The sequence below is a fragment of the Penicillium arizonense genome (assembly GCF_001773325.1).
Source record: "Penicillium arizonense strain CBS 141311 chromosome Unknown PENARI_contig042, whole genome shotgun sequence".
In the NCBI taxonomy this organism is placed as follows: Eukaryota; Fungi; Ascomycota; class Eurotiomycetes; order Eurotiales; family Aspergillaceae; genus Penicillium; species Penicillium arizonense.
In genome coordinates this window covers 1,267-116,578 of record NW_019173319.1, presented here as the reverse complement: position 1 = coordinate 116,578, position 115,312 = coordinate 1,267, and the positions used below count along the sequence as shown (strand labels likewise).

Here is a 115,312-nt window from a genome sequence, read left to right as displayed (position 1 = left end):
CCCCCTCCCCCCTTTAGCATCCTCATACACAGGCGTATTTGTTTGCAGAATCGGTTTTCTCTCCAGTTATGTTAATGTCCCCCAACCCCCTGGTGTTCCCTGGCGGGGTTTTGGTCTCCTGCGCGGGAGCTTCCCCTCGCTCGATGACAACAGGGGCATGTATTGTGGACGATAGCCCTAGTGTGTCGTCGACAGCCTGGCCAAGACATGCCCCTGAAAATGTTTGTCGATTGTGCTTTTCTCATGGTCACCTTGAAGTTTTCCAGGAAAAATGCCAATTTTTTGATCAATCTATTCAATCTATTTCGTAGTCATCGTAGGAGCTGTTATTCTAAGGGGCATCTTAAGCTTTTCCCGGGAAAGATTGTAACATACTGCTCGGCTTTCAATGTTGCAATGATACATGTCAGCCGTATAACTTAATGCACGTAGTCCAAGTTCAATGACCCAAACATGTCTTGATATATTGCAAGTATCATCAAAATTCAAAAAATATACCGCGAAAACAGAGGGGAATAGATTCAACTCATACCAAACCAAAGCAAATAAAAGCAAAAGAAGAATATAACATACAGAATGAAAAGGTCGATGTCCACGCAAACAAGAACAGAAGCAAAGAAAAAGAAAAAGAGAGAGAGATACAATCGAGTCAAATCACCTCAAGCCACAACATATGACATGAAGAGAAGATCTGAAAAAGAAAAAAAAAAAGGAGATTATTTTTCAGAACACACGTTAACCCATCAATTGAGACAAGAATAAAATCCCATCAAATTTAATCACCCATCACCTCATCCTCATCCTCAGGTGCAGAATTTAATCCCTCGTCCTCATCTCCATCCCCACCCTCTCGATCAATATCTTCTTCAACAAGACCACGGGCCCGCAAATCCTCATCCTCATCTTCCTCCACAGTCTCAGGATGTTCCTCTTCCTCATCATTAACATGTTCCGCAGACTTACTCTCCTTAGCAGGAGTAGGAGGTGCAGCAGAAGCAGACTTAGCAGCAGATTTAGCAGCCTGCTTACCCTTACTCCTAGACGCCGCAGCTCTAGGCTTCCTCTCTTCAAGATAAGACAAGACCTCACGATAATTCTGACCAAGAACGGTCTTGTTCCGAAGTAGACGTTTCTTCAACGCGCCACGCTTCGCGCCAGATGCATCGATGACACGGGCGATGATGGCCAAGACGAGTTTCCCTGTTATCTCGCAGAGACGCTGTTCAGCGAAGATGCTAGAGCGAAGCCGTTCGTTGAGAACGGCTTCGTCTTCTTCATCGCTGGCTTCGTCTTCGTCTTCGGGTTCATCTTCTGAGGCTGGTTCATCGTCGTCTGCGGGTTCGTGGTCTAGACCTGATTTCTTGGCCCAGGTTCTTTCGGCGCTGTTGTGTATTTTGGAGAGGAGGGCTTGGGTTTCTGGGCCGATTTCGTGAATTAGGCTTTGGGTTTGGAAGAGGGTGTCTTCGTCGTTTGTGCTGCCTGTGCCTAGGTTGCGGAGAGTGCTGAAGAGGGTTTGGAGGTCGAGGTAGGTTGTTGTTGCTATTACGCGGAGGTTGTCGAGGCCTGCGCGGGAGTTCATGATGTTGACTAGGGTGTCGGCGAAGGTTTCGCGGCTTTTTGTAAGGGCTTCGAAGTAGGCAGTGGTGAAGGCTGCTTTTCCTTCATTTAGGGCTGTGGACAGTGCCTGCACCTTCCACATGAAATAGAATAGCAGTGTGCGGATACTGCTTGTCACTAGCTCTGTCTCTGTTATGGCGGTGTCTTCGTCGTCATCTTCCATGCGGAGGCCGCGCTCGGCGAGGCGGATGAGGGTGTTAAAGGGGGCTTCCGGGTGGTCCTTTTTGGATTTTGAGCGGGAGTTTGGCACGGTTTCCAGGATTGCGGTGCAGTCTGTGATACCGGCCAGGTGGGAGATGCGTGTAACGGTGTTGGTCAGGTCGGTGAGAGTAGGATCAGATATCGAGCCACCTTCTTGAACGTCCTTCTTCCGCGATAGAGCGCCTAGTGCCTCGACCATGTCATCCCACAACTCCTGGACCTTGCTCTCCAGCACCTCCTTCATCTCATCGGAGCTCTTTGCATGCAAGAAGGCAACACTAGCCTCAGCCAGAACGTCTTGGTCCGAATGGGTCAAGAATTGTTTGTTGATATCATTGAGCAGGGAGGAATAGGCGGTAGCATCCTTCTGGAGATCCTGGATTGTATCCAGGTCCACAAGGTGCTCCAGGCGCAGGACAGCAGAAGCTGATTCCGGCGCGGACCCAAACTTGTTCAGAAGACGTGGGATGATTTGTGCGAGATTGTGGGAGATCTCTTCTTGAAGCTCGGGGATCTTGGATGTCAGAGCCTTGACCTTGCGGCCACGCTTGTCGATGTCAGATTTGGCAACATCCAGAACCTTCAGCTTGACTGCAGCACAGAGAACCTCCAGAAGGATGGCTTCCTGTCCCTCTTCCAGTTTGTATAGGTTCTTCACAACGCCTGCGGTATCATCCTCAGACGGTTCGTCTGTGATCTGGGAGTGATCATAGAGCAGATACCCAGCCAGCGAGGGCCATTGACCAAGCTCTTCCATATGAGCGTAGACAGCTTCGGTAGCCAGAGCAAAGCGCGACTCCAAGGGCACTCCCAACAGTCTGTCACGAGGGGATGGGTCTGGTTGCTGTTCAGTTTGTTGCGCATCGTAAGACTGGAACAGGTCGGTAAGGCATTTGAACTTGATCCATGAACGCTTAGGCGACTCGTAGTCATCCTCATCGTCATCGGCTAGCAGTTCATTGAGCTCCTCTCCAACCTCCTCAGTAATCGATTCGAATGCATCCTCGACATTAGAAACAAAGAAGCGGCCTGCTGTTTTCCGGATACGGGGTTCCAGGTCGAACACCAGTCGGCCGATGGCATCAATGTCATCCGGTTCAAGGAGACCTCCTTCACGCAGGTGGATGAGCAGCTCAACGGCAGCGACACGCACAGAAACATCAGCATCTTGGACGGCAATCTCCACAATGCGTTGACGGAAGCGCTCAGTGAATGAGTGCAAACCAGCAATGTTGTCTCGGTTCTCATATAGAGAAATCAGCTCAGAGAGAACAACAAGTCTGGTCTGAGGTACAATGTCGGCAAGCGTCCATCCCAGGTATCGTAGATACTGGCCTTCGAAGAAAACCTCCCGGTATGCGCGAATCCATCCGCCTAGGGCTGTCAGACATTCGGCTCGGATCTGACCATCAATGTCTCGGTAGCGGTGTACAAAGATAGTATCAAACCAATCCTGCAGGAATTCGTCTAGTCGCTCGACCTTCTGTTCGCCCTCTGTGACAGCTGTTTGGATCGCCTCCACGCGGCCCTTGTTGACGTTCTTCTTCTTCTTTTCACTCTCAAGTTGTTTGCGAGAGGTTGTCACGCTGGTTGTGACCTCGCGGGCAATATCACACAAGGCGTTCATGATTCCGAGGGAGATCATAGTAGCTGTGTGTCTGAAAGGTCTGCATTCTGAGGTCGACATGGTAGAGACCCAGATTTGGATGTTTTCGAGCACAGCATCGTCGGTGTACAAGACTGTAGAGGCGTGGAAGGTTTTGATCAATGCAACAACGAAATCCTCGAGGAGGGGCTGGAAAGCACGGAACTTTTTTGACTTGGAGATGAGAGGATATTCGGTGATACCCTCTGCTTGGTAAAGGGCCTGGAGATCTGTAATTCGATCGGGGGCATTATCGACATCAGCCACTTCATCATTGTCCACCTCGAGGTCAGTTCCGGCGCATCGGAGGATGAAGTTGACCAGGTCTCGCATAGCCAGGCCATTATTACGTTGGTATTGTGACAGCCACTGAGCGGCGACTGTGTCAGGGTTGTTGCTCTTTCCAAAAACCTCCGCTAGTATAGTGTTAGCCGTGCGTCGATTGTGCTTGCAGGGTCCACTTACCAAACAGTCCACGTTCGCCGGCCGCAAGACTAGGTCGAACCTTGGGTTTCCGACGACGTGCAGTCGGAAGTCGGCCATTGGCAGCAGGACGAAAAGCGAGTCTACCTAATCCATTACCGGCGACCTTTGGCTTCTTCGATGCATGCGACTTCGACTTCGATTTTGATGACTTTTTAGCGCCCGTACGACGTCCGGCACGTCGCTTCTCTCTCAACTCCTCCTCGTCCGCTTCATCGTCACCGGTATCGCTCTCAGACTCAGACGCGTCTTCTTCGTCGTCATCTTCGTCGCCGCGTGCCTCACCTCGCTTGCGTTTCCCCCCAGCTATTTCTTCAGAGTGTTGGCTTTGCGAAAACACCTCCGGTCGTCGCGTCATCCGACCAGATTTGCGTCGGTCTTCGGCGGGGGTGGACTGGCCGGGGCTTGATAGAGGTGGGTTGTCGATATCCATGGTGATGGATTAATGTGAGATATAAATGTGCAGTACTGAAGAAAGGCGCGTTGGTCAATTGCCTCGAATGGAGGCGGTGGATCTGGTAGTGAGTGTAATGGGACGCGCTCCGTGCAACGCGCGGTGGTACCGAGCAACCGAAACAGGCGGGCGTAATAAGTTCAAATTGACAGTGTGGTGTAACTGCGACAGGCGCACCGCTGGCCAAAGTTGAACGGAGCTCAATCAAAGCACTCGGAAATGTCCAGTGACAGAGTGGGGGAAGATTGAAAGGAGACGCGACTCGTGCCTTGACGCCTGATTGACAGCCTGATTTATGGGGCCGAAATTGGTGCCTTATTGTTGGTGCCTTGTATATTAGGTGTCCGTTGAGACCTCGCCTGATGCTATTTCCGTGAGAGCAAGACTAACTTACGTGCTTCATGCATACATGTAGCAGCAGCCTTGGAAGCCTTGTTGTGACTATCATTACCAAGCACATCTTCTTTACCGCGCTACTTTGGTCGTTAAATAATTGAGGACTGTGTTTCCTTGAGCCCAGAACTATCTATCTTCCCAATGAATAGACACCTTGATACTGTAGATGTGTAATATCTTTGTCGAATTTAGCATCTAGGAGCCTCAGGGTCTTGAATCAGATAGAACCTCTAGCACAGTAAGAGCTCTCTATATGCACAGGACAACTCATAGTCCAGCGGGGGATACTCCGCCTATACCGGAAAAGAGAAGTCCCATCGCACATGCATGAACATTACGTATCTTGCGGCTGCATAGACCTGCGTCACCGTACATCTCAGGTTACTAACTTATACGTTGTGACCTTGACCCTTTAGATGTTAATGGCGTGCTGAGTCCAGAGTCATGTGGTCAGTCTATTCTGACTTTATAGTCTCTGGTCCCGTGGCTTGACTTTTGGCCCTTCCCCCCTGTCCTCTGTATCCCTGTATCCCCTGGAGCCTAGACTATTATTACCTACAAATGCAGATCAAATGACATACAAAGCTGCGCCAAGAAGTAACCCGCCGGACCGAGTGGAAATGCGGGGATACTCTTTGTCATAGAAATATCTACAGCCTCTCATTCTGGCTTGTGTCTATGCGAGTACCAATGATCCTCGATTATCCACCGTCTAATTCTTCAGTATTGGGCCCAAGAAAGATGCAGTTGGTCACAGGCCCCCCGCTTGAAGCGGTGACTAAGATGTCACCATCACTGCCGCTAAGTACCCGTGCAGATTCCGGGGTAAATCTGTTTTCACAACAACCATCGGCACTGCCACTCATAACATTCCTCTTGATTCCTCTTTAATACCGTGTCCCCTTTTATACCAATTCTACAGAGTACAAAATCCCTCATGCCTGGCCGTCTAGCTCAACCAACCACCATGCGACAACCAGCAGCTCCCATTCCCTCGCCCTTCCAATCCTCCATTGCGAAACCAGGCCAAGGGAAAGTCGTCCTCTCCCTCCTCCCACCAGCAAACCCGACCCTCACGACCCTCACATACAAATACCCATTGAAGCTCGTCCCCCGAACTGGCGGCTTCGTCCCAAGCCCCGAATCCTCCGCCCTCTCCGACTCATGTCCCTCACACCCAGTACATCTCTACCTCCTCACCTACGGCGGCGGCCTGCTGCCGGGTGACCACATCGAAGTCTCCATCACCCTAGAAGCCAAGACCCGCATGGTAGTCACAACCCCGCAGGGCAGCACGAAGATCTTCAAAACAGACCCAAACAACAGCGCAAATAGCCCCAATGTCATCAAGGGCCACCGCAAGCAAATGCCCGCAAACCCCAGTATCTCCGACATGAGCCAGCAAACCCTCGACGTGCACATCGGCCGCCAAGCCGCCCTCTGCTACCTCCCCGACCCCTCAGTCCCCTTCCAAAACAGCCGCTACGCCCAAATCCAAACCTTCACCGTCGACGCCACGGCAAAAGGCGACCAGCGGAGTAGTCTGTGTGTCCTAGACTGGGTAACGCAAGGCCGGACATCCCGCGGCGAAAACTGGAACTTCCGCTTCTGGCGCGGCCGCAATGAAGTCTGGGCTGCAGATGAGAAAACGGGCAAGAGCAGGCTCTTACTCCGTGACTCGGTTATTCTCGACGATGAATCCGAGGACACCAGCGACGAGGAGGACGAGTATTCGGAAGATGAAGTCGAGCGTACGGATGTCAATATCCATAACGGACTTGATAATCATTCGAACTCCAACTCCAATTCCAATTCTAACTCCATCACCTCCAGTCGTCCTCGGCCGCCACAGAATGGCTTAACGCCCATGAACATCATCCAAGAACGGACTCGGCCTCATGGCGTCGTGGGCACGTTAATCCTCTCCGGTCCTGTCTTTGAAGCGTTGGGCTCGTATCTCATGCACGAATTCCAGACGCAACCGCGCATTGGTAGTCGCAATTGGTCTGATCATGGATCAGCTGCTGTACCTGAACCGTCCGTTAGTCATCATGGTGATGTGACGTGGACGGCGGCGCGGGTGCGGGCTGGGTTTGTGCTTGTTAAGTTTGGAGCTAAGGACTTTGAGACAGCTAAGCATTGGCTTGGGGGGTTGATTCGGGAGGAGGGAAGTGTGACTCGAGAATTTGGTGAGGAGGCGCTGTTTTGTCTGTGATTGTCCCTTGTTGGTTGATCTCTCTTGATGGTGTCTTGGATTCTCTCCGCTGGTCGAGGGAATCAACCATTCATCCACGCACGCAAACGATCTGTCTTACGGCCTTGGTTATTGCTTTTTCCTCCTGTTTTCATTCTGAGATCGTCCGAGTCGATTCTCATTCTGTTACATGCTTGTGATTTGATCTCATTTACTGGAAGCATTTTGGCGTCGTTGCCTGCTTGTCGGCTATCAGGGCGTTGGGGCTTTCACCTCAACCTGAGTTAAGGATTTGATTTGCATTATTGTCTGCAGAGCATTTGGTGCCGCAGAAACCAAAAATAAGATTGCAGCGATATATCACTTTCAGTTGATCTTCATTTTGATCTTCATTTTGATCTTCATTTTGATATCATTTCTTCGGCTATCAAGGCAATAGCCGTTAGTGTCAGTATCCTGATCTCCCATGATAATAGAATAGAATAAAATGCCAGATATATAGCAAAGAAAGGAATATCTATCAAATAGCACAACATAACAGTATCAAGGTATCAGGTATCATAAATCAGCAAAAGTCAACGCCCCCGATCCATAACATAAAAAATCATAACCATAGTAGTTTGATCTATAATCAAAGATCAAGGCCACCAATCAAAAATTCTCGTATTCCACTCCCCCTTAGTAGCCCCAACAAGATCATCAACGTTAAGAACATCAACACCCTCCAACGCCAAAACCCTCCAAATATGATTCCTCAAACTCCGCGGCCAACTCGGCAACGCCCAATACCGAACCTTCAACCCATGCGCATGCGCAATCCGCACCTGGCGGCGGATTAGCTCCATTTGCTTCTGTGTGAAGTGGAACGGCCAAGGAAAGCCGATTGCGGCGCGGAAGGAGATGGAGGCGTAGAAGCTATTCGTGGCGTTGAAGGTGGTTGCTGTTATTTTGTAGGGCATGCCGCTTTGGCCTTGGCCTAGGTCGTTCGTGTGTTTGTTGAGGGGGTTTGATTCTGGTTCTGGTTCTGAATCTGAATCTTCGGGGAAGTCTACAAGTTTGTTGAGCGGCGCGTCGAAGAATATATCCCTGTAAGAGGAGTCTGCATCGATAAGGTTGAATGGTGCATTCCCCGTTCCGACAACGGTAATAGGTCCAGATACGATCTCCTCGCCATTGAAATGAGTAAGATAACCACGCTCACGCAGTGGAGCAAGCTGCTCCACGACAGCGTGATACGTCGCCGCACCGGCAGTTTTGAAATCAATCAAGAAAATAAGCGATTGATCCGGGTCCGTGTCGAAGACGCCGTGGGCCGGGGTATCGAGTGACGGTTGAAACTCCGTGATAGGGTTCTGGCGCTCGAGAATTGAAATGAGTGGGTTGACGTACATTGACTGCAGGGTGCGTTCGCGCGTCAGGCTTGAAGTCGTATGTCCGACGTAGAGCTCGTCATCGAAGAGCCAGACGTCGGCCTCGACGCCGATACAGCCCGCTTGTAGGGCGGAGTATAGTGGGACGCGGCGCCAGTAGTCGTTATGGGAATGGCAGGCTACTGGGATGATATCACGGGAGACATCGGTTGGCCAGTGGGTTGTGTCTTGGATGCTGGTGTCATTGGTGCTTGAGAGCCAGTTTTTGGCTGCGCGGTCGTATTCATCTGGGAAGAATGAGAGGACGATGCCGCAGGCTATCGAGACGAATTGAATTATGCCTCTGTGGTTCAGTTATAGTTAGTGAGTTGTTCTATCTGGGCTTGTAGATTGACAGCTTCGAAGCGGTCAGGATTAGGTTGACTCACAGCATGACGAGGATCCCGACTATGGTGCGCAGTAGACCGCGCAGGAATCTTGAGCGACCAGATCGCTTCTTGTGGGTTGGCTCTTCGGAGAGGGCGTCTTCGTTCGGAGATGAAGTCCAAGCTGAGTCTGTCGATACTCGACGCCATGGAGGGGCTGGGCGCCCCACATCGTCGCGAACAGGCTGGACGTGCACATTGACTTTGTTTGTATCTTCTGGCTCTGGGTTGATTGAGTCTGTGTAGGGTTCAAAGCGAGCGTCCAGAGAGGCGGAGCTATTCTGCGGGGAAGGCCGGAAGCTCATAGTGAGTCTTGTAGAGAGAAAAGACTATAGAGAGAGAGAGAGAGAAACGACAGACAAAGCATCGAGACTAAAACCCTCACATATAACTTACTATCAAAAAAGTCCCACTCAAAAAGGTGAAAAAAGAGAAATCAGCCAAGATCTCGCAGGGCTGAGAACATGTTGCGGAGGCGCCGGAAGTGATTGGCCACCACTGCCGACCAGGAAGACCAGGAACACTTGGATGTCTACTCTGTACGTATACACATGCTATGATGCTGGGCTGGGATAGGATAAAGAAAAAGCATATTTCCTGGTGATATCTATATACAAGTACACAATGCAATGCTCCGAAACACCCACGAGGTACACTTTTAGGGAAAGATCTACTCCTGCAACGACTTCACGTAAGTCACAGCACGAGCCTTGACCTCCTCAACCATCTTCTCATCACCATTATCAGCAGCCAACTTCTCCTCAAAGGCAAGCCACTTCTTAAAGAGGAAGCGGGCCTGCTTAGGCTTGAGCTTCTTGCTAGCGTCAATGCTAACACCCTTCTTACCGCTCTGCAAGCCAAGAACCCGCTCGAACAGACGGCGCACCTGCTCCGCATCGCCGACCTTGATTTCAAGGTCCAGCAGCACGTTCCACAGGTCAATGCGCTTGGGGAACGAGGACAGCAGGCCTTCGAAGACGGTTCGGCCGCGCTCCACGTCGCCGTTCTCCGAGCGGAACTCGAGCTGGCCGAACTTGGATGTTGTCTCGATGTGCGTGTGGGCCGGGAGGGACTGCAGGGCACGCGGGAGGAGAGCTCGGGCGCGGTCGGGGGAGTTCATCGTGTCGAAGAGGAAGCTGGCGTAGTTGTAGAAGAACTTGGGGGATTGGGAGGAGATCTTCTTCTTGAGAGCCTCGTAGAAAAGGTCACTTGCTTTCTGTAAGGTAGTTAGTATATCAGTTGATGTTGATGAGGGGTGAACACATACCTGGTTCTTGCCGGATTGAATGTAGATACTGATCATGCGCTCGTAAATCTCCTGGGGCTCGTTGTACTGGCAAGCACGCTTGAACACCTCTTCGAGACTGTCGTCATCACCGTAGGTGTTCTCCATGTTCAGGAGCGCAACCCAGATATTGAGCTTCTCGGCATCCTGGCCCATGGTGATGGTGCGCAGGGCACGCTCGGCAACGGAGCGGGCCTTCTCGACCTCGCCCAACTCCAGCTGGAAGGCCATGTACTGCAGCCACAGCAGGGAGGAGTCCGGCTCACCCAGGAGAAGACGCTCGAAGTCAGCGACTGACTGCGGGCCGTTGGCGTCTAGGTCGCCGGTGCGGTCGACCTGGATCTCGGCCTTGCGGTTCTTCTTCTTCTTCTTTTTGGAGTCCTCGTCATCGCTGTCTGAGGGAGCGGCAGCATCGTCCTTCTGGACATTGCCGCTCCAGTCGAAGCCGCCCGCGCCGAGGCCGCCAGTCTTGGAGGGCTTGGCGTCTTGCATCGGCACATCCTCGTCGGATTCTTCTTCCTCTGCCTCACTGTCGTCTTCAACATCGACGCCTCCCATGGACTCGTCGTCATCGTCCTCGTCTTCGCTGTCATCCTCGCCCAGCTCGACACCACCAAGACCATCAACGCTCATTTCGTCCTCATCGTCGCTCTCCTCCTCCTCTTCATCTTGGAAGTGGGAAGCCTTCAGCGAGAAGGAGATCTTCTTGGCGGCGTGGTCAATCTTGATGATCTTGGCCTTGACAACATCGCCCTCATCGTACAGGGTGCGGGCATCCTCGACACGCTTGTCAGCCATCTCACTGCGGTGGCAGAGACCGCTAATGTTGGCAGAGCCGTCAACGACGATGAAAGCACCGAACTCCTCAACCTTGCGGACCTTGCCGGTAACAATCTGGCCAGTCTTGAGGTCCTTGAGGGTGATGGGAGCCTTGAAGTTGGGGTCTAGAACAGACTCCTTCAAACTCATCTGCAACTTGCCTTGATCGGCATCAACGAAGGTGACTTTACCCTTGACCAGCTGGTCGGGTTGGAAGGAGTCCTTCCATTCCTTCAGGTAGGAGTCGGAAAGATCGGACACGCGCACGTAAGCGGTGACGTCGTGGCTAAGAGCGACAAACAAACCGGAGTCAGTGACACGTTTGACGAAGCCCCGGATGACATCGTTGGGCTTGACATCCTTGAGAGAAGAGATCTCGCGGTCCTGGACGGGCAGCGAGGAGCTGAGAACCTTGGAAGGACGCAGCGACAGAGAAATTTTCTTGGCAGACTTGTCAACGGCTATGACACAGGCACGCAGAACCTCGTTCTTATTGTGCACGGTAGGGTTGGCCTTGGAATAGTCATCAGCGAGATCAACCAAGTTGACCGCGCCGACGAGGGCCTCGCCGAGCTGCATGATTACCTGGCTCTCGGTGACCTTGGTAACACGCCCGGGAAGGATCATGCCAACAGAGATATCACCAAAGGCGAGCTTGTCGTAGCCCTGCTTGGCAGTGAGGTTGAGGTGACCCTTCTCGGCATCGACAGCAGTGACCTGTACCTTGAGAGCAGAGCCAATGGGGAAGTTCTTCTCAACATCGGTCAATAGAGACAGGTCATCAGAGGCATCCATGAAGCGCAGGCGACCGCGGACGTTGGGGGACAGGTTGACCCAGAGACAGTCATCGGCAACGTTGTTGACAAAGCCCATCCAGGACGATCCTACCTGAACCTGCTCCATGTTCAGAGGGGCAGGGTTGGAAGCTTTCAAGTAGCTAGGCTTGAGAGAGAGCTCGAACACAGGGTACTTGCCGGAGCGGTGGCTGATGGGAAGGAACTTGTGGTTGCGAGCATCGTGAACACCAAGGATCCGGGCGGAAAGGGTCTGCTTGGCCTTGAAGAATCGCAAGGGCTGCTTGCGGTCCTTGATGTCTTTCCAGTCGTCGAAGATCTCGGAGACATCGATACGACCCTGGAGGTTATCCGCCAGCTGGACGTTGATCTGAGTGGCCTTGATGGAGACAACCTTACAATCGACGATTCTGCCGAAAGTGAAGTCGGACATGGTCTTAATGCTGCTGTCGATGGGGTTGGCAACGGTGTCGTCGGTCTGCTGCTTAGGTGCCTTCTTGGAGGCGACAGGCGCAGCATCCACGGGCTTCATGCTCAAAATGAAGCGCTTAAAGTCCATATCCACAGATTGAACATTGAGGGTAAGAGTCTGCGCCTTCGACAGGCCGTAACGAGGCTGCTCGAGGTTGGCGTCGTCGATAAGACGTCTGGGGAGCAAGCCGGTAAGACCACCAAGGAACTCTACAAAGACACCATCGGGAGTGATGTTGCGGACGAAACCGGTGACGGTGGAACCCTCTTGCACCTGCTCAAAGCTGCTGGGCATAGACTTGGACTTGGCGGCCTTCTTCATGCTGCCTCTGCTAGAAACCTTGATGAGACGGTGGGCGCGCTGGATATCGAGAACCAAGAGATCGTTCAGCTTCTGGCCGACACGGAGTTTGGACATCATCGAGCTTTGCTTGGAGGGGGGTCCGTCAATGATGTGCTGGGAGTCGATACGAGCAATGAGACCAGACTCGTCGAGCTTGAGGAGAACATCCTCGTTGGACTTCTCGAAGACGGTTCCGCTAACAAGATGACCGGGGTGAAGAGTCTCAAAGGCCTTGCGGTACTGCTCAGTGAATGTAGAAGGATCCTTGCAAGAAACGGTGAGTCTGCCGAGGGCGGCGTCCACACTCAAAGCGTGGACATTGAGGACCTGTCCCTGTCTAAAGTGCTGGGCAGGGTCCTTGATGTAGGCCTCACTCATCTCGGAAACCGGAAGGAAAGCACGGACGTCACCGTAGAATTGGACAACAGCGCCGTGGGTCTGCAGGCTGACAATGGTACCAGGGGACTGAGACCCAGGAGTGATGTCCTTATAGTCCTTCCAGATGGCAGACTCGCTGTTGAGCAAACTCTTCTTCAGGGTCAAGCGGATCTGGCGCTTTTCGACATTGACGGAGAGAATCCTCAGCGAAAGCTTCTGGCCCTCACGGAACTTCTTCTCAGGGAACTGAAGCTGGGTGTCGGCGAAGTGCATGGATGGAACAAGACCAGTGATTCCATCGGCCAGGTTAATGATTAATCCGTCCATGCCATTGGCACCGATCAAGAGCTTCTCGACCTTTCCTTTGACGATGGCACCAACGGTGACATCCTCAACGCGGAGGAAAGGCTGCTCAAGAACAGACTTCTCGAATGAGAGCAGGTAGAGGTTATCGACGGCGTTGTAACCGACAACTCTGGCCTCGTGGACAGCGTCGAGCTTGAAAGCACCAGATGTTTCCTCAATGATCTCGACCTTGCCGTCGGAGAGCCTTGACATGTGGACGAAACCAATGTGCTTCGTCTCTCCAATCTGAGCATACACACCCATACCGGGGTCAACCCTCACGATCTTCGCTTCGGGAATGATGGCGGAGATAGCAGGGGCCTCATCGGAGGAACGGGGACCACGGGGATCAGAAGAAAGCTTGAGGACGTGGTCGAGCATCGAGAAGCCAACCTTGAAGGGCTCGGCAGACGGGAAAGTAGAAACAATGCGACCCTTGATCTTGGCACCCATCTTGAACTTGTTCTCCAGGTCAATCTTGCCGTTGTTGGCACCAGACTGAACCAGATCGACGGTTGCGTCGAGCATTCCCATGATCTTTCCGATCATGCCGCTTGATGTGACTTCGGTAAGGAGGATTTCTGCGGCGGCACCGGGGAGGAAGGTGTTGATTGTGGGAGCGGAGCTGAGGTAGTTCGATTTCTTGATCGAGGCGGACGTTTGGAAGTTGGTGGACAGCTTGATAACATTGCCGCTGGGGTTCTGACCAGTGATCATACAGAGGAAAACAGATCCTTCCTTGAGATTCGAGTAGTCCACATGAGGATCAATCTCCTTGGACGACATGAATCCCTTCACGTCTGAGCCCTCAATACCAAGGTCCATAACCACACCGTGATCCTCCACGCTAACAACGGATGCCTGAACAGCCGAGTTCACGACGAGATCGGATTTTGTGAGGCCGGTGTTGGTCTGTCTAGGATCGATTGACAGCTCAATGTGCTTCTTGCTCCGGGCCTTGGGATCAGCGGGGTTGCCACCGGTGGAGACAACGAATGTTCGCAGATATTGACCCAGATAGAAGTGCTCCTTCAAATCGAAAGACTCGTCATCCGAGCTGTCCTCGTCGTCATCCTCTCCTTCATCATTCAACATCTTCTCAATCTTATCCTCGAGTCCCTTAGACACGGCTGTCAGAGGGACGTATCCGGTAAGGTTATTGGGCAGCGAAAGGCCGATGTCGTGGGCGTTGATGCTTGAAACTTGACCGAGAATCATGGTTCCAGGAACAAGGCGCTGCAACTGTTAGATTCAATGCGACGTAAAAGATTTTCCAGCACGTACCTTGAAGCTGAGACCCTCAATGCGAACTTCTTGCTTTTCAGTCGAATCCTTGTCTGTAGGCTTCTTGCCCTTTGTCTTCTTCTTCCGTGACTTCTTAGAGGTTGTGGTTGTCTCCTCATCCTCCATTTCAACGTCATTGTCGCTCTCATCTTCGAAGGTGGTGGAGGGCTTCTTCGAAGGCTTCTGGGATCCTTTCTGCTCGAACAGAACATCCTTGTTGGCCTGTATCTGGATTTGCTTGCGCTCCAATGGGGTCAGGACGCTTGCACCACCACGAGGGAACGAAGGCTCGTCGTCGCGCAACACGGAAAGCTCTGAAGCTTTCGCGGCGGTGGAGGCGGCATCGTTTTCCTTCTTATGCTCTTTTTTGTTCTCCTCCGCTCCAACCTTAGCACGTTTTTGGGGCTGGCGAGCAGCTGTTTCCTCAGGGGCATTCCCCTTGCGCTTAATTGGCGCCATAATTGAACAGGCAAAACCGAATCGTGCTCTGTTGCAGATTGCGGTTTGATCCTCAAGAAAAAGATAAAAAAATTCCGAGTCGCGGCAGAACCTTTTGGGCGGTGTAGGTTGGGAGAGCGATCGTGAGTCAGCAATTTGATGCCTGAATATTATGGCGAACATTAACGTGCCGGAGCGTGCCCTAACCTGAAATAAGTTAACCTCTTGACTCCAAACTTTGGGAGAGGCGTCACTATCCCAACCTATATTGCTCTTTGTGCTCTGGTCCACTATTAGTTTCCATTACAGCCACTGTTTAGCTAGCAGAGACTTTTAAGCAATTGTCTCTTTATCATATCGAGCAAAAAGCCAAGTGGTCCCCACCTTAGGCCGTACGGGAAGCAACTAGGTCTACATGCCTTCAGGACCAGAGAGCAGTTCTTGTTCAGCAAAATAATGTAGATTTTTTACTTATGATAGATACCTGTTTTATGTACGTAACGCTTCCTGACGAGCAAAAAGTGATCAACGGTGCCTATCCCTTGCCAAAATTGTTTATAATGCGGCGGGTCCACCATGCCATTGTCCCTCAAATATGCTGCACAAATATACAAACTTTGAATGAGATGGAGACAACGGCGTAAAATTGTCGTTTTCGTATCTGAAGCCGATTCGTAATAATCAAGAGCTCAGATTACATTACATTTATTCTTTTCTCATAAAGGTCCCCGTAAAGCGTAAAAATGTTGTACCGGGCCTCCGAGTAGACCATCCGTTCCATTTGATCGGTAAATTTCAATAGCTCCTGACCTGGGAAGATATTGCTGACATTTACGGGTTATTCGGGAGCACGGCAAGGTGTCCATGACTGAACATCCCGTTTTCCAGGCAAAGACAGACGAAGCCAGGGAACTGGAAGATGCCACGGCACATGTTCCTTGCTTTTTCGATGAGGGTAAGCATCTCACCCCAGGCCGTATAGCGCGTGGATGCGAGTACAATTCCCTGCATTTCCCAAGTGTAGGCGAAGATAGTTCCCAGAAAGAGCCCGGGAATGAGAGGGTGCATGAGCAGGATAATCATCTCTTCTTCGGCAGTGAGTTGAGCTTCTTGCGGGGCGGTATGAGCGGGAAAAGCCTCGCCACAGAAGTCAGACTCGACTTGTGTGGGCTCGGTGGGTTCATGACTAGGATCGTTATCTGCATGGTAGAAGTGGTTAATAACACACAGGAGTTCTGCGTCATAGAATACAGACTGCTTGCCCGGTCGGGCGCGTGAGAGGACATGGTGAGTGAAGATGGTAAGTTGAAGATAAAGCGAAATCCCGTTACAACGATTATTTATATTGAGAAACCTTGGGATTTACGGGTACTGCACGCAGAACGTTCCTCGCAATTTGCTTAGACCTCTCTCAACCTCTGATATATAGATTAGTGTGGTCATAGCCTGTCGACGTAGGCTGGGAGAGAGAAGGAAAAGGATGCTGAATTCTTTATGGAAGGGAAAGAGACTAAATAGCCTCAGAAACCAAGGCAAGCAATGTAGTGTGGCGCTCATGGCAAACATGTCCTGACATGCGGTGACCCCATTGGAGACTCAAGTTGGGGAAGCTCTCAGGATTCTATATGCTCACGGAGCCGAGCATTAGGACCAGAATCTGGCCTTTTCCTTTCGTGGCAATGGAGAAATGCTGATTATTGATCTCAAGGAAGTTGAGTACCTTGATGAGCCTCAAGCTTGGGAACACAGTGTCGACTTGGGTAACGTGGGTCATCTAACGAGCTGTGGGAGAGACGTCAGAGACCCAAGTCTTCCTCCGTCACCTGTTGCATCCTGGGCGACTCAGTCTGGTAATAATTACGACAAAGAGCACAGTGGAAAGGGCCAGACCAAGGATCTCATACACGTAGATCTGAAACAGCCGACTTCTATCACGGTGGCTTTCAAGAAACTAAGACTGGCAAGAGAAATGGTCCAGGAGAGAGTGCTGATCAGTTAAAATTGAAGTCCAGTCTTGCTATTTGAGCGATGGTCTCTTTAATAAAGATATTGCATCAAGAAAATGTTCGATTCATTGCGTTGATAGGGCCCTAAGAGTCCATCGAACCGATAACATTTGACTAAACACACGGAAAATGCTCCTGGTATTATTATTATCTTCAGGTGTTACTATTACATATCAAGCCGCAAGAAATTTCAATTCATTAAGAATGTTCGATTGGTGAATGTATGTTTCTTGACTGAATGTTATAGCAATGATCTGTTCCATAAGCCCTATACTTCCAATATAAATAGTGGTATAGAAATTCGCTGAAGCTTGCAAACCACATTTTTGCCAAAGCTACATTAATAAATAACGGGCTTAAAACATCTTGAAAGCACCCTTCATCGTACTTCCTGATAAATTATGTAAATATCAGCCAGCATAGTTGATTGAGTGTGTGGAATTCCGATTGTTGACAACAAAAACGGGCTATAAACCGCCCCCACTCCGCTATGGTAATTTTTGAAGACAGAGAAAATTGGAATAGAGGATAAAGATAACTAATATAGAATCAATACAAAATAAAATAAATAGGAAATACCAATCTGACGTGGGATAAATTGTGAAGAGTTCTGGATTGGAGGGGTGAAATGTCTTGACACGATCGCGTCACGTCGCGACACGAAAAGATCTAATCTTCCCCGATTCATCCCCTTAGCCGGCCCATGCACTCGTAGTTTTTCGTCTTTCTTTGCTCTCTTTCCTTTCGTCACACAATGGGCCTCTTCGATCTTCCGGAGGTGCCCCATTCAGAACCTGTCCGGCCTCCCCAAGAGCCGCCTTCATCCCCTCCGTCCATTTCCTCCGATACTGGTGGCCGCCGCAGAGCCAGAAAGCCACCGACGGTCACACCTCGATCATTCCGACGATTCTTTACCCCACGCTCCCTCCTGCCTACCGCAGATAATTCGACCAACCCATCTACCAGTCGCCAGGCCTTACGGGCTCTTACTTCGCCGGCTGTCAACCGCCTGGGTCCAGCATTCTCGAGAACCTCCAAGGCTGGCAGCACTAGAAGTCCCCACGATGGCTTACCCGAAGACTTCATTCGCACTCCAAGCAGGAAGCGCAAGAACTCGTTCTCTTCTGCCATCTCTCCACTACAATCCTCGCCGCTGAAGAGGGTTCGTGTCCGGTCTCCGACGGGCGAAGTGGAACATGATATGACAATTCGAGATATCGACCTCCGCCATAGAGAAGCGACCCCGCCGAGTCCACCAAAACAATCCAAACCGGTGGCACCTGTGCGTCGTTCCAAGGCATTGCAAACCTCTGGCGCATTGTTCATGCGAACCGCGATGGGTTCTAGAGCAAACAGGACGACCCTGCGATCCAACTCTGGCGCTGGTTGGTATTCACCACATAGCTTATCTGCTCGTTTCTAATCCATTTATTTAGGATGGCAAGATCTTACTTCCAACTTCTATTCTCAAAGCCAGGACCGTCACACATGTGCTAGCTATGCATCAGAAGGCTCACCGGCCTTGCCGTTCTGCAATGCTTCATGTAACAGTAAGTCATGCAGGTCCTGACTGTTGCAAACAAAATCTAACCCACAGGAAGCAAATTCGCTGGTTGCGGTTGGCGACGAAGAGGGTGGTATTCGACTACTAGACTCCTCAATCGACGAAGTCGCTGGCTTCACTGATGCGTACCTCGGGTTCCGTCCGCACATGAACTCGATCATGGATCTTGAATTCTCATCTGATGACATGCTACTGGCCACAGCATCTGGTGACCAAACATCTCTTATTATCGATATGACAACACAACGACCCATTCATTGCCTATCGAATCACTCCTCCTCCGTCAAGCGCATCCAATTCCAACCGGCTTCCAATAACAAGGTTCTTGCTACATGCAGTCGAGATGGAAATGTCAACATCTGGGATCTTCGTTGCAAAGGGTTTGAACGGCCTGCATTGCAAGTCCAATGCTCTCTGTCCGAAGCCGAGAATCCCTCGACTGCTGCGCCCCCGAAGATGCTATACCCGCACGTTCTCAACACCATTGGAGGGGCTCATGCCTACACGACTTCCCAGAAACCGGCAATGGACAAGAATGAAGTACCGCCCTTTGGCCGGACCGACATCACCGTGACCTCGCTCGCTTTCCTGTCTCCTGGACGTGAAAATCTCTTTGTCACGGCTTCTGAAGCCAGTGCAAGTGTGAGATTATGGGACTTGCGAACCGCACATAACAACCGCCGCGGTCGACCCGTGATTCCGCTATCTACAACACAGGAGCCGGAAAGCCACGTGAAGTATCGACGCTTCGGTCTTACTTGCATGGCGTTTGGAGGAGATGGTGCACGGCTGTATACTCTTTGCCGAGACAACACGGTATACACATATTCAACCTCGCATTTGATCCTCGGAAACGCGCCTGAACTTTCGGTCAATAACAACCGTCCACGTCGGACTGGAGGCTCTGACAAGGATGGCCTCGGACCTCTCTACGGGTTCCGTCACCCTCGTCTCCAGGTCTCTACCTTCTACGTAAAGCTGGCTGTCCGCAAAGCGAATGGCGATCACCCAGAGATGCTAGCTACTGGAAGCAGTGACTTCTGTCCTATTCTATTCCCTACCGATGAAAGATATTTCAACCCCCTTGTACAAACACCCCCTGAAAGTCCGCCCACTCGGACGTCCCTCTTCACCACCCGCTCTGGCCTGCGTCGCACGAACTCCGGAATTGGCTTGTCTGGACGTCTTGAAGACACAATTCCGATCCACCAATCCGGTACCCCTCTTGTTGAAGGCCACCAGAAAGAAGTCACTGGTATGTCATGGACCCAAGCCGGTGAGCTTATCACTGTGAGTGACGATTACACCGCTCGCTGCTGGCGTGAAGGACCTGAGGCTCGTGACCTTCGAAACGGTGGTGAATCGGAGGGCAAGCGCTGGCAGTGCGGCTGGGCTGATATGAAAGACTCTTACGACGACGAAGACGAATGATTCATCCCGCTTCTTTTGTGATTTTTACTCTCAGCATTCTTCATGGCGTTTGGATGTTTTTTCCTTCACTGTTGGGCATTTCCGTGGCGCTTGGGAGGGCATTCTTTTTCTAGCGCAGCATACCCGTTATTATTCTGGCCTGCACCCTCTCGGAACTTTAATTCTGCTCTTATTTGACTACTGAATCGAACGGTTTCCTACTTTATCAAGAAAATTGACTACTTAAATATATTTTCATAGTAGAAAATTGCCCGGCACATGCTTCTTGGGCAGGACGAGCCTGTGAAAATCCCCGAATCATCCCCCCCGGAAAAAGCCCCGGCAAATCATTAGCATAGTCAGAATTGCAATTATTCCATTGAGTCTAAAGATATAAATTTCAGGCAAAGTGCCCAAGTAGAAGTCAAGTGGGCGATAAGAGATAAGGGCGGTCAACCTCGAAAAAAAGTTGCCGCTGAACTCCAACCCAGACTTACACCACAAGAACACCCACAATGCCTCACAAACACAAGAGACGCGGAGAGGCTGACAAGTCGTGAGTACAAAGAATAGATAACTCCAGGTTCCAAGTCTAACGAGTCCTCACATCAGTCTCTTCAACCTGCCACCCTCGGAGATCGCCAAATCACTCCCAGTCCGTGACGCAAACAAGCCAAAGATAGGCAAAAACGGCAAGCCAATCAAGCAAGGCAACAAACAAGGCGACAAGAAGAACCAAGGCCAAGATCAAAACTCAAGCGCGAATAAAGCACCCAGCAGCCGCCGCAAGACCGTCTCCGAAGATGATACCCCGGCAGCGTTCCGCCGCATAATGCAATTCCAGCAAACAGGCCGGCGAGCCCCCTCCGGACTGGAAACCGGCGAGAACAAGAAGCGCAAGCGCACCGGCGCAGAGGCTACAACCGAGTCAAAGAAAAAGCCCGCACGAGGCACAAAGGCCGAAGAATCCAAACCGGCCGCCGGGAAGACCGCAATGCCCAAGATCCTTCCAGGCGAACGGTTAGCCGAGTTTTCGGCCCGCGTTGACCGCGAGATGCCCTTATCGCAAATGACCAAGACAACTAAGTCCGGCGAGGCCAAGACCAACGAGCAGCACAAGCTGACGAAGCACGAGAAGCATCTGCTCCGACTGCAGTCCGGGTGGCGTGAGGAGGATAAGAAGATCCGCGAGAAAGAGCAGGCGGAGCGAGAAGAGCGCGAGGCCGAGATGGAGGATGAATTGCAGCAGTGGAAGGAGTGGGAGATTGAGGCTGGAGGCAAGGCTGCTAAGAAGCGAGCGGCTGCTGCTGCGGCACGGAAGAGTAAGAAGAAGGGGAAGAATGTTGATGGGGAGGAGGGTGCTCCTGATAGTGGTGATGATGACCCTGATCCCTGGGCGAAGCTGAAGAAGCGTGATCAGGAGCGGAAGAGGAATCCGTTTGATGTTGCGCCTGCGCCACCGTCGTTGATTAAACCTCGGGAGATCTTTAAGGTGCGTGGTGGGGCTAAGGTTGATGTTGCCAATGTGCCTACTGCTGTTGGTAGTTTGAGACGGCGAGAGGAGTTGGCTGGTGAGCGGAGGAATATTGTTGAGGAGTATCGTCGGCTGATGGCCGAGAAACGGCAGTGATATATACGAACGAGGACGGAGTTATAGGGCTATAGTTTCATGTATCTACTTTTGAGAGATCTGTTCATATGCAGTAGCAGTGGAAAGTGAGATTTCTACTGCTGATCGTCTATTTCACATCATATTACTGCCTTTTTTTTGATAATTGGAGTAGTCAACACACGATCGGCTTTAGTGACCGTGACCGTCGTCCGCCTTTTGCTCAGGATCCAGCTTGATGATAGTGTCAATGCGCATGATGGCTATGCAAGCCTCGACGGCACTCTTGAGCTGCTTGACCTTGCTCATGCTGGGCTCCAAAACACCCGCCTTAAGGGTGTCGTGAACCCGACCCTTGGACAGATCCAGACCGTAGTTGCGGTAAGTCTTCTTCTTGGCGATGGCCTTCTCCTCCTCGTTGGCATCGCCGTCCTGCACACGCTGTGACAGGGCGTGGCGAACGCGGAGCTGGGCGACGAGCTCGGATGAATCCTTGGCTGCGTTGACTGCCAGAGTCTTAGGGATGACGAGAAGAGACTGTGCGAACTCGCCGATGGCCAGTTGCTCACGAGAGCCCTGTAGAAGAGCATTAGAAATCATATACAATAATTGAAGTCGCGACCAATAAAACTTACCACTGTCACTGCGAATTCTTCAAGGTAGATGTGAAGTGCTGTTTCCACGGCTCCACCGCCAGGAACGATGCTTCCGCTCTCCAGAGTCCGCTTAATAGCGCAGAGAGAGTCATGCACAGAGCGCTCCATCTCGTCCAAACTGTATTCGTTGGCACCACGGAGAATAATGGAAGCGGAGTTGTGGACCTTGGTGCCCCTGACGAGGATGCACTCATCGTCCGAAATCCGTTCTTGCGCAACCTCCTCGGCATGTCCAAGGTTTGATGCGTCGAACTTCTCATCTCCGTTGAGGTCAGACAAGGTGCTGACCAGGGTGGCACCGGTGGCCTTGGCGATACGGCGCAAGTCCTCCTTCTTGCAACGGCGAACTGCCATGGCTCCACGCTCGACAAAGAGCTTGAGAACCATATCATCAATACCCTTTGTCGTAAGGACGACATTGGCACCGGACTTCAGGATCATCTCAACACGCTCGAGAACAATGCCCGACTCCCGCTCACGGATCTTCTCCAATTGATCGGGGTCCTCCACTGTAATCTGAACACCAAGCTTCATACGCTCCTTCTGCAGGTTCATATCCAGACAAGCGATCTTGGCGTCGGTAACATGGGTCGTCATAGCCTGAGAAGCAACGGTGCAGTTCAAAGCATAGCCGTCCACGAGAACGGATTCAAGGCCACTCTTTCCGTGGGCCTTGAGCAGGTTCACAGCCTTGACGGGGTATTTAACCTCGCCTCTCTGGTTGACGGACTTCACCTGGAGCATTGCATCCACACACATGTTCGCAAAGAAGTCAGAGTCGGAACCGAGAATCTTGCTGGACATGGAAGTCTTCGCAATGTTGACCAAGCTATCCCTTCCAATATTATCCACCTTTGTCGTAACATTCTCGTTCATATACTTGACGGCTTCGCGCAGGGCAAGACGATATCCTGTGATGATGGTCGTGGGGTGGATTTTGTTCTTAATTAGCTCGTTTCCTCTCCGCAACAGCTCTGCGGCGATAAGAACGACAGAGGTTGTGCCATCTCCGACCTATTGAGATTTATAATCAGCAGGTGCCTGAAGGGTTGATGCAGAGACCCATACCTCCTTATCCTGTTGCTGGGCCAGATCAACGAGGATCTTGCCCGCAGGGTGCTCAATATCCAGCAAAGACAGAATGGTAGCGCCATCGTTCGTCACAGTAACATCCTGCCAAATGTTAGAAGCTGTAATAAAGCTCTGCGGGGTTGATCTGTTTCCATACCCCTATGTCGTCCACCATCATCTTGTCCAAACCGGAGGGACCGAAAGAGCTCTTGATGACATTTGCGATGGCCTGAGTCGCCAGAACTTCAAAAAGTTAGCTACTGTTCCCGAGGAAAGCGTATTCATTTAAGAACTCGACATACCAGTCTGCTCACGGACATCAGCACCGGTGATTTTCTGCCCACCCAGGACTGTGTGCGAGGTTTGTCAGTTCATTGAAAATAACAACAGTCAATCGGATAAATCTCACAGAGTGTGTCCGCATTCCGCGGTGCTTCAAAGATGCCTGCCATGATAACAGACGAAATAAAGTGAGCTATTCGAGTGCGATGGCAGAGCTGTCTGGCTTCGGGGGGGTGCTGTGGGCACTAAAAGTTCTGCCAGGGCGGTGAGCCATTTTTCGATATCGCATCCCACTTTGAGAGGAGTCACACCCGACTTCGCTTCCCCCGCAACTTACTCCTGGTTAAGGCCTTGCTCTCTTTGTCTAGTCAGACAGTCGTTTCCTCTCTTTTACCATGGCTAGCCAGAATCCCACCGACGGCCCCGCCGCTGAGGGTGCTGCTGCCCCTCAAGCCCTGCCTGACCGCACCGCGAACCCCGCTGATAACCAGACGGGTGAGTCGAAGAATGCCGCTAAGAAGGCCGCGAAGGCTGCCAAGCTCAAGGCCGAGAAGGCTGAAAAGAAGGCCGGTGCCAACAAGGGAGAAAAGGCACCTAAGCCCGAGGCCAAGAAGGCTCCCAAGAAGAAGGCCGAGGGTCCCCCTCTGATCGGAATTGATGCGAAGAAGGACACCGAGTTCCCCGAGTGGTACCAGCAGACGGTAGTGAAGAGTCAGATGCTGGACTTCTACGATGTCTCTGGATGCTATATTCTCAAGGTAAGCTGTGAAATTGATCAAGATAGAGAGACAATGGCGCTAATCTATATACACTGTATAGCCCACTTCGTACTTCATCTGGGAGGAGATCCAGGACTGGTTCAACAAGAAGATCAAGAGCATTGGTGTCAAGAACTGCTCATTCCCTCTGTTCGTATCGGAGGATGTCCTGCAACGTGAAAAGGACCACATTGAGGGATTCGCCGCTGAAGTCGCCTGGGTCACGCACGCGTAAGATATCACTTGAGCCACGGTTGTTGTATACACTAACATACCATATCAGTGGCTCCACCCCTCTCGAGAAGAAGATCGCCATCCGCCCTACTTCAGAGACCGTTATGTACCCATACTACGCAAAGTGGATTCGCAGCCACCGTGATCTTCCCCTGCGTCTCAACCAGTGGAACTCAGTCGTCCGCTGGGAATTCAAGAACCCCCAGCCTTTCCTCCGTACGAGAGAGTTCTTGTGGCAAGAAGGGTACTGCTCTTGTACTTTCCCCCTTACTGTAGAAAACATGCTAATTCTGATTCCACTAGTCACACCGCACACCTTACAGAAGCTGCTGCCCGCGAAGAAGTTCTCATAATTCTCGAATGGTACGCCAAGATTTATGAGGAGCTCCTCGCTGTTCCCGTTATTAAGGGCCAGAAGACCGAGAAGGAAAAGTTCGCCGGTGGTCTCTACACTACCACCGTCGAAGGTTACATCCCTGCCACTGGACGTGGTATCCAGGGTGGCACATCCCATGGTTTGGGCCAGAACTTCAGTAAGATGTTCGGTATCACCGTTGAGGATCCCTCTGCAAAGGAAGGTGAGAAGAAGGATCCTCTCCTCGTCTGGCAAAACTCCTGGGGTCTGTCGACCCGTACACTTGGTGTCATGGTTATGGTCCACGGTGACGACAAGGGTCTGGTTCTCCCTCCTCGTGTGGCCGAGACCCAGGTTATCATTGTCCCCGTCGGCATCACAGCCAAGCACTCCGAAGAGGAGCGCGAGAAGCTGATGGCCGAGGTCAATGGCCTCGTCACTGTCCTCGTTGCCGCCGGTGTTCGGGCTGAGAGCGACCTGCGCAGCTACTCCCCCGGCTGGAAGTTCAACCAGTGGGAGATGCGCGGAGTGCCCCTGCGCCTTGAGTTTGGCCCCGGCGAGTCCGCTGGTCACTTCGTCACCGCTGCCCGCCGTGACATGGGCAAGGATGGCAAGACCACCATCCCTATTCCCGAGCTGTCCACCGCTGTTCCCGAGCTGCTGGAGACCATCCAGAAGGATCTTTACACCCGGGCCGACAACGAGTACAAGGCCCACCGCAAGCAGATCACCAACTGGGACGATTTCACCCCCGCTCTCAACGACAAGAACATCTGCGTTATTCCCTTCTGTTTGGTTGAGGAGTGCGAGGACCAGATCAAGGACATGTCTGCCCGTAAGGCCGAGGAAGACTCTGGCGTGGCCGAGGATGCCAAGGCCCCCAGCATGGGCGCTAAGTCGCTGTGCATTCCTTTCGAGCAGCCTGAGGGTATCGAGGCCGGTGTTACTCGCTGCCTGAACCCCCACTGCAGCCGCTTTGCCGAGAAGTGGTGCATGTTCGGTCGTTCCTACTAAGCTGGCTGATCTATCATCTTGCCATCGTCTGCATTTACCTGTCTCTAAATGATGTCGAGTTTTTTTGTGCAATTGGGGAGTCAACGAAAAGACAAGCTGGTTGCATAAGGCTGTGGTGGTGTGGAATATCCGAATGATACCTTTCCCCTTTGTGTTATACAGTTATGGGGACTTATGGAGGCGTTGCGCCATGTAGTTGAAATGAGAATATGAGAAGAAACGATCCTTTTTTTAACTAAGCTGCAAGTTCATTCAATCTCAGGATAGTAATAGCTTCAGTAGATCAGTAAAGCAGGACTTATTCTTGTCTCTCTGCCGTCAAAAGCACCTGTTATGTTCGTCAGGGTGTACTAGAACATTTAGCCCAAATGAGGTTTAGAATCGGTGAGTAGCCCTCCGGCCGTAAATTCGGGGATTGAGTAAGCCGTCATCCTTAAGTTTCGAGGACCAAAGGAAAACACTTATGTTTCCGGGTCGGCTATGGCGAGGAAGTGTACCCTCATCAGTTCAATCGACCTCTAGTGGCTTATAGTCGTTTCATAAACCACATATACCGCAACAGTCTTGAGGACTGCATGATGCTTGAGATCTTTGATGTATGACCCACGCTCACAATCAATGATGATTCATTTGCCACTTTTATAGCGTTAGATACCCGCAGGGTCACCGATGCTTGAGATGTGTGTCGTTTCCCCGAATATACCATGCCCATATCCTAGACATCTGGCGCGCTCATGAAATATATGCTTTAGCTTGTCGACACTGTAACCATAAAGAACTTGTTTCCTGGAATTGGCTATAGTAAGGGTGAACGAGAATAGATTTGAAGGTTCCAGAAAGCCCACAACCCCAAGGGGAAAGCTCCTTCTGGAAGTGAGCAGTCAACGTCTGGGATAAATATGATAATGAAGAATAGAGCATCTATTTATGCGAAAGAGGCAAACCAGTAGCATAAACAGCGGTACAGTTTTAGGTGGTGAGGGATTAGACCAAGGAGGATCTGTAGCAGCTAGAGGTCTTCTTAGGGGTTGGGATATCACGTGATAGCAATACAGCATGCAGAATAACAAAGGATTGAAAGTTAAGTTAGCTGATAGGAAGTTTTTATAGATATCTTCCAATCGAGTAATATACATAGAGAAAAGTTGAATAAAAACAAACGCTTTGTTGGCTATAATACAGATTTGTAATAAGAAGGAACGGTATGATAAAACTCCGGCCAGACTATGCAATCAGTATTGAGATAAAAAAAAAAGAAAGAGTTTTCCCATGGAGGAGGACGGGCAAGGTCCATAGTAGAGCAAAAGAAAGGTACAGGGATGGGAGAGACCGACTTGGGTGAATGTAGAGATAGGGTATTGTAGACAGGAAATATAAGACCAAAAATGGAATGTAAGAGAAGGAATGATGAGTACGAATATGAGAATAGCGGCTTGGTATCCCAGTGTCGGGGAAGACTCAAAAAGACTGAAAGGCTTTTGTATAGAGAGATAGAGAAAAAGCGCAAGTCATGAAAGCATCATTATCATGTGGAGAAAAGCAAATATTTCCCGTACATTAGAAAAGCGCCAGAGGAGACCAACTTTAGCATAGCTAGTAAGTCTCAACAGAGCGAGAGCTGCGAAGCTGCAACCGTGCAGGAGACAGCGGCGAGAGACTGTTCTCATAGGCATTGGAGTTAACACCCCGCCCAGTACGCTGCGGCCAGTGCATGAGCTTCAGGGCCTCATCAGAGGAGGCAGCGTCGATCACATATCGAACATTGTTTTCGTCCACGCCTTCGACCTGCACGCGAGGAGGGGGCATGTTCACACTAGGGAGGTGGATGATATCGTCATCATCACTGTCTTCCTGCGAGTCACTGGCTGACGGAGTCGAGTGTGCTTGCATACAGTAAATTGTGCCCGGGGTGGAGGGCATATCTGGGGCAGCATGAACCATCGTAGCGAGAGTGCCAGCGGATTCTGAGCGGCCGCGCTTGCGAGAGGCAGCAGGAATCTTGGTGTTGGGGGCTGACGTGGGGAGTTCGTTGCTTGCACGCAGGACATCCAGGTAGGTGATTGGTTCGCCGGCAATGAGTCGTGGGGCGATTTGTTCTTGGGGCTGGATATCATCCAGGAAGCCCGGGCTTGGGGGAGGGGCGTCGGTGTGACGACGGCGGCCTGGGGAGCCGACGACCTTTCGTCGGATTCTGTCGTAGCCGACGCTGGATGAGATGCTGCGGCGGGACTCGGAGTTGCGTTTGTGTTTCCTGAATGAGCCCTTCTTTGCTAGCCGCCCCTTTGCTGAGGCATTCCGACTGAGGAGGCCTGGCTCGGGATTGGAGCCGGCGAACCTGTCATTGTCTGGCGTGGGTGTGAATGGGGGTCCTGGGGCTGGCACGGGGACACGCCGGAATGCCTCGTGGGAGTTGATCTCGCGGACGATGGCATCTTGCAGAGTCTCGTATGTCGGGTGGGTGCCTGGGATAGATGTGAAGGATTTGCTGAACAAGTCCATCAATTCCGAGGCTTTGAAGCGCGGTGACTGTTTAGGGGGACTGGCTGGACTTGGAACGGGCAAAGGGCTGTTCATGACTTCCGCGATGCTGGGAGCCCGCTTCATACTGCCGGTTGATGGGGTTGGCGGCTGAATGGCACGGTGTGTGATCTTTGGTCGTCCGTTAGAAGCCAATTTAGTGTTGATTGAGAGATCGCGAACGTTCCTTTTGGAGCCTGGCGCTGGTGGTGGTGCCGGAGAATGTGATCTTGATGTCGAAGATGAGCTGCGACTAATTGTAGCAGGTGATCGCGGCACCGAGGGAGCCTCGGCGGCGCCTTCACTATCGCCCATAGGAATGGGAATTGTTGGGCTGTCCGGGAGAGGTGTATTACTCCATCTCTTGCCCAGCTTATAGGCAGGGGGAACACCCAAGCGCTGAACTGGGCTCGGTGGTGCTTCCTCTTGCGGCACAAATCCTTCGTCCGCTGACAGACTAGGTGCCGATATTTGGTGTCGAAGGAGTTGGTTGGATGATCGTTGGGACGAAGTGCCAGAGCCATCATCCTGAGAGGGCTTTTCCGTCCGTAGGTTCTCTGCTGATGCCCATGTGGGCTTGCCAGGGTCACGCTTCCTGGCTTTGCGCCGTACGCTTTCTGGGATACGGACTCTTCCAGGGGCGGCTGGAGATGACCGAGAGCTCAGGTTTGACGAGGTGCGAGAATCTTTACTATATTTCGCAATGTTCCGGTCTGCTACATCCTCTTGGTACAGTGCAGCAAGAATCCGCGAGCTTGCAAGTCCATTTCTGTATTGGATCCGGAGGAACCTAGTCATATTCCGTTCCGCGACATCTTCATTGTATGGGCTGGCAGGTTGAGAGACAGGCTCTGATTTGATCGTCTGAGGGCGTTCCGAGGAAAATATAGCATCCATCAAATCGATATGCCGGCCATTCTGAGGTTTGGAGGCTGTGAAATCAGTGGTACCCGAAGGCGGCATTTCCGATTGAGAAGATGTGGGCCGCTGGAAGGAATCATGCAGATCTTCGAATTGTTTCTCAATCTGATCGAAATGATGAGCCACATCTAGTGACTGCGAAGCGCTTGACGGGAAATCCCCAAAATGACTTCGCGCCGGCGAGTCAACCGTCATATGAAAGTAGGGGTCCCCCACCCGACAGCCTTCGAATCCAAGACTAGTCACCGGTCGAGACGGGTTCTTTTCCGCCTGGAAAAGTCTCTTCAAGGCACCCATCTTGAAGCTTCGAATGTGCTCAAGCACAAAACCTGCGCGAAATTGGAGAACGGCACGCGGCAGTGCTCAGTATAGAGGGGTCACCGCAGTGAGGTTGGGAGAAAAAAGAAGGAAATATGTCAAGCTGACAATCAGTGGAGTAACGAGACCCGGTCGTCATAAAGAATGGAATGATTTGATATCATGGCATCACTTAAAGAATGGAAGACCGTCACACGGCTCAAGTATACATTTCATAGTGGAAAGGAGTTGGGGAAAGAAGAATAGAAAAGTCAACAAGAGCCAAGGAAGTCACTTCCTGGTCCAGTAGATGGCGTGCAGATCCAACACCTTTCTGTGCCTGGATCAGGGGAAAGTGACCCGGTCTCCATGATCATGGCGGAGCCTGTGGCCGATGAGGCGGACGGTTCGCACGCTAAAAGTTTAAGAATACCCCATCGCGTCTCTCCCTTTGTTCACATCACTTGCCCTGGGGATCACAGCTCGAGGCCCGAGTACATGTACTCCCCCGAGTCTTCACGACTACGATTAACGGTCTCGTGCACGCAGGCCCCATTCGAATGGGGTCAAGCATGCAGCTAGCAGATATTTTGCCTATGGAACAGCGCATTCAGGCTGCATAATAGGCTGGAAGCTTAACAAAGTCGGGCCCCATCCGAGATAGGGGTCCACATAGGAGTTTTGTTGACAGGCGAAAACGCCAACATCGCCAAATTCATTTCATTGGAGGCAGCAGTTGTAAATTTCCTGGCAGCAGCCCAATCAACGGGCCAGTGATGAATTTCAAATGCCGAGGAGCACAACAAAAGTGGGTTGGGGTTTGGATTGTGGCATGCGATGGAGCCTCCAATTTCCGCACGAGTCTTCATTGGTGTGACGAGGTGATCGACACAAAATCGAGCCGTCTGGTGCCAGGAGGAACTGCGAACCAAGTGCCAATTTTGGAACGTCGGATGCCCGGAGTTCACAAATAGCAATATACCTAGTAGCCCTGACTAGAACATGCAAGCGTGACAGGGGTCAGCGAGAGACAAAGAAAAGCAGAAAAGCAGAAAAGCAGGAACGCAGAAAGCGAAAAAAGTAAATTTTAGGGTTCCCAAGTTCAACTCCGCAAAATGGCAAACTCGCCAACTCTCAACTCTTCAGGGGGATTTTGAAACACTAGTAAGTTGATGCAAATGATCCGCTCGGAACCTTGTTGGTTGTTACTTGGTTGTGCTGAGGTGCGATGCGGGTACATGTATGTGGATTCACGTTAGTTACATATATAGAGTTCTTTAATCTCACAATGAAGATGCAACAATGTGTTCTTTACACGAACTCTTGCCCTTGGCTTCTTTAGATCGATCGATTCCGATTCCGATAAATGGGTCCGATCGTCATCACATTTTGTCACCGCCGATAGCTGGCATTTAACCGCCCGGGAATGTCAACTTTAACCAACCCCTTTTTTGTTCGGCATGCACTTGCTTGGTGTCTTTTTCTCAATGAGGATTCTGATGGAAGTTTGAACTGACTAATACGCAACTATTCTTTCCTTTCTATAAGTTAATGTCAGTACAAAATGTTGTACTGCATGTACTAAAATAGTACAGGGGGAAATGAAGAGAAACAAAAATAGGATCTAGACTAACGGCTAAGAAAACTTAGGTACTTATCAATTGTCAAGTTGACCCGAGACATATTCTACCACTTCAAAGCATAAATTCACTATTAGAGAATACGAAATCTTTATTTACATGTATGTGCACTTTATCATCTCTTTTTGTCATTTTTAGGTTCTACCCACTGACACGCCGGACGCTTTGTTTTGATCAGTCTACATTTAATGAACAAAGTCGTTTGTTGTTTATACCTGTGAATGATTTTCTTGTATAACAGCCTTCTAGCTTGATGACACGTGATATTCTTGATATGACTGCAGTTACCTATACGACAACTTGATAGCAGTAGTGTGTGCGATTGCGTCCTGAAATGCTAGAAATATGCTTGAATTGTCCTCTGATATATAGGAACTAGAACTCTTTGACGCAAATTTTGTCGGATATCACGAACAACTTCTTTATCGTTCAATCTTTTAATGTAATCTATGGAACTAAAAGTGCGATTCGACAAGGATGGTTCCGTTTTAGTTGCTGGAGGTAAATTTAGATTATAGTGACTTGGGGAATCCATTTCTATGTGACAAACTATTTACGATGCCATGTCTTCTGTCCCTGAACATTCGGGGATTCTGCCTTTATGTCGGCATGATAGATACCCGGGTTGATGTAGGAAGTGATGGCGAGCGATCCGTCACGTTGAAAAGCAAACGCCAAATACGTGTAGCCTATGTCCATTCCCCTCTGTGTGCCTTTCCCCTATATTCTCCAGTGCACGTACGAAGCCATCATGGTACTGGTCTCGCTGCTTGAGACGTAGGTACTGGCCCAAGCCCGAAGCCATAGCCCCGTCCGTCTTTGCATAACGAATGCCAGGGATGTACAGTTTCACATCAGGCAGGGTTGAGTTGGGCGCGATGCCAAAGTAGTGTGTCATTCTGCCGTATAGGTCAAAGGGATGTGCGAGAATCTCATCAAAGGGGTCCTGAACGATGAGGTCGTCTGGTTATTGAGAACAAACTAACAAAGCCCTGGGCATATGAAGGTGCTTACTGGCTTTGCCGTGGATTTCGTTACGGTACAAATCCGCCACTTCTGCAGCGGATGTCTGCCTATTGGGCACTTGGTGAGCTATGGATAATTACTGTAGACATATAAAAAAAGTCTACCTGAATGGAATCGCAGGTTCTGACATATATTGCATCAACAAAACCCCGGTCTTGGCAAACACCTGTCTTTGCCTGATTCTTCTCTCAAACATAAAGTCCAACCACTTTTCACTTTTTCACACTGAAAGCTAGATGTTTCAGGAATGTCGCCAATAGTTCACTGTGTGCGCCACGCGCAAGGTGTCCACAATCTCAGCCATGCAAACCACCATTTGCCCGACCCCGAACTGACGCCCCTGGGAGAAGAGCAAGCCGGCGCCTTGGGTGCCAGGTTCCCTGCATTGGAAAATATCCAACTGATTCTCTCATCGCCATTGCGACGCGCGATTCAGACCGCGCTGTTGGCGTTCCCCTCAAAGGTGGGGGACGGCGGCCTGCAGGTTATCGCCTGGCCAGAGGTGCAGGAAGCAAGTGATCTCATCTGTGACACTGGCAGGGACCTGCTTGAGATCAAAGCCGAGTTCGAGAAACTGCCGGTAGATTTTACAGTGGTAGAGCCTGGCTGGCACATCAAGGTACGCGTTCAGGGTCTAATCTGTTTAGTTTTGGGTAAGACTAAGCGGACTACATATATAGGAAGGCAAATGGGCTCCAGTCGCGGGCAGACTTTTAGAGAGAGCTCAACTGGCACGGCAGTGGCTGAGCCAGCGGCCTGAAAAGGAGATCGTGGTGGTTTCCCATGGCTGTTTTCTGCATTCTCTTACAAATGACTGGGTGAATGCCGTTAATTCACATGGTGGGTTGTTGCCTTCTCACTTCCCTCCGTCTCATGCTAATCCATACTGTAAAGCAACGGACTGGGCTAATGCTGAGGTTCGCTCCTTTGCTTTTGCACATGATGAGGACGAAAGGCCGGCTTTACGGGAGACATTAGAATCCAGGAAAAACAGAGGATTGGGACCAGTTGCCCTGACCAAAGAACAACAGCTAGAGCTGCAGCAGGCGACACTGAAAATGTGGATCGAATGGGGTGTCATATTGGCGTGATCTATTTCACCAGTGTAGATGCTGGACCATGAAGTATCCTTGTCAATAAGCCTAGTTCTATAAAGGCATGCCGTCTGTTTAGCCTGCGGGGTCTATGTACAGGATAATCATTCAAATTACCAATCACAAAGTACACATTCTCTTGTTGAAGCTTGTTCAGAGGGCCGAACAGTTCTGGTGGTTTCGTTGTTGCAGCTGTAGGTCTCGAATCTAACCTGCAGAGTTGGGAACAATGAGCTTCAACAAACATGAATCTCGATCACCAGATATGATGGTAACTGAGAGACACTGGCGAAGGCACTGTAGGGCGCTGGTTGACCCGACGCTCTGTGGAGATACGATGGTGCCATCCAGAAAGACATCTTCATCCGCAAGTTCTTCGAGTAGATGGTTCTCATTCTTATGCGTATGGCGGACAAACATAACATCAACTGAAGTCCAGAATGATCCGCAAAACTTTCTTTCAATACTGGCAGACCAGACAAGGTCATCTACCGCAATCAGTTAGCTTGTGTAGAATTGATGAAACGTCTAAAGAGCTTTTACCAGGATCACGATGGGGCTATATGAGGATATGATTTGATGCAATGGTGGTCTATCACGTCTGCCACCTGTACATGAGAGATCTGGGTGGTACAAAAATGCACGGAGATGGCTTCTAGGTGTTTTATATTACGCGTTCTCTATTTAGATAGACAATCCATCTCGACTGTCCATACTCCATGATCTTTCTTAAACCAACATACCTATGATCCCTCACCAAACATGCTAGTAGGGGAAATATGGATATCCAGGCTCCGTGAATGGTGTCAGGTTGGTGTATATCCAAACGCCAATGTATTATAATCTCAGGGACCTGCTTGGGGCCTGATACTACTTCCTAAGTCATGATCTTAGCAGGGACACTAGGACAATCATAGTGATGTCCGATTTAACTTTCAGTTAATGTAAAGACTTATGACCCCCTGTTGTACAAGATGCATATAGAATAACGTTAAATTATTAGATATAACCTAAAATCCGTGGTCCCATTTCATATCTATAGCCAAAAGGAAACAAACATTGATCACGGAGAAAAGGGTAAGCAAAAAGAAAAGACAAGAAGCGAAAAAGGAGCCAGCCTTTGCCCTGCAAGCGAAATGATACTTATACTTAATGTGCATTGAAACAGGGATACCTGCTTAACAGCCCCGGATTCTAGGTCCGTGTCTACTGTCTACTGACGTGAACACAAACATAAAAGTAAGAAGCTAAACGGGCAAGGCAGTATTAACCAATAAGGTGAAAAGGGGGAACAACGACAAGAAAGTAAGTGACACGTGGACGAGATTAATTGGATGGATGCAAGAAAGGGGAAAGAAGCAAGATCGGGCCCAGCAAAGCTTGAGCGATATATTACCTCCCTCTCAAAACGGTGGAATGATCACATTTCAGGGTTTGAGCTTGGATGAGTACAGGTGTATCATGCGAGCTTTCTTAAACAACGTCCTCGCCATTTATAAATATCATGGCGTCTTCCATTGTTGAATATCTTTATTGTACTGGATACCTGTAGACTTCATTCATTCGTTATGTGATGTATCTATCCTAGACTTGAGCAATAGACCTCTCAATAGATTCCCTCACAGCCTCAGCTAGAACAGTATTGGCTCCACGAGCCGCATCAACAGCACCATCCACCAAAGCTTCATGGCCCGTCCGCTCATCATCCTTCTCGAGAGCAGCTCTTGAACTATCTCCCTTGAGCCAGAGCTCTGTGATTTCATCACGCGCAGGCATATATGCCACCACACAAGCAGACACAATCGAACGATGCTCCGCTGGATCCATGTCAAGCATGAGCCGTGGAGCTCCCGTTGAAGATGGGCTCGAGTCGTCCGCCACCAAAGCAGCCACACCGCCTGAAACAAGGTCAAGGCAGTCAATGTGAGCATCCGCAATAGCAGCAGAAGCAGCTGTGATACACCCAGCGAGAACATTCATCATTCCCCACGAGGCGTCGTGCGAATTGGGAGCATCGCCCCACCAGCGGTCATCTTCTGCCTCGATGACAGTGATAGTGATATCCAGCCCACTCTTGGGCCAGCGCTCAGCAATGATTGCGCCGCGAATGGCAGTCTCTAGATGTACGCCTAGATCACGCTCGCTGGCATCGCGAATATGCCCTTTCCTTTTGCGGGCGGCGAAAGGCGCGTACTTTACGTGTGTTGTGAGAACGAGGTTGGGCGAGAATGCAGCAGATCGAGGGAGTGGCTTTGGTCCATGGACCGTGCAGGCCAGCTTGAGTGCTGAGGAAGGTGGGATCAGAGATTTGGGATTGGAGCGGGCGGCGGCGAGGGAGGCGGATGGTTCAAATTCAAGGTACGAAGATCCCGAGGCGGTTGGGATCAGTCCCGTTTTCAAGACTGCGTTCGAGGTTAGCTGCGATCAAGCGGAAGCTTCTCAAGGTGCTCATACAGATTTTCCGTAGTTCGGCGGGCTGGCGCTGGCGCCGGGCACGGTCTGCGGCACCGGTTGAGGATTGCTGAACAGAGGCAAAGACCGGAGGTCTTGTGCCCCCAGGTGGGCCGTTGATACGTCGTCTGTCAGCCATTTTACGTGAATTGGCGCAATGCTAAAGCTGTCGAGTGTCGCGATGGTTGAAGTCCCAGAAATGGAAATCTTGGGGTTTGCATGGTTTGTCGGCCCCACCGCCTAGCGTCTATGGTTTTTCTTGACTTTTCTGCTCTTCTCTCTTCTCTTCCTTTCACACTCCTCTGTTTACCAGAACCCTTCAAATGTCGAAGGCATTGAGCAGCATCTTCACTGGTGCTTGGATCTTCATGCTTCACTAACACTAAACGTGAGTACCATTGTAACCCCCACCTGCGCTGTCTATATGACGAGAGAGATCCAACCTCCTGTTCGGCGACGAAAAATGGGCCAAGAACAACATGCACTACCATCTGACTAAAGACAACAACCTTCTATTGTTATCATTATTTACTTTGTTTCTGCATCAGGGACTGACAATAGCTTCAGGCAGATTCAGAATCCTCAGTGGTCGCTGTCAAGTGTCCAGGGAAGCTCCGCGAAAATTTTCACTAACAAGGTAAGAACTTTTTTTTTTCCTTTTTTCAACTCCCTCAAGTGATGAAAAACCATTTTCAGTTCTGCTTCTGCAAAATTTTTGAAGATAACAAGATTCTTACCAAAAACTCCTGACACTTCTTGAGCCTTCCTCATTGTTGCCTTTCAGCCTTCCTGTCTTGACAAGAGTACTGACAAGTCAAAAGTCTAGTCACGTAGCTTGCATTGTGCATCACCTACCTTCTCATGAAGTCAAAGGTACGGTATCATCGCTCTTCCACTGCACACTACCCCCACCTTTTATGATGACACCTAGTCAATCCATTCAATGATCTCCTTGTGAGAGCCGCCTCTTGGATTGCACCCAAGCCGTACAGCAGTGTGATCAATACAGTCGTCGATCTATTGTCTTCCAACTCCCTAATACTGGACCTCTTATGTCTTCGGATGTGAAAGGGAGGAAGGTTGTGGACACTTGGAGAACTTTGGGTTAAGTCGTTGACTGAGTACATTCTTCACTCTGTTGTCTTGCCAGCGGCATGGTACTGCAAGCCGACTTGTGTTGGTTCCCTCGTGTTGGGCAGCTTGTCCGTCTTGGGCGACTGTTTGGTGCGAGGGGCCAACAGGGGATGGGATGAGTTAACCGGCTGGCTGATTAAGCTACATGCTCCTTGCTTCTGCTATCACTGCTCTTGGTGAATTACGCTGACAGCTTTCAAGATTTAGGTCTGCCCGTACTTCTATATATCCAACGTAGCTTGAAAAATGAATATCCATGATTTGAATTTGTCAATCATTCTCCACTCGTACATCGTTACCGTAGTAAGCGAGCTCAAGCAAAGTAATACATTAACCCTAAAGCAATGTACATAGGAGTAAAACCGGCCAAATGGCTCGCAGTCGTACCTAACCTCCGGGGGCCTTCAATAGCGAGGCCATTAAAATCACCACCGCCGCCTACCTCCTTAATTCTAAACACAAAACACCGTGGGAATCATGAATATGAACCTTCGCATATCAAGCGAATCAAGCGAACAAGCAAAACAACTCCTTTTCTTCATGACACCATTTCTAATTCGCGCCCTTCTCTTTCACGTAAAGCAAAATGCCTTTCAAGAAACGAAACGAGCCCACCCACCTCACATGGTCGGCACTTCACAGACAGCTGTGGTCACACACATACCCGACTCAAACAGAACACGGCTTCTCGGACAAGCAATCTCTCTCTCTTTAAGTACCCGTACTCATCTATTCTTTGTTCTCCTCGATTGGTGTCGTCGTGCCATTGGATCTGGACATGCTGTAAGGAGCCTGCATGATTTCGCAATTAGTTTCGGGGTTTTGGTTCAAGGAAATATTGCTATCCAGCGAGCTATTTGATACGTACCAGTACTTTCTTGGCGTTGCATATTCTCCAGGCGAGGTTACGGACATTGCCATCAGATTTGACAACCTCGGGTGCTAATTCGATACCAAACCTGGATGGAGGGTTAGCAAAGATACATCAGTGAGTAGGAGAATGCAAATCCAAATTTTGTAGGGATGAGGGACTCACATCTGATGAATAGCAAACACAACACGCTTCGCAAACTTGCCATCCCGTTCTACAAGACCGCCGAACTGCTCATCCACGGTCTCCGGAGCGATTTCAGGATCCCGGTCGAAGCAGTTTCGAACAACAGGTAACAAAGCATTCTCAACGGCAGACTCCGAGATGGATTCTGCATCCACGACGGTGTCATCTTCGTTTGAGCGACGGATACGGATCTCGAAGGGTCGCGAGATGGCCATGACATTGTGCATGCCATTGTGGTGGTAGCGGAGCTCGAAGACGCCTTGCGTCCAGAAGAGCTTGTCGCCGGAAAGAACAATCTCGCCAGAGGCGAACTCACGGGCGTCCTTGTCGTTGCTCTGAGAGGATTGGATGACAACATCGCTTGTCAGAATGCCCTTCTCGCAGGTCAGGTTGTCGTATGAACCCTCGTTAGTTGCGACCCAGCGGCCTTGCGATGATACACGGGTCACCTCGCGAGAGGTGTTGTCTGTGACGCGGTAGATACCGATCCAGTCCTTCTTGCTGTGGTTGAGAGGAGCAGTCCATTTGACCTTGATTGGGGAACCGTATTCGAAGGTCAGGTCCTTGAGGTCACCACGGCGGTCCAGGGGCATGCGAGCATTGGCACCCTCACGGCCCTTATTCTTCTGGCTTTCCTCAAAAGACAAGGCATTGGTTCCTTCCACAGACAGGGAATAGTCGCGGGTATCGAATCCAGCCAGGTCCGCATCGATGCGGGAGATGGTGACACGAGCGGGATACTTCTGGAAGAGGGCTGTGGTATCTTTGACGAAGGTGTTCACTCCCGCAGCAAGCTTTGGCCGGGCGTTGTCGAGGAGCTCTTCGATGAAGTCGAAGGAGTCATCAAACATCTTGTCAACACTTCCGTGGAGCTGCTGGAGAGAGGGAGGCAGGGACCGCTTGAGGCTCTTGACGAGACCGGCATCCTGACGAAGACTACGGCCGTATAGCTTCTGCATGTGCGGGCGTTCCACGAACTGGATGAAAGCCATGCTCAAAATGTGGCTCAACAGAGCGAGGAAGGTGACAGCTCCGCTGCTGGTGATGAGGACGGCGCCCCATACACCTGCCAGACCGAGGACGCGCTCGGGATTGTTGAGGAAGCGGTAGATACCGTTGTAGGTAAGCTTAGGGGACTCATCGAAGAAGAAGTCACCGAAGAACCAGCCGAATTCACCGAGGGACTCGTAGATGCTGACCGAAGTCCAGATTTGCAGACTAATCAGACCTGCTCCGAGAATGTGTCGGAACAAAACGAGACCGTAGCCCCAGTCAGACGGGAAAGTGTACATCTTCCACACGGCAGCAATGAAGGTGGAGTAGCACAGAACCATGCTGAGATGATACGTGCCCTTCCATTGGTTCCACGCTTCTTGTGGTGTGTCGCCATACTTGACAAAGTGTCTGGTCCAAGATTTGGTGTTGGATTGGTTCCGCAGAAGGTATCCAATGCCTAATGAGTACCAAATCCTGGAAGCAGTCGCAAGGGCCACAAACAGGTATTGATACTTCGGAGTGGATGGCGTCAAAGCCGTGATTGAAAATACAAGAATCTGGACGAGTAAGATCGAAGAATCCGTGGTTCTATACAGGTCCAGGTTGCGCAGCCCCAAGAGGTTGTGGACTGACTGGGGTGGCTTGGCCGAGTACGAGGAGGTCGCATTGGGAAGTTGATCTTCAGACGGGGTTGTCGCGTTTGGAGTGTCTAAATCAATCGGAAGCCTGGAGCCGGAGTCCACACAGGTAGAGCGCTTTCGGGGAGGTGGTGGATTATAGGTCTTTTCGATGTGTGGGTTCTCCACGAGGACCAGGAAGGCGAATTGTGCTGCATGGGCAATGATAGAGATGAACAGCACTTTATAGCTGGCTGCCATCAGGGAGATTCCGTAATATCCCGCATAGCCGACCGAATACATTGGGTGAGGTGCCATTTCGAACACACCATCGAAAGTCAATTCTTGGTCAATGAGGTAGAAGAAATCACCCCAATACCAGGCATAATCCTTGACAACTCGATGGGCGTCTAATTTGACCCAGAGGTTGAACAGCACTAACAAGATACCTGCAGACCAGCGAAGAATAGCCATGATCAAGCTCTCGTCCACGGGTTGGTGGCCACAAGCAATCGCGAAAAGGCAATAGGAAGTGAAATCACACATGAGGATCAAGTCCACAAGACGTCTAAAGACAAGCCAGGTGTTGTATTCAATTGGGGCATCGTCGAATGAGTAATCCTGCGGGATCTTGGTCTCCAGCTCTTTTTTGATCCAATTATACAATTTGGGGTGTGGGTTCTTCCCAGTGGCCGGATTGACAAAAACCTTGGTCTTCTCAGCCCACCGAAGCAGCGTCTTATGATGCGACTGGTTGTGCAGCAGCCACCCTATTCCTCCATTATAGGCCATGCGCCAGAAGAGGTAGGTGACCGCAAAGACCGGGATTTTCGCGCCCGCCGGAAGTGCCCAGAGAAACAAAATGTGTCCTGCCAGTAGGATTATTACCACAAGATCACCAAAATTCTTTGGTTCCGACGGCGAAAGAAGCTGGGAGACCATGTCATGAGTCTGCGGCACGGTGAACACTGTAGAGACACACCGGACTCGGTTAGCCACACGCTCTCGACAGCACTGGGAGGATGAAAAACAGGGAAAGCCTGCAGTCCAATCGCCATGAGCATATTTCCAACATCAAAGGCTTACCTGTGCCATCGGGAGTTCTCCCAAAGGTCTTAAGCTCGTTGCCGGCTTTGTCCTTGGCCTCCGCTTCCCCAGTGGCAGTCAGAGCCTCGCGACCGACTGTTGAATCGGCGCGCACATTTCTCTCGCGTAGCCCATCAATATCTTGATGGGCCCCTGTTGAAAGGCCTTGATCCATGTTGAAAGATCTCAGAGAGAGTTGAGGAAACTGAAAGTGTTGAGACTGAAAGTGACGACAATAGCATGTGACATGTGACAGAACCGGATCTAGTTTAGTCAGTTGGCATGTGGAAATTCCTTCCGCCCTTGTTTACAATTTCTTTTCTTGTCTCAACTTGGGATTATTCCGCGGCGAGTCAGAGTATTTATAGGCGAAAAGAGTGTGGAACCATTGAGACGCCTGTTCTCCTACAGGAAGCGGGCCCCCCGAATGGAGCGGAAGGGCACAGAAACGGGGTCCGATCAACCAAGACGCTAAGTGGCTTTAGCTTTGGGAATTGTTGGGACTGGTGTCTATTCCTGAACAGGACAGGTTAGGGCTTAAGATGTGTCTTACACCGAACTCGACAATGGCATTCCAGCACTATGACCGCGGGGTACATCACCATACAAGCGGCAACGGCGGAAGCCTGTGCGACTCGTGCCCTCGACAACTTCATAGATTGATTTAACCGTGTGCGCTCAAGCCATCCCCGCATACAATATGCATTCTGATCGGGTTCGTATACCCAATGAGGTGAACCACGCCCTGTGGGGTCCTTGACATCATCCTATCCGCATCCTGGAGTGGTGCTGATCGATATGCACACACGACAACACGACAGGCACCGTTGTTGTCAGTGCGTTAGAGACTCAAGATTGATAATGGGTTACTCAAAATAGTGCCATTCTGCACCAGCTGCGTTTTGAAAAGCACTACAAAGACTGATATCATGCAGCCCATCCCCGGCGTCTCGTCTTACTCATACAAAGCACAACGTTATATGCCAATTGTCTGTTGCACGAGGCCACGCTTTCATCTTGCCGTGGGGCACTAAATCAAGATTCTGGGACCCCTGGTTAAGTTCTGACAGGGCCCTCTTGGCCCTGTCTTCTGCAGCATGTGGGCGTATAGGGTAACTGGCCCAATAGTTAGTTGCATAGGACCCCTCTCGACCTGAGCAGTGGTCTACATGTGCATTAGCGACTACACGTAGGGCACACTACGCATGCACCTCGTCTCCCAAATGTCGTGCTCGGCTACATGAGTTCAATTCGAATGCCGCATGAGTCTTTGAAGACTACAAAGCCTCAGCAAACATATCAGCACAGAATTCGCCAAATTAACCCGCCAATCACCTCATATATATTTTATTGCTTAGAATACTTTGAAACTATTTTGAATGAACATGTTGATTCAACCTACTGTATATTAAATACCAATTTGATGTAGACATCTGTTGTTTGCTCCGACACCGCAGCGAGGCCTGACCCCGCCAATCGCAGGGACACTTTAGTCATCCCCGCTTATCAAGCATCAATCCGCCACCGGACCTTGAATTTCTCTCCTACTGAATATCATTTGCCTATAATCTCTCTTGTTCAGATTACACGTTGAGCATAGCAAAATGGCACCCTTCGTGGAGGAGCCGGCCGAGGAATCTCTGGCTGTGTCGTCCAAGGTAGCGCCCAGCCTTGTCGCACCTGAACCAGGTACCTATACGCAAGAATCTCGACTGAACCTACCTGCTAACATCACCTAGAGCACTGCCCAGGCCCCGAGTCCGAACAAGCCGGTCAAGGCGATGCTTGCGCCGGCTGTCCAAACCAACAAATCTGCGCGACCGCACCCAAAGGACCAGACCCCGATATTCCAATCATCACCGAGCGCCTCTCCCAGATTCGGCACAAGATCCTAGTTCTCTCCGGTAAGGGAGGAGTAGGAAAGTCAACATTCTCAACTCTGCTCTCGCACGGCTTCGCCTCAAACCCAGACTCAACCGTCGGCATCATGGACACCGATATCTGCGGACCCTCGATCCCAAAAATGATGGGCGTGGAATCGGAAACAATTCACGTCAGCAACGCAGGCTGGAGTCCAGTCTGGGTGACGGATAACCTCGGCGCAATGAGTGTGCAGTTCATGCTACCCAACCGGGATGACGCGGTCATCTGGCGCGGACCCAAGAAGAACGGACTCATCAAACAATTCCTTAAGGATGTGGACTGGGGCGAGCTCGACTACCTGATTGTCGACACCCCTCCTGGAACCTCCGACGAGCATCTGTCAGTCAACTCTCTTCTGAAAGAGTCCGGCGTTGATGGCGCCGTCGTCGTGACTACCCCACAGGAGGTCTCGTTGCTAGACGTGCGCAAGGAAGTCGACTTCTGTCGCAAGGCTGGCATCCGTGTCCTTGGGCTGGTCGAGAACATGTCCGGATTTGTTTGCCCCAACTGCACACACGAGTCTCAGATCTTCCGTGCGACGACTGGTGGAGGTCGCCGGCTGGCGAAGAAAATGGGTATCCCTTTCCTGGGCGCTGTTCCTCTGGACCCCCGGGTCGGCATGGCGTGCGATTTTGGTGAGAGCTTTGTCGACAACTTCCCGGACAGTCCGGCGTCCAAGGCCATCAAGCGTGTCGTACGCGCGGTAGGCGAGGCTATCGGCGAGAACCCGGATGATGTCCTTCCAGAGGATATGATTGAATGAGGTGCTCTTTTTTCTTCGCGTATTTACACAGCGTGGTGCATATGGGTACGGCTTTTATCTTGGCGTTTGGATATAATTGCATAGAACATAATTTGATTGATACCATTGGACGAAATGGACTATGAACATGCAGATCCATTATAACGAAAACTCTCCATAAACTGTTACTTTCCTCACTCTCTTCCCTCTCTTCCCGGAATCAGTAGGCAGCATAGATCAAAGCCAACTGATCGATCTCGTCACCCGTCTGTCCGACGAAACCAACAACAGCAAACCCATCATCGGCAGTGAACGTCGTGCAGCTATCAGTAGCAGTTCCAGCCTCCAGAGTATTACCCGCACTGGTAGTAGCCTTGATATAGAAGTTCCGAGTATGGCTGTCATACTGACCAGTGCAAAGCTCAGTCTTAGTCCAATACTCCCCAGGCCCAAGAGTGAGAGAAACTTCCGAACCCCCAGTGCCACCGTGAGCAAACTCAGTCCCATCAGCCAACTTCACAGCAACAGAATCAAGCCTCTCCGCACCACGGAAAGTAACAACAGAAGCCACAGGCGACGAGGGCAAACTAGGCAAATCACTAAACCAAGTCCCATGAGGACCGCCCGAGAACTGACTCTGCCGCACCGAACTAGAAAGCGACCAGGTAAAGTTCACCAGGATAGGATCATGGTCCGAAAGAACATCACCCAGGTAATCGGGGTTCGTGTTCGTGAATTTGTCGCCAACATAGGCGAAACTCTCCGCTCCCAGAGTGACAATATCAGAGCCTCTGTATAGAATCTTGTCCACAATCTCGCATGTCTCGACCGAAGATGGGTTATCGCACATCAGCGCATCGGCCCCGGCAGTCGGGTACACGCCGTTCTTTTCGAGATCAACCCACGGGTCTGCGAGGTTGTTTTGCGATTTGAAGACGCGCACGCCTGTATCGTCGGCGCGAGTGTAGCGGCTGTTCGTATCGCCCATTACGACGACTGCGTTGCCTGTTGACCAGGTGTCGATGTAGTCGGCTACCTGTTGAAGGTTGGAGTTGCGGGCTGCTTCGTCGTCGGCTTCGGTGCTGCGGGAGACGGTGAGTTTGTGTTGCTTCATAGTAAGTTATGCTATTTTGGGGGTTGGGTTTCACTTACCCAGCATCGGCATGGACGTTGTAGAAGTCGATGAACACGCCATCGGCAGGATTCCAGCGCATGAAGGTGAATCCCTTGGGAGTCAAGCAATCCGAGCCGGAAGCATCAGAGCACTTATTCCACTTGACACGTGTGAAGTCAATCCAGTCGGAGTTGGAGATGGTGTTGAGACCACTTCCGATTGCTGCGCCTCCTGATGTTGCGGTGCGATAGGCATGGTCATCTGTTTCATAGATGTAGGCATGATAATTGAAGTCCTGATAGTAGGTTGGTTAATTATATTTATAAGGCAACGATAGAGAACATTGAGTCGTACTTCCTGCAAATGGATGATATCGTAGCCATATTCAGAGAAGTAGGTGCCAATTTCCTGCGCATTCTCTGTTTTGGTGCCATTGACATCGTTTGATTGAAGAATCTCAGGCAGACCGGCAACATTGAAGGTCAGCGCGGTGAATTGACCGCTTGTAGCTGCGCTGGCCAATGCCGGGATAAAAGCGCTCAGGAGAATGGGCTTCATTTTGCAGATCTAGCGTTTATGATTATTATGATGTCCCAGGGTGTGTGTCGTCTTATATAGGCGGCGAGGTGTAATCTATATGGTCGAAAACTTCTAACCATACCTGGGTTATAGTTGACAAGGACTGAGAATTCCGTCAGGAGCCAACCAGAAGAACGAGAAAAGAAAAATCCGTCTTAGTGTCACAGATCCAAGGACAATGGGACCTGAAGAACGTGGAGAAGACGTTGAAAGGTGATTGGGGACTTAAGATGTGTCTTGGACGTTAGCCCTCTGGCATAGATTAAACTATCTAATAAGATTTTGAAGGAAGAACAGTCTTGAAAAAACCAAACACGTGGTACAGTTTATGAGCCTTGAATAATAAAGCGACATGAAGATTTATGCAGCCAAGAAAAACGGTTCCTACACTAAGGTGTCTGGTTGCCATGATTGACAATGCCATTTCCCCATTCTGCCAAAGGCCCGCTTCGGTTAGATGCGTGAACAGGGGCTCGGAACTTCGGAGAAATTAAATCAGCATTTGATTGCCATTGGAGCATTGGAAAAGCCATTCTTGCGCCTTGTTTTGATCCCCTGGAAGGTGTTATACTGTAAAGTTACGCAGGACGTGTACATGTATACGTAGCTCGTGGGGCCCTCCATAGGATGTAGAAGTAAGACTATACTCCGCAGGACCTAGCTCTCTACTGTAAATGACTAAAAATAGAGGTATGATATCATAAACGGCACCATAGTAGATTACATGGAAGCTTAGCCAAGTGAAGGGGGCTACTAGCCTGAGCTGGTCTAATATGATACATGGATGCGGAACACGGCTTCGTATGTGCCGCCATGCCGTCCCAGTATATCCCTGCCTTTTAAGACAATGTCTCCGTAGTATTTGTAGTCTGGATCAAGATCCGACGATAGCTCGTCAGGGGATGGTGTCCATCATCCGTGACTTCAAGTATCAGATGAATCAACCAGCAACCCGACGGTGTGAGGGCTTCCCCGTCGCAGCTCCGACTAGCCGCAGGAACTTGCACCTCCGCCTGTCGGCCGCCATCCACTGAGCTGATATTAACTTGCGGCACCTGACCTGCAACATTCCAGTCACTAGACCCGGGCTCACTGTACTGGAACCAATTGAAAGTCAGACTGTCACTATCCGGATCCGATGTGGCCGCAGCATTGAACGTGATAGTCGATCCAGCTACAGCACTAATTTTTAGCGGAGTAAGCTCAGCACTGCCATTGACTGAGATGATAGGGTGATGGTTCGCTTTGCTCATACTCGCCGGGAGAGACCACTGCATGCGAGCAGCGAAATCATTCTGGAAGGCATTTCTCCAACGCCAGACTGTCGCCCGGTTCGAGATGAACGTTTCATTATTCTTCCCCGCGACCCTGTCGGCCGCATCGCTGTAGTGGTTCAAGTTCAGGACAGTCGACGGGTTGACCTTCATGTACCGCCCGCCCCACGATCCATAGTCAGGCTCCTCAGAGACACCAAGTCCATTCTGAATGAGATACAGGAAGGTCGGGGTATCGCCCTCCATGATGTATTGGTAGTTCGGATAGGCCGCTTTGCCATAGTGACCAATCTGAATATTTTTGCGCAACCAGTCATGCGAAACTTTGGAGAAATCAGGTCCGCCTTGATCTTCGCCATAGTAATTTTCTCCAGAGATACCAGTCCAGGCCGCAAGTCCATATTGGTTCCAGGCGTGCGTCGAGGAGATGTAGAGAATGTCTGGGAATTGCTGCCGGATCCATGCGCCGGTATCATCTTGGTCTGAGATGGCGTAGACGCGAATTCGGGATCGCAAGGCTGAAGCTTCGGTCGCTGAGTATGTGTCGTGGATTTTGTAGAGGACTTGCGCAAGCACGTTGGTTCCTCCCCAAGCGAGAACCCACAGGGGTTGGTCGGATTCTTCTTGGAGGCGCTCAAGGAGTAGCTTACCTCCGTCGCTCAGGGCCACATCCTTGCCCACAGCGGTCATACCATAGCTCTACAGCTTTCGTTAGAGCGTTGCTGAGGCTGGTCTATACGAAACTTACGGTGGCACCTTTGCGCACAAGGCTGCGCATATGCTTCCCGGATGGGTATTGGGAGTCGGGAGGTACATGACGATTCAGATTATAGGTCACATTCGCATATGCATCGATAATCGAGAGCATTTGCTCTGGGTGGACTTCATTCTTCAGCCATGTGGATGTCACGGCCACAATGCCTTCGGTGTGAAACTGATTGGAATAGAGAAGATATCTGGTCAAGGACTCGGCATCATCGGGTTCGTTTGAGATGTCCGAGAGGATGAAAACTCGTGGCTTGTTGGGAATTGCCAAGAAAGAGCTGGTGTTTACAGCTTTGGCAAAGGCTTGGACTGTGAATGTCCACAGTACCAGGAATGTAGCAAGGGAAATCATGGTGTAGTCATTGACTGGAGCAATTTCCGGGGTTACTGTGGTCTTTTATAATGTATACTATGGGTAAACTTCGGACATGAAGCGAACCAGCGTCATTCCCCGCGTTTTGTAGTGGTTAGCCCTACCCGATAAAGCTGTTGATCTCCAAACAGGAATTCGCAACCACCGATCTGCCGATCAACCTGCGGATCGCCTGGCGCTTAGCCTAAGTGATGACTACTTGCTCCATCTAGAGCCATTCAACAAAAGAGAAGTACCGTGTTTTGCCCTGGATAGGTCTATATTATTTTCTCATAAGATGATATTGATTAAGGGCATACTCTCCAGCGCTATTTTCCACTGATAAAGGCTCAATGTTGCATCTAAGCTATTTTAATGATTGTACCCTACGTTGGGCTACTTCAATGATTACTAGTGTTAATCTTTCTTCATATCCTCTTTCGGCCTATTTCTTTTTCAACCGAAAATTATATCGAGATCTACTGTCCGCATAAAAGAGTAGAGGATGTGCCTATTTGGTTCCATTATTTGTATGTTCTTACTTGGGCCGGTCTCTCTTGAGTTCTTGCTTCTTTGTCATTTTTGAATGGGATAGTACGACAACGTCTAGGATGAAAATACAATGGACTTCGAACTATATGGTCTCGGCTAGTGAACCGCGACTGAAAGTCTGTAACTACCTGCTTAATCTTTCAGGAGTTCCTTCTATTTATTGACAAACATAAAAAAGACTGAACCTTGAGAAAACTGCACCATGGTTTGCGGTTGTTTGAATTGCATTGGCAGAAGTATCCGCCGCCTCAGTCGGACTAGGATCAGACCACAGCAGAGCCCACAGAACCAGCGACAGAACATGGTAGAGAAGAGGCTCGCTTTGATGGCGACGGCGGCGGTGCTGATGATGACATAGAGATGGCTCACATCGAGGCAGCTAATACCACAGAAGAGAGGGCCCACAGAAATCCTAGCTCAAAAACCATCACGTATATCTAGCGCTTCCTCAATAATTTCCTCTTGTGCGAAAATGAAAATGCATGCTGCCGAAGGTCAAAGGACAACAGGACAACAGAATAGATCACAGACGGTGATGCAATGAGCTGATGGGTAGCATCCCTTTTAAACCACTACAAATTCTTGAATCAGCAAAGCTGGATGAATCAAATCAACGAAATGATTTTTATTAAAAAATCACCAGAAAATGCCTAAAAGTCTAAGGGCTTCATCAGTTGCACAATTTCATCAGCAACGCGGTGCTGGCACGTTAGGTCGCTGAGTAGCGCATAGCTAAGTATGCCCATAACTTCCTCAAGATATTCGCATTTCTGAGGGAATACCTCATACCAATAGCCAGGGGGTTTCGAGGTGACGATGGGATGGTCGGGAAAGTACGCACACACATCGTCCCCAAGCGTTTTGATCCTATGTGTTCTTTTAGCAAGTATAATTAACGACTCGCTTACCTGGGGCCCGGAGCCTGGGCAATGGTGCAAAACTGTGATTTGCGCATCGAGAGTTAGCAGGAAGTCTTCGCACTCTTGCTCGTAGTTTGGGATGAGTCCTTCTGTCCAACCTGGTGCGGAACTGTCCCACCAAGCCATGGCTGCGAGTCCCTAGATCACTTTACTGTAGATTATAGGTACTGGGAATTGTAACAGTGCAGAGAGCGATATCTGCATGAGCGCTCGAGGTGGTTTGATCGGGGCTATTTATGTGTTTCCGCCGGGGAATTGCCATGATTAAATTTGACCAAGATTAACAAACCAACAAAGAATGGATAGGTAACTAGATGCAACAGACATGGATTTCTCTCTATTTCCTTTGTGCTCGTGAACAATAGTTTTTGGGACCACCACTGTGTTCTTTGTCGGACAAGGTGCGCTATTGGCCGTATTTGGCCTTGGGACAATTTTGAAATCATTAAGGAAAAATGAACCACATAAATAACACAATCCATTGAAATGCTAACACATCTGCATCTCTGCAGAGAGTGTAGGCTCTTGGAAGATTATCTAGTCCAACTTAGGTTCACAGATCTCGGCCAGTATAGTATGTACATGCCAGCTAATGCCATCCTTGTCACTCAGTTACCCCATGAACCTCCGACAGTGAACGAGCCATGCTGGCGAATATCACGACTGGAACTACCAACATAGATGCTGAATTTGCCGGTAGGGACAACCCATTTCTGCGTCGTCACATCCCAGTAACTGATATCACGCCGGGTGAGCTCGAAAACGGCTCTACTCGATTGTTTCGGCTCAAGCCTGAGTTTCTGGAACCCGCGAAGCTGCTTGGGCGGAGTACTCGGTGCCGAGTTTGGCAGGCCGATATAAAGTTGTGCAACCTCAGCACCAGCTACCTTACCTGTATTGCGCACAGTAGTAGAAATTGTGCCGACAGAATTGAAAAGATCTGCTGGGCCTCCCGGAATGACCTTGCCAGTTGACGGCCCCGCTCTGGCGTGTACATCAACTGCAATTCCGGTGTAGTCAAACTTTGTGTAAGACAAGCCGTATCCAAACTCGTAGCGAGGAGTGATCCCATTCTGGTCGAAATGACGGTAGTCAATGAACAGGCCCTCAGTGAAGTCATCAACTTGTGCGTTATTCCAGGTTGTTCCGTAGTCTCCGGCTGCTTTGGCGATCGTGTAAGGAAGCTTGCCGCTTGGGGAGATGGTTCCGTACAGCACGTCTACCAATGCATTTCCGCTTTCCTGGCCTGGTAGTCCTGCCCAGACAATTGCCTTCACGGACGGCAGTGCCAGGATCGTCTCCAGGGTGACTGGGCCAACACTGTGGACAACGACGATTACATGTTTGTTGACAGCTGCGACAGACTTGACGAGCTCATTTCCGTTGTGCCAAGGGTCAAGGTTGTTTCTGTCTCCGGCGTTGCCCTCAACTGTGATGTACCTGTAATTTATGTTAATAAAAATGGCATCGCTGGTCAAAGATGTGGACTAACTCACCCTTCACCTGCATCTGAATTGATGAAAACCACGGCAGTCTCAGCCGCAGCTGCAGCGGAGGCTGCATCGGAAGTGCTATCGGTGGTACTCTGAATAATCTTTGTGCCGTCCTTCTTGGCCTGAACTTGAATTGCGTCGAGAGGCGCGACGAGATACTAGACCAGTCGTTAGCAAGTCAGGGATCTTTCATGTTCGAACGATTCGAAACGTACCGGGAACTGAGCGGTGCCACTGCCCCATCCCATAGCTAATGTGCCGTTGTTGCAGCTGCGATCACTGCATGCGTTGGGTCCATCCGGATTAACAGCAGCATCCTCTCCAATGATGGCCAGGCTCTTGGGTCGTCGGAGGGGTAGAGCGTCGCCCGCGTTCTTTAAAAGAACGATAGAGTCACGGGCGACAGTGCGAACAACGCTGGCATGATCCCCCGTCACATCAACAGTCGCTTTGCCACCATTCCAGGAGCTAAATGAGACCTCTGGGTAGCCCTGGTCCTGGCCAAGAAGATACCAAGCAGCCAAAATACGAGTAACCATGTTGTCGAGGCGGGATTGTGGGACCGAGCCGTCGGCCACAGCTTTGGCCAGATTTGATCCCCAGAAGATGCTGCCGGGTGGAGAGTTGAAGTCACTGCCAGGCATGGTCATATCAAGACCGACTAAGGCACTATTGACGGTACTGTGCTGCGCATTCCAGTCGCTTACTACATATCCAGGGAATCCGAGCTCCTTCTTCATGAGCTCATTTAGGATGGCATCGCTCTCGCAGGCCCAGGTCTCGTTGACTTTGTTATAAGAGCACATCACTGACGCGACATTGGCCTTGACAGCGTTCATAAACGGCCATACATATAGCTCGTGCGCGGCCCGATCACCGATGTTGGAGCTAATGGTATCCCGGTTATGCTCTTGCTCGTTGCCAAGCCAGTGCTACACAACATGTCAGAGCAAGGTTAATCGAAAGACACGGAGAATCACAAACCTTGGCACAGGCTTGAACACCCGAGTCCTGCATGCCTTGGATTGTCTCTTCCATAGCGACACCGCTGAGATACGGGTCAACTGAGAACCCTTCCCAGTTTCTACCACCATTGGGATTCTTGCCCAGAGGTCCAGCTACTGGACCTAGTTGCACATGAACACCGAGACCTTTCGCCTCCGCGCCCATCGCAGCACCGCGTGCATACAGAAGACTACGGTCCCATGTTGCGCCTGCGTTGATCCCTGCCGGGAATGCTGTTACCGGGTTGGCAAAGCGAATACCCAAAGGAGAGTCTTGGAGGCACAAAGAAGGATAGTCAATTGAGCTGGGAGCATAGGTATTGCCCACGCAAGGCCCTCCCGTCCAGGTCACGCCAGTGACAATTCCAACTTTCTCAGTCTGGTTCAGCTTGTGTAGAGCTGCTGTGGCTCTTGAGTAAGCTGAATCCCAGCCAGCACTTCCCGAACCATAGGCATGAGCGCTGGCGCTTAAAGCTAGCGCTGAGAAAAGGAGATGTTGCATGGTTCTCGTCACTGTCGAAGATACCCTGGACAAATTTCCCCTCTGGCGCGCGGATTTGGCCCTTTTAAACCCCTTTCATGAGAATGCGCTTAAATTCCTCCCTGGCAGACCCCCTCATTTCGGTCCTCCATGGCGTTCTGGCCGCCATGCTGGGTGCCAGACTGGATTTGAATACATGAAAGTGGGCAAACGGGCCGGCCACTGTACTGAATTAGGAAGCAGAAACTAATCTCCGCGTTGGGGGTGGCACCCCTGGACAGCTGCGTTACACTGGAGTATGCGAGGAAGTAGGGTTAGCTCTCCGAGGGCGCCCTCGGACCCTGTCGAAGCCCCTTGTTGATTGGGTGGCGGAACTTCGGAATGTAGACAACAAAAGTGACTTCGACTATTCGACGTAGCGTGAAAATATTTCCCTTTCGCCGTTAGAATCTGCAACGCTGAACGGCTTATACCCCGCGTTTTGCTGTTGACTGCCGATACTCCGCGTAGCTTGGCATCGTCCCATCCCTGTCTGTTTCCATCGTTATTGGTCTTAACAAGAGCGAACCCAATGGGGTCCTGCACTAAGCAAAAAGCCATCCATCGGCTTTTTTGATAAAGCAATCAGAGTCTAAGCTCCTGCCATGTGTACCCCCTCGCCAGGTATCGCAGGCAACAGTTTTGTGGACGTGGGGTTTGTATTCTGTCCAGGAACTTAGATACTTTTGTCGCTCTTGGCCTTCTACTATTTAATACGTGTATTTACCCGGAGAAGCCACGACAAGAGTTAACTTCTCAAATGAATCGTGACACATTCACAGAAATGGTATAAATAATTCAATATATTCATTTTGTAAACGGTTCAATATGAATCTAACAATAAAGTTTAAGGCACGCCCACATGGATGTGACTTACTCAAATGAGCTTTAATGACATTAATATAACTCTGGGCGTGTCCAATTAGATGGGACCCAACCCTGCATCTGCCGGCAGGGCAATCGGATCAGGAACATTAGGCTCAATCTCAAATCGAATCTGGGCTGAGCCGTTGTAGGACCAAACAACAATTTGAGTTATGCGCACGGTACCTCGAGTAAAAGCCGCTAGGATAAGAGCAGCAACTCCTTTGCCCAACTTAGTGCCGAGGAGTTCCTGATATTCGATGCTACCGCGCAGAAACTTCTTACAGGGCACCTCCCCGGCGTCTGACCATAAAGTCCCTTTTCTAGGGTAGAGTACTTGCTCTATATATGGTGCGAGCTCGTCGTTTATAACGTTTGTAAACATGACATGCCTCAGGGTATCAATGTTGTAGTCGTTTGTATATAAAGCCTGAGCAATAACGTTCCAATGCTGACCCCCTTTTCTCCAAATACTTTTGCCAATGATGATTCCTCGTCCAATAAGATGCTCATGACTGCTCCATGCATTTTCATTTTCTGGTCGATCCACGTAGACGTGAAACCGCCGAAGGCTCGTATAGCGGTACTGATCCTCACCTCTGGGGATATTTGTGCTCGAAGGGTCGCCGCCTTGGAGTTCCACGGGATCGTCCGCGGTCATGTCGTATTCCTTGTGCCAACTTTCTTCATAGTTCGTTGGATCATTCTCAAGCTCGTCTAGAGTTAGCCATGAGCGATCAATCGGACAATCCGGCTTGTTTGGGTCATCAATCCAAGCTTGGAAATTGGCGCCTAATTCTCGATACTTGGCAATCTTCTCTTTGGTCGGCTTGCGAGGATCCGGAGTTTTTTCCGGCTGAGGAGCCGGCCAAGGAGAGTCCGGCCGAGGAGCTTTCGGCCGAGGGGACCCCTCACGGGAGGTTCCAGGACTCCAGCTCCAGTAAGGGACCTGATCTCTACTGGAGCTGGCTATCGGTGATGGAGAATGGTGGACCGGGGATGGTGGGTCGGAGCGCACGCGCTTACTCGGTGTGCTCAACCCAGAGACGCCCCTGTGTGAAGAGGAACCCTGCTGTCCCTCGACATATTCGGGGTCTTCCTCCTCCTGTAAGCGCCGACGCTTCCCCTTCGAGTTAATACTTGGCCTTGGGCTGTTACCGACTTCTTGAGGACCTTCCCCATTGTCCTCGTCCATGGGATCAGTTTGATTGTTAGGTCCTCTTTCGCTGAGGTTAGCTTCATTCCTCGCATGCGTGAGGCCTGTGGAGGAAGCCTTTGATGAAGTTCTTGAAGGGGGAAGAGGTGGGTAATTCTCTCCTTCCTCGTTCTCTTCTGTTTGCTCGTTCTCCTGGTTCACTTCTCCATTGTCCTGGGGACCAACATTCTGCGGAATGGCTTGACGCTGGCCATTACCTTGATTCTGACGTGTCGATTGACGTGGGCGGTTGGATTGGGATGGGCCTTCGGTATTAGCTCCTTCATCGTCACAATGGCACATGCTCCCCAAGCGCCCCAAGCACTTCACCTTGCCGCAAATCTTCTTGAACATTTTGGCGATGATCAGTTATATTGCTTGTATAATATTCAAACAAATAAAAAGAGATGAAACAAAGTTATGGTGTTGGTATAATGTGACAACGTAGCTTCTGTGTTGGAAAACGACGAGAATGAGGCATATTATATAAAACTGGAGCAGTGCAATCTTGCTTAACTTCGTTTCCTTTGAGTCGAGTAAAAAGCAAAACGAAAATAGGAACACTAATTATAAGAATGAATTGAGATTGTAACAAAGACTCGAACAATGAAGACGACAATAACTATACAAAAGCAGCTCGAGGTCCAGATAAAGAGGCTGAAACACGAGTAGGTTGGAGAGTAAATAACATTGATGGTAGGTAGACAAATGAGGTTTATTTACGGGTGAAAGACGTTCCAAAATTCCCAAATATCATACCATGAGGTGACAAGGACAAAGAACACACTCTCATCCAGCTTCTCGAGCAGTCCATTTCTCGCTATGGTGACCATTGCCTATTTTTTGCAAGCTCTGAGCATTCATGTAACTGGAGTATTTCTGTTCAATGATTTTTTTGTCCTGTTTTTTTGTGAGGTAGACGGAGCGTAGAGATCACACTATATACCGAGGTGCTGTAGGGCAACATGATACATGACAAGTCGAAAAGGAGAGGGACGTACACCTTCGCCGCTCAATCATATTTCAAATTATCATTCAAGATAGACTGCAATTCAAGCATGCAAGATAATTGGGGAAATGGTTGAGTCTGCTATGCATGGAGGGATCAAAATTACTAAACCCGGATAGCTATACCCGGCCACCAGAATATCGCAGACTGCCAATGCTCTTCATTACGTGGACAAAAGACTTTCACTTTCCCATATGAGTTACGCAAATACTACCATGCAACTTTTCTATCTGCGTTACCCCTCGCCACCACGATTGCTTGAGGGGTACCTGCAGGAAGTGACTAGACTATGCATATGCACCGCAGTAGTACATACATATAAGACAACGTCGAGACCGTCGACGTAGCGCCACAATGGAAGCATATTGGTGCAGACACGTTTTCCAGGATCCCACGGAGGGATTTTTGATGACATGCATACAATCGGCCCCCACATGGACGAGAGATTTTGAGTTTCGATTTCCAGCCTTGCATATGAAACAGCACGTAGAAGGCCTGATGAGAAGTAGCTCTGCATTGGCTCACTTTTCTATGTGTGTTGGTATTACAGCGAAAGTTATAATCTATGTAAAGTAATTTCTAGTGAAATTGGATTTAAGTACTGAGAAATACTAGGCCTCAGTTGATTTCGTGAATCTCATTTGAAACTCTTGCGGAATTTCAATTACATGCCCCACTTGAAGGATTCTCTCGCATTACAGTATTTGGTATCCGAACGGACTAGTACCAAGTAAATCAATTGACATGTTCGGTTCGAGTGTTGAAAGGTCTCTTTTTCTTGCCAGCCTATTACAAGTGGGGCATTCCGAATTGATCCGACTCACCCTACGAAACTGGAGACTCCGGCAAAGAACTTATCTGCCTCTTTCTGAGCTTAAGGACCCCGCCGTCTTTCCAGCTTGCTGTCGATCAGCAAGTTTTCAACGGCCTTTTCGCTGAGTTTTGGACCCGCGTTTCGAAATCTCTCCCTCTATCACCATTCTCATTTCAACCGTGCCAAATTCTGCGAAATGGCCCGTATCCTGATCACAGGTTCTACGGATGGCTTTGGCCTTGAGGCTGCCCGTCAGCTGGTTCAGCGTAATCACACCGTCTATCTTCATGCGCGTAGCCAAGAGCGCGCAGATGATGCCAAGGCAAAATGCCCTGGAGCTGCTGGCGTGCTGATTGCAGACTTGACAAGCGTGACGGAGACGCGCAAACTGGCCGAAGAAGCAAACGCGATTGGTACCTTCGACGCCGTCATTCTTAATGCCGGATTGCTTTACGGCCCTTTCCGCAAGATGCCAGATACTGGCGTGCCAGCTATGGTCTTCGTCAACGTTCTCGCACCCTATATTCTTTCTTGTCTCCTTAAAAAACCCAAGCGTCTTGTCTTTATCTCTTCCATCCTACACCGAGAAGCCAACACGAACGTGAAGGATATTTTCTGGTTTGAGCGTGGGGAAAAGGAATTCCAGGATTTCCCAGCATACTGCGATTCGAAGCTTCACGTTATGCTTCTTGCTAATGCGGTGGCAAGGCGGTTCAATGGCACTTCAGTCACGGCTGTGCATCCTGGATATGTTGCTACCAAGCTTGGAGGTCAAGGTGCTACCGACAAGCTGGAGGATGGCGTCGAGACATACGTCATGCTGGCCGAAGGTGATTACGATCAAAGTCTCACCGGTGTATATTTTGAACCCAAAAAGAAGATGGGTGAACCTCTTGAAGTGACAGGCGACGAAAATTTGCAGGAGGTCGTCGTCAAAGCTTGCGAGGAGGTCACCGGTCTTAAGCTAGAAGCTTAAGTTTGGCATATCGGCACCCATTCATAATTGGCATCCATCTTGTAGAACAAACATTCAATTATTCTAAAACTCGTTGAGTTTCCAAAACCTAGGCCCGGGCATACTGGGCCAGCTCCAATTCATGAAATCGCTGTGTCCTTCATAACTATTACTTAGGATCACATTGATAGAGGGGGAAGCCTTGCACGTAAGGCTAGAAAGTAGCGATTTATCGGAGTGTTAGGTCATGATTAGTGAGCTGGTAACCCAATAGATCAAAATCGTCCTACTCCTCCTTCTAGTATGTATATCGAGCCATCGAGGAATGAATTAACGGCATGTCATTGCTCTGTCACGAGCAGCTTGTATATATTTAGATTTAGTATAGTGTAGCGATGAAACCAGTGACAGTAGCACATTAGCAGTCTTAAAGGGCAGAATGCCTGGGAACATATTCAGCTCAGTTTACTCTGCAAGAATAGCCCATGATCCATGCGCCACAATATGACTGACTACCTTCTCTCAGGATCATTGACCTCACGACACAGTATCAGGTCAAGTGGTCTACGCTATAGGAAGCTACCGTCTACAATTCATGCCCGGGATGGTTCTAAGGAGATGAACGAGTCGGTTTCTTCAAGGTGGAGATTACGTCGTCAATAGTGGTGGATGTTCCACTCACAATCAATGCGTTTATCAGATACAATTCTGGTAGAGTGGATTGAGAAAAATTGCATATGTCCGATGGTATCACCAAACAGGACTTGTCTGCTTGGAGTCTTGTTCCGAGCCAGCTGCTCTGGAAGATGATGGTCCATATCGCGATCTGGTAATGCTTTGAAAGTCGGGATAACCCTTTTTGAAATCAGTTGATTTGCGCAATGGATCGCACCTTTTTGATCGAGAGTGATGCAAAATATTGGATTGTGGCGGAAGATGTTGTCATCAGACACAGTCTTGCATTACATGTGAGCCGCATCTCAGAATAAACCTTGAAATCATGCATGCTGAATACAAAATCCAGGAAACCAGAACAATGGCTCTCGGCAATCGCGCATCTTCACTGATCCATGAACTACATACAGTATTGCCAAATATGCATGCACTAATGCCGTTTATGGCGTAGTCTATCAGAACGGATCTGCCCGAGGATCGTCCCTTGATCCACTCAGCGACACGGGGAACAAAAGGAAACCCTAACAAAGCACAAGGCACTCGTAGTCATTTAGTCACACACCGAGGAAACCTTGTGAAACACTTGTGTTATGTGGGCTACCATTCTCATCCAATTCCTTTTTCCGGTTCTGACTACTGTCGAATTTCGGATGTGGATGTTTCGAAAAATGCCTGTAATGTCTACGCTTCGATAATCATGGCTGCCTTCAACCTTTATAAAGTGCATGCATATCTGTCAATTGGATATAATACAAAATTCATGTGACAGATATTTCAATTCATAAAATACCCCGGTAAACAAATCGTTAGGGGCATACTCAGAGCCGTATTCAACCGCGACAACCGCAGCGCATGAAAACGACCCGCAAGCAATACACAAAAGAAAACTTTAGGCGCTCGATCCCTCTTCGCTTCCATGGGAATAAGAATGAGAAGGATTAGCAACAGAAAGCTTCCTTTTATCATTCCCACCCTTAACACGACCAATACCAACCATCTGAAGAACCTCTCTCCAGAACCCAGTCGGCGGGTCAAGGAAACTATCCTCATAAGCATCGAGAAGGGGTCTCTCCCAGACAAGGTCGGCTTCGTGGGCCTTAACGAACTTTGTCTTCTTGATGACCTTCCAGATGAGGAAGAGAGGGGGGATAACGATCTGCATGGTATAGTCTGACCAGAAGGTTGAAACGGACCAGGGCTTGTAGGCTGGATAGCCGTAGACGCATGTCACGATGATCATCCAGACGAAGGCGATGTATGCGGTGTAGGGTTGGAACCATGCGAAGTAGGAGAAGGATCTGCGGTCTAGGCCTTGGGCTTTGCAGGCGCGGTGGAAGAAGATGTATGTTAATGTGATGGTGATGTAGTTGATTAGTCCTAGATTCATGTTAGTAATTGTGTGATGCCTTAAGTTGAGACTTATTTGATTGGGTCTTCTTACCTCCGGCAGTGACCAGGTTGGCGAACCACGTGATGACGATGGAGGAGCTGCTGGAACATTGGAGGAAGGAAAGCATTGGGAAGATCATCACGATGAAGAAGCAGTAGATTGGGACACCATTGCGCGTGGTGTGAGTGAGGATTCTTGGGGCTCTTCCGTCAAGGGCTAGACCGTAGAGAGTACGGATAGCGCAGTAGGTGTAAGTATTACCAGCGGAGAAAATGGAAGTGAGCAAGAGTCTAATTCAATGTCAATATAAGGCACAGTCGAGGCTGTTCATTTGTACTTACGCATTCACAATGGAAGGGAAAATCTTAATGCCCATGTTGCGCATGCCAATGACATATGGGGATGCAGCAGCCGAACCGGAAGAACCGCCTGTCACAACCTCAACCAGAGCTGGGTCTCTTGCAGAACAGATAATACCGACAGCCAAGGCACCACCGATGAAGAAAAGACCGAATCGGATATAGACGGTCTTGAAAGCGTTCTTGATGTAAATTCGAGGGCGCTTGGCTTCGGCAGCGACCATCGAAATGTACTCGGGGCCCACGACAGCGAAGCAAGCTGACCACAGAGATCCTAGGAAACCTTCAAAGCGGCCGAGAGCGCCGGTGTCCAGGTATTCCATGAATGATCCTGGATTGTTCCAGTTACGGAAGCCGTATGCATCATGCTGTGGGTTTCCACCGACCATTGTGATGAAGGTGAAGAAGAATAGAGAGAAGATCAGGATGACCTTGCCGCCTGATAGCCAGAATTCAGCTTCACCATACGCCTTGACAGCAAGGATGTTAAGACACCTGTGCGAAGGTTAGAGTCTAGATGAAAAGGGTGGCTCCCGCGAGGGAACAGACAAGCCGGTCTGCTGGCTGTCATAATATCTTACCCATAGCAAATAATAACTCCAGCACAGATACCAGCAACTGGGCCAGGTTCCGTGATCACATCACTCCAGAATGACAGCACCAGTGTAAAGGCCGAAATTTCAAATGGAATCAAAAGAGCCTCGTAGAAGCTACATACAATGTTAGTAAAATTAGTCCAATAACATTGTATCAGACGAGATAAAAACGGACAAAAAGTTCCAGCCGACCATAAAGCCAAGAGCATCGTCTACCCATTTTCCAGCCAAGCGAATAAAACCACCGCTAACAGGGAAAGCGGTAGTCATCTCAGCAAGACAGTTGTTAACCATGGCCAAGAAGATACTCTGAACCGTGAAGGCGAGGAACAAGCTTCCGGGACCGCCGTGGTAGAGACCAGAACCAATGCTCACGAAGAGGGCAGTTCCGATAGAACCGCCAATTGCTATGAGCTGGATTTGACGGTTTCCAAGATGACGCTGGAGGTTGTCGACATTTGATGCCATCACACCTTCCTGCACATCCCGGGGACCTTCGGACTTCAGCCCTATGGTCTCTAACACCCCGGCGCTTGTCTCCTTGTCTTTGTCGTTTGAGAAAGTCATGTTTGCATTCCTTTTTTCTCTGTCTGTTTTGTCAATCTGTTGATACGGATGGGCAAGGCGCAGTCGATCAAGAAGCTAGAAATGGCTAGGTCAAAGTGTGGGTTGCCGCTTATCGGTCTGGCGCATGGGTCTGTAGATAATGGTCTGGGCTGATCCGTTACTGCGAGGGGAGATGATTTGGCGCGAGGGTTCCGGGTTGCTGCGTTGTGGACTGCGATACTGTTGCAATGGATGCTGGGTAGGCGCAATGGAAATTGTCGGTGGTCTCGGCTGGGGAAGTCTGGGGTAGAGGCATACAACGACGATACCTTAGGTGCAGTGTTGAGAAAACAAAGAACAGAAGAATCGTAGTGCTTGAAATAAGAATCTTGGAAGGAGCCGGGATTTCAACTGATGGTGAGATCGAAAATATTCCCTATCTCAGAATCTCAAATAGACATCTCAGATAGGAAAAAATAAGAAGTGGCTTGCCGGCTATAACAGGGGTTTTAAGAGAGAGTGAAAAGTCAGTTAATTTGCGTTCGAGCCGCCTTACACCAGATACGACATTAGCCTGAGTGAAAAGCCAGTTAAATGCAGACCCAGCCGAAGCCCCTGTCAGCCATTTGACGAATCCCTGTTTTTAGTTGCCCTGGTCTGCCATGCAATTGGTTGGAATTACACTTCTATCAACGTCCCCGTGCGGGCTGGGACGCTTCTGGGGGTTATCCCCTATCAGGACACGAGGCTGTCTGGGCGCCATGGATCGGGCGGCTTGGGGCGGCACGTGGCGTAGACGCTATGATGCATATTAGAGGTGCGCTGGATCCCACTGCCGGAAGGGGCTAAGGGGGGGATCTGTACGTCGCATTGGGATGGAAAACTTCTCGACGCTTGCAGTCGGGGCCGGACACCCCGAAACTAGGTTCTCGGCGTGCACGGATCCCCCCAGAAGGGTGGCGCAGCCATTGCCTCTCTGAGTTTATGCCTATACACACTCTGGGAACTTGCCACAGGGGAGTGGCAGACGTAGCCGATAATACTTGGTTTAGACATAAAATTGTTGAAAGCGAAAATTCTTCTCAAATCTGGGGCGAAAAGAAGGAAGGAAATAGCAAAAACGGCAAGTCTGCCGTGCAAAGAGGCGGACTTGCGGCCTCAGGCCACACCTTGACTGTCGCGTGCCTTTGACTGTGCCACCTTTGAATTCTTTATTGTGATCTCCATTTATATTATCCGATCGTAGGCTGATCAGGTTGCTCAATTTTATTCTCTAGAGTGTGCTGTACCATTGTGAAAGCAATCCTCGGCATATACTTGAAGCTTCTCATCTCTTGAAGCTTGAACCACAGTTGTCGGTCACGCTTACTATGCCAATCTCCCATGTGTTCTTCTTATCAGAGATTTTCACGATGTAATGATTTGGGCCCTTTTTTATTGTCTTCAAATCAAACCTCGATAGGCTTCAATTAAGGCAGAGCCTCTGCGTTGGCCATATACTGTCCAACGCTATTTCTGGTTAACAGGAGTATCTGTAGACCTATAATGGTACACAAAAAAGCTTAGAAGTTATTTCGGTAGGCTCATAGCTTGTGTTCGGAGTATCTTGAGAAATTGCCTCTGCCAAAGGGATTCTCTGGCTCCGCATATCACCTTGTGAAACCTCATGAAAAGGTAAGACAAAACCTAGACTTGATCTTTTGTGCGAGTGTATTGCTCCACTTCACCTTTTTGCATGAAGAGTAGCTATCTAAATTGATAATGTACCTAACATTGTGCCGCATTGGTTTGCTGACTTACACGCAGAGCCTGCTCTCTCAGGCCTTGATTTGCTCTCTTTGCTCCTCACTTTTGAGCTGTTATCCCCGCACATATCAAAACGCAAATAACCTAAACTGGCCTTGGCCTTCGTTCTCATTCGTCATCTGTGGTATCATAGATCCTGAGCAAACGCACCAATCCGCTTCGGCCTGGCCATATCTATGCACTAGTTAATTTGTTATAGTAAGAGCAGTAATTGATACATGAGTGTGATACACCATTTCATGAATAAATATTGATTTAAAAGCCATCACTGAAGATGAATATAATGTAGACGGTCCTACAGAGTATTTGATGGATGGTTTGCAGTAACGACTTAAGCACCAACCGCCCAAAATTTGAAGCCTCATATAGCTCTATACCTTCCGATCTATAAATCCAGTACCTTCAGGCATGACATACAGTACACATGCCAGTATCAACGACGATACAAAGCAGCGAATATACAACGAGCAATTAACAATTAACCTCGGGACCCACCTGGGCAGTTGTATGACGTCACGCTGCACAACCAAGCTGTCATCCAATGTGCTTTGCAGGTTCAAATACCGGAAACCCCAGGAATCTACGCCTATTTAACTGTCAACTTCAAATCAACTTCCTTCACCCTTTCCACAAAGCACAAACCGCACCTACAATACCACCATGTCTTTCCTCACATCCATCCGCGCATCCCGCCAGGCTCTCCGCACCAATTACGCCATCACCTCCACTTTCCACACTTCAGCAGTGCGCAGCTTGAAGGAGAATGACAAACGTCAGTTGGACCCCTAGAGCACACGGTAAACATAAGCATCCATACTAACGACCTCCTAGACCGCGAGGACCTCGCCACCCACTACGAATCCCACAAGCAAGAGGTTGTCAAGGATTCTAAGGAGGGTAAGGGGAAGTGGAGGGCTGAACTGGCGAGTAGCAGCGAAGAAGATGTAAGGATACCCCCAAAGTCTACAGTGTGGATCCAGTCAGAGCTGACATGTTGTGGTATTCTAGGTGAAAGCGGATCGTGGTTACTTTGATGGCGAAGATATTACTTTCGAAGAGATGCAGAAGAAGACGAAACAGCGTCTCAGCCAGCAGGGTTCTGGGAAGAAATAAGTGAGAGTTAAGCTGTTCTGTTGCTATTCCGTCGCGCTTTAGGTTTTCTTTCTTGCGTAACATGTATTCGACGGCAGTTCGCCAGTGAGGTTCTCTTATTGAGGGATACTTTATCAAATGTATCGTATTTACCAATTTACCAATGATAATTTGAAAGCACAAGTCGTGTCAGAGTGTTGTTGCATTGGAAGGAAAGGATATAATGAATGATAGAATCGTAGATGTAGTATGATCAAGAACTCAAGAGGAGTCTAGAAAACGACTCGAGTGTTTCAACGCCAGAAACGAACCAAAACAAAAAAAAGTCGAAATCAATCGGCCCACCGCATGTAGCTAAAGCAACGCCCGCTCGCCAGAGAAAGAACAGCACCAGAATAACAAGCCCAGATCCCATACGTAGATGTAGGTATCATTTCAGAATTACGATCAGAATAACCAGTATAATGATCAACCCAATGATAGTCATCATACTCCAGTTCTCACCAGCCTTGCGCCGGATTTTATCTATCCGCCGTCTCGCACCATCCAACCGAGTCTGATGACGCTCGACGTCTCCATCCATCCCGTCCAGCAGGGCAACGTGGCCATCAAGCTCATCCCCAATTTGGATACTTAGCTGGTGCTGCCGACCAATAGACTCGCCAAGGCGATCCAGCTGGTCATCCTGGTCGCGCATGGTTTGCTGGTGGTGGTCATAGATTTGCTGGTTATCCATAACGGACTGGTCCGGACGTGGCGGTGAAGGCTCATCGCGATATGGGCGGAAGAGATTCTGACGATCGCGGTTTTCTTCTTCGTCTATTTCATCTTGCACGGCGGCGGCAGCGGCGGCGGAGTTGTCCATGAATCGAACGGATTTAGAAGGAGGGTGTTGGGGGATCGGCTGCTTCAGATCGGGCGATGTGGCGTTCGGTGCCTGCACCGTGTTGTTTTCCGACGGTTCACCGTCTGCGCCATAGAACTGGGTTGATAGGTCTTGGTATTGGGCTTGGAGTGGGCCGAGTTGGTCTTTCAGGGCGGCGGCGCCTGCGCTGTCGTTCGAGTTGACCAGACGGGTTTGCTCGGCTTCCACGGCTTCTATTCCCTCGCGGAGGGACTCGAGAGACCAGGAGATCTCTCCATCTTGAGAATTGGGCTCGAGATCAAGTGAAATCGCTCGTTGGCGCTCTAGGAGGGATAGTTTGATGTGATCGGCGAGCAGGAATAGCTGGGAAGCGGTCGTCATAGTGTCGGGATGAGAAGACTAGCGGTCTGTATGGTATATGATGGATCGGAGGCGTGTGGACGGTCAATACGGAGAAAGACCTCCGATCAGCCAGACAAAAAAAGGGTTCAGGGTTGAGATGTTGACAGGTTGAGTTGGGGTGAGACGGAGATGCAACAAGATGACCGAGTGCGGATCAACCGCCCTTCCGCCTTTCGCCTCTCCTCCCCGCAGTCCACCTCCTTCGGCTTGAATATGTCTACGTATTTGTATTCTCTCGCGAAGCCTTACACAAACTACTCCCTGATCTAGTGGCATACTCATGGATCCAAAGTGCTTGCTGGTCTACCTCGGTACCTAGACCCGCCCCCATCATCTGCACGTTGCTGCATGGACCCGCGCGCTGATTCCGCATACTTGAGCAGCAACATAGGGAAAAGGAGCATACATACCCGTGCATCGCAAGGTTTGCCTGAGTCTTTGAATAGGCTCACACCAGCGCATCATGAATCTACAAGAATTCCTGGCTATGGAGGACAACTGCGACCGCGATGAGCTAATTGACCTTCGCGGCCTGGATTTCGTCTCCGACTACGACTCGCACCTCATGTGTCCGATCTGCCACTGCCCCTTCGTCGACCCCGTCCGTCTACAATGCGACCATGTCTTCTGCCAGAGTTGCCTCAGTTCGGCCATCAACACCTTCCGCTCGGCCGATTCGGATGAGTTCCCGTGTCCCTCTTGCCGAACCCCCACCCGAGAGGTGTCGACCAGTGTACCCCGCTTGCTGATCAACATGTGCGACGAGATCCGGGTGCGATGTCCGTTGATAACGGAGGGGTGTCATGAGATCGTACCCCGGGGTCATGTCCAGTCGCATGTTGAGAAGTATTGTGGGTATCGGCTGGTTCCGTGTCCGGATGATTCTTGCGATAGGTTGATTCGTAGTAAGGATATTGGGATAGATGGGAAATGCATACATGTGCTGCGCCAGTGTCCCCGCTGTGAAGAGGATGTTATGGAGCAGGATTATGAGGTTCGTCATCTTGCATATGGTCTTGGCGGTCTACAGATACTGACTCGGGATACTGGTATAGGAGCATGACAAGGATCTTTGTCCTGTTTTAGTGACCAATTGTGTCGACTGCGAAACAGTTGTCTCTCGGAAGGCATTCAAGGAACATGTTGAAGCATGTCCGGAAGTTATTGTCCCCTGCGCGGCAGCGAAATACGCATGTCCTGTCAAGGTCCGTCGCGCAGACATTGCAATGCATGAGCAAAGCTGTCCACTGGTCACAATGATCCCGTATTTTGAGGTGCAAAACACACGACTCAATTCCTTGGAATTAAGTATGCGACATCTGCAGCAGCGGAATGAGATCTTCGAGGATGGGCTCGCCAACATCCGGTCCACTCTCGTCGAATCCGCGCGTATTGGCTCCAGTGCTCCCAGTGGACAATCCGTCAATTCTGGAAGAGAACAGTCCTCTACCCGCGCCGAAGCAAACACAGATCCTACGGATATATCCTCGAGTGTATTCTCATCCAACGCCACAACCTATCTACTCTCACTCCACGAATCTCTACGCGAGGAAGTAGAGCAAATAAGACACAACCTCACCGACCTAGACGCCCGCGCCAGCATGGCTCTGATGAACGAGTGTATACGCATGAAGGAAGACATGGCCCATACGAATGCCGCGGTCAACAGTGTCCGGATGCAAGTGCAATGGCTTATGAACCCCCGGCTCCATGGGACACGTACAGGAGCTGTCCGGGCCAATACGGGCGGCAATGAAACTCCTCGATCGCCGCTACCTTCGTCGTCGACAGCTGGGTCAAGCAGTACTACTGCGCAGTCTCTAGGGCCCCTTCGACCTAGGAGGCCTAGTGATAGTGGACGTGAGGGAACCAAGCTATGAACTAGACTTGACGTGTGATTTTGAGCGATGCATTTTTTATATGGATGCCGAAGGAGTATTGGGACGTTTTTGTATTCCTTTTATAGTTATGACATGATGATTAGTTGTTGGGAGCGTGGCTCTTTAATACAGTTGGCCGATATAGACCTTTTTGGTTGTTCCGATAAAGATTTATATTTATTTGATGTTAAGAGAAGTCTACTTTCTCCCCTGTTCTTGCGTACAGCACTCAGACTGAAATATATATTTCGTCAACCGCATCTAAAAGAGCACCGCACACACTTGCGCTCCCCAATAGTAAGATAAAAAACCAACTCTATTATTTGCAACCACACTCTACTGTACCGACGCCCAAAATGTCAATTCACCCAATCCTCGAAAATAAACTCGATAGTCATGAAAAACAAAAGCAAAAAAAAGAAACGCTCACTCGTGGACGGTGTTTAGGAATAGCCGAACGCGGGGGTCGAACCCGCAGCCTTAAGATTAAGAGTCTTACGCTCTACCGATTGAGCTAGCCCGGCCGGGCTGTTGAAGACCGATGGCCTATCATGAATAATATCGAAGACAAGAGTAATTCAGCACTCTTTCAACGAGTCAATTACGGCGGTATTCAACCTGGTAAATGCAGATTGTTTTGAGCGTTCAGAATTCAAGAGCCCGCCAGATGATTTTTCTTCACGCATATGCATTAGGGTTCCATATCATGAACCCACGCTAGTATTTGTACTGAGACCTGATGTACTTGCGGGTCTCACATTCTGAACGCTCCAGACAATCTGTGTTTGCCGGGTTGAATATCGATCATTGAATTGCCGTCGTTTGCAAGTCACAACCAAGGTGTAGGCGACTGTGAGATGCCAAAGAGTTCGATTATGGACTCAGTCCACGGGTTGGTCGGACTAGGGCGCGATTCTGATCTACCTGGTTAGGCACGTGTATCTATCCATTGCTCAAGAGAATGGGATAGGGTAGTTGTTGAAGGCAGGAGAGTGAGAAAGGAGATGTGAGAAGAAGATGGGGAAAGGGGCGAGGAGAGAGAGGGGTTAGGTGGAGTTCAATCGGGGTAGTGTAGGCGACAGGGGTGCAACGTGGCTTACTTCACTTTCTTAGTTGTAGGCTTCTTTTGGAAGCTCTAATATTTTTGAATGATTCTGGATCTCAAAGCTGCGAAATATAACACTGTCCTTCATGACTGTCATCAACCCCCCTACTCATGCACGATCTCGTGTCATACCTTTTATCAGATCCCAAAAAGACCACAGACCGGTCCGTGTTAAAGATTCTACGTTGATTTCAAAGCCACGGTATAGAGAATATGAAGTATCCAAGTACAATTCATGGATATTTTATGAAATCTATCCTTCCGCAAGCAGAGCGAAACCTAAGAAAACCCCATCATTGTCCCGCAATCTTAGGCAAAGAATGCCTCGCCAGCGAGACCAACTTCTCAATGAAAACCCGTGCCAGATAAAATGGCGGGAAAGTCTGTCCTTCATCATTGGGCTTGTTTAGTTCAGCGAAAAGCCTCGCTATATCCTCCAAAGTCTTCAAATCCCTGGTGAATGTTGCAGAAGTTGGGAATGTGATGAGATACCAGAAGACGGAGAATACAGCTGCGAGGAGGAATTGGGCATGGATCCTATCAAAACATGAGTTAGTATATCGGGTTTGGGTGCGGGTTGAAGCTTCCTACCAGAAGGTATGATGGTTCACGAATTGGCGGACTCGCCATATATAGATTAGGGAGGATCGTGCGGCTTCAAAGCATAGCTCTGCACTCGAAGGGAGGGGCGACCAGCTTTGTGGGGATGCTATCCTGCAAGAACTGCTCGCTCCGTGAATCTTGCCTAGACAATAATAATATTCCATGTGAATGTTTACACCACGGATACTGAGATCGTGGAAGAGGTATTCCGGTGCGCTCTCAGTCGCAAATGCATCTGGCCGACAGTCGACAGGATAACCTTGTTTCAAGTCACTCAATTCTTGATCTAGTTCGCGGATATGTTGAAGGCGTCTTGCTTCGGGCAGGGCTAGACCATGCACTGAATACAAAAGCCGGAAGATCTTCGACTTGAGCAAAGAAAAACGGAGATCTGATGGGAACAGAAGCTCCTTAGATGATAATGGTTTCATGTAAAAGTGGCGTTCTGATGTCTTCTGGGCGTATGTCGTAGGCAGATCCAAATCACAGTCGTCATCGTTTATCAAAGGTGGTTGGGATTTTCGGATGGAGAATTCTTTGTCGATGGCATAGCAATGCCAGAATAGAGCTCGCAGATGCTGGCTGCGCTGATCTGTCCGGTGTATCTCATGGGGTGTTTGTATTCTGTTTGCACCGAGATTATAGATAAGCTGCACTGCCACACCAAGGAGTAGTTCTCCTGCTTGGGGTCGGCCAAGAGGAGTGACATAGAGCATCTGTAGCACACAATAAGTTTAGGCGTGAGGGAAAAACAAAAGAAGACTATGTGAAGAGCTTACCATAATTGTCACTGCTTCTAGGGTCCTCAGGTCAGGAGGTTCCAGCATGACTTCAGGGAGAAGTGTTAGCGCTGCTTGCATATAAGCATCGGGATCAGAGCCGGCAAAGGCATTCTCATGACGATGAATTTGAGTGATCATTGCAGCAAAGGCAGCCAGACAAGCCCGGTTAGAAGCACGAGTCATGCTTGGCGGCTGGTCTAGAGTATTTGCATTGAGGAGAATCTGCATAGCCTCGACATCGACAATTGGAAATATGGAATAGAGCCCATTCCTGTCAAAGTACTCCAGGCATCGCTGAACCAGAGCAGATGCCGGCCACTTCAACCCAATGGACTTTCTCGATGACTTGAGATGTTGTGATTGGAACAACTGAGTGACCTCATGTGCAAAAACGTCCATATTGAATGTGCACCCCGTCTGCTGTTGAATGAGCGAGTAGAATGCTGCTCTTTGGGTCGAAAGAGGACTTCCGAGCCCACAGTATGAAACATGCCATTGAAACGCAGCCAACGCGGTATCAAAATCGCGTGTATCAGGCAGATAAGTCACTGCTGAAGATGTGTATGAAGAAGCCTGGGAAAGCGGACTGAGCGGCACCGGGGAAGTACCTCTGCTAGGGGGCACCAGCCCACTGTGGCTATGTTTAGTGTGTTCTCGAAATGCAACAAGTTTCGCCTCTAATTCCCGGACACGCGCTTTGGTGTCGGCAAGCTCCCTGGTGCATCCGTTAGCGCTTGTCTTGAGGAAAGCCTAGTGGCGGTCTCACTGCCGAGTACTCTTCCGGAGCTGAGTTGCCGGTGGAGAGAATGTACACGGAAGTCCTGCAAGATGACAATTTTCGCATGCTGGCTCGTTCCTATCACATTTGATCTGGGCAAGTATCATCATTAGGGGGTTGTGCATGTAAAGTGCGTGCGTGGCCATACCTTCCGATGTCGACATAGATCGCAGGCACTCCGCCCTTTCCCGCGTGGGCCAGTAGTGTCATCCATAAAAGCGATTAGGCTCGATAGTGATCCTGTGTCCGGTGAGGCACTGGATGTCCCAATGGGGAGACAAATGGTGAATTGTTACTGGAGGTCGGAGTACGACGCTGCTCATCGCCGCTGAATCATCAGCCTATTTTGACAGTGTCGAGCCTATTGCAGAGCCAAGTTCCAGCTCCAATTTCCATCCACCACTGAGATTGTCGCAGGTGGAACGCCAAGGCCATTTTTGCTTGCGTTGCGTCAAGATTTAGTGTGATGAGTCAGCGGGGAGTCAACCCTCGAAGTTTCATGCTTTTATATTGGCTTGCATTAGAAGATATTAGGCAAATACTGGAATACGGGGAAGAGAGAAAAGACTGAATGTATAAATCTATATAGACTGAATATGGATAATACACACGGGTGGTTGTGACTCTAGATGGCTATACTACCTACCATCTATAAGAATCAGTATAGAGTCTGCACCCCCTCCGTGCTATCCGTGCAGTATGGACCATTGTCTCGATTCCTAGTAGCCATACAGTATCCACGTACATGTAACTGCTGCGCCTCGGCCTTAGCGTCGGAAACATACCGGCCTTTTATGTCATCTTTATGCCATTTTTACGGGCATACAGCGTTCAAATGATGAACCTTCTTCTGCTTATTGAATCAAACTCCGGACTTTCTCATCCACATTTGAGCTGACAAGAGTGCTGTACGAGGTATTAGGGCCATTGCATATACACGAGATAAAACCGCCCTCGGCAAGTATTGAAGACAACAGACCTTGGGACCATCTGACCTTGTTTGCTATTCCTCCCACCGCTCCTCCACATTGAGTGTTTCGAAGTACCATACTTACCCACACTGGAAGCCTTGGCTGCAGATCACAGAAGCCACAAAGTCAGGTACCAAACTCTCATTGCTCCTATAGGTCCACCTTCCCGGTGCTTGTCTTCGAGGTCCAATGGACATGGCCTTGTTCGTCAGCCCAATTTGCTGCAGAATCTTAGGCGTCGTCACCACGTATCTAAATAGACGCAACTTGATTAGACGATTGCTTGCCAAGAAGGCATATTTTCATCCACTACTGCCCCTAGATCACCATCTGGCTGACGACAACAATGACGACTCAGAAGCTGTTGATATTGACAAGAAGGACCTCCGAGCATGATTTATGATGGAAAATACGATATAAAGGCCCTCATTTCCTCAGTACCAGACTGAGTTATCAAACCGCAGAAACATTTCTTCTTACAACACTCAATTTCCAAACCTCTTCACTGAGCAATGCATTTCTCCAAGGTTGCGCTGTTTGCCTTGACTGGCCTCGCTGTGGCCCATCCCGGTGCCCACGACCACAGCTCTTACACCAAGGTCACCAAGAGGGACTTTTTGCAAAACGCCCGCCGAAGCCTCGACCAGTGTGCAGACCACCTGGAGCGTCGGGGAATCAACTCTCGCGCCGAAGCCCGCCGTGCTGCCCTCCTCAACGCCAACAAGAAGCGAGCCATCTTCCCCCGCGATACAGACAAGGTCGTGAACACCTCTCACCACTCCACCCTGAAGGTCACTTCCAACACCCCAGAGACAGACCTCTTCTCCCAGAACCCCACCTGCATCCTCTCCCCTGAAGGAGAAGTCGGACCCTTCTGGGTAAAGGGCGAGCTGATCCGCAACGACGTACGCGATGGCCAGGCTGGTATCCCAATCATTATCGACGGCCAATTCATCGACATCAACACCTGCGAGCCAATCCAGGACCTGTACTGGGACGTATGGAACTGCAACTCCACCGGCGTCTACTCGGGAGTCCAGAGCGACATGAACGGCAACGGGAATGACGCCACAAACCTGGACAAGACCTTCCTGCGTGGTATCCAGAAGACCGACTCTGACGGCGTTGCCCAATTCAAGTCTCTGTTCCCAGGTCATTACTCTGGCCGTGCTACCCACATCCACGTTATTGCCCATACCAATGCTCATGTCCTGCCCAACAACACTCTGACTGGTGGCCATATCTCGCATATTGGTCAGCTGTTCTTTGATCAGGATCTTATTACCAAGGTTGAGTCTACCTACCCGTACAACACTAGCACTGTGGCTATCACCGAGAATGGTGATGACCATGTTGTTCAGGTTGAGACTGAAGACTCGAACTCTGATCCTTTCTTTGAGTATGCTTATCTTGGTGACTCTATTGAGGATGGTCTTTTGGCTTGGATTACTATGGGTGTCAATGTGTCTGCTAGCCACGATTCGGATGCTAGCTATGCTGCTAGACTCACTGCTTCAGGTGGTGTGAGCTCAGGAAGCTCAAACTCTTTCTAATCAGTTTATCAGCCTTACCCCTCTTTCGCAGAGAAAGGTCCTATACCTGAAATCCCCCGAGGCCAGCTTTTGCTTTCGCCTCTTCAAACAGTCACAATTATCATACACTGTTTAGTCTATACTTTAACAAAGAATCACACTCCTTCTAGATGACTGCATAAATATCTTCAGACGAACGAACAGTTGTATGCCCACCTAAACTCGAGGGTAAAATCATACAATCCAAATATAAACAAAGGAACCAAGAACAGAATGAAAAAGAACAAGAACCTATCAACCTCCGAACAATCCATCCAAATCAACCCGACTTCGCAATATTAAGGTGGAAAACACCATCCCACTCACAACTCTCCAAAGGCTCCTCAGCTCCCTTCTCACACTTCCAAGACTCACCCTTCAAAGTCGACCGTCCACTCTCAGAGCCATCAGCCCGAGCAATGCCGAAGTCAAACTCCTCAATGTTATAAATCCCATTGGGGAGCTTGAGCTGGTATGCCTTATCTGTACAATTGTAGGACATATTTCCAGCTTGGCCGATTGACCTGAATTGAAGTTAGCTCTATGGAGTTCCACTTTTGATTTGTCTTCATTGCTGTAAACGTTAGGAGAGGTAGAAGGTTGATGTGGAACTCACCAGTAAGAAGAGCATTTTGTTTCAATGTTGGTGTTTGGGTCCTTCAGGGAAAAGCCGAAAAGTGTAGTTTGGGGCATTGTTGTGAAGGGGATTCTTGCGCTGACGTCGGTGAGCTCAAGAGGCTTTAGGGCTTGGGCTTGGGGGTTGGGCGCGGCCATTGTGGTCGCGGCGGCGGCCAGGGCGAGTGCGGACATCGAAGAGATCTTCATTGTTGGCTTGGTTCTTGCTTATATTGTCAGATACAATATTGTACTTTGAAGCTAGGGATGTGTAGTTGACTTGTTGATTTGAGGAGCATATTGCTGCTGACTTTCACCCTTTTATACTTCAACTTTTAACCCAGTTTACTCTTGCAGTTCAGCTGCCAGAGACAGACGCAAGAAACATCTACGTAATATCAAGGCTGTGTTTTTCTATTAAAGTAGAGTTACATTCAGGCTTTGAAACATTCAGTCGCCTGAGACCCCAGATGAACAAATAGCAACCGGTTGTAGGATCCCGTTGAAACAAAGCTGGGCGCCTCTACCGGACGCCTGACGGGGTAAGTGCTATTTAGAACATAAGGCCCCTAAATGGAATAAGCATTAATCCGCGCTTACTGTCGATTACTAATTCGTAAAATAAGAACAATATTCTAGGCAGTGACGATTGGCTCCGACGATTCGGCTTAGGCGTCCAGTCCACGAGGATGGATCGGATTAACACAATATGGCTTCTTTAGTGAACTACTAGAAAAAGATACTATACAAGTAGTATGCTTACAATCAAGTGACTAAAAGAAGAACGGGAAGGAGAGAAATGTGACATACAAGATGAAATACATAAAGGTAACAGAGGAAGTCGAATATGCACCTATATAGATAGGATAATGTCTGCCGGGTGGGGCCTTTCCTATCTGGGCTGCCGCCGCTTTATAAGGGCGCTCAGGCGGACCCGCGAGTTCTTAGAGGAAGCTGACTTCTCTCCTAGCTTTATAGCAGACCTAAACAACGGATTTAAAGATTACAAAACTGTTCCCGGATGTTTACCTCCGAGTCATGATATGGTTAAGGGATTCATTCGCTAGTATGGTAGTTCTGCTACGGGCCGACTTAGCGAAGGTAAATAGCTAACTGTTAGAACTGTTAAAGCGTGGGCGGAGCGATGCTTTGGGGGATTCAAAGAGAGCACTAAAACGGAGGTACACGAGGAGGATAGAAAAGAAGTATACGATATAGGTTTGTTATTTCTCTGTCATTAATATATCACTAACTCTACTTGTAAAGTATGGGGGGTTCTAGTGTTTACAGGATAGAGCCTGTCAACTAGGTAAGATGAGGATGTCTTCTTGGAACAATGGTGTGGTAGGGAAAACAGAGACTGATTCTTGGAGAACTCCCAGGTTCTGCTCGAATGGACTGACTGCCGTAATCATTGAACACATATATCAGGGTCCTGCGCCTGAAGCTCTTATCGAGTATCGGAAGGCTCCATGTTTACCGACACTATCGGATCACCAAATAAATCCGATCTCCACTGCTGTATTCGTTCTGACAGGTATCCCAAATCAGGTGCTTGTGGAGCAATCTGGCGGTAATCCCTATATTTACAGCCCAGTGTAGTGCATACCCGTCGAAGAAAAAAAAGGCTTCACCGAATCCTCCAGTGGCTCCTCCTCGGCCATGCTCGCAGCCACGTTCTCAGCAGCCTCCAACGCGCGCAGCACATTTGCCCCGATCACTCCGGCCAAATCTTTTACCGGCACGCCGCGATCCAGTAAGATGCGGATCAGATCTGGGTAATGACTCACGTCCTCCAGGCCGCGAACGCCGTTGGGCATTCCATCGAAATCCGACCCCAGCCCCACGTGCTGGTAACCGATACGATGACCGATATACTGGATATGGTCGGCAACATCGGCAATAGAGGCGCGCGCGGGGTCCGCACAGCGAGTGTACTCTGGGTAGAAGGAGACCATGACAACCCCGGCGTTCAAGCGGACGAAATCCAGCACGTCGTCGGGAACATTTCGCTCGTGAGGACAGATAGCAAAGGCCGACGAATGCGAAAAGATGACAGGGGCGTGAGTCACTGCGAGGGCATCGCGCATGGTCGCGTGGCTGACATGGGCCAAGTCCACGAGCGTTCCGACGCGGTTCATTTCGTGGATAAGGGCTCGACCGGCGGGAGATAGGCCCTGGCGTTGAGGAAGGGTAATGGAGCTATCAGTGAAATTGAGAACAGTGAGGCACGGAAACAGACATGGAAAGCTTCGACTTAAATATATGTTATTCAAGCTACGAATATCATACGACCTATTTCCCGGTCGGTCTCCGGTCATCAGCCTGCCGGTCCCCGAAGGTGGACCTTAGACAGCCTCCTTGAGCTCTCGTGCTTGTTCTGGGGTCATGTCATGGCCGAAGCTCTTCGCTCGACTCATGATATCCTGGATGGCTGGACGCGCCAACATGCGTGTCGCCCAAGCCTCGATATGAGGCCAGTCTTTAATGTCCACCCCGAGAAAGGTAAACATCCAAGGCATCGCAAAGGGAAAGTAAGAGAGATCTGCCAGCGTTGGACGATCGGCAAGCGCGATGTACTGTTGCCCTTGCTTTGCTAATTGCTTCTCTAGAATATCCCATTGCTTAAGCGTATTCTCATGCAGTCTATACACGGTGATCAATCAGCAATGGCCTTTTCTAACTAGTAGAGCATTCGAAGACATACTTGGCAATGGCACGAGGAAGCTGAATGGGGTTTTTGCGAGTAGGATAACCTCGCAGAAAGTAAAGCCAGTATTTGGCAGTAGCGCTGACCATGACGACAAAAACGTTATTATGTGCACACAGATTCGGTGAAGCTCAGCAACATACCCTATACCTGCAGTCTGATAGGCGACCCACGTGAAAACAGCCCCTCTTTCGGCGGCGGTGCGTCTGGCCCAGTCGCCGTGCGTATCGAAGCGATCGGCCATATACTGCAAGCACGCTGTGCCCTCAAACACATGAAAGGGCTCACCAGACTCCGGGTCCACATCCCTGAGTGCAGGCACCATACGTTCCGGATGGATTTTATATGCCCATTGCGAGGTGGTATCGATCAGGGAGATTACATGCGGAATGGCCAGCTCCTGAGCCAGGATCAAGGGCTTGATGTAGTTGATATAAGAGGTTTCGTCCGCTGATTAGAAGGGCATATCAGCAACTAGCACTTACATGTCCATTACAAAGACGATACCTTGAATGATATAAAGAACTAGTTGATTGTTGTCTTTGGGGACGTCGCCAATGATAACCTGGCCGTTTGTTGAGCTCATGTTGATCGAAGTAATGTTTCGTTGCAGCAGGGAAGGTCTCTCTAAATTCGCATATTTCATGGACGCGCGAGGTTTTTCTACTTCACGTTTGGACCAAGCAGAAGGTTATGCGACTACAGTTTCGGTGTCCGAGAAGGCCCGGCTCTAGTCCGAAATGACACCTGGTGGGATTTATTTATACATTAATAGGGTTATCATAAGAGTTGCTGACGCCGATCCAAGAGTGGAGGAATGTTTCACTAAAGACTTTCTATCAATTATTTTTGATGAGCGCCTGCACCTCCTCTCAAGTATACAACGGCCAAAGCAGGGTTGCTCGCATTGGTTGGGGGGGGTTATCTAGGATTCTGGTACGTTCTTCTCGCTCCCAGCTTTATTGCTCTCTTCATCACCTTCCGGGGGTACCGGGCTGCTCAGTGCTCTTCCTGGCCGCTGGAAGGCCACCAAAACAAGTCCTAGCAACGCAAAGCTCATGGCACCCCACCAAGTGGCCCGTAGGGCTAGCGTGTAGAGTTCCAATATTTGCTCCTTGGCGGTACCATGTAATGAATCCATGAACGATTGACTCGCTCGGACGTAGGCGCCTGACCCGCTCATCAAGGGACGGAGGTCTGCAGGCGCCAGGCTCAAATTTTTATTCACAGTCTGGTCGAAGATGATGGACGGAATAGTCATACCCCAGACCAGAGCGAAACTGCGCAGGAAGTTGAACAGGGAAGTGACGGCTGTCATGTCTTTTTGATCACACTGGGCCTGTACATTTGGTAGGAGGGTGGCTAGGAGCAGCCCGTTACCGCCGGCGACGATAATTTGTAGTACGACATGCACGACGGTTAGAGAGGTGGAAGTCAGGAGTGTAAAGCATCCTAGACCAATTGACATTATCGTAAAGGCAATAGCATTGTTGGTCAGAGCCCAGAGTCCATGGAGCCGGGACATGACGACACCTCCAACGATGGAGAACATGACTAGGGCCACAATAGTAGGCATGAGGTCAAATCCGGCTTGCTGGGTCGAAACCCCCAGGACCGCCTGGAAATACACGGTCAAGAAATAGTTGACCCACATGATAAGCATGCTCTGGATGAAGCTTTGGGTCTGGAGAGAGACGGATGAAAGACTAGACAGCAGTCGGGTTGGAATCAAGGGGTTCGCCGCCCAGTAATGCTCGTAGATGCCGAACCCGATCAGGCCACAGCCTCCTAACACCAAAGGAGCAATAACCCGTGCTGAGCTCCAGGGATACATCTGGCCTCCCATCGTCAAGGGAAGGAGGATAGCAACACTGGAGGTAGGGAGCAGGAAATTACCGATCCAGTCAAATTGCCTCGCAGTGACTCGCAGCGACTTAACCGCGCTCTTCTGCCCAGCGGTCCGATGGCCGAGCATCAAAAACAAACAGATGATAGAGGCTCCGGCGAAGGGGACGTTAAGGTAAAAGATCCAGCGCCAAGTACTATGTTGAACGATCACTCCACCGAGGATGGGTCCAAACACTAACCCTAGACACGAGGTGGCCATGACCATTCCTAACATTTGCGGCCGCTGAGCTAGAGGCAGCTGATCGCTAATGATCAGCTCAGCCATCAATGGAATAGCACCACCCCCAAAACCCTGGATGGTTCGTCCGGCCAGAATGAGGCCGAGCGAATGCGCCGACCCTGCCATAGCGCTGCCCACGCCGAACACAAGGACACTACCAAGCATGATCGGTTTACGCCCGAATTCCTCGGCCATCCAGCCGACCAAAGGTTGGAAAATGGTAGAGGCGAGAGTGTAACAGTTGGTCACCCATACATACTCAGTAGTGTGTAAGTCCCGGGCTATGGTAGGCAAGGCAGTGACCACAATGCTGCCCTCCATCGTCACAGCGAATCCGCTGAGACAGAGAGTAGCAAAAAGCACCCAGTACCTCCACGAAAGTGTCGCAGGCGCGGCATCGTCCTTGATAGTCGGTGATTCGGGATCCTGGGAGTTGGAATCTGTTTGGAGGTGGACATCAGGCATGATTGAAAAGGCTTGATGGCACTCTGCGATGGATGATTGAGTATTCGTTCGAGACAGTTAATGGTGTAAGTGCGAAAGTGAGAAAAAGAACCAAAACAATGAGGGAGAGAATTCACCACGTAGACAGACCAGACCGGAATTGGCAGCAGTTGAGGAGATCCGACAGGCATCGGTGACCGATCCCTACGACAGATCTGCCTATAGATATGTATTGTATTGTAATAATTACATTTCCGCCCCTGGGTAGTGCTGAGCGGAGACTTATGCGGAGACATACCTATAACCGGAGACTTTCGCTTGATCTGAAAGATACAATCATACCACACCACACTGTGAGTCACTAAATACTGTTGTACCCGGTGCCTTCAAACTAGCGGATTCCAGTCGTGCATGTTCCAGGCTATTGTGAGTTGTGAATCATTTTTTTGATTGCTCTTCTGGCCTGGCGCGAGTGGTCCAGGTTTCGGTTCCCCCGAGGGTCCTTACTCAGCACCCAGTAGGGGCAAGAGGTGAGCACTAAAGCGGAAAGGGAAAGCCAAGACTTGTCAGACATTATCCTGTGTATATGTATTATCAGAGTGCCTAGGCCTAGAATAACTTTAAGAAGTCACACCTACTTTCCTAACTTGTGAAGTAAATCTGGTTGACCGGACTCCAGTGCGAGTTGCTTTTATGGTTATCATGCTAGTTCGGTTTCTCCATCCAGAACAAGCACTACCTAGCCTGGTATGCCCGTACGTAGCTTAAGTTCAAGTAGCTAATCTGATAAACTTATATTATAGGATACTCTTGTAATACCCAATAAATTAACGCTCATTATAGAAAGACTTGATACCTCAGACCCTGGTTAGTAGCAAGCTTCAATGGCTGCACACGTATTATGCTCACCAAGTGCCTAAGTTGAATAATTAATCATCTCTAGTTTTACTGCCTTCTCCTCAAAACATGCAAAGCTCCTATAGAGGATCTAATTTTGGGATCTATTGTAGCGAACATCATTCATCATAATCATCATTCATCTATTTTGATATGTTGGAGGGATATAATAGATAAGAAAGCAAGAATCTGCACTAACAGTCTTCGTGATGCAAAGCAAACATCGGCAGGTACATGAATAGGAAAATGGCTCGCAGGATACTTCGAGCAAACGCATCAAACGTAGTGAAATGACCGTCACTTGATCTCGACTTTCTGACCACAAGCAGCCAACCTTCCCAACCCCACCGTCAACGTTAACTTCGTCTCATTTCTCATCTTCGCTCCATGTCATTGTTTGATCACTGTATTCACTGCCTTTATCGTCAAACCCACAATCCAACCTTCATCAACGACTCCTCAAAACCTCCTCAATGTCTGTGCTCGTGGTGATGGCCGTGGCCGTGGCCATGCTCATGGTGGTGGGCGTGGTCGCGGGAGCCCTGCTCCGCGTACGACTGAGAAGAACCATGCTGGACATTGTCATAGCCGGTATTCGAATTATACTCTGGCTGGATGCGGCCCCCTCGCGAGTCACCAACCGCGTGGGGTTGTGATCCATATTCATAACTGCCACGCGGCTGCTGGCCACCCTCTTCACCAATGTCACGAGTCAGACCGCCAGGAATAAAGTTCGAGATTTTGCTTTCGAGTTTGTTCAGATTCGACATGCCTGGGATTGGAAGGGAGGAGAGCTTGTCCCAGGGCAGACCGGAGGAGGAGTTGTTGTGGTGATTTGAAGAGGAACTGTTTGATTGTTGTTGGAAGAAAGACGAGAAACCACTCGATGATTGACCGTGGATTTGGGCATTGCTGTTACCGTGTCCGTGCTTGTTTGGCTTTTGACCCGCTAGGGTTGGGAATCCGCCATGGCCGCCGCTGTGGGTATGGCTGACGCCGCCAGTGTTACGACCTAACCTGACACCCTCCGAGCTAAGGATGTCATTCAGAGAAGCGCCACGGTCTGAACGAGAGTGGACCCAGGTCTGGACGGCCTCGAACATCGACCGGTGAGCCTCATTGTGCATATCACGCAGGGCGGGGTGGTGGAAGACGCGCATGCAATCTTCCAGAACCTCGTGCTCAGGGACGTCGACGTGCTGCCAAGCATAGAGGATGCGAGGAGCGACATACTGCACAATGGCAGAGGCGACCTGACCAGCGGGCTCGTTAAGCACATTGGCGAAATGATCCTTTGAGAGCAGGGAGTGGGTGGGATCAGTGCAGTGAGGATCAGTCCAAGGTTCGTACTGGTGCTTGCCCGAGGCGTCAATGACACCAGCTGACCCGGTTTGCAGGGACTTGGAAGCCGCCTTGATAAGAGGGCGCACGAACGGCGCCAGCAGCGACATGATCACGACGGTGAGAGTCTCAGAGATCTTCTCGACAAGAGTCTCGAGCCCAGGGATCTTTTCAATAATCGAGTCGAGCTTGCGCACGACCTTGTCGCGGAATGCCAGGATGGGATATATCTTGGCAACTGTTTCTTGCGGGTTGAAGTCGGGCATGCCCTCGAACCCAGTGCCGGGTCCTGATCCCCCAGAAGATTGGTTGCCACCCGAAGCACGCGTAGTCTCTGCATACCCCGTGGCAGCACTACGACTCCGATTAGCAGACTCCTGGGCGGCTGATGACCTCTTCAAACTCTCAGCCTCGGAGACAAGATCCTTGGTACCAGGGATCTTGCCAAGCAGACCAGTCAGGGCATTAAGAGAGTTATTAGACTGAGCATTCGCCTCAGCATCCCCCAAAGCAATATCCATCTCATTGACCTCAGATTGCGTGAAATGATCGGTAGCCTCTCCCAGCACGGAATGGAAGAAATCAACCATACCAAAGGTCCCAGTGACAAGCGGGAAAACGCGCTTCCCATGGATATTACACTCAGTCGCCACGCCAGTATGCGGGAACACATTGCGCATGCCCATCTCGCGCAACGCCAGCTCGATATAGTTGGTATGCGCGGCGAAATCTTCCAACGTGTGCAGTCCCTGTCCCAGACACCGCAGCGCTTCACACAAATCATTCTCGTTGCCCTTGTTCTGCCCACCATGGATGTATGTTCGTCCGTAGTGGATGCTGCGGCTCATGCTGAACTTGATGTATGCCGCGCTGGTGGCCCAGTCGCCTCGTTCGTTAGCGATATAGTTCTTCATTCCGGTGTTCGGGTCGATTTCAAGTTCGATGTTGCGAACGGGTGGGCGCAGGCGTTTATCGAACTGGCGTGCATCTTCATTGTCTGCATAGTCCTTGGGATTGCTACATGATCAAAAGTTATTAGCAAGGTGTCGCCCATTCCTCGATGCGCAGTCGTTCGAATCTTATTTCCCACTCACTCGATATGTTCCTCGGGACGATAAACACCCAATCGATCAGACGTCACTTCGAATTCACCCGTCGCATACCCGAAGCTCAGGAACGAAAGGACCCACACCAGGACGCGGATAGTCTCGGCCTGCAGACTTTTGAGTGTGCCGACGTCCATTGCCTGCGAGCTACAGAACAAGTCAGCTTGTGCTAGTTTCTGGCTTATTTCCTGGACTCACTAATCCCGTAACCAGTTGCCGAAATATACGCGCTTGATCATGGTTGATGTCCATTTGTGGCCGTGGATGAATGCCAGCGTCTTGAGAACATCTTCGATGTCGCCATGGCGCCAGTTCTTGCCTTCGACAGCAGAGATTGATGCGATGTCTAGGGATTGTCAGGGAAGTGTCTTTTTTTTCTAGATCTATGGGAGGGGTGTACATACTGCCAGCTCCGAATGCGTGCACCTGCGGGAGAATTAGGAGCAGCACCAGCAAGGCGGAGCCCGCGTGGATGAGGGGCATGGTGGGGGGTTTGCTGTTCGGGTTTTGTGCAAGCTGGGGGTTAGAGGACCTTGGAAGATATGAATGAAGTATAAAACAGGATAGAGTCAAATGCGAAAGAAGTTACTGTGAAGACAGGGAAAAAAGATAAGCGCAGCCCTGTTGCTCAGCCTCTTGGCTCTTGGCACGGTGATCCCAATGACGTTATGCTGAACTACTCACAAAAATGGGCAGATTCGGGCTGTGCTAATGATATTATTATTTTTTCTTCTATTTTTGTCTTTGAATAAGCTCTATGCAGCTACCTAATAGCTGCCTAAGACTCCGTACATAAACCTATGTGGCAATGCCGAGGTACAAGTTACGGGGGATAATCACTTGCGAACACCGAACTATACGGTTTCACCACTTTGCTCTCATAGAATATTTCTCGAACCCTACTCCTAAACAAGCTAATCCATTTCCGACTTGGCTCGGTGATATTCAAGTATCTAGCTTACCTACGCACCCATATCCAGCTCCTTCATTTCCTATCACTCCTTCGTTTCCCATTCCCATTCAGTTTCGGGTTCGATTCTAGCAGTGTTTTAAAATTCGATAAATTAATCGGATGGCTTAGGTCAAGTAGCTGTTTCCGCTTGGCTAAGCAACTTCGTAGCAGGTTGCTGGCTTCGGAATCGTGGCTTGAATATTTCCAAGTGATTGCAAGATTAGCCATACTGGCCAGCGTGTCGGGATGTCCTCGCCGAGCTTCGTCTTGCTTTTCTCTATCACCTACACCTGGAGCTGCTGGGCCTCCTCCCACCGGCCCTCAAGGCTATACGCTTCCGCTAACATAGATGTGCTATAAGTTAAGCGACTTCCTCATGCTTCTCGCCGAATAAGAGCAACCCTTTGATTTCTTGATCTGAATGCCATTTCACGTACATCAGCGACATTACCGCTTTCTGACTCATACCATATGTCGAGACAATGTGACACGTGACCCAGGATAGATCTGAGCGTAGTTGGCTAGTTAGCCTGGAGGGCAAGACTTCTTCTTCCTCTCTCCATCCTTCCCCCCCGATAACGTTGACATATTATTGCTTCCTTTCCTGTAGTCAAGAGACATCCGATTTGCAGAGCAGTGGCTGCAAGATATCTTCAACAATGCCATCATGTCTTAGCTAGAATGAAAGCGATTGTGCATGTACCTTGCTCACTAGAAAAAATGTGCTACATACTGTACATAACATTTGCTCGTCAACTTCCGATGCACGACTGTGGTACGCCCAATGAAGGGGGAAATAGATAACGGAGCGTGGATCAAACCATATCTCTCCCCACACCTCTTTTAAGAACCTCCCAGAACATTTTACCGGATTTACAGTAGTTTACATTGACTCACTGAACGATCAAACCCAGTACGTTGCTAGACGCGATACGACTTTGCAGGGGTAGATGCCAAGAAACAAGTGATGTATGTGCAGAGGAGAATCTAAAAGAGCACCAACTTCAGAAAAATAATCAGGGAATCCCTGCACCAGATCTTAAAGTTTAAGTTAGATACAGTCTAATTATGACGCAATCATAACAAACCCCCCAGGTTCCACACGGCTACGTACCTTGGAGCTCTACCGTCATTAGGTCCGCTTAACTTGCCAAAACGCGCTTTACGGCCTTCTCATTGGCCACTTAACCTGTTGATGATGAAGCACGGCCCCAGCATGGCGAGAACCGCTGGGGAACCTAATATATGAATGGCAACTACTATATAACACTTGGACGCCTTCATTAGGGGATTTCGTACTTCCCCGGACTGTATTACTCAGACGACATGGTTGACGACGAGAGAAGCACACATGACTCGGTCCAGCGCGAAGCAGCCCAGAGGGGTCTCCAGAAGACTGATTCCAATTCGTTTACATGGAACACCGACCACAAAGACTTTCCACGTAATTGGACACTTTGGCGCAAAACCTACGACGGGCTGCTCATTTTCTTCCTGGAATTTTTTACGACCGTCATCAGCACGACGGGTCCATCAGCCGCCGAGCCTGCTATGAAAGAGTACGGATTGAGCAGGGTGATCGCTTTGACGGGTTTCCAATTCATGTATGGCATAGGACAAGCTCTTGGAGGGCTAGTCATGCCGCCCTTCTCCGAAACGCTAGGTCGACGGAAGTCCTACTTGTTGTCAGCAGCTTTATACAGCATTTCGTCCCTGCTAGTCGGGGTCGTGCCTTCACCTGTAGGTGTCTTTGTTGGTCGGTTCTTTTCCGGATTTGCGTCCTCTGTGCCATCTATCGTGCTCGCAGGTAGCATTGAGGACCTATACTCAAATAGGAGCAGACTTTGGTTCCTCTGGCTATGGAACTGCTCTACCACGTTTGGTATGTGTCTGGGCCCGATATATGGGTCGTACATTGCTACCAGCGCCGGTTGGTATGTTCCCTTGAATCAAATGCTCATGGAAACTGGCCGTCTTATTTAAGCTAACTTAACAGGCGGTGGATCTTTCATACATCAGCTATCATCTCCGCTGTTTTATTTGTTCTCCTTTTTGCCATCAAAGAGAGCCGACCGACCAAACTGCTTTCGGAACGATTGGATAGTCTGCAGTCAGAGTTCGGGGGTCTTGACTTGGATCTCCCCAATCCAGATCGCCCTACCAGCTCGCACGAACTTTTGACTGTTATACTCCTACGACCAGCCCGGTTAGGTATGACGGAGCCTATAATCATTCTTGTCGCGTCCATTAGTGCGACGGTATGGGGCATGGTATATCTCTTCACGGAGAGCTTCACAGTCGTTTACAGCCAGTTTGGCTGGGCTGAAAAGTCCACTTCGCTGCCTTTTATTGCTCTGTTACCCGGTGTTTTACTTGGCGTCTTCGTTCGCTTGTGGGACCAACATCAAATGAACGATAGGCAAAGAAATGGAGTTAGCCCTAAGCCCGAAGACAAGATCAATGGTTTTGCAATTGCAGCTCCAGCACTAGCTGTCGGGCTCTGGGTTTTTGGCTGGACAGTCCCACCACTGGTTCACACGCACTGGATCGTTTCCATGTTCGGTCTTGCCCTGATTGGTTTTGCTGTGAATGAGTTCGCGTACACTCTAAGCGGTTACATTGCTGACTCGTACACAATTTACGCATCATCAGGCTTGGCCGCTGTGGCTTTCCTACGAGGAACATTATCGGGCTGCATGCCCTTGTTTGCGTACCAGATGTACTCTGGGCTTGGTTCAAATATTGCAACTAGCATCATAGCAGCAGTCGCGACATTGTTCTGCGTGACACCGTATATATTCCTCAAGCATGGCCTGCGGCTTAGAGAAAGAAGTCGGTTTGCAAGGTTCAGTGCGGAGATGAATGAGCGACAGAACATTGACTGAAGAGGGCCAGCACCATCAAGTGGTGCTGGACTTCGCGGAGACGTCACAGCGGTTTCAGACTCGCGCGCCTTAAGAGAAGCCTAACGACGAGAGCGGCGATGCAGCCACGACCGGCGTTGCACTTGCAGACCTTTCGTTATCAGGAAGGGGAACACTTTACATGTACGTACAAACATATATACATTTGTGGTAGCCTGAATTCGTGAAGCGGTAGGAGACAGCGGGGAATTCAAGATGTCGGTGGATGGAAATTTTGGCAGGCAGTGGTCGGAGACTACCGAAGGGGAATGGGGAGGAATCCATCTGCTCACCCTTGCTCACCCCTCAGGTCAGTGAGCGGAAGAAATGATTTTGGGCGAAAGATCTGGTATGCTAGGTATTAGGAAATGCACATGACTTGGCAATCTCCCAGTTGGTGGGAGCTTGGTGGCCCATCCCAAAGCTGCGGGCCTTAAGAAATGGCGGTTGCAAGGACTAGAGCATCCTATGCTAGCTCGACCATAGTAAAAATTAAATATGACTTTGTGTTGCTTATACTATTCATTTGATACAGCTGGCAGCAGTAGGTTCTCATAGTGGTAATGGCGCAGCATACTCTGACCGATTCCTCTGGCTACATAGTTATCGCGTACGCACTTGATCTAAGTGTTCTGGCTCGGGTCGGCCCGCGGAAGACACTAATCCAACCCAACACAGGACCAAGAGAATGCTCGATGTGCACGGCCCGCGAGTCTGATTCCCTGTCGGTAACATTGGAAGATCCATATACTCGCCACTTTCCAAGGTTCTTTTGTTTTCATTTTCACCTTTAACCATCTTGCCACTCCTCTTCCAATTCCCCTGGACCACGCCGATTCTGCTTTGTGACAGTCCATTCCGATCACCGTCAAAATGTCGATAAAGTCTCTTCCGGTAGAAGTGATGTCCATCATCTGCAGCCATGTACAGATCTTGGAAAGGAAGATGCTCAGGTTGACATGTCGCACATTATGCACAACGTCGTCTGGGGACTTCTTCGACCGATATTTCAAAAGCATCCACTTTATGGTGACGAGCGACAGTCTTGGCAGACTGGAAGACCTCGCACAATCCGATGAAATCAAAAAGCGAGTCCAAGAGCTTTGGATGATACCAACCGTGTTTGAGGGCGTACACCAGCTCGGTGAAAATAACATGGGAGAATTCCGTGTGTCGTCGAAAAGTTGCCAGCCATTAGATGGCGACGACCTGAGGGACCGCTATCACACATACAAAGCCATGATCACAGACAACTCCGATCTCCTGAATTCACATGTTTTCAGCGCTAGACTCTCCAAATGCATGGATCAATTCGATAATCTTGATGCAGTTGGTCTGGCACATTATACGACGACCTTTTTATTGGATCCACGACAACGAAAAGTTCGATTCCTTGGTTGGCGCCACCTTGTCGACCGGATTGACTTTCGATTCACCCCTGCGACCCTGGACCGACTCCAGGATATCGGCGATAAAATGCGAAAGGTCAATTCGTTGGCCTTTTCAAGACTTCTTCAAGCGCTTAGCTGGTCAAATCAAAAAATCAGGAGATTACATACCTGTGATCCTAATTACTGTGCCGATGTCAGTTCCCAGGTGACCCTCCCAGAAATGCAATACGATTCTCGTCTCCCGTTCCTAGACAGTGTAGAAGATCTCCATCTCTGCATAGATCTTGAGAGGGACACTTGGGTCAAACTGGTTACTAAGTTGTCACCTGGTCTCAAGCGACTGAGGCTCTCACAGAGTGTCAGCCATCCCTCCCAGGCACACCCTTACTTTTTCAAGGGTATCTGTGAGAGAGGAAAGTTCATTCAGCTCAAATGCCTACACTTGAATCAGGTTCAGATCACCTCTGAATCGTTGAAGTCAATGCTTACTACGGCCAAACAAACTTTGGCTATCCTTAAACTCACCAGAGTGAGATTGATCGATCATGAGATCAATTCGATAACTGGTGATTTGAATTCTTCCCAAGGGAATGTTTCAAACATCCCACGCGTTGATGATCCTGGTCATTCACAAGGCCGGTATAGACATCCACCACGCGGCTTTTACAATACTCCCCGTATTCCACGTATCTCGCCATCATCGCCTCTCTTCTCTTTATCCGCCGCTTTCATCCGACCAGCAGTGGGAATACCGCCTGTACCAACAGTCCCTCCTCCCCCAAGGAACACTTATGCACCGATTCCTTCTACTATGCCGAGCAACTCCATTGTGCCACAGACTCCCCCTCCACCAACAAACCTTTATTCACTGGTTCCTTCTACTACACCGACCAATTCCTACAATTCCTACACAAGCCCCTTAATCACATCGCACAATTATGTACCAACTCCCCCCATCCCAACCGGGCAAGAGGATGTCATCTGGAAAGATCTTTGGAAATTCTTCAGCAATGAGCTGTCCTTGCAGAAGTTCAACATGGCAGAAATCGGCTCCGGTAGGTATCGTGTATGGCTTCAAGGGACTGAAGGCGACATTAGATGGACAAGGCCTGCTGTTTTCAATGCCCAAGAAGTCGGATCTTCGTTTCGGGAATGGATCGACCAGTTTACACCGCGGCAATATTTGGAGATGCCCGACTCTGACGAGAGGAACAATGACATGGGTAAGCAGCCCATACGTGACAGTCTTTCAATATTATTCTAACTTTATTTAGAACTATGGTTCAACAAGATGATACATGCAGATAGCGATTCGGTCGATGCTGTCACGTGTACATGTGATCGTCAGGCTGACCCTTACTGGAGGTCCTGTCCCTTTGGGTGCGAGTATGCTTGATGGTGATGGCGTTCGCAGAAAAAATTAGATTGCAGAGAAATGGAAATACTGGCAATATTGCTTTTGTTTCTACCATTAATATGAAATTGACCCTAAACATGCAAAACGACATTGAACTTTCTGTAGTGCTTCCATCCCCATTCCCATTCTGGTTTCTTTACTTCAAGGCAAGCGTATGATCAACACTAGTTTCCGCATCGATATAAACAATAATCCATTTCAGATCAGGTAATCTCTATACACCACATGCATTTGAGTGACGCAGGCGTGCGACCGTAGTAGAATGGAGTGGGGGCGTATTGCGAATCTTGATCCCCAGGCTCGAGGTCTGCGGCTGAAGATCGCGGTCATTGGAATACGAATTAGCAGTCATCGTCCTCGTTTCACGTCAGCATGATCACTGGAATACTGCCAAGAAAGTCATTCAAGGGCAGAGTAACCGTAGTAGGTGTAGCGTGTTTCGAAAGAATCTCTGTGAGGAAATGGTGAAAGTGATTTCGATCCATCCTATGACTAAAACTAACCCTAACTGCGATATAATTTGTTATTGTTGTTGATATATAGTCGTATTGGATCCACGGTAGTATTGAGAGTCCATAGACACGGTTACATCAAACCCCGCATAAAACCACATTCATATATCTACTTCTACTTCTGCATCTACATCTACACTTTACACTTCCACACATCTACAATTCCACTTCTACTTCCTTTTCATACTCCCTCACACACATACCATGACAACCCCCCACCTCGACGCCCTCCGCCGCGACGGCTTCGTAGTAGTCCGCAACCTCCTCACCCCAACAGAAGTAACACACTACCGCGAAATCGCCACAAAAGCAACAACGCTCACAAGAACCGGAAGCTGGCCACACTTCCGCACGGTGCCCAAACAATTCCCCCCATGGCCGACCACCCCACCACCAGCCTCAGAGGGCGGAATCTGGGGCGTACAGCACCTCCTGCACCCCGAGATGCCGGGCCGGGACAGTTTCGCACGGTGTTACTTCTCACCCTCGATCCTGGCAGTTGCGGAGGAATTGATGGGTGTGGATAGTACAACTTCTACTTCCGTTGAACCACTTGTGATGGAATTATTCAACCTCCTCGTCGCGCCCGAAACGAAAGATTTCGAGCTGCGCTGGCACCGCGATGATATCTCCGAGCATGCAACTGCCGACGAGGAAGTCGCTCAGTTGGCTGCTAAAGCGCCCAATGGGCGGCAGGGTCATTGCCAGTATAATCTGGCGCTTTGTCCGGATTCGTCGTTGATTGTTGTTCCGGGGTCGCATGGGCGGGCGCGGACGCAGACGGAGCGTGAGGCAGATCCTTATGCTGCTTCTTTGCCGGATCAGCTTGTTGTTGAGCTTCAGCCTGGGGATGCGGTCTTTTATAATAGTAATATTTTGCATCGGGGGGTTTATCGGGGGAAGGAGGAGGGGGGTGTGGAGACTAGGTTGACGCTCCATGGGAGTATTGGGTTGAAGGCTTTGGGTGGGGATGGGGAGGGGGATGGTGATGTCGAGGAAAAGAAGAAGATTAGGGCTACGGCTGTTTTGCAGCATGGGGTTGGGGCTTGGGTTCATCGCGATGATGCTGCTTTTGATGTTGGGGAGAGGGCTGAGAGGATGAGGGCTAATCTTGTTGAGATGGGGACTGGGGAGGGGATTGGGTTTTCTTTGCAGGGGTAGATGGTGGTTTATGGTGGAGACTGAGCTGTGTATTTACTATGTTCTGTGTATATATGAGATCATGCATAGCAAATGTATATGTATATGTAAATGCATATGCATTTGTATTTGAACGCTACTTAGATCGTTCTATCTCTAGGATGTATTGACACTCCCACGTAGGTGAACACCACTAGGCAACCCAAAGATCTGCACAGCACTATCCACCACACAAGACGCAATACTCCCACCCCCAGACCCCCCAGTCAGACAGTCACCGACATGCTCGTTCCGCAAATGACCAGTAACATAGTGCGACCAAGTCGTGCGAGCACCATCACACTTTGCGAGAGAAACTCTCTTCCCATCCTCCGAAGCAGCAAGACAAGCCGTTCGATCAGACAGTGGACTCAAAGCCAGCTTGCTCCCTTTAGCATCAACACTCCAAACCTGAGAGTCCAAGGCACGGCACTCTTCAAAGGTGGCCTTCCCAGAAGAAGCCGTCATACACAGACCAGACGGAGTGTGAAATACCATTCCCGTGGGTGTGATAGCAGCGCAATGCTTCGGCGTGATACGATAGACACTGGTTGCATGCGAATCGAGCTTGATATCAACAGCAGCATGTATAGTCGAAACATGACCGGTCCAGAGATTGCGAGCGCTATACTCGCAGTGTGACTGAGACGACAAACCAAGACGGGCGAGAGAAACACTCGTCGTCGCAGTTGTATTGCCGCGGTTCAGCACAGTGAGAAGTCTATCCCCATTCGCCAACGAGCGAGTCAGCACGTCGAAGGTCCCATCACGACTAACCAAAGCAGCCTGCTCAGCCAAAGGATCCTGATCAACCTCAATAAGAGCAGAATTGCTAAGATAGGCAATATCCTCATCAGAGAGCGCAGGAATATAAGCACTGATAATAAGCGGTGCAGAAAACGAAGCCCAGAGCGCAAAATGCGACTCCTTCTCAGCCTGCGTCAAGCCAGGATGGTCAGGAATCAAGAAATCAGGATCATTATAATACCCGGGAGCCTGGTAGCGCACCAGCAGGGTATTATAGTCATAATTATTCATAATACTATCCCAAGCACTGCCCTCGCCCACATAAACCAAAACATCAGTCGAATGTCTCGCCAACTCGCCATAACGAGGCACCCAATCCATAACAACAGCCCAGTCAGAGGCATTATCCGCAAAATAAGCCGGCGCAGACTCAGAAAAGATAAGCGGTTTCTTCATTCCACTGAGTATATCATGCCACTGCCCATAGCGCACACGATACTCCTCACGAAGCGACCGACTCCCCTCAGCCCAGACATTACACCCATCCAGCTTGAGATAGTCAATCCCCCAGCTAGCGAATGTCTCCGCGTCCTGCTGTTCATATCCATAGGAGCCGGGGTACCCGCCACAGGTTAGATTCCCAGCATCTTCATAGATCCCAAGGTGGAAGCCATGATTGGCGGCGTACTCCACCAACCAGGGAATGCCATGCGGGAATAAGGTGGTATTCCACTGCAGCGAGCCGTCCGCGGCGCGGTCATGGCGCATCCAGCAGTCGTCTAGATTGAGGCGGTTGTAGCCTGCGCGCTGTAGACCGCGGGTGAGCATTGACTGGGCAGTTTCTGTGAATAGGGTCTCGTTCAGATCGCACATGAATCGCGCCCAGTTGTTGAAGCCCATTGGTGGGGTTGGGAGGAGAGTTGGGGTCTCTGTTGACGCTTGGGCTGGGAGTAAGGGGACCATTAGGAGGTTGGCTATACTTGGTATCGACCAGGGAGACATTTTTTTCATTTTCATTGGGGTCAATGGGGGTGACCTTCAGATGATGGGTTAGAGCGAGAGTTCGGACTTTGAGACTGGAGAGCTGGGGGGCATTGGCTGTACTTGTGCCCAGCAGGGGGTAACTTATATGCCCCTGTTTATGTTCTGCATCTCAACATTTCCCCGCACCAGCGTCCCATTGTGATCTCAAGGGACATTAGCAATGCGACGGTGGCATGGGAATAGGGCGTTGAGTGCATAAGTGCGTAGGGCAGGGATCCGTGGAGACGATTTCCAGGATCTGCCGGTGGAGAGCGGCATCGAGCTCGTAAAGCGCAAGCTTCCGATGGAGAAGACGAAAGCCCACGAAGTTTATCTCGCCCGTTTAACCATCTTGCCAGAGAAAAAGCTTAGGATGCCGACCCACGTCTAACGGTTACCCGATCTCTCATATCTTAACCGCTTCAACCTCACCATGCCCGACGCAAAGACCAAAATCCGCCCCCAGCAGTCATGTCTCAAGTGCCGTGAGCGCAAAGTGAAGGTATTTTCTCCGCTCACCTTCTCTCCCCTTTCTCTTCCGACTATTCGGCATCACTCCGACCCTATCGCAAAAGCTCCAACCCACACAAGCCCAAGCCAAAGCCCAAGCCCAAACACCCCAAGTCAAGCCAGATCAAGCCCCACAAATCCCAATCTAACTCATTCCCCCGAATAAAACAGTGCGATCGCTCTATCCCTTGCCACGCCTGCATAATCCGCGGCATCGAAGCAGAATGCACATACCTTACAACAGCCGAAGACCGCGCCCACATTAGCCAAGCCGAGATTATCGATCGACTCCGCCGTGAAGTGGCCCAGTTGCGCGGGCGCCTGAATCAACCCCCGCGAGATCCGAGCCAGAGTCCCATTCTGGGCAGCCGGTTGAGTCCGGGTTCCGATCGCGATCGGGATGGGGATGAGCGGAGACAACACACGCCGGGGCCAGGGTCCGGTGCTGGGGCTGGGGCTGGGGCTGCGCATGGATATTTGAATCAATCTCAGTCTCAGCAGGCGATTACGGGATATGGGCCTGCGTATGGATCGCGTGATGCGCAGGGGTTTCTTACTGGGCACGGGCACGGACATGGACATGGACATGATCCTGGGGAGGGGAGTTGGCGCGGGTCGTCCCCTTCGTCTACTATGACTAGTTCGGCGACCGTTATGAGTCCTGAGAGTACGGGGAGTGAGAATGGGTCGGGTTCGGGTTCAGGCTCCGGCTCTGGCTCTGGCTCTGGTTCTGGCTCTGGGTTTCCTGTTGCCACGGGGTATGTGCCGCAGGTTGCTGATGTGGATGGGTCGGGTGTATTGGGCGATGCGCTTGTCCTTGGACGTGAGTTTCTCCTATTTCCCAGTGGTTGAAGATTGTGTTGTTCTTTTAGAATTGAACTGACAAGTACTTACAGATTCACTAGAAGACCCGACCTTGTCGGGCTGCTATGCAGGCAATCTTGGAGCGTCCTTTTCTCCGGGTGATATGTCCGGCGTCATCCCAGTGACGGGTCTACCGCCGAGCGGGCTACCTACGAAAGATGGGCTTGCTGGTTTACATGCTCCAATATACAGAGCTGACGGGGTGGAGTATCTTATGAGTGACGGGGGTGAAGCTCACCCGTACTATCCCGACCAGAGCGTCAACTATCCCATATCATCCACACAATTTGGAGAGGAAGACAGGCCTGCATTTCCTCAATGGGGAGATGTATACAGCCAGCAACAAAGTCAATTCCAACAAGGTTATCCGCATCAAACCCCGTCTCATTCTTCTACCAACACCTTTGCCAACATCACGAATATCCACACAGCCATCACCAATCGGAATCCCTATCCTGATGCACCACCGTTTCCCCTCCCAACACCAACCCCTGCAATAGCGGCCGATCCTTCCATTTTCCCCAATCCCACTTCCCAATATATTCCCTCCCCAGCTATCACGAACCACATCCCGAACTCCTGGAAAGGACAGGGAAAGCAAGAGCTCCTGGAGACGCTCCTGGAGACAATTGGCAGCTGCGACGAGCAGAGCGTCGCTCAGGTTGTACAAGTCGTCCGAACGAGCGCGTCACCCGAAGAGGCCGTTTCTGGGATCTGTCGTGTTCTGGGGATTGGGAATGGGCGGTAACGTGAAATGGCGTGATGAGATCCAGATCTGGGATTTTGGATCTCGTGCATCGGTCTCTTGAGTCTGCTGTGCGGATTGAAATGGGATCAGACCAGACAGTGTTCGGTCCGGTCTCTTCAACGGGAACCCAGTTATATCCCTGTGTTGCTGGTCGATACAGGGACCAGCTGTGAAATTGGATCTGTCTGAGACGGATTTACCACATCATCCCAGACCTCACCTCATGTCCGTCTCATGGCTGATGTCTCATGCCTCCTCTCGCATCACGATATTGTTCAACAGAACCGAAACGAAATTCTAGTACATAGTAAACATCTATACATTAATCCTCAAGTGTCATCAATCATGATCGTCAGATGCAAGCGAGTTGAAACTGTGGGTATCGTAGTCGCTATTTCATCGCAGCCAAGTCTCAACATTCATGGCATATCGGACTCTTCGTTATTCTCGAAAGGTCGTTGCCCGTACACGTAGTGGAAGTGCACGTAGAGATGGAGCGAGGGGTTGACGATCTCGGCTCGCACCTTGTCCATGAACTCCTGCGTTTGCTGGTATGTAAACCCAAGCACGCGAGTAAACAGAGCGAGCGAGTAAGGCTCAACACCTTCAAGGATGGTAACTCTGCACAAACGACCCAGTTCTTTCAAGCGCTGGTTCTTCGCCCATCCCCCGATAGGGCACTAGATCAAGTTAGCAACGCTGCACATCGTCCCCATGTATAGTAAATCACCTTGTAAATATCATCAGTAACAGAGTCAAACCCCGCCTCAACCATCCACTCCCTAACAGACTTTGCAATATTAACAGGCCGTCCATGCTTCACACTAGCCTGATCCAACAACGTCATGTAATCATTAAGATTCCTCGCCTCCTCATGCGTCCCATCCTCCGACCTCACCCAACACTCAAACTCCTGAACCTCAAACCAACCACCCGGCTTCAGCGACTGCCACCCCTGTCTAAGAAGTCTTGGCCAATCCCCAATCCCGCCCCCCATACTGCGCGCATGCACGTAGTCGAATTTCTCGGCAGGCCCAAAAGCCCACTCGCTCTCTGCATCATCGATGAAGAACCGCACATTCGGCGGCGCCCAGTTCGGCTGGATGGGACTTAGATCTGTGCCGATGATCTCGGCTGTTGGGTATGCCTCTGCCATTTCGAGGGCCCACACGCCTGTGCCGGTGCCGATGTCTAGTACGCGCTGCGGGATGGTGGTGTTGTTGTTGTTTATTGGGGCGCGGTGCAGGTCGCCGCCTACGACAAGTCTAAAGAGGTCGTGCAGTAGCGCTAGGCGTTCTTGTTCTTCTTCGTCGTTTGGGATTGGGTATTGGCCTGGTCGGTAGGCGTGGTACCGTCGACCATTTTCGTAGCTGTAGTCGCGTACTGAGGAGGCGAAGGAGAGGTTGGAGCCTACTATTGATTTTGTGTCGTAGAAGGACTCGTCATCGCTTGTCTGTGGGGTTGTTTAGTGTTGGTGTTGTGAATTTGGATGTTGATGTGGATGGGGTTGGGGCTGGGTTGCGGTGAGGGGATGTGAGGTGGCTCCATTTGACTTACGTCGACTTGGATGCGTTCTTCAGGGTTAGGTTGTGACATTTTGGGATGGAGAGAAGAGGAGGAGAGGGTGAGATCGAAGTAAAGAAGTAAAGTAGAGAAGTGAAGCTCGAATCCCGAGAGAAAGGATACCGGGAGGATTTCCCAGAGGAATGACCCCGCAGTGATCCGAGGGAATGGTACGGGTTTATTTATTTATTACTTATTTATTATTATGTATTTATCTTGTATTTATAATAACTCTACTTAGACTAAGTTAACTTATAATATGTCATATTATATCATGCGATGCAATATGTTATATTACATTCCACTTTATGGATCTCCCAGTCTGGTTCCGCTATTGAAGTCAACTGTAGGCCTGTAAATAAATATACCAGATCTACTGTAAGCAAGGGAAAAACAGCAAGAGCCCAAAAGAAAGAAAAAGCAAAGAAAAGTGACAAAATAGCAAACAAAATGGCAAGAATAAAACAGGGGAAGAAAAAGGAACAAAAGGAAAACGCAAGTCGACCCAGCTCTCTGGCGCCCGTCGGGGACTCCACACGGGACGGGTAAGCCCTGGTCTGTTCCGACTGGGCCTGACTGGGGCGTCTAGAATTGGACCAAGAATGACCCAAGGTTTCTTTGTCCACGGTAACTTGGCATTCCTGAACTTGGGGTAACTATACGTTTTCTTAACTTTCCATTTCTGTCTCAATGCTTAATGATTGCCACTTTTTGGGCAGATGCACTCCGAGTAGATTAAAACGCATCTGACCGCCCTCTATCTGTTTACAGACCTTCCAGTTCTTATACATACTGTTTCAGCCACAGTTTGAGAGCAGCTATTGTGAGGATACGAGTGGATGTAGAAATCTTATACTATGAGACTGAGTCCCCGTAGAGAACGAATGTGCTGAAAAGCGTTTATCATAAATACTAACGAGTGAATAACAGCTTCCGTCGATGCAGACTGCCTCTGCAGCCCCATTGCCGCAACCAAAGCCTACTGTCGACAGACTTGTATTACGGCCTCAGCTGTTTCAAAGAAGTCTCCTGGAGCAGTAGCGTGACCCGAAGACTGCAGGTAAATAGCACGAATGGACGGAAGATTCGACGCAGAGGCATTTTACCAACTGGCTCAGTCGCTGCACGAGCCGGTCTCTACTACTTTCGGGAACCCTCAACGCCCGAGCTTCGATCATGCCATCGAGGACCCCGTAGCCGACAAGATTTCTATTCGTCCGAAATCGAGAGTTGCGATTTTCGAGGGGCTGTAGCTTAGCTTGTACGGAGAGCCGTGGAGTCTGCTGGTCTTATGGATGAGTCTTGGTTTATTGAAGTTGATCGTGAGATTGCTCGAGGTCGGCTTGTTCAGCGTCATATGGCATCGGGTATTGTGCCTGATGCTGCGGCTGCTGAGCATCGCATTTCTAGCGCTGACTTTTTGAATGCGGATGGTATTTTGGAAAACCGATTGCCGTTGCAGCAACTAGTGCCAGGCTTTTAGTGATGTTACATATGTCTTCAAGAAAGCATGTAACAGAACAGTTTATAGGTCCATCGATGAAAATTGTATCTGTGATGACCACAGAGGTGCTTTTTCTTTTCACTATAATGGAATATTGGATTCTATCCCGTACCCTTGGCTCTGGATTCATATGCAGACTAACATTATACGATCGCTACTAGTATTGTCTAGCAGTATAGATATGATGTTGGCCAGTTTACCTTGGAAAGTTCTCGAAAACCCGGCGTTGGGCTCGCGGTAATGATACAGTACATAAAAAACAGGAATAGATCTTTAAATCTCGTCATAGTTTGGGGGCGGATTGCCAAGGCGCATGGATGCCCGACCAAAGCAGGGCCATCCCAAACGGGCCTCATGCTTCACCCGACACATCGGTAGCTTTGTCTGTGATTGTTAACATACTTCCCACCGTAACTTTAGCAAGGATATCATCAATCATCAATAATTCTCATTTGTCAAAGGACCTTCTAAGCCATGCACACCACAGTAAACGTGAACGTGGCAAGCTGGAAAAGAAAACCCTGGAATGTTCCCTGCATGCAGAACCAGAACCAGAACCAATGGCCCGGGTTCAGGCCAAGCCACCCGGAGGTTCAGGGTTCAGGGTTCGGGGTTCACACAGCTACATGTATACGCATTACTCCATACCAGGTTACAGTTACAGTACAGTTACAGGAAAAACAAAACCCAGCCGGTGGAGAACCCCGGTTCCAAATGTATGCCTACACAAGCCATGTACATGCACTCGTATATTTTAAACCTATCCATGCATCCATCATTAACATCCAAACCCCAGCCCGACAAACTCGGGGTAGTCGGACCGGGACATAACGCTCGACAAGGCTGACAGATTACAGACTCTGTAGCTTGACCTGCTCATCAGGCGTCAAGGCAGCATACACTTCTTGGAATCCGGGCTGCGTAGAAGCCTGTCTAAAGAACTCCGCAAGGAAACCCTGCGTCTCATCATCGCGTTTCCGCACACCGAATACACTCTCGGAACCGCCCTCGCCGAAACTCATCAGCTGCTGCTTCGTCACGCCGAGACCGAGGTCGAGTGTTTGTCCGGGCAGATCCTCCCAGTCGTCGTCGCCATCATCGCTGTCGGCATCGTCGAGGGCAGCAGCGGTCGCGGCGTCGATTTCCTTGTTGCCTGATGCAGCGGCGAGTTCTTCAACGAGGACCTTGATGATTTTCAGCGGTGCTGGGACTGTCGTGTACCGGTCTGGGTTGTTGCGAGCTTGCGAGCGGGTCTTGATGCGGCCCGTGTCTTGGATGATTAGGTCGCCTTTTACGGGGACTTCGGCTACGCGTGGATCGGCGAGCTCGTACAACCGTGCTAGGGCGAAGGTGTTCTGCTTGATCTCGTCGTAGCCGGCGAAGTTGACGGAGTTCTCGAGCCATTTGCTGAGCACGACTGTGAGGCCGCTCTGGCCGCCCAGGTTGACTTGTGCAAGGAAGTCGACGACTTCGCGGGCGCTGATGAGGGTCAGACGGGCAAAGACGAGAATAAGACTCTGGATGAACTGGGCTTTTTGTGCTGAGGCCAGTCGCTGGGCCACGGCTTGGAGAAGCTGGGGTAGATAGGGACCTAGACGTTCTGAGCCGGCTTTTTCGACTAGCTCTGCAGCCAGCTGGCCAACCTCTGTCGCGGCATTGTCGTCTACGGCCGGCCCGAGCAGTCTGTCGATGATGACCAGCACGACTTCAAGCGCTTCCTTACCGGATTGGGGGTCACGCCAGGCAACAAACTGGGCAAAGTCGTGGGAAAGCATGTGTCGCACGGCCTCGGTTGCAGGCCGGATCAGCTCAGCCTCATCCGATTCCAGCAACAGGCGGTTCACCTTTGGCATCACAGTTCCGATGAAGCCAGCGGGCATTGGCTCGAGACTGCGCTCAGCCAAGGCGCGGAGGAGATCTGCCGCGAAGACCGTCAAGGAATTTTCCTCTGTCAGGTTGCCGACGTCAATGGCACCCATCAGCGATGGGAGGACCTTCTCACAGAGACGCATGTATGCATCTGGGCCGTGCTCGGTAATCTGGTCGACGATATCTTCAAAGGCTTCGGTTACCGTCATGGTCAATTGGAAGTTGTCAGCGCCGCTGCTGGCGATGCTAAACAGAACATCAATGGCAACAGAAGAGAGGACCACGGCAGGCTCGGCCATGATAGTATCGCGGAGGGTCTCCGCCAAGGTGACCTTGAGATCATCGGCGTCGGTCTGCTCACGAAGATCATGGGCGGAGATGAACTCTGAGATTGCCGAGATCACAGAGGCCTGGAAGGGGCGGGCCAGGTTTGAAGGCAGGGATGGCATGAGGTCTTGTAGCACACGAATACAAGCCACCTTTACCACCTCTGCGGGATCCTCTGCAATTGCTTTGAGGGTAGCCTCTAGATATGAAGATGTGGTCTGATGGAATGCTTCACCGGCGACCTTGGACAAAGCACCGGCTACGAGATAGCCCCGAGCACGCAAAAGCTCCTGCTCCTGTTGGGTGGCATATTGAACAAACTTGGTGAAGTGATTTGCCAGCTCTGGGGTGATCGTCTGGTCAACTTCACTGAAGTCGCGGAGCATGCAGTTCAAAACGTAAAGGGCTGCTTCGCGGGGTTTCCATGAAACAGTGTTATCAGCGAAGAGTGTGTCCATATAGCCGAGGAGGCCCTCGGCTGCGACGCTCTTCAGCCATTCACCAGCCCTGATGACGAGATCACCACTGCTGGTACGGGGAGTGCAGTTAGCAGTGAGAGATGTCTCTTCAGAAAGGAAGAGGTTGACATCAATCTCCCACAGACCCTCTTCCTCCGTAGTGATTTGCGCATAGGAGCTAGCAAGCTTCATGATCTCTGGGAGCCAGCTAGAGGTACTGGCGGCAGCGCCCGCATTCTGCAATTGCTGTTGAAGCTCTACCTTCACAGGGGGAGCTTTCAGTAAAGCTTGAATAAGGTCGAGCTCTTCAAGGATTAAGAAGTCAAGCGAATGAGGAAGGCCGTCTCCATCTTCCAGCCTACCCTGTCGCTCATCCTCAATGTAAAAGTTTTGATAGACCGGCAAAGCATTGGTGAGCTCGGTCCAGACGGTCGAGAAAAATAGTGTGCTCTGGGCTGTCAAAAGAGCAGGGAATACCATGCGAATTTTCATAAGTGTCTGTAGTATAAAAAGTTAGCGTGAGCTCAAAACAGAGGCTATAAAGAAGCTTCAAGCCAAGATCCAACGGCGATTCCGGTAGCTCCGCAAGGGCCATTGAAGGCGGGTTCGAATACTGCTTCAAATAAGGTTTAATCATACCTTGACGACCTGTATTTTCAATCCAACGACACCCCTCCACTGTGTTGCAACATCCCCTTGTTTATGAGCCTCTTCTTCACTGGGAGCTTGTGGCAGGGGTGCTTTCAAAGTCGCATCGAGGAATGGTGACCATCCGCTGAGAACTTCATCCATAAACTGTTTAATGGCGGTCTTGTGTTGTTCCAGGACCATCTCTAGGGTATCAAAGCAAGAGCGGAAAACTGCGACAGCCAAAGCGCGCAACATCGGCCGTCTAGCTTCAGAAGTAGCCACGGCGAAGAGGGACGAAACCAGATCCCGAGCAACATTGAAGAACTGCTCCTCACTGAAACCAGTATCCACAAGGTCCAAGAGGACCTTCAATGCGCCGTGCAACTGACCATCCGTACTCGAAGTGTCGTTGATGATACGGAGCAGCGAGGGCAGGAGCTCCGGCCAGTCATCGGGGAAGTCGGCACTGGCGATCTTGCTGACAGCATAACTGGCAGAGTTTTTCACCTTGCGCTCAGGAATATCCGAAGTGGCGATCACTAGTAGGGACTGACGGACATGTGCTTTGTTGGCATCGTTGACGAGGATCTGTCCCTTGAACTCGTCGAGGATAGGGGACCATGTGGCGGCGATGAAGGTACGCAGGATGGAGAGGGCGGATTGGCGGAGGTTGACCGGGACCGAATCGTGTGATGCGATTGCTGTGAGCGAGGTTGGGAAGGCTTCATGACCGTAGAGTTGCTCCAGTTGGGACTCTGCGGCTTTTCTGCTATCGGCTTTTGGCGACTGGGTGTCTGCCAGGAGCGACAGGAGTTGTTGCTCCATGACGGAGATGTGATATGTGAAGTCGGGTTAGGGGTGAAAGGAAAATTGGCTCGAGGCCAATGCGTCCAAATTGTAATGAGGTTCTGATGTTTTGCGCGTCTCAGATAAGGAGACGCGGAGGAGGGGCAGTAAGAAGAAGGCGGTGTTGGATATACAACGGTGGCCACGACAATATCGACTGGCCTATACCCCTCTCGTTTGTTTTTAACTATACTTTCTTGTATAGTTTTCGTGGATTGAAAGACAAAAAGCAGGAGGTGAAATGACCATAGTAAAAAGTGTAGACACAAATAAATTGGTTACTGCAAATATAAGGACAAGTACTGCGCAATGCAATGCGGTGATGGCCGCAATCCCGTCGGTATTGCTGAGGATATTTAGGGCGTAGATCGAACATACATTAGTTTTGATCAAACAAAAGTGAACAAAATGTCAAGAATGGGGAGTTACGTATGTCTACTTGAAATAGAAACATATAGTTGCTCAAATAATTCCACAAGACCTAAAAATCCGCAAGCATCTACAAGTCCGGTCAATACTAAAATTCAATGGAAAATGGGACTTGCTTCGGTTGTACATATACAGTGTCTTGTCATTTCAAGTACACGTAACATCTATTACTTCGGTCTCTCTAGCCCTCTCTTTACAAATGCCCGTTCAACTATGGCTCAGTAGACTCATACGTGGGACAAAGTTGGGGAACAAGCAACAGCTATAAAATTAGACACGCGCGATTCGTCTTGGAAGCGGGAGATCACTCCGATCTGCACTATCCAAGCAGTTGTCTAAGGAGGAAGCAAAATTATGGACGGTGTGAAATGATCCCTTGACAGGGGGTCGACTCCGCCACATGTGTAGGTTCTTTTGCTCCTTGCTTGGAGAAGGTTAGGATGTGTCAGAGAAGGATTGTGGGAAAGTTGGATGACTTAATTTAAGACTACAGACTCATCCCTCCTCTATCCAATGGCGTCCTCCGGAAATTGAGCATGGGAACTCCCGATAGTCTAAATCCATTCTAAGGGTTTCTTTCGGGGCTCGGGGATCAAGTGGACATGGCCCATTGACAGACCGAACCACCACCTTTTACCATTTAGAGACTTCCGCCATACAAACTTGCCTGTATGGGTCTCCCGAACTGGCTCGAGCTTTGAGATGCAAGCTCTGATCCCTCTGATCAGTCTTATTGGGTGATCTTTCGGAAAAGAAGGAGTTCCACCGATTGGGAAGAGTGGGAGTAGACAGTGTAGGACTGAGTTACGGAAATAATATTATCCTGAAGAAAATGCCGGGTAACAATGGTAGGGGCATCATACTTCATATTGTACTTTGTGCGGATTATGTACCCATATGCCCCTCTAAAGGTAAATCTCGGAATACGGTAAGGCCTGACGATCACACATAGAAACAGATGGAAGGGATTGATAATCTGTAAGATGCCATATTTTCTTATAGCCATACGGATGGTAGGATTGCCGGGTAGTGTACCCTTGTCTACCGCCACTGCCGTCAGTGTTGGAAGATCATCGGTAAGAGGCGTATTATGCAGTACAGTACACCTTGATACTGGTGCCTGCGCTTTCTCATGTACACCGATATTGTCCTAATATGTAGAAAATATATACTATACTCAGGTACCTGAGCGCACAAGGATAAGCTATTAATTTCTGCTCGGCTATACCCCGTCAGTTCTTTCATTGGTTCCATGTTTCCAAGGCTATATTCCTTTTTTTTCTCGCTTGGCGATCCTTAAAAGCAGTGGGGAACAAAAAACTGTGTGCTTCCTTTCTCCATACATTACCCTGGATTCTGTATTTTTCTTTTTTTTTTCTTCTTCTTCTTCACACAACCCTAAGAGAGGAACTATCAAGATAGATATGTTAAATGTATAATAATATAGCAATATAGAACTATAAAACAAATATCCTCATGTACTTAGTGTAGTTGTGGATTCTGCAAGGCCAACCCATGACGCAACCACGTGACGGGAACCGTGACCTTTTACCAACCTACCTTAGTCCGCCTTTCTTCTGCTTTTCCCCTCGATGAGAGAGAGTGAGGTACATCGTCAATCAACCAGTCGATTCATCTCCATTACTTCCTAGTCTTTTTTCTTTTTCGTACTGCCTGGGAGCCTTGTTTGATTTTCCCCTTTCAGGGTTTCCCTCTCTCGCCAAAAACTCCCCCTCCTTTCGCTTTCCCCTCCTCCTCCCCTCCACCCCCCCAAGGGACTCTAAATTCTAAAAAGTGATCACTTTGCACTTGGGATCGTCGCTCGGGAAATTCTATCGTTCCAGCCCTCATGCTTTGAGGTTTGCTTATACTTGTCGTTTTGTCCACCCAAGCGTACGTCTCGGTTCCTCCCCCCCTCCCTCCAACCCACATCATCCTTTTTACTACCCCCCACACACCCTTCTCTTTTCTCTACCTTGTCGAGGCCTACTTGCTCGTCGCTGGACTCATCCTGATCTCCTCAGCCTTTTCTCTCGATCACCGTGTGTCGCTGGCCGGAGTATCGGGGAACCCCAAAAAGTGGCTTGGCTTGGCTTGAAAAAAAAAAACAAGACAAAAACAAACATAATATCAGGTGTTGACCAATGGATTAGAAAGGCAGAGCGATGATTAGCTTCAGGGTGGAACATTCAGATTCTTCGAGACTCCGACAAGAACACCCTCCCCGTGGAAACGATATCCGATCGTTCGACGGCAATGCCGATTGCCAGTGAGAGCAGTAGTACCACCACCATGACCACCTTCTCCGCCCCGGTCCCTGCTACCAAATCGCTGCCCACCAACCAGTCGGCGCTAGCGGCCTCCTTCACCAACTTCCTCACCGTTTCCGTTCATCAAATACTATTTCTGCGCTCCGTCTATCCGCGCGCAACTTTCCTCCCCGTCCGGGCATACAATTATCCCGTCCGGCAATCTCGTCACCCGAAAGTGTGTGACTATATCAACGATGCATCGATCGCAGTCGGAACGGAGATCTTAAAAGGCACAATCACCGCAGTCAGTATCATCATTTCATCTCTTCGCACAAATCAGCCACTCGAACGATATGCCTTTGATCTGTCGGGCTTCCCGCGTGCCCCCGCGGGAGAGGTGAACACCACATTTGAAGACAGAAATGAAGATTCATCCAAGCCAGGTGCCCCTGTCTCGGACCGGGGCCCCGCACCAACGTCGGTCGACCTCGAGGCACAATTTCGGGCTTGCCTAGCGAGACTCGCCTCAGCGTGTGCCCGACTGACCCCATTGCCCCGCGATGACGAGTTCAGTTTCACCGTCTGCATCGAAGTGCGCGAAGACGCACTACCACCCGCGGGAACTACCAAGGAAGAACAAACTTGGATTGTGGCGGAACCAGGCAAGGTGCACCTCCGATCGTGCACAGCACCATTTTCCGTCTCGAAATTGCGCAACGGCGAGCCCCAGCAGCCACCCCCCAGGGTCTCGAATGGCCGTGCCAAAACAGTACCGGTACGACGCGTCGAAGCAGGAGAGCTTCGGTTGGAGTTGTGGGTAGAAGAGGCACGGCAGAAGTTTAACGAACCGGTGGACTCAGAGCAGCCACCTTGAACTCGAGATTATCTGATATTTGTTTCAGGCCTTGGGGGGAATCTGTGTTCTGCTGTTATCTCTTTCTTTTCCCTCTTACACCTCTACTTCCTCCCTTTTTTTTATCTCCTGTCCACACCCAATTTCTGTCTCATTCTTGATTTAGCGTGACCAATGATCGAACATACATGATGGACGAAGGAAATTCTGGAACTGCCGTCCGCAAGAAGTGGCGCAAATATATAAAACGGGGAGCGGACGATTTTTGGGACTCGCATGGCATTTACTTACATAGATCAGGTTCATATCTTTCCTTTTTATTATGTGCTTCATTCCCAAGTGATTCTTTATCTCCCCCCTGCTCTTCCCCATTCTCATTTTCATGACGCTCCTTCTCCATCCTTCATTACCTTTTTACCCTGCTTTTTTATATCTTCTCGTTTACTCCATTTGCATCTTTTTGTGTGCTTGATCCCTTGGGTTCTCTCTCCTCGCTGATCTTTTTGCTGCGGTCCGGCCTCTTTTTTGTCATACCATCTCCCATTTTTCTGTTGTATTTCATTCGTCTCCTTTGTTGAAATCTCCAACTACATGATTCTCTTTTCTAGCCAATTCAACTATCTAGCAACTAGTTCCCAATGTCGTCTTACCTTTCCTGCGTTTCTTGCCCGTTCCTTTATGCTGATGAGCCCAGTGAATCCCGTGAAAAGAAAGAACTTGAGATTCGGGGCTTTATGCCGTAACGTTATATGTCGTGTTCTACTCTTGGTTCGACTTTCTTTCTCGTCTTTCATCTGCATTGACTTGTTCTATCTATGACCGCTTCTGTCCCCTTAATACTCTGGACCAGGCTGATGAAAAATAGGCCCTTGATAGGCTCTTGGCCTTAGGGGTTTGACCATGTAAGTAAACTAGCCAGTCAGATATCCAGCATGGGTTAATCAATATGTTCGAAGAGAGATTGCTAGGCGATATACTTGCTTCATTTGCCGAGGGAAACGCTCGGGAAACAATAACTGGTTCATATACGATTGCCATCTAAACACAAGCTACCACCCGCTAACTGTTGAATTATGCTATTTTTGGCTCGAACTAAGCGGCAATAGTCGGCCCCGGCTTGATAAACAGGTGTTCAGGCTAACTTCTGGTACCTTATAGGGGGTGACCCCTGATATCTTCACTACGAAAGGAGAGACGCGTGTAGACCGACATCGGGAGTCCGATGACATCATATACTGAACTAGTGAAGTACAAGCATGTACGTGTAGCCACTTCAGAGTAACTATCACAGATATGTTTGATAAAACCATTTAAAATGCTTGAGGCTTGGTGAACAGACTTGTACCCCCAGCTGTTTTAGTCGGCTGTCAGTGATAATTCCGTGGCCTGACTGAAAGAGCATACTTCGATCGTAGCGGACTAGAAATGGCGAATAGTAGCGACTTTGGGCTTTTAAGAGCAGATAATTGCCGAGAGTAGTGAGTAGACCTAGGGTAGGATTCATTCATATCCCAGATCCGACCTTTGATGTGAACGAGACAATAATGATCCAGTTTATCACTGAGTTTGTTTTGATGCTGTTCTTGGTCTTGAGATCTCTGAGAGACCGAGAAGGAGAAGGGATGTCTCTTTCAGATAGCACCGGGCTTTACTTGCTTCATGATAGAAACTTGCCAAAATCAGGTGCTCGATTTGGCTCTAAATTTTAAAGATAATGTAATGTTGATGTTTATATTGGACTATGGATCCAGCCACTTAGCTTTCTTACTATTAAGCTTCCTTCATTCTTCATTCTAGTACTAATCCAGTAGCCATGGCGTCTTTTCATACTTACCCATCTATCATCTCACCTTCTTAGATATAGAAACCTCGGTCATATTAACAATACACTAATCCCAACAAATGATGAAACCGGAGTACTAAGACTCGACCTGCAGACAGAGTTATTTTAAGCACCGATCAGTTGTGTTTCACATATCTAACCGCGTCAACCTCGAAAGCAGATGACCATAGAACAAAGTTCCTCACCCACTCTACGTCTCAAAACGTGACTACATGTATAAAGACCTCAAACATATAGATAAACTTCATGGAACCCCGCAAAACAAATGACATAATCGCCAAGGCCTCACATGACCCCTCCAAACCCTCCGCCCCTCAGCCAAAAGCATCACTTACGTCAAGAACCCAGAAATAAATGCAACATCCTCGCTTGTCCTCGCTTGCCGTCGGGCCGGTGACAAAGAGAAACACGGCGCCGCTTTCTTACGTGTAGAGCAGGCGACTCCGGCCCGGATCACGACGCGAAATGCAGATGAGGGGGGAAAGACATCGGGTTTGGTTGGTAGATGATTGATTCGCGTGACCAGAGTCACGGAGAAGAAATGTACGTAAATTGAGGAGGTATATGAGTATATACAATAGGGGGTGGCCGTGGAAAGTGACGATGTCTACACATGGTTCTCAATCGCCGGAGCCACTATCCGTTTTGAACCCCGGATTTTTCTTTTCTTTGGTCGGACTCCCGTCGGATACCTGTCATACCCGGACTACTTCTTTCCTCTTCCTCTTTCCCTCTTTTTTAGAGAGAAAAACATCTTCGATATCTTGCAAATACTTCACGTTGACTACTACTTCGTACGGCACTCACAGTTACACCGAGATCTGTCGGTTGCTACACAGGGGTACCTGACGGACGTCATCATCTACACGTCTTGACATAACATCAGACACAACCACAAACACAAACCCCACACCCCGAACACCAAACCACCACTATGATCGCCGCAGCGGTCCCTGACCTCCCAGCAGGGGAGTCACCAGATCTAATCCTGGTTCCGGCAACACCAGCAGAGCGCATAGCCTCAATCAAGCTAAACAGCGTAGCTTGGAAGGGCCCGCTAGATGTTGAAACGTACATAGAGCGTGAGGACCATCTCATGCAACAGCGACTAACCCGCGACGGACTGACATGCTGGATCCTCGTGGACCGCAACGAGCCCGTCGGCGGCCGCACAATCCTCAGCTCGTGCGAGTCCTACCGCAAAAAGGCGCTGATGGCGCATGATGGCCACGTGGAGGATGTGGCTACCCACGGCGTGGGGAGTGTCTACTGCCGGCCTGAATTCCGGGGGAAGGGATATGCTAAGAGGATGTTTGAGGAGTTGAGGCTTAAGCTTGATACGTGGGAGATGGAGGAGGAGAGTCGGCGGAAGTCGCTGTTTACTGTACTCTTTTCGGATATTGGGAAGAAGTTTTATGCTCAGTTTGGGTGGAGGCCTTTCTTGTCTTCGCATATGTCTTTGCCGGCTATGGAGAGTGCTGTGGATGGAGGGGATGTGACGAGGGATCTTTTTGCTAAGGATGTTCAGCAGACTGTTTGTAGCGAGGCTGTCCTTGCTAAGCTGCGGGATCAGATGCGTGTGGCATCGCTGAAGTCGTCCAAGGCTAAGATTGCTATTTTGCCTGACTTTGACCATTTTGTGTGGCATTGGGCCCGAGAGGAGTTCTTTGCTGAGAAGCTGCTTCCCGAACGGTCCCCGCCGGTCGTCAAGGGTGCTGGAAATGACCAGGCTCGCGTGTACTGCGCTTGGAACCGCAACTTTGGAGAAACGCCCGAGGACAATGTTCTCTACATTCTTCGGTGGGTTTATGATGACCCCACATCGCCGGCAGAAGAGCAGGCCATAATTAAAGCCATGGCTTCCATCCTTCGACGAGCTCAGCACGAAGCACACGAGTGGAACATGAGCAAGGTGGAATTCTGGAATCCGACCCCCCTCTTGCAGAAGGCTATGACCTTGGTCGACCCGAAAGCCGAGCTTGTACACCGCGAGAAGGATAGCATCGCTAGCTTGCGTTGGACCGGTTCGGAGGATGGATTGGGTAAGGATGTGGAGTGGTGGCTGAATGAGAAGTACGCCTGGTGTTGATCATTCATTCATTCGATATCATTTCGGGGTTTGTTTCTTTGCTTTCAAACAGTTCTTCGCACTTCGAAATGCGGAGCTCCAGGCGATCTTGGGCGGCAGATGTGATCATGATGTTTCTAGACACGCTCGACATCATAGATTAGATGATATGGCATTTCAACGCATCGGCGTACTGGCTCTTCAGCGGCGGACTTTAAGCAACTCGTGCCAATTTCTGGTATTCTTAGCCTTTGCAGCTGCAGCTGGCCCAGTAGGAGCAGCCTTGCTGTTCTGCTCCCGCTGAGAGGGCTCGACAAAGTGTATAGTCGTAGGGTCAGGGCTCTTGTAGCAACCATTCTACAGTCGAGTTAGCCATGTAAACAAACAAACCGTCAACTGGAAGTGACTTACGGTCAACTTGGACAAAACGGCCTCTCCTCTCCACGGTTCAGGCAGACAATCCTTCCACGCACGAAGGAAGTCGCTTCTCCCAATAGCGGACGAAGCCCCAGGCGCAATAGCAGCTAAATAAGTCTCCCCAACCCACTGCGCACACTCAACCTTATCAAAGCTCGCCCCTAAACGAAAGAACAAACAAATCAGCAACTCGCAATAAGAACACATTGAGCCCAGCCCAACAACTCACATTTGACCTCATCCGCCAAAGCAGGCCGCTCATCAACAACACAAATCCGCCTAACAACAGCCTCAAGCAACGCGCGCGGAAACGGCGGCTCAGCCGCCTCATCCTCATCAAGAACCGACTTCCATAAATCCCCCACAAGGAACTGTTTCTCAAGATCAATCCCCTGCAAAACAGCCCCCTCAACCAACCGCCTCCAAACACCTAACCGCGCGCGCGCCGACGGCCGCCAACACCCGACCTCTTCGCCAGCATCCACAAACGCACAAAGCTCCATCCAGCCCAGTTCACACTGCGCCCGCGACACAGGTATATCCACCCAAACCCCCTCCCTAATCTTTCGCACAGCAGCAGCATCCAGAGGGTCCATTGACGCGGCAGAATCATCCATAGCTATATCTCCGTCGTCATCACTGCGACGGTCATACAGCCGCAGGCTCTTTTCCAGGAATGGGATTGCGGAGAATCCGCCGGGTGGGATGTGCAGTTCTAGTGTTGAGGAGCATTTTGCGATTGTGGTGACTGCTTCGTCGGGGAGGTTTAGGGTTCCTTCATCGCCGGCTTCTTCTTCGACGACTTTTATGTCTGCTTTTGAGATCTCGCCATTGCTGGGGCGGAGGATGTGGATTGAGTTTGAGGATTGGACTTGGCGGATTCGGTAGGTTTGTGTTGGTGTGCAGAGGTTTACATAGTCTTGTGCGCTTGGATCGATTACTGCTTGGGCGAGGGCTGTTGAGGGAGATTTGAGTTCGAGTCTGTGGGTGGTTGGTTAGTATGAGGTTGTGCATTGTGGAGAAGCATTGTAGGGTTGTATTGGGGTATTGATTGGGGGTTCTGGGCTGCTTGGGGAGCGGTTCGATTCAATCGCGTTCTTGACTTACGCTGGGGCATCTTTCGATGTCAGTAGTTCTTCCAGCTCTGGGGTCAATTCCAGCAACCGGAACCCCTGCTGAGGGCGAGTATGTGTAAAGAGGATACTGCGCGAGACTTGCGTGGCCATTGCTGGGTAATGGATTGCAAAGATCCAAGTGCAAGGGAAGAGGTGAAATTGAACGCGACGCGAAGTGGGTGCACACGGACCACCGCTTAACATCTACTTCGACTTTGACATCTTCCACATTGCACTTGGTCCATTGCATTGAACATTAATTTGGATCTAATCATACTGAATGATACAGGATAATGAATCAAATCTTCAATGTTGCTTTGGATGACCAAATTAGTTCTCTCAATGCTACGCCAACCGGTATGCTTGTACTCCATAAAAAAGAGAAATGACCACCCAAAGATAATAAAAAGCATATACACGAATGAAACCCCGAAACCAAAGCTCCTTCGAGCTTAGGCATAAATGCGCCCGCAGTCTAAAGCAAATAGTCCCTTGCATGAAAGATGTGTCGTATGAATCTCGTATGAATCACGGTCAGGCCGCATGTTGAGTTGCAGGGGATCGGCTAAATTACCTGTGGAAATGCAATGTGAAATTTGGCAGGATGATACTCAGGCCTCTTCAGTGGAAAGAGATGGTGAGGCGGTGTTCGTTCGTAGCTTGGATCATCGCTTCGCTTTTGGGATGTTATGGATCTTCTCAACTTGCTGGGAAGACTCATGATGATCTTTTGCATCCTTTTCGGGTTTGGCAGCTGGGCCATCGGCGGATCCTTTCACGAATTCACCGTCGGTGCCCGAGTCCTGGGGCTTGGACTGGGTGCCGTCCTTTTGTTCAGCGCGCTCCTGTTCTTCCCGCTCGCGAGCCAATCGCTCCCGCTCCATTTCTTCCATGTGCCGGAGATCATCAACGCTAGGCTCATAAAGATGCCAAATAGTATAATGTGGCAGTCCAATGACCGAGAACTTCATGCGCTTGGCCATCTAGGTAACATTAGCCACTGTACCAGTCATTTCTGGAATCACAATGCCTTACCTTGCCAAACCCTTCGGTCTCGGCATGCTTTTCAAAGCTAAATGCCGGGAAATGGACACCTGCACGGAAGACCCTAGCCTTGGCCAAGATACTGACACCGCCAATGCCGTCCAATTCCATCTCCATGTCCGGATCACCATAGGGATCCCGGAGGTAGGCGAGGTGAGGCCGCCACGTAGCGTACTCGGCGTATCCTTCCACGATCACGGCATCCTCGTCTAGAGTATCTGCCAGCGCCAGGGCAGTCTCCGATTCCTGCCATGAATTCAGGTCATACGGCTGCTCTCCACCCAGCCAATCCGGAAGCGGTCGCCAAACATCTGCAAACGACCCCAGTTAGCATATAACCAACCCTCCAGCACGAGAAGTAGCAACTCACTAGGAACAGTGACATCCTTATTGTGCCGCATTAAGTCCTCAATGATGGTAAACGGGGCGGTCTCCACGTCCGCATCTCTCCAATAGACCCAGCTATGAGTCGGGCGCAAAGTCGCACTCAGCAACCAATTCCTAGCCTGCGCCATCAGCTTGCGACGATTGGCCTGGGCCTCGAACCCATGACGACTTTCCACATCCTGCTGGACCTTTTGTCCGAAGTCCTTCTGGATCACTGATATCTCGCCAAACGACATCGTCGGGTCAGGGTCATTCTGCACCTCTTCCAGCATGCGCGACAGCATGCCCAGGGTTTCATCCTGGGAGTCAGACACCAGGAAAGCCAGATCGATCAGGTTGTGGGGGTATGTGAGGTTCCGCAGATGCGAGAAGAACATTGGAAGATGCGACGCGGCATCCCGCAGCGGGGTGCACATCAGGACACGCTCTCCGCGTTCCCAGCCCTTCTCCGAGCCCTGCACTTGCGATAAATCATAATAACGGACCGTTTGTAGGTGCAGATCTTCGGTGGAGGAGAGTAGACCGAGCGAGATCGTCGGCAGGATGGCGGCGCGCCAGGAAGGGAAGATGAGGAGAACGAGGACCAGGGACACTCCAGCGAGGAGGCATAATCGCTGGAAAAGCTGTCGGCGGCGTCGGAGGGCGGGTTGGGAGCGAGGCTGGAATCTGGGTGAGGCTAATTAGTCCCGACTTCAAGCTTCGCGATCGGACATGGGTGTCACGGCAAGCTCCGAGAGCTCTCGGTTAAAATGCGCGAACTCGTCCATGCAGGGTCTCGCTTACCTATTTGGTGAAATGGAGAAGGCCGAGCCGATAGGGTAGGCAGAGTGGCCCTTTTCCAGGACGTGCCTGTTCATGACTGCGGGAGCTATCACGACCCGTCACGGCGCTTATGTCGGGGGCCAAGAAGTTGGTGGCCGGGGAGCCTAGTCGCAGCCCCGGGTTTATCCAGCTTGAGAAGATGTGAAATTTTCAATTGAAGAAAACAAAGAGAGAAAAGTGAGATAGAAAAAGTGCCCGTGAGAGTAACACACGGTCCAGGAAGTTGCCTCCGAATCCGGACAACCGCTTGCAGACCCCTGGATTGCATACTTCGTGTTTTCTAACTACTACATAATATGTCAGATCTGATTTAGCCAATTGGAATTAAATTCGCTTATGTACAAATCTCAAATATGCTATGCTATGCTATGCTATGCTATGCTAATTTTGGGAGTGACGCTCTCACAATGCAATCGTCGGAGGTGAGAACATACTCATTCGAGGACGAACAGGAGGAGAATCAATCTCCTTTGTTTCCACATCAACCTGTCCCATCATCTGTAGTAACAAGGTGTTCATTCTCTCTCCATCACGCAAGCTCGCCATGACGGATGCGGCCTCGTAGTCGTTATCAAGTATAAAGTAGCGTTCCTTTTGCCAGTTCTCCACCGAGTCGGTATGGAATGCGACTCTGGCAATCGCTTTGGCTGGAACACTGGCTTTGTTCATGGAGCTTCGGGATACCATGCGCAGGAAAGGCCGAAGTCCGGTCCGAGTCTGGTGTGCGACTTTGACGGACATGGGGGCCCCAGTCCGCAGGTTGCTTGGGCCAGTCATGCCCCCTGGATCCAGTGTGAAGATATCTAGCGATATGTGTCCAGTCTATATAGGTCAGTAACATGTCAAGAACATAGGGGGTTGCAAGTTGCAACTTACCCAAATCAAGCTCCGTCGCAATGCATATAATGCGACACTGGCTATTAATTTGCTGCTTCCAAATCGAATGTTGCCTTCTTTTGCACTCAGTGATGTTCCAGGTTGTCGGTCGTGTCTTCCATGGTCGCGGTCGAAATAATCCAATCGTCCACACGATGTTGCTGCTGAACATCCAATGTTGATCACCTTCGCTCCACCTTTTGGTGTACCATCGCCGGCACGGAACGCCTCAAGGAGTCCGATAGTCAATAAGAACGGCGACAGGCAATTTGTTTGATACACTGGGTCGTAGCCATCAGAGGTGAGGTCGTCAACAACGTATGATGTGGCGACAGCAGAGTGAATCAGGCTGGTCACGGGCGGAATGTCTTTAAATCGGACCCGGTCGACTGTAGATTTGGCAAAGCTGGCCACTGATTTCAGATCGGTCAGATCAAGAGTGAGAACCTCAATCGATCTTGGGCCGATTAATCGGATCTTTCCGATGAGGTCCCGGACATCATCGGTCCGTATATCCCGGGCCGTCAATAATAGATGCACAAATGGTTGCTTTTTTGCAATCTCAATGGCGATCTCTGAGCCCAGTAGTCCATTGCCTCCGGTAATAATGACCGTCCCTGTAAGTGGTGTTCCCATGGCGCCAGGTTTCAGGCAAGATTCTCTTGAGGGCAAAACAGTGGAGATTCCCGGTGGAATTTCTGCCGATATTCCAATTATATAAGAAAAGCAGACAATGGGGTATTGCGTGACAAAGTAATTAAGAAAAGAAAGAAAGGGCTGCAGGAGGGTCCAAAGCGTAGTCAAAAAGTATAGGCACCATTAGACGGTAGGATCTAAAAATTCCACCCCGGCCCCATTCATGCAGAAGGTAAGCCAATGAATTATATCAGACCTTAGCGGTGTCTTGTCTCAGTTCACGGCTGAGGCGTGTCTTTCCAGAAAGACGACAGAGTGGATCAATCAGATGCGAACACAGAAGACGTGGTGCCTTAGTGCCGAAATAGCGAAAAACACCGACCCAGTTGGCATTACAGGATACCCTATGATCTTTCCGCCTGACGGTGCGTGGCATACTTGAATCATTCCAAGCCAGCATCCTTGCAATGGTCCCCATACACCTCGTACTCAACAGGGCATCGGCATCTGATCCTGAATGGGAAGTTTGCGACAATGGTGCGGTAGGACTGAACCTTCTCCCGTCTCAAAGCCCTTCGCCGATCCGAGATCCCGGGCTAGAGAGATCTAGTCGTCGTTAGACACATCGCCAAGTTTGAGCGGGAGGCGTCAAGACACTTTTGGCCACCCCCACTGTCAGGTTAGGTCTCTTACCACCAACAGTCAGCTAGCCCAGCTCTCGGCTTCGGCTCGTATTTTACTGCAGGAGAAGTAACCATAAGATCATATTATTGTTAGCTACAATGACGTTTTATGCTACATGGTAAAAAAGAAAATCCCAAACGCATCGGGTTTCAGACAGAAATAGGACAAGTCGATAAAAAGCAAAAGTGTTGTGGCGCATGAACGCGAGCCGAGCCACGGCCACACCGTGGCTCGCGGTGTTTACTAAGATTTAATGGGGCGCAGGTCTCGATCTATGTATAGAGCTAGCCATCTTACTTTCTTTAGTTTACGTACATGTACAACATATGGGAATTAAACACTTATAGAGTAATCACTAACCAAAGTATCATGTGCTCTTTCTATTCAAACTTCAGATCTCAGCGGTTGTACGAGAAATATATCGGGTGTGTTTGCAATAATCGAATGTAAGTGCCAAGGCACCAAAAACTGTTGAAATTTTCAATGGAGAATACGATGAATGATGCTAGGAAACTCTTGCCAAGAACCAACGAGGTGGTTTAAGTCTGGTCTCTCCTTCATGAAGGAGAGATCCTATTTAATGTGAAGCATTTCCCCTGAACTATCCTATACATGGTAGGTTGAATGCTGATCATGAGCTTCATGCTTTGGCGAAGCGGGCATTTAATGCCTGGAGATGCCTGAGCAAGCCATGAATCTCAACACACCCCCTCAGTATTGAAGCTGCCATGTCTTCAAGAAAGGCATGAGACGTAGGAGGTAAATGCTCGACTCTCTCAGGGTGAATCAGGCTTTCAACGCCAATGCGTTGCGAAATGCTTCGAAAGCAGGTCTTGCTAATGGCTTGGTGAGGCCATCAGCAATGTTGGAGACGCCGGCGACGTGAGAGAGTCGTATTTTGCCTTCTTCAACTCTCTCGCGGATCCAATGGTAATGAGTCTCAATGTGGCGGCTTCTCGAGTGATGCCT

General features: G+C 49.9%; 43 protein-coding genes across 43 annotated transcripts; 16 read left to right on the top strand and 27 right to left on the bottom strand.

The window, feature by feature from the left end:
* Window positions 1-775: 775 nt before the first annotated feature.
* On the bottom strand, window positions 776-4,379 carry PENARI_c042G03035 (cohesin subunit IRR1; the record flags this gene model as incomplete). Its single annotated transcript, XM_022637153.1, has 2 exons — window positions 776-3,879; window positions 3,929-4,379. 2 exons carry the CDS (start codon window positions 4,377-4,379, stop codon window positions 776-778), a joined length of 3,555 nt encoding a protein of 1,184 aa, XP_022482993.1.
* A 1,354-nt stretch (window positions 4,380-5,733) lies between these two features.
* On the top strand, window positions 5,734-7,011 carry PENARI_c042G03017 (urease accessory protein UreD; the record flags this gene model as incomplete). Its single annotated transcript, XM_022637152.1, has 1 exon — window positions 5,734-7,011. One exon carries the CDS (start codon window positions 5,734-5,736, stop codon window positions 7,009-7,011), a length of 1,278 nt encoding a protein of 425 aa, XP_022482967.1.
* A 617-nt stretch (window positions 7,012-7,628) lies between these two features.
* On the bottom strand, window positions 7,629-9,090 carry PENARI_c042G06983 (uncharacterized protein; the record flags this gene model as incomplete). The annotated part of the gene is made up of 2 exons (XM_022637168.1): window positions 7,629-8,703; window positions 8,789-9,090. The coding sequence occupies 2 exons, from the start codon at window positions 9,088-9,090 to the stop codon at window positions 7,629-7,631; spliced, it is 1,377 nt and encodes a 458-aa protein (XP_022482997.1).
* Window positions 9,091-9,455: 365 nt separating this feature from the next.
* PENARI_c042G01624 (putative rRNA biogenesis protein RRP5) lies at window positions 9,456-14,963 on the bottom strand (the record flags this gene model as incomplete). Its single annotated transcript, XM_022637150.1, has 3 exons — window positions 9,456-10,001; window positions 10,053-14,456; window positions 14,505-14,963. 3 exons carry the CDS (start codon window positions 14,961-14,963, stop codon window positions 9,456-9,458), a joined length of 5,409 nt encoding a protein of 1,802 aa, XP_022482981.1.
* Window positions 14,964-15,773: 810 nt separating this feature from the next.
* Window positions 15,774-16,228, bottom strand: PENARI_c042G03745 (uncharacterized protein; the record flags this gene model as incomplete). Its single annotated transcript, XM_022637155.1, has 2 exons — window positions 15,774-16,141; window positions 16,198-16,228. The coding sequence occupies 2 exons, from the start codon at window positions 16,226-16,228 to the stop codon at window positions 15,774-15,776; spliced, it is 399 nt and encodes a 132-aa protein (XP_022482998.1).
* Window positions 16,229-17,702: 1,474 nt separating this feature from the next.
* PENARI_c042G09661 (uncharacterized protein) lies at window positions 17,703-19,943 on the top strand (the record flags this gene model as incomplete). Its single annotated transcript, XM_022637176.1, has 3 exons — window positions 17,703-18,333; window positions 18,385-18,498; window positions 18,550-19,943. The coding sequence occupies 3 exons, from the start codon at window positions 17,703-17,705 to the stop codon at window positions 19,941-19,943; spliced, it is 2,139 nt and encodes a 712-aa protein (XP_022482976.1).
* Window positions 19,944-20,437: 494 nt separating this feature from the next.
* Window positions 20,438-21,552, top strand: PENARI_c042G03994 (uncharacterized protein; the record flags this gene model as incomplete). Its single annotated transcript, XM_022637157.1, has 2 exons — window positions 20,438-20,478; window positions 20,535-21,552. 2 exons carry the CDS (start codon window positions 20,438-20,440, stop codon window positions 21,550-21,552), a joined length of 1,059 nt encoding a protein of 352 aa, XP_022482978.1.
* Window positions 21,553-21,723: 171 nt separating this feature from the next.
* Window positions 21,724-23,710, bottom strand: PENARI_c042G09753 (chaperonin-containing T-complex alpha subunit TCP1; the record flags this gene model as incomplete). The annotated part of the gene is made up of 6 exons (XM_022637177.1): window positions 21,724-22,107; window positions 22,167-23,201; window positions 23,256-23,360; window positions 23,416-23,501; window positions 23,561-23,608; window positions 23,668-23,710. 6 exons carry the CDS (start codon window positions 23,708-23,710, stop codon window positions 21,724-21,726), a joined length of 1,701 nt encoding a protein of 566 aa, XP_022482962.1.
* Window positions 23,711-23,935: 225 nt separating this feature from the next.
* On the top strand, window positions 23,936-25,901 carry PENARI_c042G01148 (proline--tRNA ligase; the record flags this gene model as incomplete). Its single annotated transcript, XM_022637149.1, has 4 exons — window positions 23,936-24,298; window positions 24,360-24,529; window positions 24,582-24,776; window positions 24,836-25,901. The coding sequence occupies 4 exons, from the start codon at window positions 23,936-23,938 to the stop codon at window positions 25,899-25,901; spliced, it is 1,794 nt and encodes a 597-aa protein (XP_022482980.1).
* A 1,593-nt stretch (window positions 25,902-27,494) lies between these two features.
* On the bottom strand, window positions 27,495-29,636 carry PENARI_c042G05410 (uncharacterized protein; the record flags this gene model as incomplete). Its single annotated transcript, XM_022637165.1, has 1 exon — window positions 27,495-29,636. The coding sequence occupies one exon, from the start codon at window positions 29,634-29,636 to the stop codon at window positions 27,495-27,497; it is 2,142 nt and encodes a 713-aa protein (XP_022482960.1).
* A 2,239-nt stretch (window positions 29,637-31,875) lies between these two features.
* PENARI_c042G10433 (uncharacterized protein) lies at window positions 31,876-32,174 on the bottom strand (the record flags this gene model as incomplete). Its single annotated transcript, XM_022637180.1, has 2 exons — window positions 31,876-31,965; window positions 32,019-32,174. The coding sequence occupies 2 exons, from the start codon at window positions 32,172-32,174 to the stop codon at window positions 31,876-31,878; spliced, it is 246 nt and encodes an 81-aa protein (XP_022482992.1).
* Window positions 32,175-32,549: 375 nt separating this feature from the next.
* On the top strand, window positions 32,550-33,393 carry PENARI_c042G05003 (histidine phosphatase family protein; the record flags this gene model as incomplete). The annotated part of the gene is made up of 3 exons (XM_022637161.1): window positions 32,550-32,921; window positions 32,983-33,142; window positions 33,197-33,393. 3 exons carry the CDS (start codon window positions 32,550-32,552, stop codon window positions 33,391-33,393), a joined length of 729 nt encoding a protein of 242 aa, XP_022482999.1.
* Window positions 33,394-34,980: 1,587 nt separating this feature from the next.
* Window positions 34,981-35,986, bottom strand: PENARI_c042G00090 (3' exoribonuclease family protein; the record flags this gene model as incomplete). The annotated part of the gene is made up of 2 exons (XM_022637145.1): window positions 34,981-35,798; window positions 35,851-35,986. The coding sequence occupies 2 exons, from the start codon at window positions 35,984-35,986 to the stop codon at window positions 34,981-34,983; spliced, it is 954 nt and encodes a 317-aa protein (XP_022482966.1).
* Window positions 35,987-37,710: 1,724 nt separating this feature from the next.
* On the bottom strand, window positions 37,711-40,912 carry PENARI_c042G12158 (phosphatidylethanolamine N-methyltransferase; the record flags this gene model as incomplete). Its single annotated transcript, XM_022637187.1, has 4 exons — window positions 37,711-37,773; window positions 37,850-37,940; window positions 38,018-40,619; window positions 40,738-40,912. The coding sequence occupies 4 exons, from the start codon at window positions 40,910-40,912 to the stop codon at window positions 37,711-37,713; spliced, it is 2,931 nt and encodes a 976-aa protein (XP_022482979.1).
* Window positions 40,913-42,341: 1,429 nt separating this feature from the next.
* On the top strand, window positions 42,342-43,423 carry nbp35 (Fe-S cluster-binding ATPase; the record flags this gene model as incomplete). Its single annotated transcript, XM_022637158.1, has 2 exons — window positions 42,342-42,426; window positions 42,477-43,423. The coding sequence occupies 2 exons, from the start codon at window positions 42,342-42,344 to the stop codon at window positions 43,421-43,423; spliced, it is 1,032 nt and encodes a 343-aa protein (XP_022482987.1).
* A 199-nt stretch (window positions 43,424-43,622) lies between these two features.
* On the bottom strand, window positions 43,623-45,074 carry PENARI_c042G05146 (endonuclease/exonuclease/phosphatase family protein; the record flags this gene model as incomplete). The annotated part of the gene is made up of 3 exons (XM_022637163.1): window positions 43,623-44,484; window positions 44,555-44,811; window positions 44,871-45,074. The coding sequence occupies 3 exons, from the start codon at window positions 45,072-45,074 to the stop codon at window positions 43,623-43,625; spliced, it is 1,323 nt and encodes a 440-aa protein (XP_022482986.1).
* Window positions 45,075-45,934: 860 nt separating this feature from the next.
* PENARI_c042G12045 (DUF1593 domain-containing protein) lies at window positions 45,935-47,486 on the bottom strand (the record flags this gene model as incomplete). Its single annotated transcript, XM_022637186.1, has 2 exons — window positions 45,935-47,068; window positions 47,118-47,486. The coding sequence occupies 2 exons, from the start codon at window positions 47,484-47,486 to the stop codon at window positions 45,935-45,937; spliced, it is 1,503 nt and encodes a 500-aa protein (XP_022482965.1).
* A 2,080-nt stretch (window positions 47,487-49,566) lies between these two features.
* PENARI_c042G10467 (beta-glucosidase) lies at window positions 49,567-51,957 on the bottom strand (the record flags this gene model as incomplete). The annotated part of the gene is made up of 4 exons (XM_022637181.1): window positions 49,567-50,398; window positions 50,455-50,609; window positions 50,667-51,383; window positions 51,436-51,957. 4 exons carry the CDS (start codon window positions 51,955-51,957, stop codon window positions 49,567-49,569), a joined length of 2,226 nt encoding a protein of 741 aa, XP_022482973.1.
* A 940-nt stretch (window positions 51,958-52,897) lies between these two features.
* On the bottom strand, window positions 52,898-54,388 carry PENARI_c042G04901 (uncharacterized protein; the record flags this gene model as incomplete). Its single annotated transcript, XM_022637160.1, has 1 exon — window positions 52,898-54,388. The coding sequence occupies one exon, from the start codon at window positions 54,386-54,388 to the stop codon at window positions 52,898-52,900; it is 1,491 nt and encodes a 496-aa protein (XP_022482970.1).
* A 1,665-nt stretch (window positions 54,389-56,053) lies between these two features.
* Window positions 56,054-56,833, top strand: PENARI_c042G09545 (uncharacterized protein; the record flags this gene model as incomplete). The annotated part of the gene is made up of 1 exon (XM_022637174.1): window positions 56,054-56,833. One exon carries the CDS (start codon window positions 56,054-56,056, stop codon window positions 56,831-56,833), a length of 780 nt encoding a protein of 259 aa, XP_022482988.1.
* A 1,543-nt stretch (window positions 56,834-58,376) lies between these two features.
* On the bottom strand, window positions 58,377-60,399 carry PENARI_c042G08714 (uncharacterized protein; the record flags this gene model as incomplete). The annotated part of the gene is made up of 5 exons (XM_022637171.1): window positions 58,377-58,864; window positions 58,929-59,167; window positions 59,219-59,731; window positions 59,818-59,946; window positions 60,008-60,399. The coding sequence occupies 5 exons, from the start codon at window positions 60,397-60,399 to the stop codon at window positions 58,377-58,379; spliced, it is 1,761 nt and encodes a 586-aa protein (XP_022482964.1).
* A 2,445-nt stretch (window positions 60,400-62,844) lies between these two features.
* On the top strand, window positions 62,845-63,297 carry PENARI_c042G11492 (uncharacterized protein; the record flags this gene model as incomplete). Its single annotated transcript, XM_022637184.1, has 3 exons — window positions 62,845-62,956; window positions 63,016-63,128; window positions 63,193-63,297. The coding sequence occupies 3 exons, from the start codon at window positions 62,845-62,847 to the stop codon at window positions 63,295-63,297; spliced, it is 330 nt and encodes a 109-aa protein (XP_022482996.1).
* Window positions 63,298-63,706: 409 nt separating this feature from the next.
* On the bottom strand, window positions 63,707-64,522 carry PENARI_c042G03896 (syntaxin family protein; the record flags this gene model as incomplete). Its single annotated transcript, XM_022637156.1, has 1 exon — window positions 63,707-64,522. One exon carries the CDS (start codon window positions 64,520-64,522, stop codon window positions 63,707-63,709), a length of 816 nt encoding a protein of 271 aa, XP_022482971.1.
* Window positions 64,523-65,006: 484 nt separating this feature from the next.
* Window positions 65,007-66,423, top strand: PENARI_c042G05067 (uncharacterized protein; the record flags this gene model as incomplete). The annotated part of the gene is made up of 3 exons (XM_022637162.1): window positions 65,007-65,315; window positions 65,496-65,537; window positions 65,599-66,423. 3 exons carry the CDS (start codon window positions 65,007-65,009, stop codon window positions 66,421-66,423), a joined length of 1,176 nt encoding a protein of 391 aa, XP_022482994.1.
* Window positions 66,424-67,821: 1,398 nt separating this feature from the next.
* On the bottom strand, window positions 67,822-69,757 carry PENARI_c042G00427 (fungal specific transcription factor domain-containing protein; the record flags this gene model as incomplete). Its single annotated transcript, XM_022637146.1, has 4 exons — window positions 67,822-68,065; window positions 68,120-68,847; window positions 68,911-69,628; window positions 69,690-69,757. The coding sequence occupies 4 exons, from the start codon at window positions 69,755-69,757 to the stop codon at window positions 67,822-67,824; spliced, it is 1,758 nt and encodes a 585-aa protein (XP_022482977.1).
* A 1,417-nt stretch (window positions 69,758-71,174) lies between these two features.
* On the top strand, window positions 71,175-72,215 carry PENARI_c042G00629 (intradiol ring-cleavage dioxygenase; the record flags this gene model as incomplete). Its single annotated transcript, XM_022637147.1, has 1 exon — window positions 71,175-72,215. The coding sequence occupies one exon, from the start codon at window positions 71,175-71,177 to the stop codon at window positions 72,213-72,215; it is 1,041 nt and encodes a 346-aa protein (XP_022482961.1).
* Window positions 72,216-72,513: 298 nt separating this feature from the next.
* On the bottom strand, window positions 72,514-73,058 carry PENARI_c042G06743 (uncharacterized protein; the record flags this gene model as incomplete). The annotated part of the gene is made up of 2 exons (XM_022637167.1): window positions 72,514-72,757; window positions 72,850-73,058. 2 exons carry the CDS (start codon window positions 73,056-73,058, stop codon window positions 72,514-72,516), a joined length of 453 nt encoding a protein of 150 aa, XP_022482984.1.
* A 1,376-nt stretch (window positions 73,059-74,434) lies between these two features.
* PENARI_c042G10753 (dipeptidase) lies at window positions 74,435-74,989 on the bottom strand (the record flags this gene model as incomplete). The annotated part of the gene is made up of 1 exon (XM_022637182.1): window positions 74,435-74,989. The coding sequence occupies one exon, from the start codon at window positions 74,987-74,989 to the stop codon at window positions 74,435-74,437; it is 555 nt and encodes a 184-aa protein (XP_022482963.1).
* A 207-nt stretch (window positions 74,990-75,196) lies between these two features.
* On the bottom strand, window positions 75,197-76,144 carry gliG (glutathione S-transferase gliG; the record flags this gene model as incomplete). The annotated part of the gene is made up of 4 exons (XM_022637164.1): window positions 75,197-75,494; window positions 75,556-75,639; window positions 75,702-76,008; window positions 76,066-76,144. The coding sequence occupies 4 exons, from the start codon at window positions 76,142-76,144 to the stop codon at window positions 75,197-75,199; spliced, it is 768 nt and encodes a 255-aa protein (XP_022482972.1).
* A 339-nt stretch (window positions 76,145-76,483) lies between these two features.
* PENARI_c042G10395 (uncharacterized protein) lies at window positions 76,484-78,151 on the bottom strand (the record flags this gene model as incomplete). The annotated part of the gene is made up of 1 exon (XM_022637178.1): window positions 76,484-78,151. The coding sequence occupies one exon, from the start codon at window positions 78,149-78,151 to the stop codon at window positions 76,484-76,486; it is 1,668 nt and encodes a 555-aa protein (XP_022482985.1).
* A 1,346-nt stretch (window positions 78,152-79,497) lies between these two features.
* Window positions 79,498-81,957, bottom strand: PENARI_c042G03211 (Het-C domain-containing protein; the record flags this gene model as incomplete). Its single annotated transcript, XM_022637154.1, has 4 exons — window positions 79,498-81,385; window positions 81,463-81,621; window positions 81,673-81,820; window positions 81,879-81,957. The coding sequence occupies 4 exons, from the start codon at window positions 81,955-81,957 to the stop codon at window positions 79,498-79,500; spliced, it is 2,274 nt and encodes a 757-aa protein (XP_022482969.1).
* Window positions 81,958-83,752: 1,795 nt separating this feature from the next.
* Window positions 83,753-85,311, top strand: PENARI_c042G06020 (uncharacterized protein; the record flags this gene model as incomplete). Its single annotated transcript, XM_022637166.1, has 2 exons — window positions 83,753-84,360; window positions 84,423-85,311. 2 exons carry the CDS (start codon window positions 83,753-83,755, stop codon window positions 85,309-85,311), a joined length of 1,497 nt encoding a protein of 498 aa, XP_022482990.1.
* An 891-nt stretch (window positions 85,312-86,202) lies between these two features.
* On the top strand, window positions 86,203-88,116 carry PENARI_c042G09577 (uncharacterized protein; the record flags this gene model as incomplete). The annotated part of the gene is made up of 2 exons (XM_022637175.1): window positions 86,203-87,943; window positions 87,995-88,116. 2 exons carry the CDS (start codon window positions 86,203-86,205, stop codon window positions 88,114-88,116), a joined length of 1,863 nt encoding a protein of 620 aa, XP_022482968.1.
* Window positions 88,117-88,853: 737 nt separating this feature from the next.
* On the top strand, window positions 88,854-89,758 carry PENARI_c042G02456 (phytanoyl-CoA dioxygenase family protein; the record flags this gene model as incomplete). The annotated part of the gene is made up of 2 exons (XM_022637151.1): window positions 88,854-89,699; window positions 89,753-89,758. 2 exons carry the CDS (start codon window positions 88,854-88,856, stop codon window positions 89,756-89,758), a joined length of 852 nt encoding a protein of 283 aa, XP_022482959.1.
* Window positions 89,759-89,945: 187 nt separating this feature from the next.
* On the bottom strand, window positions 89,946-91,577 carry aglA (putative alpha-galactosidase; the record flags this gene model as incomplete). The annotated part of the gene is made up of 1 exon (XM_022637183.1): window positions 89,946-91,577. One exon carries the CDS (start codon window positions 91,575-91,577, stop codon window positions 89,946-89,948), a length of 1,632 nt encoding a protein of 543 aa, XP_022482989.1.
* Window positions 91,578-92,031: 454 nt separating this feature from the next.
* PENARI_c042G11750 (Zn(II)2Cys6 transcription factor domain-containing protein) lies at window positions 92,032-93,720 on the top strand (the record flags this gene model as incomplete). Its single annotated transcript, XM_022637185.1, has 3 exons — window positions 92,032-92,100; window positions 92,280-92,931; window positions 93,005-93,720. 3 exons carry the CDS (start codon window positions 92,032-92,034, stop codon window positions 93,718-93,720), a joined length of 1,437 nt encoding a protein of 478 aa, XP_022482975.1.
* A 419-nt stretch (window positions 93,721-94,139) lies between these two features.
* Window positions 94,140-95,316, bottom strand: PENARI_c042G07758 (class I SAM-dependent methyltransferase; the record flags this gene model as incomplete). The annotated part of the gene is made up of 4 exons (XM_022637169.1): window positions 94,140-94,400; window positions 94,451-94,675; window positions 94,733-95,173; window positions 95,278-95,316. The coding sequence occupies 4 exons, from the start codon at window positions 95,314-95,316 to the stop codon at window positions 94,140-94,142; spliced, it is 966 nt and encodes a 321-aa protein (XP_022482995.1).
* A 2,322-nt stretch (window positions 95,317-97,638) lies between these two features.
* PENARI_c042G01085 (uncharacterized protein) lies at window positions 97,639-100,896 on the bottom strand (the record flags this gene model as incomplete). The annotated part of the gene is made up of 2 exons (XM_022637148.1): window positions 97,639-99,939; window positions 100,081-100,896. 2 exons carry the CDS (start codon window positions 100,894-100,896, stop codon window positions 97,639-97,641), a joined length of 3,117 nt encoding a protein of 1,038 aa, XP_022482991.1.
* A 2,742-nt stretch (window positions 100,897-103,638) lies between these two features.
* On the top strand, window positions 103,639-104,472 carry PENARI_c042G04575 (putative mitotic spindle checkpoint protein (Mad2B); the record flags this gene model as incomplete). Its single annotated transcript, XM_022637159.1, has 1 exon — window positions 103,639-104,472. One exon carries the CDS (start codon window positions 103,639-103,641, stop codon window positions 104,470-104,472), a length of 834 nt encoding a protein of 277 aa, XP_022482974.1.
* A 2,756-nt stretch (window positions 104,473-107,228) lies between these two features.
* On the top strand, window positions 107,229-108,383 carry PENARI_c042G08346 (uncharacterized protein; the record flags this gene model as incomplete). The annotated part of the gene is made up of 1 exon (XM_022637170.1): window positions 107,229-108,383. One exon carries the CDS (start codon window positions 107,229-107,231, stop codon window positions 108,381-108,383), a length of 1,155 nt encoding a protein of 384 aa, XP_022482983.1.
* A 180-nt stretch (window positions 108,384-108,563) lies between these two features.
* PENARI_c042G09096 (putative sister chromatid cohesion protein Dcc1) lies at window positions 108,564-110,005 on the bottom strand (the record flags this gene model as incomplete). Its single annotated transcript, XM_022637172.1, has 4 exons — window positions 108,564-108,719; window positions 108,774-108,940; window positions 109,009-109,760; window positions 109,887-110,005. The coding sequence occupies 4 exons, from the start codon at window positions 110,003-110,005 to the stop codon at window positions 108,564-108,566; spliced, it is 1,194 nt and encodes a 397-aa protein (XP_022482958.1).
* Window positions 110,006-110,559: 554 nt separating this feature from the next.
* Window positions 110,560-113,659, bottom strand: PENARI_c042G00060 (uncharacterized protein; the record flags this gene model as incomplete). Its single annotated transcript, XM_022637144.1, has 6 exons — window positions 110,560-110,877; window positions 110,930-111,249; window positions 111,309-111,991; window positions 112,109-112,193; window positions 112,582-112,969; window positions 113,024-113,659. 6 exons carry the CDS (start codon window positions 113,657-113,659, stop codon window positions 110,560-110,562), a joined length of 2,430 nt encoding a protein of 809 aa, XP_022482982.1.
* A 1,470-nt stretch (window positions 113,660-115,129) lies between these two features.
* PENARI_c042G09446 (uncharacterized protein) lies at window positions 115,130-115,294 on the bottom strand (the record flags this gene model as incomplete). The annotated part of the gene is made up of 1 exon (XM_022637173.1): window positions 115,130-115,294. A coding segment is annotated over one exon (165 nt), but the record flags the coding sequence as incomplete, so codon positions are not given.
* Between the last annotated feature and the right edge of the window lie 18 nt (window positions 115,295-115,312).